Below are 135,636 nucleotides of genomic sequence, written 5' to 3' on the forward strand. Positions count from 1 at the left end.
GAGCAGCCAAGGGCCCATCTAGTCCAGCTTCCTGTACCTCACAGGGGCCCCGCAGATGCATCAGGGAGCACACAGGACAAGAGGCCCGCATTCTGCTGCCCCTCCCTCGCATCTGGCATTCAGAGAGAGGCTACCTCTAAAACTCGGGCTTGTAACCTGTGATGGGCTTTTCCTCCATCACTCTGTCCAGTCACGTCCAGAGTAGCTGCCTTCACCACATCCTGTGGCAAGAAGTTCCACAGACCTCATTATGCACTGGGTAAAGAAATATTTTCTTTTGTGTGTTCCAAGTCTCCCACCGCCCCATTTCAGTGGCTGTTCCCTGGTTCTGGCGTGTTCAAGAGGGAAAACCTTCCCTCTGTCCGTCCCCTGCACGACTTCCTAAGCCTCCGTTCCGTCCCCGCCTTCTTCCCAGAGCAAAGAGCCCCACGCTGAAGCGTTTGCGCTTCCACCAGAAGGCAGCACAAGCCTGGCCCCGGCCCCCTGCAGAGGGGCTCAGCCAGCACTGGCAGGAAGACCACCGACCACACCCTCAGAGCCTGGGCCGGCCCAGGGGCAGGCAGAGCCGCGTGCGGGCACCTGGGGAGAGGCGCGCGTCCCAGCCAGAGAAGCGGCAGGCGCCGTCCGGGGCCCTCGCAGGGAAGGGGGCCCCAGCCGTGCGCCGGGTCCGGAGGGGCCAGGGGGCTTCCTGCACGGCCCCGGCCCGGCAGGGGGGAGGGGAGGGGAGGGGCACCGCCGCTCCGTCCCTGCAGCTCCGGCGGCGCTCGCGCCTCTTCCGCCAGGGCCCGAGGGCACGGCCAGCACCCCGCGCCGCCTGCACGGGCCGCGGAGACAGCCCCGCCCGACAGAACAAAGGCGGCGGGCAGCGAGCGCGGCGCTTCCGAGGGCAGGGCAGGCGCGCCGCCGGCAGCGGCTCCCGCACGCCGCTGCAGGGCACGGGGCGGGCCGGGCGGGGCGCGCAGCGCCGCAGAGGCGCGGCCGGGCGGAGCCTTACCGGGGAAGGGGAGCGCGATGCGGGGCGCCGCGGAGCCCAGGAGCGGCGGCGAGAGCAGCAGCAGCAGCAGCAGGAGGACCGGGAGGCGGCGCGCGGGCGGCGGCGTCTGCGGCTTCCCCATCGCCCCGCAGCGCCCGCGGCATCCGCCCTCCCGCTGCCGGCGCGCCGCGAGGCCCCGCCCACCGGCCAGGTGGGGCCGTGACGTCAGCCTCCCGGCGCCCCGGCCCCGCCCGCGCCAGGTGAGCCGCCGCCCAGCCCTCGGGGCGCCTCCTGCGGAGCGGCGGCGGCCCGCAGCCTCGCGGCGCGTCCACATTCTTGCCCCCCGCGGGCGGGGCGGGGCGGGGCGGGGCCTGGCCCGGCTGCAGGTGCCTCCCTCCCTCCCTCCCGCATTGGCCCGCGACGACGGGGCAGACCCGCAGGCGAGGTCGGGCTGTGAGCACGGAGGTGGGCTGGCGGGGCGGGGGAAGACCCGGCCAAGAGGCGACCCTGGCGAGCAGGACTCCCTCCGTCGACCTCCGTCACCCCTTGAGAAGGTGTCAGCGATGGCGCAGGCCTGGCCGGTCCCGAGCCTGCCCGGCACGAGGTGCAACCCCGCGGGCAGCCCTCCCAGCAAAGCCGCCAGAGGCCGGGGAGCCCCCTCTCGTCCCGCGGGTGCCAGCCCCATGTCGCTGCCCCAGCGCCGGTGGCCAGAGGCGTCTGGCGGGGAAGCGAGCAGGCTGGGGCAGGCACCGGGCCAGTAAGGGGACCAGCTGGGACGCTAAGGAACGAAGGAGCCCCCAGCGCCAGTCGCCGCCAGCACACACACCTAAGAACAGCCCCAGGGTCAGGCCACAGGCCCGTTTGGTCCAGCATCCTGCATCTCACAGCCACCCACCAGATGCTCAAGAGACCTGCATCCTGGTGCCCTCCCTTGCATTGGCACTCTGACATAGCCCATTTCTAAAATCAGGAGGTTGCACATACACATCATGGCTTGTAAGCCGTAATGGATTTTTCCTCCAGACACTTGTCCAATCCCCTTTTAAAGGCATCCAGGCCAGATGCCGTCACCACATCCCGTGGCAAGGAGTTCCACAGACCAACCACATGTTGAGTAAAAAAATATTTTCCTTTTTCTGTCCTAAGTCTCCCAACACTCAATTTCAGTGGCTGTCCCCTGGTTCTGGTGTCATGTGAGAGAGTAAAGAGCATCTCTCTATCCACTCTATCCTTCCCGTGCATGATTTTGTATGTTTCAATCATGTGCCCCCTCAGGCGTCTCCTTTCTAGATTGAAGAGGCCCAAACGTGAGGGCCAAACCAGAACTGGACGCAATACTCCAGGTGTGGCCTTACCATCGATTTGTACAACGGCATTATAATATTAGGCATTTTGTTCTCAATACCTTTCCTAATGATCCCAGGCATAGAATTGGCCTTCTTCACTGCTGCCACATACTGGGTCGACACTTTCATTGAGCTGACCACCTCCACCCCAAGATCTCTCTCCTGCTCTGTCACAGACAGCTCAGAACCCATCAGCCTATATGTGAAGTTTTGATTTTTTGCCCCAATGTGCATGCCTTTGCACTTGCTGACATTGAAATGCATCTGCCACTTTGCTGCCTATTCTGCCAGTCTGGAGAGATCCTTCTGAAGCTCTTCACCATCACTTCTGGTCTTCACCACTCGGAAAGGTTTGGTGTCGTCTGCAAACTTAGCCACCTCACTGCTCAACCCTGTCTCCAGGTCATTTATGATGAGGTTGAAAAGCACCAGTCCGAGGACAAATCCTTGGGGCACACCGCTTTTCATCTCTCCCCATTGTGAAAATTGCCCACTGACACCCACTTTCTGCTTCCTGGCCTCCAACCAGTTCTCAATCCACGAGAGGACCTGTCCTCTAATTCCCTGACTGGAGTTTTTTCAGTAGCCTTTGGTGAGGGACCGTGTTGAACGCCTTCTGAAAGTCCAGTTATATAATGTCCACAGATTCTCCTGCATCCACAAGCCTGCTGACCTTTTCAAAGAATTCTAAAAGGTTTGTGAGGCAAGACTTACCCTTGCAGCAGCCAGGCTGATTCTCCCTCAGCAAGGCTTGTTTGTCTATGTGTTTTGAAATTCTATTTTTGATGAGGCATTCCACCATCTTACCTGGAACAGACGCTAGGCTGACCGGCCTATAGTTTCCCAGGCCCCCCCTCCTTCCTTTTCTAAGTTTGGTGTGACATTTGCTATCCTCCAATCATCTGACACTGTGGTCGTTTTGAGGGACCAGTTGCATATTTTAGTCAAGAGATCAGCAACTTCATTCTTTGGTTCCTTAATAACTCTTGGGTGGCTGCCATCAGGCCTGGTGACTTATCGATCTTTAATTTGTCAATGAGGTCTGAAACTTGGGACCATCTCCAAGCCGGTGGCACTGCCTTGTGTGAGAGAGGTCAACCTCTTCCAGGGCCACTGCTTTTCCAGCCTTGCCACTAGAGGCACTGCTGCCAGAGATGGAGCCTGGGGGAGGTTCTCCTGCAGCCACTGAGCTGCATGAGGTGTGGACTGTGGCAGGCCTGTGAAGGAACCTCCCACTCCAACCCTGTGCTTCCATTGTGGATGCGTCTGGCATCCTCAGCCGCAGAGATTGGAAGGAGTGAGGAGAAGTCACTCCAGCCAGGTCTGCAGGCACCTTGAGAACCATCCAGGGGCTGCTGGTGCTTTGCCCTGACCCCACGCAGAAGGGGGGCCGAGGAAGGAATCTTTCCCCCATTTTATGCACTTTGTGTTGCTTCAGCCTGCCTACCCCACCCACCCGGAGGACCCCTCCTGGAGCTGCATCTGTTCCTGGCGTGTCCTGCCCTGGCCTCCAGACCCAACTCTGCTTCTCCCTTCACAGGCAGCCCCCGGAGGCCCCTGTCCCATCCTGCGCACCATGAGCTCTGGGAAACGGCGCAGGGAAGCTGCTGGCAAGGCTCGCCCCTCTGCTCCCTCCTCACAGCCCCCGCGGATCCTGGTGGTTGACATCCATACCCCGTCCTGGGCCCACACCTGCGCCCAGCTCTGTGAAGCCCTAGAGAACGTCTTCTCCCTGGTCTGCAGCCTAGCGGGCCCACCCCGCATCCCTCTCCTCAGCCTCTACGCGACCTGCAACCGGCAGGAGTGCCTGCTGCCTTTCACAGTGAGTCCTGGGTCAGCATTTGGGAAGGTTGGGGCGGGGCTGCATACCTGCCTGGCACTCGATACAAGGTACTGGGGCCTCAGCACACCTGCACTGCCAGGCTGAGGAAGAGAGCAAAGCGCCCCTCCCTCCACACACATACTAAGCTCCTTGTTAGGGGGCTCCTCCTGGGGCTGGCATGGAGGGGGGCTTTCCCACAGCACGCAGCAGAGTGTTTGGTTCACCAGCCAGTGTGCCCAGGGCAGGGGGCTGAGCTGAAGCGGGAGGGCCCATCATGCCCCTGCTAGTGCCCGGTCGACTGTTGGCCCTGCTTGCTGCCCTGGTGACAGAAGCCCTTGGCCTGCCTAGTCAGATGTCTTCTCTCCAGAGGTGTGAAGGGATGTCCACTGGGGACTCAGTGGCCCTTGGGGGCTGCCTCTTACTCTGCCCACCCGCCATTTTCGAGGCTCTCTTGGGACAGCTGCCTCTAGGCCTCCCTCTCCAAGCAGGACCTCTCCCACTGCAGAGGCCTCTCTGTCCCCATGGAGATGGAGCCCCCTCTCCTTGCCCTGCTGCACCAAGAGTACAGAGCTCTGCAGTGCTGTGTGTGCAGTGCAAGCCTCTCCACAGTCCCCTGCCTTCGGACCCCCCCCCCAATTTCCAGGAGTCCAGCCAGCTTCAGGAGGACTGGTCTCTCTTCAGCTCCGCATTCTAGGGATTCTCATCTACACCTAGATGTCAGGCCGTTGTCTGTGTGGATGAGGATTTACCAGCTGATAATTGTTGTAGTTTTTGTGTGTACATATACAATCATTATCAGCTGTGTTGTCATTTCAATGTGAATAAAATAATAATAAAAAATACAGGCTACCTGCAGCCAGAAACTGGTGGGACCACAAAATTGAAAAAGTCGTTGAAAATGAAGGTGCCTAATTATTATGTGATTTCCGACTACAGATAGACAACATCTATAGCACAATACACCAGGCATAGCTGTAGTCAGAATCATCGATGTAGCAATCCCAGGGGACAGCAGAGTGGAAGAAAAAGAGCTGGAAAACACAACAAAATATGAGTAGATTTACGAGTGGAAATTGAAAGGCTGTGGCAGAAGAAAACCAAAATGATCCCAGGGGTGATTGGCATCCTCGGTGCTATTCGAAAACACCTAGAAGAGCACCTGAACAGCATCAGGGCCTCAGAAATTACCATCCATCAGCTGCAAGAAGCAGCTTGACTGGGAACAGCTTACATTTTGCGACTGTATTTGCAACATCAAAATAGGATAAAACCAGGCATCACGGGCCCTTGGGAAGTACTCGATGTCTGGACAAAACAAACCAACCAAAATACCTGATTGTGTGAAAATATAATAATAATAGCGCCCAAGGAAGGCACAATTTGGTGAGGTTTGGGGGCTTGTGTCCTTTGAGGACATTGACTGCTATGCAAGATAGGTTCAACCATACTGGTCAGAAGTCATCAGAGAAGGCAAACAAAGAGGGCTTCACCCCAAAAAAATGGTGCACAAAACAAAAAAAGAATCCTGTACCGGATCTGTCATCGACCAGGTCAACAGGCACCATGCTGGGTGTTGGAGTTCCTGGACATCTGTTGACAAGCAACCAGGACATAAGAACATAAGAAGAGCCCCGTTGGATCAGGTCAAAGGCCCATCTAGTCCAGCTTCCTGTATCTCACAGAGGCCCACCAGATGCACACACAACAACAAGAGACCTGCATCCTGGTGCCCTCCCTCACATTGGCATTCTGAAGTATTCTAAAATCAGGAAGCTGCACAAGCCCATCATGGCTTGTAACTCATGATTGACTTTTCCTCTAGAAATCTGTCCAATTCCCTTTGAAAGGCATCTAGGCTGGATGCCATGACCACATCCTATGGCAAGCAGTTTCCCAGACTATTTACATGCTGGGTAAAGAAATATTTTCTTTTGTCTGTCCTTACACTCTACACACTCAGTTTTAGTGGATGTCTCCTCATTCTGATGTTATGTGAGAGGGAAAAGCACATCTATTCACTCTATCCATCTGATCCCCTACATAATTTTGTATATCTCCGTCATGTGCCCCCAGGTGCCTTTTTTCTAGACCGAAGAGCCCCAAACTCTGTAGACTTTCCTTGTCTTGCCCAGTAATCATTCTGGTCACTCCCTTCTGCACCTTTCTAGTCCCACTATATCCTTTTTGAGATGTGGCAACCAGAACTGGACGCAATACTCCAGGTGTGGTCTTGCCATTGATTTGAACAATGGCATTATAATATTAGCCATTTTATTCTCAATACCTTTTTGTAATGATCCCAAACATGGAATTAGCTTTCTTCACTGCCGCTGCACATTGGGTCAACACTTTCATTGAGCTGTCCAACAGCACCTCATGATCTCTCTCCTGATCTGTCACAGACTGCTCAGAATCCATTAGCCTATATGTGAAGTTTTGGGTTTTACCCCAATGTGTGTTACGTTACACTTACACTGAAACACATCTGCCATTTTGCTGCCCATTCTCCCTGTTTGGAGAGATCCTTCTGGAGCTCTCACAATCTGTTCTGGTATTCAACACTCAGAAAAGCTTAGTGTCTTCCACAAACTTGACCACTTGCTGGTTAACCCTGTTTCCATGTCATTTATGAACAGGTTGAAAAGCACCGGTCCCTTGAGGCACACTGCTTTTCACCTTTCTCTATTGTGAAAATTGCCCATTGACACCCACTCTCTGCTTCCTGGACCCCAACCAGTTCCCAGTCCATGAGAGGACCTGCCCTCTGACTGTGAGGTTTCTGCAGCAGCCTTTGGTGAGGGACTGTGTCGAATGCCTTCTGAAAGTCCAGATATATAATATCCACGGGTTCTCCCCCATCCACATGCCTGTTGACCTTTTCAAAGAATTCTAAAAGGTTCATGAGGCAAGACTTGCCCTGCAGCAGCTAGGCTGATTCTCCCCCAGCAAGGCTTGTTCGTCTATGCGTTTTACGATTTTATCTTTGATGAGGCATTCCACCATCTTACCTGGAAAAGGCTGAGTGGCCTATAGTTTCCCGGGTTCCCTCTCCTTCCCTTTTTAAAGATTGTTGTGACATTTGCTGTCATTCAATCCTCTGGCACCATGGCTGTTCTAAGGGACAAGTTGCGTATTTTAGTCAAGAGATCAACAACTTCATTCTTCAGTTCCTTAGGCTGCAATCCTAACCCCTTATGTCAGTACTTTCCAGCACTGGCATAGTGGTACCGATGGGATGTGTGCTGCATCCTGCAGTTGGTGTCACTCACAGAGTCCTCCTCAAAGTAAGGGAATATTTGTTCCCTTACCTCAGAGCTGCATTGCCCTTAGGTCAGTGCTGGAAAGCTAGAAAGCACTGACATAAGGGGTTAGGATTGCTCCCCTAATAACTCTTGGTTGGATGCCATCTGGGCCTGGTGACTTATTGATCTTCAATTTGTCAGTTAGGTCTGAAACCTCTTTTAACCTCTATCCAACTTAATTCCTTAGTCAGGAGGGCCGTTCGGGCAGCGGTATCTGCCTGAGGTCTTCTGCCATGAAGACTGATGCAAAGAACTCATTTAATTTCTCTGCCATCTCTGAGTCTTCTTTTATCTCCCCCTTCCCTCCCTCACCATCCAGAGGGCCAACCGGTTCTCTGGTGGGTTTCCTGCTTCTAACAGATTTGAAGAAACTTTTATTATTCCCCTTAATGTTGCTGGCCATGCGTTCCTCATAGTCGCTCTTGGCCTTCCGTATCACCTTCTTACTTTTCTTTTGTCACAGTTATGTTCCTTTTTATTCTCCTCATTAGGGCCAGACTTCCATTTATGGAAGGAAGCTTCCTTGCCCTTTACGGCCTCTCTAACTTGGCTGGTTAGCCATGCGGGCACCCTCCTGGACTTAGTTGAGCCCTTCTGCCTTTCTGGTAGGCTGCTGCCGCTTTGCAAGTGGGGGCCCAGTGACAGGCCCGCTCTTCCCAGGGCTTCTGACAGCTTGGTCAGAGAAAGCAGGGTGAAGAGTGTCCAGCAACAGGGAGACACAGGCAGTGCCCCCCCACACACACACACTGCTTGCTTGCTCACCTGTGGGTGAAGGGATTTGGAGGGGCGTGGGGGGTCCTCTGACTCACTCTGTCCAGTCTACTTTGATCCTCTTCCCACATGGAGTGGACTGGCTGGCTGGGGTGGAAAGAATTTTGTGCAGTAGGCCCAAACACCAGTGTGGCCTCCAGGGCCGGGCAGAAGCAGATTTCAGCTCTTCGTGCACGTATCTTCTGCTGGCCACCATCGACTCCATCCCTGCTGTGTGCACCTGGTGTCTGCAGCACTGCGTGGCTGCCCACCCACAGAAGTGTGGCCTCTGAGAAGCTGCTGCTTTGCGCCGCCCCTGCTGCTGCTGCTGGTCTCAGCAACTAACAGGGGATAAGGGGCCAAGAGTCAGGGCAGGAGGATAGCTGGGGACCTGCTGGGCCTGCACTCTGGGCGACTCCCATGCCTTGCTGTCATCGCCCCCCCCCCCGCCATGGCTGTTCTGGGGTGTCCTCTGGGGAGCATAATGTGGTTCCTTTTCCTGTCTGTTGCAGCCAGTGAGAGGGAACTTTCCCCGTCTCCAGGGGTGCCTTGCGGAACTCCGGGCCCTGCCAGTTGAAGGGACGTTTCGGCCCAAGGAGCGCCTGGTAGCCCGGGCGGTGCAGGACGGCCTCCAGCAGTTCAAGCAGTACACGAGGCAGGGCATGGCGGGTGCCACCCTAAGCAGCTCTTCTGTGGAGGTAAAGAGGGGATCCAGGAGGGTCATCCTGGAGCAGCGGCAACCCCATCTGCTTTGTGGGCAGCAGCAGGAAATGGGAGGAGTGGCAAAAGTGTTCCCCGTTCTGGTCACTGTTCTGGTCACCCATCCCCCCCTCCAGCCTGCAGGCTGCGCCCAACAAAGCAGCCAGGCCTCCTTGGCTCATGTTCTGCATCTCACTCCCTTGCAGTCATCCCTGCTGTGCAAACCTGCACCTTTTAGACCTGAGAGAATGCCCCCAGTTCCTAGAAACATTGGTTTGTGTGAAAGAGGCAGGGGAGTGTGTGCCACGGGAAGGGAAGAGGTCTGCACGATGATTCTGGCACCAAAACAGGGCAGGCTTCTGAAGCCAGCCACCGGAAAGAGGAGGCTTTGGGGGCAGGATTGCTTTCAACAGAGGCTGCCCCAGCTAAAGCCTGCGCTTGGCAAGCTGAGGCTCACAAGGAGACATCGGCCCTGCTGGATCAGGCCCAGGGCCCAATTAGTCCAGCTTCTCTTATCTCACAGGGGCCCACCAGATGCCGTTGGGGGCACATCTGGCATTCAGAGAGAGGCCACCTCTAAAAGCCAGAGGCTGTAAACTGCGATGAACAGTTCCTCCAGAAGTCCCTCTGACCTCCTTTTAAAGGCATCTGGGCCAGACGCCATCAACGCATCCTGTGGCAAAGAGTTCCACAGATTAATTGCACACATTCATTACAAAGAAGGGGAAAGAAATGTCTTCTTTTGTCTGTCCTAACTCTCCCAGTGCTCAATTTTACTGGATGTCCCCTGGATCTGGTGCTGCATGAGAGGGAAAGGACATCTCTTTCCACTCTGTCCATCCCCTGCATGATTTTGTATGTCTCAATCCTCAGGTGCTTTTTTCTAGACTAAAGAGCTCCAAACACTGCAGCCTTTCCTCGTAAGGGAGGCGCCCCAGCCCAGCCATCATTTTGGTCTCTCTCTTCTGCACCTTCCACTATATCCTTTTTGAGATGTGATGACCAGAACAGGGTGCAGTACTTCAGATGTGGTCTTACTTACTAATGCCATAATGAATGGCATTATAATATTGGCTGTTTTATTCTCAATCCCCTTTTTAATGATCCCAAACATGGAATTGACCTTCATCATCATCGCCATGTACTGGGTCGAACTGCACACCAAGTCAAGCACACTTTCATTGAGCTGTCCACCAGCACCCCAAGATCTCTCTCCTGATTTGTTACAGGCAGCTTAGAACCCATTAGCCTGGTGGTTCCCAAACTTGTTAGCACTGGGACCCACTTTTTTAAACGGCACTCTATTGGGACTCATCTAGGTTTACCAGACTTTAAAAAAAGATCTAGAAAGAAATAATATTTTATTTGTTTGTTTGTTTGTTTAAAGTAACAATAACCAGAAAAAGTCCCTCAAACATTTATCTCCCTATATTTACACTTGCTTGCAAACTGCAGGAGCTGATCTCTTTGCAGGGTAATTAGCAGCTACAGTATCTGATTTTTGAATAGCCTCATGGCTTGAGGCAATTAGTTATCTAATCTTTCCGTCACCCTTTGGTGACCCACCAAAAATCAGGTCACGACCCACAGTTCGGAAACCACATACTTAACCTATATGTGAAGTTTTGATTTGCACTTACTTACATTGAAACACGTCTGCCATTTGACTGCCCAGAAGAGTTTAGCAAGATCCGTAAATGTGGCCACCTTTGCGAGGTAAAAGAAGGAAAGGTGGAGGGGGGAGAAGCCAGCTGATGGGAAAAGGGTCAGAGGCCAGATGAAGGTAGAGATTGGGGAAGGACAAGGGAAAGCGGGGAGCAAAGGCAGGAGATTGGCAAGGAGGGGCATGAGGAAGAGGGACCACAGGGCATTTGGAGCACAGGGCTTGGGCGGGTGGCTTAGACAAGGGAGGGCATCCATTGGAGATGCTGAGGAGGGAGAGATTCTGAGCCTTCCTCACTTCTCCCTCACTTGTGGAACCCCCAGAATGGAAGGACTCCTTGAGGAGGCCCAAGTATCCAGAGTGTGCCCTTGAGTCACCGCACTGTCCTTCCTGAGTCCCTTGAAGAGGGTTCAACCCCCTTGGCAGGAGGCGGGTGGAGCCAAGAGGCAACACGCTTTCCCATCTGCAGGAAAGAGGTCTTGGGGTTGTGGTGGATTTAGGCTCAGTGGAAGTGGGGCCCCTTCCATGCCTGGGTCACTGGGAAAGAGGTGGTGGCTACGAACCTTCCACCACTCTCATGCAAACCTCTGCTGAGGCCAAATGTCACTGGGACCCCACGTCCAGTTCTGGTGACCACACTTCGAGGAGAAGCTTGCAGGGCTGGAAGAGGTGCCAAGGAAGGCCACTGGAAGGATCAAAGGGCTGCAGCACCTTCCTGAGGAGGTGAGGCTTCTCTTGTCTGGAACAGGTGCTTGGTGGGGGGATTTGATGGAGACCCCTGCAGTGCTGCATGGTGTAGAACAGGAACTGTTCTCCCTCTTGCAACAGCACAACCGGCTGGGGTCATCCAGTGAAACGGATGGGTGAGAACTGAGGGTGGACACTCGGAGAGGCATCAGCACCCTGCACAGTACTGGTGGCCCCAAGGCACGGTGAGGGCGGCTAGCTGGGGTGGTTCTCACAGGAGCTGTCACATTCCCTGCCACCGTGCCACCCAGGAGGGAACCTCTAGGGATATCGCACCCCCTCAATCTAGGGGTGCCCCCCGCGCTCGCTGCCTCCCGCCCAGGCGGCAGATGCCTAGGGACAGTATTTGCTAACCCCTTCCCGCACCCGCTGCCTCCTCCCCAAAGGTGTTCTTGGGGCCAGGAAAGCTGCGCATGATCTCCCCAGCCCTCAGAAGGCCTTGTAAGGCCTTCTGGAGGCTGAAAATCACCACTTCCAGTTTTTGGCCTCCAGAAGGCCTTCTGAGGGCTGGGGAGGTTGCATGCGGCTTCCATGGCCCTCAGAACACCTCCAGGGGGGAGGCAGCAGGTGTGGGGGGGTAGCGAATAGTGCCCATCTGCCGACCTGGACCATATGACCTTCAGGATCCCCCTATGGTAGGCTCCTGGAGGAGTCAGGGCACTGGATAGGTGGGCTTACAGGGCCAGGCCTGGCAGAGCTCATCTTCTGTTCCTATGCCTGGGACCCTGGGGGGGGGGGCGTGGCTGGTTCTCCAGCTCAGCCTTGGCCATCTGGATTCTCTTCCAGATCACTGTCCTGACTGGCCAGCTTGGCACAGAGCTGGTCAAGCAGTTGGAGACCGAGCTGCAGGGGACTGACCTGGTTAACCTCAGGCAGTTGCAAGTGATTGAGATCTCCAGGGGTGGATTCCAGGGCCCATTGGATGCCGAGTCCACCAGTCACATCGAGGAAGGAGCTGGCCGTGGCACTGGAGGTGAGTGCAGCAATCAGGCGGCTGCTGTTCTGCCCTGATGGTTGCTGTCCCAGGCTGCAGTGAGTGAAAGGAAAGTGGGCAGCACAGCGCAATGCAGAGGCCTCTGTTGGCCCAGTAAGTTGACGGCAGGGCATGTCATAGGGTATAGAGGGAGTTTTGGGGCAGGGCAGAGTGTGGGATCTGGGCAGTGCCAGGCATGTGCCGGGTCTCATCCTCTTTGAAACCTCCCTACCCCTTTACTCTCTGCAGATGTAATATGCCAGCAACATGGCTGGCCTGTGTCCAAGGGGACCCACTTGCACTTGCCTCCTGCAGGCTGTCCTGTTGCCCCCATCACATGCAGCACATCCCCCATTGGCATGACCTGTGTTGTGACTTGGCAGGGAGAAGACTGGGAAGTTGGCCTTTCATGAGCTCCGCTGCCCTTGGAACTGCTTCAGTCTCTCCTCTGCCTTCCTTGGTGGCTGGTGCCAGAAGGCCACTGAGGGGGAGTGGGTTCTATCCATAAGACAGGTTGCCTCTCAGGAAACCTCAGGGGCTTAGGGCAGCCCCTTCCACGCTGCGAGAGTGCTGCTGCACATCTGCCACGTGTGGCCACAAGTGACACACTGCATGGATACTAGCTGGGGCATCATTCGCCCAGGATGGGTGCAAAGGGTGAGTGCAGTCCCCACAGGTCAGTCGCAGCTGCTGGGCGAAGCAGGGCACCCCGCTTCTCTGTCAGTGCCAGGGGCCTCGCAGGAACCAATGGCCATGGCCGTCCCTTTGCCTGGCCGCGCTCTTGCTGGTGCTTCTCCAGCACTGCAAGTCTATGTGCAAGAGGCTGCCATCGCTTCCACTGCCCAGGCCTGTAAAAGAGCGCACACAGCCATCCTCGCAATGCTGCAGTCCGTTGCGGAGAAGCTCCAGGAGCGGGCCAGCGATGTGCCCCCTCTGTGAAGCTGAGGGCAGTGAACATAAGAACATAGGAAGAGCCCCGCTGGATCAGGCCAAAGGCCCATCTAGTCCAGCTTCCTGTATCTCACAGCGGCCCACCAGATGCCTCAGGGAGGACAAGCGACAACAAGAGACCTGCATCCTGGTGCCCTCCCTTGCATCTGGAATTCTAAGGCAGCCTGCTTCTCAAATCAGGAGGTTGCACATACACATCATGGCTTGTAACCCGTGATGGATCTTTCAGAAATTTGTCCCATTCCCTCTTAAAGGCATCTGGGCCAAATGCCATCCCCACATCCTGTGGCAAGGAGTTCCACAGATTAAAGGGTCAAACCTCCATCTTCCCTCAATCTGTCGTCAGTCTTTGAAGGCATCCAGGCCTTCAGGTGCCATCCCCACATCCTGTGGCAAGGAGTTCCATGGATTCAAGGGTCAAGCAGCCTCCATCAATCTGTCCGGTTCCCTTCCAAGGCATCCAGGCCAGATACCATCACCGCATCCTGTGGCAAGGAGTTCGATAGACTAATTACACAATGGGTACAGAAATATTTTCTATATATATTCCTGAGTCCAGCAAGCAGGGCCTATGAAAGGAATTTTATCAGGGGGTACAAAGTTTATTCTGGGCCCCTTCCCAAAGGAGGAGGGGTGCAATGGGGGCAGCAGAACAGGGGGCAAAATAGGATAGGGGGGTGGTGCTGACAGCCACAATAGTCTTTGAAGCTCAGGTCTACTAGCCTTCTTGATGCAGAGCCCATCAGCAAGTTCAGGTCAGACCCCAGGAACTTTCTGGGCCCCCTCCTTTGGCTTCTGGGCCCCCTTTCTGACCCTGGGCCCGGATACAAATTACCCCCTTTACCCCCCTCTCCTAGGCCCTGCCAGTAAGACAAATGATCCTGTGAAAGTGAAATGAAGCACAGGCAATCTAGCTGAGGCGGGGCCAACTCCAGCCAATGTTCAGAAAAGTCCCATTTGAAATGGGTGGATCTCAGCAGACTTTGGGCACCCAGGCCTCGTCTTCCACTTGTGATCCACTTAGACAAGGCAAAGAACTCCAGGAGTCTTCAGGCCCTGCCACTGGCTGCACACAATTCATTGTGCCCTTTCTGAACTACAAGGCTTAGAGCCCCCGCTCTATGTGGTGATTTTCCTGTTGTAACTCTTGACTTGTAAGACAGCACACCCAAGGACAGATGTAGAAGAAAAAGACCAGCAGAGCCCCGCGGGGTTAGGTCAAAGGAGGCCCACCTAGTCCAGCTTCCTGCATCTCAAGGGCCCCGCCCCCCAGATGCCTCAGGGAGCACACAAGACATCAAGAGCCCTGCATCCTCTCGCCACTCCCTTGAATCTGGTGTTCTGGGGTAGCCTCCTTCGAGAACCAAGAGGTTGCATCTGTCCACCTTTTTTTTTTTTTTTTTTTTTTTTTGAGGAGGAGGCTGGGCTGAACAGCAGCTGTCACTCCAAGCTGTATGAGAGAAGGAAGATCACCTGTTAAGGGTCAGCAGGTCCAGAAATTGGTGAGAGAGGAAAGTACACCACAGGGGTACCCCTCAGATCACAGGGTCCCTGTGGGGTGTGCTCTTCCCCCCCCCAACAGCTCCTGAACAAGCACCTTGTTGAGACTTTCTGCACTGCTGTCTTCCAAGGCTCTTTTCAAGGGGCGGCAGTTTCCAGTCCAGAGAAACCTCTCCCTCTACCCCCAGCCAGCCAGGAGAAAAGTGAACTGATGGCCAGCTCCATGGAGGATCACAATAGCAATTTTTACACTTTGTAAGGCTTGGGGAGCCATGTGGAGGACTCCCCATACACCCCCGGAAGCCAGCACAGTGACTGTGCTGTTTAAACCCCCTTCCATCTCCAGCAGCAGCATGGATCCCAGAGACTGCATTGCTGCCTTCCCCCACAAAGATTTGCGCTGGATCCCAAACTCCTGTGGAACCGCTGGCATAGCCAACTGAAAATCTCCTGTTGGACTCCATGCAAAATGTATCCTTGCATGTAAAGCAAGGAGTCATCACCGTTCTCCCCCCCCCCCCCCGGTCATGGCTTAAGCTTTCCCAACTGTAGTTGGGGTGTGATTCGGAGCACAAGGACAATCCAGTGAGTTTAGCGAGGCAGTTCTGCTGGTGAACACACAGGAGGGCTGTTCTGTGCAGCAGCGGGAGGGGGCTTCCCACAGGGGGCAGAAAAGGGGGCAGAACAGTCCCTGTGGAGTGGCTCTGTTAGGCTTCAGAAGGATGCTCAGCCCAGCAGTCCGCTGATGCCAGCGCCATCTGCTGAGCGCACCAAGTTTCCCAAGGGGTGAAGGAAGCCAGGCATTTTGCTTACTAGGGAGAGGATGGATCACTGTCCCTGTAGAGATATTCAGTTGGCATCCTTCAGTCTCAGAAGACTATGGTATTGCGCTCTGAATGGTGGTTCCAGAACAGTGTCCTCTCCAGTGCGCGAAGCCTGGGTAAGGTAGATATGGAGGACAGACTGTTACCCATGCAGCAAATCCCCCCTCTCCACGTTGCTGAAATGGTCCAATGGAAAGGCAGAAGCCAATACGATTGGTTCCAGCAGCGTCACAGGAGTTGCCAGAACATGACTGTATACAGCCGCGAACTGCCTCGGGGACTCTGGCTCCGGATTTTGCCTCAAGGTTGTCTCCTGAAGCAATTCCCATAACTGGATGTAGCCACAAGGCAGTGGAGGTTTGGGATCAGAGTTTTCCTTCTCTCAGATGAGCTGCCTTCCCAGGCTGACGAGTCCCATCTGCCCGGTGGCTGTTTAGTCGCCTCTTACAACAAGTACAGATGCTGTAGATATGCATCCGGCAGAAATGGAGCAGCTGAATTTGCAGCAAGTCATTGGCAAAGGTGCACCAGTAGAATTCCTGCCCATGTATGTGTCTGGCAGAAATTCATTAGGTGTATGTGTTTGGAACACCTACATATGCCTCGTTTCTGTTTGAACTTGGCCCCTCAGAGACCAGACAGATCCAGATCAAGGAAGAGAGCGGGAGCTTGCAGCCTAATATGTCAGCCAACTCCGTCAGCCAGGTTCTGCGGAGTCTTTGCTGCTTGCAGGGTGCAGAAGTGAAGGCGGGGGCCTCGTTCTCCACGTCCCCTGCATTGGAGCGTGAGTGGCACAGGGCAGGGTCTTGGCTCTCGTCCACAGTGGAAGGGTGTTGCGGCTTTGACCTGTGAACGGCCAGCCTTTGTGAGGCGGGGGATGGTGGGCATAAACACTTTATGCCCATAAACACTTCCAGCGCATGAAGAAGAAGGTGAAAGCTCTCCAAGGAGAGGAATTCAAGGGCTCCAAGAAGGAGTTGAGCATTGGGGGGAGGGGCAGTAGGAAAGACCACATTCTGCGCTGGTCTGATCAGAGCAAAGATTTGATTGATTGACCTGGCCCTCTGCTTTGACATGCTGGCTGCGGTCGGCACTCTGGCGTTCTTTGGATTCACCCGTTCTTGCTATGGCGCCAAGAAGGGAAGGGGTGTCTGCTCCCCCAGCCTGCTTGCATGTGGCAGAGAGTGGCTTGTCGCTTTGTCAGTCTGGTGCCCCCTCCTCACTCAGCAGTCATCCTAGGGGACCACCTGATCACTTGGCTCAGCCTGGGTGAAGCTGCTGTCCTCTGGCCACGATTGGGGCCTCCACCTCCTCTAGGAAGGACCTGCTGCTGATTCCCCAGCCAGGATCTGCTTTCTCAGAGCCCAGGTGAGCTCATCGTTTTGTTTCCGGGAGGCAGAAAACCTGATTTTCACAGATGGACACATTTACCAGGGAGAAGGCCTGGAATCTGCTCTTTTCCCGAGCAGGAGAGTTTGTAGGGAGGCAAGACAGTGACCCCCCCCCCAAGGGAGATGTCCATTGGGCTGCCTCCCTTGACCAACAAGAAGCACTGAGCAGGGTGTTGCATCACAAGCAGGGATCCAGCAGGCACACTCTCAGGCCACGAAATCATTGCCGGAACAAAAGGCTTGACAATAGAACCTTGCCCACAAGGAAGCAGTGGGCCAGATGGGGCAGGAGCGCCCCTCGTACGGGACAGTCTCCTGCTGCAGGGGCTGTGTCTGCAGGAGCAGGGCATTTTCACTTGGGGGGTGCCCCTCCCATTCCTTCTCCTTTTTTGCACACCTTGGCCAGAGAGCACCCAGCGTCTGGGATGAAGGAAGGCACTGGGCTGGAAATGGCCTGGGGGGAGAGTCTACCAGTGCTGTGGGTATGTGTTCTGGGGGTCCCAAAACTTCTTTGGGGTTGCAGGTTAGGCAGCACCAACTGTTGCCTCTCTAAAACGGAGTTACATGAGACGACTGAATGGGAAGCAAAGGTGATGCAGCCCCAAAGGTGACACCTCAGACAAAGCATGGGGCTGCTACTGTGCCCCCCATCACTTCCAGAAGACCAGCCCCAAGGCTCCAGGTGACTCTGGAAGTAAGGGGCTGGGGGTCTTGCACCCCAAAATAAACCTTGGACCATCCCATGTGGTGTATTCCCTCCGGCAGGAGATTGGCCCCAGTAAGAAGCAGGCAGGCGCAGCACTGGAACACAGAAAGAGCCCCCCCCAGTGTACCATAGTACAGGCAGCGGCAGTGGCCCCCAGGCAGTGTTGGCACTGTCCCTGGTCACACCACCCTCACAGCGATTCTCAGAATGCAGGTGCAAGGGAGGGCACCTGGATGCAGGTCTACTGTTGTTTGTGTACCCCTGAGGTCTAGATGGGCCTTTGGCCTAATAAGAAGAGTACGGCTCTTGCGTTCTTATGATCCAAGCATCAGGCAGGGTCAGGAGGTGGGCTCTGGATTGCTGTGCTCCCTCACCTTGCCCAGTTGGCTGTGGGGAGGCAGGGAGTGTGGGCTTTTATGTCCTTCGTCCAGTGGTGCCTCTTGCCCATTCCCCCCCGCCATAGAGCACTCCATGGTCCTGGGCACAGAGGTGGACCTACAGGTAGTGGAGAATGACGTCGTGGCCTTGGAGATGTTCTTCAAATGCTGGTTCCATGACCACAGTGCAGACCAAGAGCACCTTCATCTTCTCCTGCCCAGTGGAGCTGCAGCACCCAGAGCCAGCCTGGGTAAGAGGACCCTCCGTTGGCCACCATTCCCGCAAAGTGAGACTGGGAGGGCTGGGCAGGCTGGAGTTTGTGGCACTGCCCCGATAGCAGTGATCTGGCACGAACCCCAGCACAGTATGCGGGTGCCCCAGGCCGCCGCACCTGCTCCACAGGCTCCCTGCTCAAGCTTGCCTGGGCCTGCGTTTGTGGCATGTGGCCCCTGTGCAGGGTCTGGGCAACAGGTGGGTGGTGGGAAAGGCACTCCAGGCATGGCAGGGGGTCTCCCTCCTTGAGAACGTGGCAGCCCTTTGCCGGTGCTGGCCAAGGCGGCTTTCCACATGGCACCCTCTGGACCCGACAAGGTTGCCAGCTGCCCACCTGTGGGCCTTGTCTTCCCCTCCCATCTTTGGCTGCCCCAGCACCCTGGCGAGGGAAGCCCAGGGCACAAAGAGCCCTCCACTCCCCCCCCCCTTTACTCCTGCAGTGTGTCTGAAGTGTGACATCCAGGAGAGGCTCCTCAACCCCACTCTGCTGCCTGCAGCCTATGGTGAGGACACCAGAGGACCCTTCTGGATGGGGGCTGGTGGCGGCCCAGCTACACCCCAGCTCAGAGTCATCAGGTCAGTGACTGGAAAGGGGTGGATGGGAGCAGGTGTGGCACTGTGGGGGGCCAGGAGGCCATCCATCCGGGCCAGGCTTGCCCCATGCTACACAGCCTGGGGCAAGGCACGTCCTGCCTGGAAGCCCACCGTCCCCGCCCCCCTGGACCTGAGGCCAAGCTGTGCAGCAGTTGTGGTCACAAACTGGCACCCTGATTGTGCAGCTCTGAGTGACTCCCGTGTTCCTTGAGGGCTCAGAGGTGGGAGGGCTGGGCAGGCCTGGTGTGTCTCCGCTGAGCTCCCAGCGTGTCTCCGGTCTTCACGTGCCAAGGCTGCCGCTGAGCTGCAGTGATGGTCCTTTGGTGCACGGAGCCCAAGGGGCAGCCTCCTAGGCACGCTGTCCTTTCAGGCTTGGAGAAGCACCACCTCTGCCCCACTCAGCACCCTGTTTGCCAGTCCCCTGGGGGCAGGCTCTGATGCATGGGGCTCCTTCTTCAGTGGCTCTGCTCAGCCCCAGCCAGCCTTGTACCTTCGGGTGAGAACCGTCCTCCACGGAGGGAGGTCAGAGAGGGATCCCAGTCTTCTGTCGAATCCCCACTAAAAGTTGCCTCGCACCTGAGAACCCCGGGAAGCAGGGAGAAGCCGGGGCAGAGTGGAAGGCGCTGGGGGCTGCCCTGCACACTCCTGCTCCCTGCACCCAGGTGACTCTGCTTGCTTTGCCTGTGCACCTGGTGCTCTGGCCCCGCCCCACTTGCCTGCGTAAGGACTGATGAGGTCTTCCGTTGCAGGGCACTGAAGGCTGGGGGCTTGTGCCAGTCTGTGCTCTTTGGGCTCCCACTGATCATCAGGCCCACAAACTGCTGGCAGCTGAGCTGGGAGGAACTGGAAGCCAACCAGCACCGCTTCCAGGCGCTCTGCCACTGCCTGGGGGTAAGTCAGGGTGGGGGGGAGGAGCTGCGCCCGTGGATGCTCAGCCCCAAGCTCCACTGCAGGGGCTTTGGGGGCAGGCTGAGGGTAGTCACATGCCCAGCCCCCTTGTGCAGGAAGTCACTGCACAGCACATGCAGGCCGGCCTCACAGGCAGCCGACTTCTGTCCTGAAGACGTCATGCCCAGCCCTCAGCCAGGCCCCGTTCTCACTCTGTGCCCTCCCCCCCAGGGCAGCAGCAGTAGAAAATGCTGCCCCTTTGCTTGGAGTGTGGCGACTGTCCTGCCCACCTCCACCCTGCCAGGACTTCACCAGGCTGTGGCTGCCTAAAGAGCCAGCCTAGCTGGGGTGCTCCTCTGAAAGCCTTTGAAACCCCAGTCCCGAGCAGCAGCGTCTGCCCAGAAGAGGGTCGCTCAGTCCTGTCTGGGCTGCCCCAGAGACCAGAGTTCCCAGCCAAGCCTTCTGCTGACACTGCCCTATGCCACTGTTCATGCGCCCGAGTCCCCCCATCTAGGATCTGGGTGGGGCCAAGCCCCCACCCACCTGCCAGGGCTCAGGGCAGTGTGGTAGACCCTGGAAGCTGACCTTGGTGCAAGCCCCAGGCAGGGAGAAGTGGAGTTGAGGGGCACCAGAGGTGCTGTTTGCCTGCCAGCTCCTGCTGGGTCACACAGCTTGCCCAACCCTTCCGAGCAGTTAAGACTGTTCTCACCCCACCCCCACACGTTTACTTCCCCTTTCTTTTAGGTTTTAGCAAACTGGTGTATTTTGACTCCTGACTTACTTAGTTTTACTGCTATGGGGTTAAACAGAACTGCCAGTTTTGTGGTCTTTCTCAGACAGCCCACCCACCCCCCATTCCAGCCTGCTTTCCCAGTCTGAGAATGTGGCAATATATTTCAAGTGCCCCCCCCCCATCAGTAAATGAGTGCAGATACTCTGAGCACTAACAACTAGACTCCCCTTCCCTTGATCTGCTTCAGGCTTCTCTTGCAGGCAGATAGGAAGGACCCCATCCCATTTGGGGGGAGATGAAGGACCTCTAACTTCCCTCCCCACATTCACAGGATTTTGGCTTCCTTTTGCAGAGACGCGAGTGGCTGCTTCTGGCCAAATTCGAGCCCCTGGGAGCATGGACCAGTGGGGGCCTCTCAGCCAGCCCCTTCCAAGTCCTCGTCCCCTCCGACTCCTCCACACTGCTTCTGCACTCCGTGGCAGTCCGGGAGCTCCTCCTCCCCTGCAACCTCCCTCCCCTCCCCGCCGAACCCCCCAAAGTGGCAGTAAGCAGCATGGAGGCAAGTGGGGGCAGCTCGCGACCTGGTGAGGCTGGAAGGGCGGAACTGGACTGGCTTCTGCTGGGGCAGACACACAAGTCCCTCTCAGGGCTGGGGCACTCCTTTCCTTTGCTGCAGGCCCAGGTCCCCGTCCCCCCGTCCCCCGGAATGCAGCCGACCCTGCTACCTTTGTCTCTCAGGCGGCAGGAGAAAGGTGGCCAAGAGAGGAAACTACTCATCTCTCCCCCCTCCCCCACAGGAGCTCCTGGGCAGCCTGGAGGTGGAGTCTGCCTACAACCCCCTCAACGTGACCTCACACCTGTACAGAACCCTGAGGAGCAGCCTGGGCCGGGCCCCAAATGTCAGGCCACCACAGCCACCCTGTCAGGTGAGGCGGACCAGAATTGCCTGCCCAAGACCACTGGCGCAGCTGGCAGCTGCCAAGGCAGGTCCATCAGCTGGGGAGGGGGACGCGTCTCTGAAGCCAGCCTTCAGGGGCAACTGCTGGGGTACTCGGGGGATACTAGCCAGTCCAGAGAGGAGGGGGCAGAGCTCCTTGTGTGCCGCCTGCCAACAGGTGGAGGGAAGCACTGGTGGGCCCCACCCTTTCCACCCCAAGAGTGACAGCCATTCCTGCCTCCTCCTGTCTGCAGCAGTCCAGCCGGCAGCCCTCCAGCAAGGCCAGGGCCACTGTGGCACCTCTGCAGCTGGTTCCCCCTGCTGTCCCCCCACTTTTCTCCAGTGAGGAAGACGAGTTTCCAGACCCCGAGTAGACCCAGCTGTGACCACCACCCCACAGCCTGCTCCCAGCCCATGCAGGGCACTGCAGCTGCTGAAGGGAGCTTCAGCAGCACTTCTCCCCACTTAGTGGTGATGGCGACTGGAAGCAAGAACCACAGAGCTGGAGAGATGCCTCCTGCCCCTTCTATGAGGACTACTGGAAAAAGAGGGGTGTTTTGCTGCAACAGCCTCCCTTCCGCTTCCTGCCTGCTTCTTCCAGCCTTGCATCCATCACGATCCCCCTTCTCCAATAAATATTTGCAGCACTCAGGACAAGGGTTCTCTTAAGTTCTGCTCCTCCTCCTCTACTTCCCCCCCCCACACACACACACACAGAACTAGGAACCAGCTCTGAGCACAGCCAGCCTCACCGCACCAGCCCACACAGGAAGCCGCAATTGTCAGGCCCTGGCTGCCGCTGGCCCCCAGCTGCTCTAGCAGCCCCAGCATTAGACAGGGCTGCTTCCTCTCCCTCCTGCCATTTTCACATCAGTTTCCAGAACATTCAGAGGATGATGAGGCTCTGGAGAGGGTTCGGGCGTCTCCCAGTACAGGTCTGCTGGGCAGCCAGCGGTGTTCAGCAGCAGAAATAGCTCCAGGTCATGAAGGGAGACCTGGCTGCCTGCCTAAGTTCTGACCCTGAAAGGAGAGAGACCCACCCACCTGCAGCAGGGCCTACGCTCAGGTCTCAGCTGCGCCTGGGGGGGCAGGGAGGGAGTGCTGCCCGTGGCACCACTGCCAGCTTGTGCTGACAGCATCAATACACTGCAACCAGCTCCCATTGGGGAGCTGGACCTGTACTCTTGTGTGGCTGAAGAGGGGCCTTCTTCCACTCCCCCCTGCTCTGGCCACTAAGAGTGCAGCGAAGGGGTCCCAACGCAGTTTGCAATTCCCTGGAGTTGAGGGCGGCTTTCCACAGAATTCAGTATGCGTGGGGTAGGACTGCCATTCCTTGGTCCCTTTTAGTTCCTTAGCAAACGCCTGCCCATGTCTCTGATGTGAAAGGGGGGAAACCTTTGCCTGCTGTCAATCACACAGTTCCTCTCCAAACAGCTGCCCAAAGAGTGCTGCTGTCAGCAAAGAAACCCACCCAGCCTCGCCTCAGGCCTTCCTCGGCTCCCACTACACCTCTGCCGAGGACTCTCACCAACTCCCCTCAGGCAAGGCTCCTCCCTCTCGGCCTCAGTCTTCTCCTCCTGCAAAATGGGGACAATGATTTGTATTCAGCTGGACAGCCTTGGTGAGGAGGCTATGTGCCTCCTCAGGAGGAAAGATGATGTCTGTGTGAAGCAGCAGAAGGAGCACAAAGAGCTTCTTGAACAGGGCTTCTAACTAAAAGGGTGTGGTTTGGCCTGCGGCCATGGCGCCCCCCCCCCCCCCACAGGCTCAAGACCATCCAGCCTCACAAATGCAGCAGCCTTTAATACAAAAAGGGCATTTTTCAAAAAGGGTTTCTACAGCACCAGAGGGAGGCACATCTGGCAGGTCTCACCTGGTAGGGCAGGTGGCGGATCGGAAGGTCAGATCTCCCCCAGGTCCTCGTACACAGAGGTTGGGCGACTCTCGTCCACAGACTCCTCTTGCCCTGCAGAGCCAGGGCCGGCTGGGGTGTTGGAGAGCTTCAGTACCCGGCTGTAGAGGGGCTCTGCCCCAGCAGGGTGATGGGGGGTTGTAGAGGGGCTAGAGCTGCTCTGATGAAGCCCGGCCTGGCCACGGCCGTGAGGTGGAGAGGCCTTCTTGTGTGTCCTGGGTGGCTTTGGAACAGGGCAAGGCTTGGGGAGCTTCTGGCCCCGCTTCTGGGGGGTGGTGGCGACAGCACAGTCACCATCACTGGGCAGGCCCTTAGTCCGCCAAGCCTCACATGGGAGACACGCCTCGTCATAGATGGCCACAGGGAGAGGGGCTGGCTGTGGGGCCCGGCCCTCCGGCTCATCATAGATATGCATCCCACCGCTACCGCCTGGGAGCTCCTGGCAGGCGCCTGCCCCTGACGGCCCCACTTGCTCATACACCAGGCTGGCACTCTTATGCCAGCCCTTCTCTTTGTCCACAGCTGCACACAGTCGACTGTCCACAGGGTCCGCGTAGAGGGGATCTAGCCTTGCCCGGGAGCCCTTGACAGCATCCAGGGGCTCAGAATAGACGCTGCCCATGACCTCAGAGGGCACCTCAGGGAGCGGGCAGTGCAGTGGGGTGCTGGGCCAGCGGGCCAGCGGATCGCGCAGCTTCTGCTGCTGCCCCTTCAGTGGGGAGACCACGACCTCTTTCTCTTCTGCCGCAAGGCTGAGTTGGGCTGGTGGTGCAACCCTGGGGCCCTGCCTCTCTGGAGCAGGGCCCTCACTCTCCAGGCTGAGGATGCTGGCAATGGTGCTCTGGATCTGTGCCAGGCCAGCAGCCTCCGAATCCAAGGAGCTGCTGCTCTGCCGGTTCTCTTCTGCCTGGGCCTTCTGGGTCCGGATCGCTACCTCCACAACCTGGAAGATCTCATTCCCCTGCCTGGTCTCAAAGGTGAAGTTGCCAGGGCCAGACTCGCAGCGCCGGCCAGCCTCGAAGGAGAACATCACCTATGGGGATGAGCACAGCAGGAAACGCCCTCAGGTGCAGCCAGAGCAATGGGCCCAACTCCTCGCAAACGGGGGGGGGGGTCCAGCTGTGGGCAAGGGGGTGACTGTCCAGGCAGCTGCTTAGCTCCCCCCAATGACTTCTGACTGCATTGCTCACAATGTCTTGAGTACCTGACAAGCCCCGTGAGAGGGTCAGGAGGGTCCCCCCGTGCCTCAAAGGCCACCTGGGGAACAGCACCAGAGCCCAGGGTTCTTCTGGAACCACTCCCAGCCCCTAAAAGGATCTTCCAGGATGGTGGCTCTGCTCTGGTGGGCAGAAGATGACCCCGCCTGTGGGCTGGTCCCACCCCACCCCTGTCTGCAGCACACCCAGCCTGCCCTGCTCTTCACCTCGTCCCCCTCTACACCCACCTTGTCCCGGCCATATCTGCGGAGCAGCCGGTAGGGCCAGGTGTACAGCGGCTGCTTTGAGTGGGGGTCTTCGAGGACCAGACTGTTGCAGGAGGCCTTCAGCACATACGTCCCCTGCAGGTGGCAGCGCTCAGCAGCCTCTGTCTTCTGCACTGTCACCCAGAACGTGCTCACTGTGGCAAGGCGGGAGGAGAGCAGACGTCACTTGTGCGCTGTGGCTGCGTTCCTGGTGCAGAGGGGTGGGGAATGCACAGGGCAGGCTGTACCTGCACACCTCAGAAGCTAACCCTAGAGCCTACCCACCTTCCCGGCTAGGGCTGCCCCAGTTGCAGCTGCCCTTCTGCAGCTGACCCCGTTTCCTTCCCTACCCCGCCTTCACACGGCTCTTCTTGGCTGCAATACTTTTTCTGGGACATTCTTCCTCCCCCCCCATCCACCCCAGCCATCGCCCTCCAGACGTTGGGAAACTAATGAGTTGCTGAACACTGCAGAGGAGCAAATGCTGTCCTCATGCTTATCAAAGGACCGTCTGGGAAACTGAAATGGGCAGCCAGATGGCAATGCCCAGGAAGGTCCCGGAACAGATGCCCAAGAGGAGGAGGAACACCCATGAGTGCTTGGAAAACAATCACAGAGCAGCTTCCGGTGTGTCCAGAACAAGTCGTGCCAGATGCCTCTCATCTCCCCTTCCGACGGGGCGACTAGTCCAAGAGGACACAGATGTGCTGTGCCTAGATGTCAGAAACACATGTCCGGATAAGGTGGCAAAATGGGAACCGGAGAGCACCACTGGAAGGTGGTTCACAGCTGGCCGAACAGCCGTTCCCAGTGACTGCATCTCAAGGGCACCTGAAGAGAGGCGTCTGGAGAGGAGCGTCACAGAGCTCTGCCTTGAGCACTCTGCAGCTCTGCATGGGGGAGAGGTGCCTGTCATACTGGTGGGGAATGGGATTGATTGCTCCCTGGAAAACCAAGGCAGCCTTGACAGGCTCCCCTGATGGGTCCCTACCAACACTGAACTCTAGTGCAGAAGCTCCTGTGCAGGAACAAAGAGGCTGAGGAGCAAGTAAGGGGCAGGATGGCGGAGGTCTGGCTCCCACACTCTGGTCTGGTCTCCCGCACTCTGCACAGCCCCATGCTGGAGCACTGCAGCACCTCTGGGGCACCACGTTTTAAGGAGAAGCCCTGTCCACTGGAGCAGGTGCAGAAGGGGCTGCTGAGCTGGGGTAGGGTCTGGAACCCAAGTCTGGGGAGTGGCTCGAAGAGCTTGGTGCGCTTTGTCTGGAGAAGACTCGGGAGCACAGCAGCTGCCTCCAAGGGTCTGCAGGGCTGTCACTCAGCAGAAAGGGCCATACTTTCTGTGGCTCCTGAGGGCTGGATTGGGGCCAATGAAACTACCAGGAAAGGTAGAATCTCCTCACTGCAAGAGCTGCCAAGCTGTGGAACAGCCTGCCTTGTGCACTAGGGGGCTTTCTCCCTCTGGAGAATTCTGAGCCAAGGATAGCTGGCTACTTGCCAGAGATGCCCCTGTGCTGAGCAAGGGGTTGGACTGGAGGACCTTCAAGAACCCTCCTGGTTCTCACAGTCCACAGTTCTACAAGGAGAGCATTACTGGGGAGGGGGGGGAACTGGCCAGAATGAGAAGGCGGAAGATGCTGTGACGGTTCTGCCACCGAAGCCTTACCTTCCTCTCGTGAGTAGTAGATGGCGTTGGTGGCCATTTCCAGGGCCTGCTCTTGCTCCCCACACTGTGTGTCAGGTTGTGCCCCTTGACCGGGGCTGTTCTGCTGCAGGAGAACAAAGGGTGTGTGCGCCCATAGCCTTTGTCCCGCACTAGGAAGCACCACGCTCCTCACTCCAGGCTCTCCAACCCTGGCTACAACCTCCCCCACCCACCCAGTGAGAGGAGTGCAAGTGGCAGCCATGGGGAGCACTGGACCCAGGCAGCAGCACAGGCCGGGATCGCTGCCTGCCCCGCCCCACCCCTCTTCCTTAGAGCCTCACCAGAAAGGCCGCCTTGCAGAGCTGGGCCACCCACTCGGCTGTCTCGTGGGGCTCGGCGGCAAAGAGATAGGCGCGTTCGCTGGTCTCCAGGCGAAAGGCTGCGAGGCCATCCTTGGGGCCACAGTCCGGGGCCGGAGCCACACTCACGCAGTCGGCCAGCCGCAGGATCTTCTTGTCCTGGCGCTTGGTGGTCAGGCGGTCGGCGGTGGCTGTCCCCTCCTTGCAGTCGAAGAACTCCAGGCGGGCCACGCCGTGCGGGCTGGCCGGGTACAGCACAAACCAGCTCTTCTTCCATCGCTGTGAACACACAGGAGCAGGTCCCTCAGCCCTTCCTCCTCTCAAGGAGGCCACCCGCCCTCCACTTCCGGAGTCAGGAGAAGCCACGCAGCAGGCAGCGCGCTCCAGGCCCGAAAGGGCCTTTGCTCCCCCAGTTGCTGCCGCTCCGAGGCGGCCCTCCACGCGCTCCGCAGAGCTGCCGCCACCAGCACAGGCGCGGCGCTCTGCGGAGGGCGGTCCTGGGCCAGCCCCCCGCGACCCCTCCGTTCCCGGCACTGCCTCGGCCGGCCTTCTGGCGGGGACCCCTCCGGAGCCCCGAGGCGCGCGCCGGCGAAGGCGCAGCTCCGTCTGTCTGGGCACTCGCTGCGGGGCGTCCTCTGGCCTCCGCCTCAGCAGCGCGCAGTCGGGAGGGTCGACTGCCCGGCCAGGCGGCCGGCCGAGGCGCTCCCGGGTCGCTCCCTCCAGCAGACCGGGGCGGGCGGGAAGCTGCCCCGGGCGCCCGAAGCGCCGCCGCGGGGTGGAGCCGGCCAGGCCGCGGGAGCTGCCAGCGAAGAGGCGCCGGCCCGAAGCCGCCGGAAGCGGAGGCTCCCTGCGCCCTCCCCAAGGGACCGGCGGGAGCCCTACCTTCGCCCCGAGGCGCAGCCCCGGCGGCTGCTGCAGGAGGAGCGGCCCCGCCTTGACCGGGGGGTCCATGAGGAAGGGCGAGGCGGCCGGCTGCCGCTCCAGCCCCAGCCCCAGGCGCGCCTTCGGAAAGGGGCGAGGCCTCCCCCGGGCGCGTCACCGCCCCGCCCCGCCCCGCCCGGCAAAGGCGAGCTGCGCCGCCAAGCTCCGCTCCCTCCTCCGGGCAAGTGCAAAGCGCGAGCCCGGGTCTCGCCCCCGTCCGCCTCTCGGCTGCAGTCCTGCACGCGCCCTACTCCACGCGCTCTCCCTCCGTCGCCCGCAGGCCCCTCGGAGCCGCCTCGCCCTCGTTGCTCAGCCACGCTGGCGTCCCCGCCTGCGGTACCTCCTGACGGCCCGCTGCCCTCCGAGCCTCGGTCTGTGCTGCTTCAAACGGCCATTCCCGAAGAAGCGTCCCGTGGGAGCTCCTGGCGCTGCAGGCAGGCCGGTCCTCTGCCGGAAGCTCTGCGGAACTCTGGGAAGAGGCGCCCAGCCGTCGGCGCACGCGGACGGAGACCTGCGGAACCGGGCACGGCCCCGAAGCGCGCCCGGCCCCTCGGGGCGGCAGCAAGACTCCCTGCGGGGGCACTGTCGCAGCTGCGCTGGTCGCCGGCGAGGGGGGGCTGGCTGTGGCAGGCAGGGCGACCCCCGCCCGGCTTGCCGCCGGCGCGTCTCTTCCGGAGCAGAGCTGCAGCCGCGGAGGGCCCGCCCACCGCCACAGCCGCCCTCGGAGGGAGCCAGCGAAGGCGCTGCCGTTTCCCGCGCTCTCCCTGACGCTGAGCGCCGCCTCCGCCCACTCGCTCGTTCCTCCGGCGCCGCCTGCTGCTCGCCCCGGGTCCTGCCGGCTGCTGGCCCGCGAGCCTCGCTCCGCCACAGTCCTTGGCGCCCTGCAGGCCTCCTGCTTCGCTCCAGCGGCCTCCTCGTCCCCCGCAGGCTCCACGGTGGAAGGGAGCCCTTTCGGGCAGCGAGGAGCAGCGGGGACAGTCCCGCGCACCCAGCCGGACCCACGCAGGCTTCGCGCAGCCCAGCCGATCCGTTCCGCAGGGTCAGGGTGGCTGGAGAGGGCGTTTGTCCACAGGCCCGCTGCGCCCCATTCTCGGGGTCCCACCCTGCCCTGCCGAGACTCGTGGAGCAGAGGACAAGGCAGCGGCCCTGTGGGTAACCATGGTGGGGTTGCCCTTGAACCCACAAGGGCCACATGAGGTTTGGGATGTAGGAGCGCTACATCCCAATTTAACACTCTGAGGGAAGGTCTAGCAGAAAACAGCTTGTTTATTGCTGGTGCCCAAGCAAGGCAGCAAGGAGGCCGTAGCCTCAGATCATGCGCAAGCGTAGCTAGACGCAGCCAGCTTTTTATCCTCATGTTCATAGGCATGGCTCATAGGCGTGGCTTGCAAAACTAAGGGGACAAGGGTCCAGTAACTCCACTTTCAGTGCCCAGTCCCCCACCCACTGGCCTACCCCTCCACCCTTGACCATAGTGTGCTGGACCATTCTGGAGAGATAAGAGACCACAGGCACTTTGACGTAGGTTGCCCTTGCCCTGAGGCGCTGTTGTTGCAGACTGGGTCCCTTTGGGGAGAAGGGCGGGATAGAAATAAAGTTTTATTATTATTTATTATTATTAATCTTACGGGGAACAAAAGGAGCATGCAGTGAAACCCGTACATTGGATTTTAGGAAGGCTGCTTTTAACAAGCTCAGAGAGTCGACAGGTGGAATCTCAGGGGTTGATGAACTAATGGGAAAGGAGGCTCAAGATGGGTGGGAGCTCTTTAAGAAGCAGCTTCTACAGGCTTGGTCAGAAACAGTACCTTTGAAAAAGAAAAGACACCTCAAAAAACCAGGATGGCTCAAGCAACTCAGCGGTGAGTTGAAGATTAAAAAAGACACGCATAGGAAATGGAAGATGGGACTGAGCACCAGGGAGGTGTACAGTCAAACAGCCCAGTCTTGCAGGACAAGGGTCAGGAATGCTAACGCTCAGTACAAGCTAAGGCTGGCCAGGAACATTGAGAATAACAAGAAGGGTTTTTTTAGATATGCCCAAAGAAAGAGGAAGAAAAATGAGGGGGTGGGATTGCTCCTGGACAAGGATGGTCAATTAGTGTCTGGAAACCAAAAGAAGGAGGAGCTGCTCAGCTCCTACTTTGCGTCCATCTTCTCAGGATTGTGCAAACGTGGGTGCTGGGTCCTTGGCTGATGGGGAAATACGCTTCCATTTCTGAGGAGGTAATGAAAACCTAGCCGGCACAGGACTGTAGTTTAGGATTGACAGGGAACCAGATAAAAACCACTTACTTGGCCTAAATGTATTCAAGTCATTTGGACCAGATGAATTCCATCCTAGAGTACTAAAGGAACTTGTGGAGGTACTTGCAGAGCCTCTGTCAATTATCTTGGAAAAATCCTGGAGGACAGGGGAGGTGCCACTAGACTGGAAGCTGGCTAATGTGGTCCCAATCTTTAAAAAGGGGAAAAAAGAAGACCCGGGAAATTACAGACCTGTCAGTCTGACTTCAATACCAGGGAAGATATTAGAACAGATCATAAAATACGCAGTTTGCACCCATCTAGGCAACAACTCTGATCAATAGAACCCAACATGGATTTGTAAATATAAATCTTGCTAGACAAATCTCATCTTTTTCGATTGGGTTACTAGCTTACTGGACTCGAATGAAGTAGATGTACTCGTAATATACCTTGACTTCAGTAAAGCATTTGACAGGGTCCCATATGACATCCTAATCAGCAAGTTGGTGAAATAAGGGTTCAATGATACAATTGTTAGATGGATTCGCAACTGGTTGGACGGCTGTACACAGAGGGTATTTGTCAATGGCTCCATGTCAACCTGGAGGGTGGTTTCGAGTGGGGTACCCCAGGGCTCTGTCTTGGGCCTAGTTCTCTTTAATATCTTCATCAAAGACTTGGATAAGGGGATACAAGGGAGCCTCATCAAATTTACAGATGACACCAAACTGGGAGGAGTAGCAAACAATAGAAGACAGTAGAAGCCTTCAGGAAGACCTGAATAGAAATAGAACACCGGGCTGAAAGGAATAAGATGAAATTCAACAGGGATAAATACAAAGTTCTGCACTTGGGCAAAAACAACCAAAGATGCAGATATAAAATGGGAGATACATGGTTTGGCAGCACTACACGTGAGCAGAATCTTGGAGTTATGGTGGATCACAGGATGAACATGAGTCAGCAGTGTGATGCAGCTGCAAAGAAGGCGAATGCAATTTTAGCCTGCATGAACAGAACCATAGCTTCCAAGTCATGAGAAGTTGTGGTTCCGCTTTATTCTGCACTGGTTAGACCTCACCTGGAGTATTGTGTCCAGTTCTGGGTACCCCACTTTAAGATGCAGCCAAACTGAAGGAGGTTCAGAGGAGAGTGACAAGGATGATCAGGGGCTGGAAGACAAGCCCTACGAGGAAAGGTTGAGGGAACTTGGCATGTTCAGCCTGGAGAAGAGAAGGCTCAGAGGGGATATGATAGCTCTCTTGAAATACCTAAAGGTCTGTCATATGGAAGAAGGGAGTAATTTATTCTCAACTGTCTCCGAAAGTAGAACTAGAACCAAAGGGTGCAAACTGCAAGAGAGAAAATTTCAATTAGACATCAGGAAAAAATTTCTGACGGGCGGTTCTGTCAGGGTGGTTCGGCAGTGAAACAGATTGCCGAGAGGTGGTGGCCTCTCCCTCACTGGAGATATTCAAGCAGAGGCTCAACAAGCACCTGTTGGAGATGCTGTAAAAGAATTTCCTGCCTAAGCAGGGAGTTTTGACTAGATGACCTATTAGGCCCCTTCCTTCCAACTCTATGATTCTATTATTCTCTATTACTCAATCCTTACTGGTCTGGGATGGTTCCTTTATGGGGGGCTTCCTGTGACGAATGGGGGTCTTCCAGGATATGGCCTCTTTGTAGCCGCATGAGCTGGTAAACAACTTAAACACCCTTCTTTTCCCGTGAGCGGCCCCTGCAGGCGGCGCAGAGCATTCATGTAATTGTTGCAAGAAATCATGCAATGCACCGTGCATACTCGCCTATAGGTCGAAAAATTTATGCCTGAAAATGGAGCCTGAGATCTTGGGTCGACTTATACCCGGGCCGATGCTGTGGGTGGGGCTGAGTCCTCTGAGAGCTTCTGGGAAGCTTATGGAGGCTCAGCAGCTGTTTGGTGAAGTTGGGGGGGGGGTGGAAATAGGCTGAGAAGCAGGAAGCAGGTGGAGAAAAAGGAGAATTTTCACCAGTAATTACAGTATTCAGAGGCAGCCATTTTAGCCTCTTTTCCAGACAGGAAGAGAAGTGAAAGCGCTTCTGGGAACTGTAGTCTGTATGGGCTGCTGCTATGGAATTCAGCACATACTTCCACAACATCTCCCCTCAGTTCCCAGAAGCCCCTTTGTCTCCCAGTTTGGAGAAGAAGGGAAACGACTCCTTTTGCTGCTGCCTCTGAACATTCCTGGCAAGTCATTTGCAAAGAATTTCACACACACACCCCAAGGTTAGGGGTCCAAGTTTAGGGGTCTGGTTTTTAAAACCCCAGGATGAGATTTCCCTCTGAAACAAGGTCCCAGGCTGCAATGCACCAGTACTTAAGAGTAACACCCATGGAAAGCAGTGGGTCTGCTTCTGAGTAAAGAGGGTTGCAACTGTGCACAGCTCAGTCCTTGTTGGTTGTCTCCTGCTGTGAACTGAACTGCACACTCCCAATTGCATGTTTTATGTTGCATGTTACATGTAGAACCTCTGGCTTAACACACCAGGCACCTTAAAGAAGGATTTGACTGATGTTTCTACTGGTATGTTGCTTACAGGCACAACACTTAACTCTGACAGTGTTTACACAAATGTTACGAAGACCAGAATTTTAAAAGTTAATGAACAAAAATGCATCTTAAGATCTTTTATTGTTTTTTTTAATAAATTAGAAACTGTACAGTTTTTAGGTAACAATTACTGGAAGGTTATTTTTCAGGATCTGGCCTCAGGTAAAATCAGACAAAATTATAGTCAGACTCCTATAAGTTTAACCCCAGACTTATCTGAGGGTCATAGAAAATTCCATGATTTGGGGCCCAAAACCTGCCCTCGACTTATCTGTGAGATCGACTTGTGGGCGAGTGCCGGCGGTAGTTTGAAATTTGATAATAATAGTGTTTCAGTTCACCACATGAAATCAATGCATGAGTGTGTTTAGCTTTTCTTTTGCCGTGTTCTACATTTTTCTTCGATGTCCTGCATTTTGGGGGTCCTGGTCCTCTTTTGCAGTTATGACATCTGGGAGGCACCTGATTCAAAGCCACTGCCTGGCCAGTCTTTGGCCAGAGTATCTCCCCCCCCACCCCACAGCAGAACTCATGGCCAGGCGAGTTGGTGCCCAGGGACAGGGCAGGCTCCATGCAGGGGAGGAACAGTTAGAGGCCCGTGCCAGCCCAGGACAGCGGATGGGGATTAAGTGCAGTGCATGCCTTGGCTCTCCTGCGGGGCAAGAGGCAGGCCAGGTGGGGTTCTACTGCCATCCTCTGGCACACCTGCCAGGGTTGGGGCGGAGCCAAAGGCGGGGAGGGGAGCCTTGGGGAAGGCTTTGGAGGGTGAGACACAACTGGCACACCTGCCTGGCTCACTGGGAGTTCGCAGCACCTGGACCGGTTGGCGGGTGAAGGAGGGATCCTGTCTGAGCTGCCAAAGGCACCGAATCCAGCAAACGCCCATTAAGAAAAGGCTCCCCCGTGACCCCGGCACGGCCTCCGAGGAAACCCCAGCTGAGCCCCCAGAGGGCCCCGGCCGCCAGAGGCCCGCTGAAACCGCCTGGCGGAGGACTGAGCCGCGAAGCGGCGTCCGGGTCTCTGCCCGCCCAGGGGTGGCGCCAGAGCCCGGCAGGAGTGGGCAAGGCCCCCATGGGGGTCACGGCAGCAGGCAAGGCGCCGCTAGGTGCCTGGGGGTGGAGGTTCCCACGGCAGGACAGGAGTCGAGCGAGCGGGAGGGCTCCGGCCGCCCCTTTCCAGCGGCGGCTTGTCGGCAGGGGCCCGGCGGTCCAAACCTTGACGCACGCGCTGGCTCGGCTGCTGGCTGACCGGCCCTCGGGGCCCCTCCGTGGGACGCCCGGGCCAAGCCCAGCCAGCCGGGGGCGGGGTGAAGAGGAGGCCGTCCGGGGGCGGCCTCTTAGTCGGCTGGCCGGGAGCAGCGGCGGAGTGGCTGGGACCGGGCAGCGGTTCCGCAGAGGTCAGTCGAGAGCTTGGGGGGCTCGCGACCTCCAGCCCGGGGCGGACGCAGCAGCAGAGCTCCCCCCGGGCCGGGGTTCCTGTGCTGGAGCCTCGGGGCAGCAGCGTCTCACTGGGAAGCGGGGTGGTCCCCACGTCGGGAGGCGGCCTTTCCGCTGGACCGCCCGCCCCCCCATCCTTCCTGCCCCGCCGGGCCCTCCAGGCACGCAGCTGGGCTGCCGCGGAGGGAGGAGGCTCGCTCGGGTGACCTCCGCGGCGGCAGGTCCGTCTAGGCGACCTCGGCCAGGGCACCCGCGCGCCTTCCCGCGGCCAGGCCGTTGCCGCGAGCGCCGGACCCCGCGCCCTCCCCTCCGACAGGCAGTGCGGGGGAGGCGCCGCCGCCTGCCCAGAGCAGCCTCCCTCGGACCGCCTTCCTCCGTCCCTCGTCTCCCCGCTCCTGCTCCCCGGGCGGGTGCTGGAAGGCCTCGGGGCCGGCGCCTGCCTGCCTCGATCCGACCACCGGCCCCCCCCCCCCGCATCCTCTCGGACCTGCCGCCCCTTTGGACGTCTGCGGGCTTGGAAGAGGAAGCCCGGAGGGCGGCCGGGCCGCGAGAGCTTCTTGGGACACGGAGCGTCCGGGCCGCTTTCTCCTCGCCCCCTCCCAGAAGCCGGCAGGGCAGGCCCCCCGCCACGTCCGCAAGGGCAGCACCCCGCCTGCTGGCTGCCCGGCCGCGGCTCCCTCCGAGACCTCCAGCCAGGCGGGAGAGGCGCCGCCTTCCCAGGCAGACAGTCCTGGCGCGGGAAGTCCTTCCTGCGAGGGCTGAAGCGAGGGGGTGTGCCCGGCGCAGCGCTGCCAAGGGTCCGGGACTCTCCCGGGGCCTGGCACTTTCCACCCCCGCCTGGCCTGCCGCTGGTGTGGGATGCTGCGTGCGACGAGGCCAGGCGGCCACAGCCGCCGGTGGGCCTGTGGAGACCCAGAGGTGGGGCTGCGGCTGCGGCTGTGGCCGCCACAGAAGTCGCTCTGGGCCACCCTCGCCACTCTCCTGCGCGCCGAAATACAGCGGTGCCGGTTTTCTGCCCTGATTTTCTCTGTGAAGAGATTTCAGACCCCCTGGAGCATGTCTGGTTTTCTCCAGCTGTTTTCTCCGGAAGCCCAGCGGCCCCGGGCTCCAAAGATTTTCCACCTGGCACCACCACCCCCTCCCCACCCCCGTTCTGCACCCTCCCCTCCCCCTTTGGGAAGGACCCCAAAAGATACTTCACACCCCCTGTTGAAATTCCTCTCGGAGGCCCTGTCAGGTCCACCTCCCGCCTGAGGGTCCCTCAGCTCCCTGGAGGCTGCTGTCCCATCACCTCTTGCCTGGCTCTCTCCAAACACACCACACGCAGCTTCTGTGACGGAAGGGCCTCCTGCGTCCTCACCATCCTTGCCACCCACTCCCGGACCGCTCCAGACCGTGGCGCCCAGAACAGGGCACAGCAGGGGCAGAGCACAGTGGACAGGACCGTGACGCGGGGCTCTGTGTCACAGCCCAGACTCGTGCCTGCATGCGCCACCCACCCCAGGGGCGCCAGGGATGCGGAGGAGCGTGTGGGGCACTGCCTGCTGTGCGGGAAGAGTGGCGTGCCTGGGGCCAGTCCCGCAGCAGCCCTGCTTCCCACTGCTTGTCCCAGTGTTCTTCCCTCCCTCTTCCGAAGCAGCAGCGCAACTGGCTGTGCTGTGAGCAGGACCAGCAGCTGCTGTCCTGGCACAATGTGGAGTGTTTTCGGCCAAAAAATGGAAGTGGTGATTTTCATCCTCCAGGCCTTACGAGGTCGCACGCAGCTTCCCCGGCCCTCAGAATGCCTCTGGGGGGAGACAGCAGGTGCAGGGGTGGCGAGTGCTGCCCCAAGGCATCTGCTGCCTGGGGGGAGGCAGCAGGCGTGGTGGGGGTGGCACCCCTAGGTGGGCGGCAGCACTCCTGCAGCTGTGTCCCTGGGCAGCTCAGTAGCAAGGAACACCACCGTGGCTCCCTCTGCCTGTTTGCTGCCAGTCCAGGGGAGGACTGGGCAGGCAGCCCTGAGCAAAAAAGCTGCAACTTCTTCACGAGGTGTAATGGGTGGGGGAGAAGAATCCTGTGCTCTGCTGAGACCTTGCTTAAGAAAACTCCTGTGAAGGAGAGAGACCCTGGATAGCTGGTCCCAAGGCTGGCACCCCCACAAAAGCCCCCTCTCTACCCAGGTCACCAGGACCTTGCTGCCTGTGGGTGGGCCAATGGTCTGATGTAGGCTGGTGCAGTCCCTGCCTGAGGAGGAGTGTCCTCAGAGCCGCTTCTGGACTCTGGAGTGTCCCTGGCGTGGCTGCTGGGATCCCACTCTTGGGTGACCACCAGGCCCAGGCTCAGTGGGGAGGAAGCTTTTTCCTCTGTAGCGGGTAGGATTTAGCCTGTGTGAGTGAGAGAGGACCAGGGAACCACAAAGAGGGCCTCCTGCCCCCAGCCAGGCTCTCCCGAAGGTCAGACTGGACGCGCCAGGAGTCTCCAGCACTGGGCTCCCTGCTCAGCTCCAGGCCCAGAGGCTGCCACTCTGGCAGGGAAACCTTGGGTGTGTGTCCCCGCCCATCCACACACAAGATCTTGTGAGGGCTTTCAGCTGTGGATCCTGGCAAGGAGTCTCACCTGCAGCAGGGGGAGGTGGGGGCGGGGGGGCAGCAGCAGCACTGGCCCATCCATGATACGGTTGCCTCAGGTAGCAGACTGGCAGGGAGCACCTGCTTTTGCCCACCTGGGTTGGGAATGTGGTGGAAGAGGGGAGGCTAGAGAGCTGTAGGAGCCAAGGGGGGTGTACGGCCAGGCAAAGAGCGTAGTGTTCAGCAAGCAGCCCTGGCCAGGCAGTCCTTGCCCCCACTTCTTCCTCCAACCCCACCTGCCCCAGATTCTGCCTGCCTTCCTGGTCAGCACTGGCAGGCTGCAGGTGTGCTGGCTGAGCAGAAAGATGCCAGGAGGGGGCTGCAGGGGGAGGCGGTTCCAGGCCGGGGGGGGGGGCCTTTGGGGCAAAGGTATCCAGGGCCTGGGCAAGAGCTCCCTCCCTCCCTCACTCCCTGCAGCACTGGTGCTCTCTTTGTGCCTCTTGAACCGCAGAGGTGATCGCCTCTGGTGACACCACTGAAGAGAGGAGCAGCCGTGGCCTGACCATGACAAATGCCCCCACAACTCCAAAGAGAAAACCAGGAAGGCCCTGATCCAGATCACATCCATGGTTCAGGATGGGCTTGGGGGTGGAGGACCCTAGACGGAAGAGAGCAAGAGTCCATGCCACTTGGGGCTGCCTGTGTCCAGGTGTCTCCCGTGTCCTCAGAAGCTGGGACTTCTTGAGAAATGTGGAGTTCCTTTCATTCCCCTCCCCCAGCTCAGATTCTTGCTTGAAATGTGTTCTGTGGGCCTGGTAGTGATGCTGGGTTGGAATACAACCTTTGCAGAGGTGAGACTTTGGCCCAGGGTTGACATTTTGCATTACAAAAAAATTGGGGTTCCCAAATAAATGGATCAAATCTTGGTTATGCAGCAAACCGTTGCTTGGCCAGGGAAACAAAACTGGCCTCATCGAGCTCTAGGGCACCCCATGGGCTGGGTAGCAGCGGTTAGGACAGCTGCTCCAGGGACACAGTGGAACAGGGCTCTGGTTGTCCCTGGTTGATCCTTGAGAAAGGGTGGGCAGGCGGAAGAGGCCAGGGAAGGAAGGAGGCTGAAGGGGGGACACAATAGATGCCGGGGGCTCTGGAAAGGAAGAGGAAGGAGCCACTCTGGGAGGGCAAACCACAGGCCAAAATGGAACGAAGCCCCCCCCCCGGGTGCTGGGCAAGGCTATGGCCAGTGGGCCCCCTTGGAAGGCCGGTGGGCAAAGGGAGGGGAGTCGGGCTGGATGGGCGCAGCTGCTCACCTGCTAACTGGATCCTGTGCTGACGATGTGCCTCTTCTCCCCCAGGTCCCAGAAGATGAGCACTGCGGCTGGGGGGCGGTGGGGGCTGCTCTGCCTGCTGTGCGTCACCTGGTTGTGGGTGAGTGCCGCCCAGCGGAGTACCCCAGCACCCACAGGGCTAAGCCCAGGAAGCCCCAGGCTGCAGTTCCGGCTGGCTGGCTATCCCCGCAAGCACAACGAGGGGCGTGTGGAGGTCTCCTACAACCAGGAGTGGGGCACCATCTGTGATGACGACTTCACCCTGGCCAATGCCCACGTCCTCTGCCGCCACCTGGGCTTTGTGGCTGCCACAGGCTGGACTCACAGTGCCAAGTACGGCAAAGGCACTGGTAAGCACGGCAGAGTCAGGAAGGTGCCGGTTGCTGAGGGAGGGCAGTTGCTGTTGGTTTGCCTTGTGTGAGGGACCCTCCAGCAGCTCAGGCAACGTGATCCGAGCCTTGCTGGTCCAGCCCAGGTGCAGGAAGCCTTGGGGGTGTCCCCCCACCCATCCACACACCAGATCTTGTGAGGGTTTCCAGCTGTGGGTCCTGGCCAGAGTGCATTTCCCCTCCCCACTGAAGCCTCCAAATGTAAGCCCCTGTACCGTTCTGGCCAGGAGTGAGCCCCCAAGGTGCTTCTGCCTCCTGCTGGCATCTGCGGCCCTGTGGAAGCAGGCCCAGACCCCCGCTCTGGCTGTGCCTTGGCAGGGCCCATTTGGCTGGACAACCTGAGCTGCACGGGCAGTGAGAAGAGCATCGTGGAGTGCCAGTCCCGAGGCTGGGGCAACAGCGACTGCTCCCACGAGGAGGATGCTGGGGTGGTCTGCAAGGATGAGCGCGTGGCTGGCTTCGTGGACTCCAACGTGATCGAGGTGGGTCTGGTCCAGGAGGGGCAGCCCCACCCCTTTCCCTGCTGCCAGGGCTGGGCTGCCTCCTGGTTCCAGAGGCATGGAGACCCCTTCAGGCCCCCAGGCCAGCAGCTGCTCAGTTCCCTCTTCTCTGCCCTGCCACCAGGAGCCAGTCAACCAGCCTCCCGAGTGCAGCTCCTCAGTGTCTGGGGCAGGTGGGGGTGCCTGCCTTGGGGTGCTCTGGTTGTCACCTCAGGGTGCAGATCACTGCAGAAAGGGTGGGGCCAAAACCAGCAGAGAGGGGGACAGGTGATGCTCTGGGGAATGGCCTTTGATTTGCACAGGCAGGGCTGGCCCTGGGTGCTGTGGGGCTCAACTGGAAACAGGTTTTGCAGGGCCCCAGGCTCACAGCCAAGGTCTGCTGAGGCCTCAGAGATATCAAAAAGCTTTGTTATATCTTTAGGGTAGGACGGAAAGCCATTAAAATGCCCCTCACTTAAAAGTGAAGGCGAGTTCGTAGACCGACTGGATCTTAGCACAATTAATATAAAATTGCAGTACAGTACGTTGCCCTCGTGTGGGGCCGCCTTAGGCACAGGGCCCCATTGAGAGCAGTGGGGACAAATGACGTTATCTGCCGACGCCCTGTCCAGCTAGCTCCCTGGAGTTCCCCGGAGCCCACCTCGCCTGGCCCTCGCCCCGGACGGGGCCCTGGCGCTGGGTATGGCTCCCCATCAGGCCTCAGGGAACCTCGGCTCCGGGCACTCTTCCTGCCCGAGGGCTTCACCTTCCCCTTCTCAAAGCATGTACATGGCACAGGCTCCCCGTCTTTGGGGAGAGGCGGGCAGCAGGCCGCCTGGCACCCATTTCCCATGCTCTGCCGTGGACCTGGTCCTCCCCACCACCAAGTCTCCCCTCACTGGGGTTCGGCCTCTTCCTGCTGAGAACCTCACCCTACTGCTTATATCCCATGCCTGCACCACGCTCAGTGCTCCAGGCTCCGAAACCCTTTGGAAACCCTTTACCTTTGCCCTCACCTGAACTCTTAAGCACCCCCCTCCCTAGCCAGGCTGTTCTAAGGCCAGTTGCAGGTAGCTGTGTTGGACCGCCAGTAACATCTGGGCAAGCCCCAGTCTGGGGATGCTTTGACCATGAGAATCTGTGAAGAGCTACCCACAAACCCAGCTGCCTCCCAACTGATCCGCACTTCCAGGTCATGGATGAACAAGCTGAACAGCTCCCATCCCCAGCCTGATCTATGGGGTGCATGGCTCTCCATGGTGAAAATTGCCCACGAACCTACTGGCGGTTCTGGATGCCCCACCGCCCTGGGGTTGTGGAATAAAATGCTGCTCCCCCCTCCTGGAAGTAATTGCGTTGATGTCACCACCGTTTTGGTATCATCTCACCACTCAGAACCCACCCAGAACCATCAGTTCAGGCAAGATGCTGCTCGGTGGGGGGTCTGGACCTGGAGCTCCTGCCTGGGCTGACCCTCTTTCACTCTTCCCAGACAGAGCAGAACCAGGTGGAGGAGCTGCGGCTCCGCCCTGTGGTATCCCCTGCCAGGCGGCCCCTCCCCATTATGGAGGGCATTGTGGAGGTCCGTCGCAGGAGCGGCTGGGCCCAGATCTGTGACCACAACTGGGACAGTCGGAACAGCCGCGTTGTCTGTGGCATGTTGGGCTTCCCCGCCGAGAGGAAGGTCAACCGCAACTTCTACAAGTGAGTGCAGGACTGGGGTGGGGGAGGGAGGCCTAGACTGGCTCCATTGGTGCTGCCTGGCCACTGCCCCCCCAGTCAGGTGGGAAAACGGGTGGTAGGTACGGGGTCCTTCTGAAAGAGATGTGCAGGCTGTTACGGGGGGGGGGGCCTACAGTGCCCTTTCTGGTGGGCACACCGGTCGTGAGGCCTGCACTCAGCCAGAGCAGACACTGGACCGAAATATCTTCCTGGAATGAAAATGCCATTTTGGTCCCTTCGGGGAGAAAAGCAGGATAAAAATACTGCAACTAGATAAGCGAGTGCCAGGGAAGGCTTCCTCTTGGGCCTGACTGCAACGACAGCCGTGTTGGCAGCAGCAGCCCAGCCGCTCAGAGCTGCATCACGGCCGAGTTTGTCCTTCTTCGGAATGTGTCCTTCTTCCGAGCTGGTCCGGAGCGGCTCTTCACTCAGATGGGGTCAAGTAGGGAACATCGGTGGCAGCGACATCCTGGAGCCCAAATTGGGGGCCTCACAGTCTGAATGGGAGCGAGGCGGACCTGCCCGAGCACTGGGTGTCTCCCCTCCACCGTTGGGTGGAGCACTGCAAAGGAACGGCCCGGGAGGGGGCTGACCAGGGGGGCTATGTGGACACTTGTTGGGTGCCTGCAGCTCACCCCGCTGCCCCCCACACACCCCAGTCACCACCTGGCTTCCACCCCTCCCCCCTTCCTTCCCTGAAGGAGTGTCAACTTTCATTCTCCAGGCAGTTCAAGAGAGTAGCCAGGCCAGCACGGGGCAGGAGGAGGAGGCCAGGCCCCCGTAAGAGGTAACGGGGCCAGGAGAACCCTGCTCCATGCAGCTGGTTGCCCCTGGCCGCCCCAGAGCCCCCCAGGCCTCCTGGATGGGGCTGAGCTACCCCCGCTCAGCAGGTTCATCCAGGCTGGATGCAGCCGCTGCAGATCCAGCCACACAAAGGCCATGAACCTCACCCCCCCCCCCCGCACAGCAAGGGCCTCTTGCTCCGCAGCCTGAAGGGCACTGTGAGGTTCATCCTGGGACTTGGGGGGCTCCGCTAACCTGCTTGGAACTGGGAGGGGGAGTTCTGCTTGCACCTTTTGTCCCTCGCTGGACCTCTCCCCTCCGCGCTCCCCGGGCCTGGTGCTGTTGAGGAGGCCTGGGAGATAGCAGGGCGGGGGCTACTCCCTGGAGCCAGCGCCAGTGCATCCCGCTGACGAGAGGGCAGGGTCTGCCTCCTCTCCCGTCAGCCATGCCAAGCCACCCTGGATCACAGGGCCGACCCACACAAGGGAGGTGCACTTGGGGTCCTGGGCAGGCAGTCCCTGAGACCTCCTGGGTAGGGAAGCTGGGCAGAAGGTGCCCATCCAAGGTGGAGCTGCTCCGACTGAGTTGCGCCTGCCTAGAGGCCTGTCCAGATGGCAGTGGCGGCAGCAGCAGGGGGAGGGGTTCGCCCACCCCAGATTGGCGAGGGAGGGAAAGTAAATTCAGTAGGTTTCATGCATTAAAAATTGCTCGCTGCATTTAATAAAGTGGCACAGGTTGGACCCAGCTGCAGTCTGGTGTCTTCTCTGGGGGATATGAGTGTCAACAGAATACAGGGAGGTGGCGCAGAATGCAGGTCTCCTGGTCTTGTGTGTGCTCCCGGAGGCATCTGGTGGGCCGCTGGGAGATACAGGAAGCTGGACGAGATGGGCCCAGGGCCTGGTTCATTCTTATGTTCTTAGGGGGCCTTCTGGTCTTCCTGGGAGAAGTAGCAGTGCTGAGCAGCACAGTTGGGGGGGTAGCTGAGCAGCAGCCGGAGGGGGGGGAGCCAGACGGGCAGGTTGGACGTGGCCTCCAGACAAAGGCTGCAGTGTCTCTGCGGCCATCTGAGCAATGACTCACAGGTGGTAAGGCAGGCTGAGCCAAGGGAGGATGCAGAGGGAGGGCTCTGCCCCAGGCGCTGCGTGGCCCCCAGACTGGCTGCAGGAGGCCTCCTGAGGCCAAGGGGCACTTAAAAGGAAGGGGGCACAGGGGATGCAGCCCTGTGTGGAGAAAGCCCTTCCGTTTCTGTCGGGCTCCATCTTGGGGCATGCGCTGGCAGTAGATCTGTCCCTCAGTGCTGCCTGAGTGGGGGTGGGAAGGGCCCCGGGGGAGGGCTTGGAGAGTGGAGGAGACAAGGAGGGCACCCCCTCCAGAACCAGCCTCAGAGGGCCCCCCCCAGCTCTGCACTGCCTCCACTGGCAGGCAGAAGCTCCCTCCAGCTGTGATCCTTCCATTGCAGCAGCCTACAAACATGCTGCGGAGACCAAGGACCCAATCCTATCCCATTTTCCAGTTCCAGGGCAGCTGTGCCAATGGGGCATGTGCTGCTTTCTGTGGTGGGGAGGCAGTCGCAGAGGCCTCCTCAAGTTAGGGGAACAAATGTTCCCTTACCTCGGGGCTGCATTGTGGCTGCATCGGAGCTGGAAAGTTGAATAGGACTGGGCCCCAAGACCCAGGCAGAGGCTGCCAGGCAGAAGCGGCTCCATTACTGAGTGGGGGGAGAGAATGGTCTATCAGCTTAGTAAAATGAGACTGCACAGTGGCAGGGCACCTGCAGCACCAGGCCCTGGTGAGTGGAAATGGTGCTGGGGGAGGGAGACTCACTGGCCATTTCAGGACAGTTCAGGTGTTCTTTGTTGCCCCAGCACAGAGATGAGCTTCCTGCAGTGACAGGTTGGGAGCCGGCAGGCCAGGAGTAGGAGAGGTCTGGCGCCAAGGAGAGGCTGCCTGCAAGCCTCCCTCAGCCTAGCCTTCTGTTTCCCTGCCTAGGGTCCAGGCCTCGCCCCAAGCCTAGGCACAGGGAGGCCAATGGCTTGGCTGCCCCAAGGTGGGTGCTGGCAGCGCAGTGCCCATGTCTGAGCCAGGAAGATGCCATTGGCTCACCCGCCACTGAGCCCAGAGGGCCCAGCAGTGACATCAGACTGCATGCCCCAGTCCCCCCCCCACCGCCCACAGTGATGCCGCCCTTTCCGTCCCTGCAGGCTGTACTCGGAGCGCCAGGAGCTCAACTACTGGCTGCGCTCGGTGGTTTGCACAGGGAGCGAGGCCCACCTTTCGATGTGCACCTTGGAGTTCTACAAGAGCAATACCACTGGAGCCTGCCAGGGCGGGATGCCAGCCGTGGTCAGCTGTGTGCCCGGGCCCCTCTTTGCCCCAGCCAGTGCCCAGAAGAAGAAGCGGCAGCAGCGGCAGGGGCAGCAGGTGAGCCAGCAGACAGTAGGCAGTGCAGCGGGGAGAGCAGCGGAGGAGGCTGCAGCTGCTCCTTGGGCTGACCGGTCCTTCCTCCCCACCCCAGCAGCGCCTCCGGCTGAGAGGTGGAGCGAGACCTGGCGAGGGGCGCATCGAGGTCCTGAAAAACAACGAATGGGGCACTGTTTGTGACGACCGCTGGGACCTGGTGGCGGCGAGTGTGGCTTGCCGTGAGCTGGGCTTTGGCAGCGCCAAGGAGGCCCTGGCGGGGGCACGCATGGGCCAGGGTGAGTGGTGGCCGCAGTGATGAAAAGCCGTCCTGACTGCCCACAGCCAGCTCAGAAAGCAGCTGGCTCCAGGCCACAAACGGCCCCCCAAGATGGTCACTGGCCACTCCCCTACTGCCTGGCCCCCCAGTCAGGCACCTGCCATGGTCTGGGGGACATGGGAGTCCACAGGCAGGCAGGTGAGAGGGGTCCTGGCAGCGCCATGCTGCAGAGCCTTTAAGGAGAGGCTCACACAGGTGCCTGGTGCTCCTCTCCCCGGCAGCGATGGGCCAGATCCACTTGACGGAGGTGCGCTGCTCAGGATCCGAGAAGTCCCTGTGGAACTGCCGGTACAAGAACATCACCCAGGAGGACTGCAAGCACTCCGAAGACGCTGGAGTTCGCTGCAACATCCCCTACATGGGCTACGAGACCACGGTGAGCTGAGTAGGCAGGAACCCTGGCAGGGGGCAGTCCGCTGCTCTCCCCCTCCCTCTGGGAAAACAGCGCTCCACTTTCCAAAAGGGAGATAGCCCTGGCTCAGGTATGATCATTGGCTGCCCTAGTGTGGACAACCTGCTCCCCTCCACTCCAAAGTGGTGCTCTAACCATGTCTGCCCCCCCCCCACATCAGTGAGGCCTGGAAGGGCAGCATCTCCAGGGTGGAAGAGCCAGGAGACGCATTTTGTCTCTGATCTCCCTGATGATGGAAGCGCCCAGAGCCTCTGCCTCCTGTCCAGGGCCCCAGAACAGGCCAGAGGAGCTCGTGCGCAGCTGGGCCGCGAGAGCTGCAGGCTGCTGCTTCCAGGCCAGGTTCCTTCTGAGCCTCTGACAGTCTGCCTGAGAGGCCCAAGCAAGGGGGGCGGAGCAGGAGCTGTGGTGGGGGCAGCTGCGCGCCCTGCTAGCCACACGTCAGCTGCATGGCCGTCAGAGAGAGCTGCTACTGCTGGGCACTGGTGCAAGTCGCCAAGCGGTGCTGCCCTCCCACAGCTTCCAGGGAACAGGAAACTCCACACCGGTCTGTGAACCAGCCCACTGGCCACAGCAGGAAGGCTCCGTCCAGGGAGCTCTGCCCACTTCCTAAGAGGCACAGAGTGCCGTCTCAGGCAGGCACACGTGTCACAGAAACCGGCTGTGGGGCAGGAGGGAGTGCTGAGCAGCCCATAGGCCTGGTGCTGCCACCACTGCCCCAGTTGTGCACATGCAACCACGATGCGCAGCAGCAGTGCGGGCCTGTTGCCCTTCCCAGCAACGGAAGATTCTGGCCCACTTGCTCTGGCACTGGGCTGGCGTTTCCAACCTGAAGCCATTTGCCAGGGAGCAAGAGAGGAAAGCCCAGCCCAGGAGGGCCACTTCTCGGTGTTTCCCCTGAGCGTCCAGAGGAGGCTCCCTTACTGTACAGAACAGTCGCTCCCAGGTCAGCAGCAGGCCATCCTGGGATGTCTGCTGACAGGCTTGTGCCCCTTGAGCTCTGGGTGGGCAGGGTATGCCTCCTGCACCTCCCTCGGCAGCAGAGGTCTCCTGCACCAGGTGCAAGGAAGTGGCAACAGGATACAGGTCTCTTGGTGCCCTGTGTGCTCCCCGAGGCATCTGCTGGGTCGCTGTGAGATACAGGAAGCTGGGCCTCTGGCCTGATCCAGCAGGGCTCTTCTTATGAGCTCAGCACCATGTGGATGGGGGCCCAGAGGTGGCCCTCCAAAGCCCTCCGGGGGCATTTGGGGCAGCAGGAGTGGGCTGAGGGGAGGAGGCTGCTGGCAGCACGGGCGAAGATGTGGAGAGAGCAGTGGCATGTTGGTGGGAAGGACTCCCCCTTCTGCATTCTGTCCTGGGGGCGGCTGGTTGACAGCCCTACTCCCCCCTGCTCTGGGGAAGAGGAGCCCCCAGCACCACACAGGAAGGCAGGCATCTCTCCCACCCTACCCCTTTCTCTCCAGACCTGGCTAACTGGGAGCCACAGCAGGGCCAGGTAGTATACCTCCCCCTAGCCCACGGGGTCTGGCCTGCAGTGACAGCTGGGGCAGTCTGGCCTTGGCTGGACCTTGACTTTTCTAGCCATGGCTTTCAGGCCATAAGAACATAAGCACAGCCCCACTGGATCAGGCCATAGGCCCACAGCTTTTGGCTGTTCACTGCTTGCCAGAAGGCACTCCCTTCTCTGTTGGGGGGGGGGCTCATGGTGAAGCAGGCACTTGTGCAGCTTGGGGGGGGGGTGACTACTGCCACGGCAGGGCCTTGTGGGCAGCGAAGTGCACTGCCCAGGCTGATTCCTGGCAGGGCTTCTCCACAGATACGCATTGTTGGAGGCCGAACTCCCTTTGAGGGGCGTCTGGAAGTGAAGCGTGCCGGGAGGTGGGGCACCATCTGCAGCACGAGCTGGGGCACCTCGGAGGCCATGGTGGCCTGCCGGCAGCTGGGCCTTGGCTACGCCATGCATGCTGTGACGGTAGGTGGCATTGGTGGGAAGGGGAGGGCAGGACAGGGCAGGAAGCAGCAGGCGCATAATGCGGGGTAGAGGGGACGCTGTGCCGTTCGCCCACCCCCTCATTCCCCTGCACTCTGTCTCCAAGGAAACGTGGTACTGGGATGCCGGCAACGTGACCGAGATGGTGCTCAGTGGCGTGAAGTGCACCGGCCAGGAGATGGCGCTGAGCCACTGCCAGCAGCACAGCAGCCCCAGCTGCGGGAAGACAGGCCCTCGCTTTGCTGCCGGCGTCATCTGCTCCGAGAGTGAGGGCTGGGCTGGGCGAGAGGGTCCCCCTGGGGGGAGGGCAGCAGCTGGGCACAGCTCAGCCGGGCCGCCAGCTTGGGGCACTCTCTGGATTGCGTCGTGCCCTGTTTGTGGCCCGCCTCTGTGGGCTGAGTGATGGCCACAGCCTCAAGTCACCCTGGGGGAGGAGCCAGCAGTCGAAAGAAGTGTGATCCTTCTTTGAGGGCCTAGTGAGGACTGTTGCAGGACTGTGGATATCCTCCAACCTCTGTGGGTCCCCTGCCTGCCATCTGTCTTCCTAGGGGCCCAACTCTGACCCTCCCACTTTGGCAGAGCACCCCACGGTTGTACCACAGAGGCCTTCACTGCAATCTGATGCTCATCTCCCTTTGCAGCCGCCTCGGACCTGCTGCTCCACGCCCTGCTAGTCCAAGAGACAGCGTACATTGAGGACCGCCCTCTGCACATGCTCTATTGTGCAGCAGAAGAGAACTGCTTGTCCAGTAGTGCCCGCAATGCCAACTGGCCCTATGGGCACCGGCGCCTCCTGCGCTTCTCCTCCCAGATCCACAACCACGGACGGGCAGACTTCCGCCCCAAAGCAGGGCGCCACTCCTGGGTCTGGCACGAGTGCCATGGGTAAGGGGCCAGCTGGCCAGGGGACAGTGGCTGAGCTGGACGCAGGGGCAGGGCCTGGGGTGGGTCGTCTCTCCCCCCCATTAGTGCTTCTGTATGTGAGCCTTTGAACATGACACTCCCCCCCCACGGCAGTCCTCACTTTAAAGACCCCCTGAACAGAGGGGGCTTTCTCTTGCCCTTTCCCCCCAAAGCAAGTCCTGTGCCCCCCCCCAGGCACTACCACAGCATGGATGTCTTCACCCACTATGATCTCCTGACACCCAATGGAACCAAAGTGGCCGAGGGGCACAAGGCCAGTTTCTGCCTGGAGGACACAGAGTGTGATGAAGGTGAGTTTTGCCTCCAAGCCCTTGGTGGGGGAAGCCCTTGGCAGTGCGATTGTTTCAGGAGAGCCTCTCTTGCCCTGAGACTTGGAAGCTCGGGGGGGGGGGGTGACCACAGGTTTGTGATTGCTTGGGGGGAGGTTAAAGGCCAAAAGAGTGAAGCACCTGGTGGATGAGCTTCTCTTGCTGTGAGTGGGAAGGGGCCCTAGGCACCCACCCCACCCTCTCTCTCCTCGGGCAGCTGTGGGCAAACGCTACGAGTGTGCCAACTTTGGGGAGCAGGGCATCACCGTGGGCTGCTGGGACCTCTACCGGCATGACATCGACTGCCAGTGGATAGACATCACTGACGTCAAGGCAGGGAACTACATCCTGCAGGTAAGCCGCTCTCCCCCCCCCCCAACCCCACAACACGCACCAGACTGGGTGAAATGAGACCCGAGAGTCCAGGAGCCAGAACGGATCAGCACAGCTGCTGCAGTCATGCCCCTTGTGCTGCTGTGCTCAGCGGCCGACGATCATGGCTCTCTCGACAGGTCAGGCTTGGTTCGGACAGGGCCAGCCCAACAGGGTCGCTGCCCAACACCAGCACTGGCCAGAAGAAAAGTACCTCACTCTGTCTGTACTCCATCCTCATTCAGGAAACAGCCTTTTACGCCCAGCATCTGGTGCTTCAGGGGGTGTGCTTGCAGACTCAAAACCCCACAGCAGAGCAGTTTGAGGGAGCAGGGGCAGAGCTCTGCAGCTCATGGCCAGGGCCAGCCGTCTCGGGGCAGAGAGCACCCAACTCTCCCACCCCTTGGGCTGCTTCCCAGGTGGAGTTCCTGGGCAGAAGCAGAGTTGAGGTGCTACGAGGAACCGATTCTGGAAGTCCCAGCTGGCAGGCCTTGAGGCACTACTGCTTTTTAAACTGCGATCCAGTTTGCTGGACCCGCTGTGTGACCTCACCGCTCCTGTGGCCTCTGTAGCTGGGCTGGCCCAGCCTAGTCATGGGGGGGACACGGCAGCTGGGCCTAGTCCCGCTCAGCAGGACCTCTCACCCCCCCAGGTGGTGATTAACCCCAGGCAGGAGGTGGCGGAGAGCGACTTCACCAACAACGCCATGAAGTGCAACTGCAAGTACGACGGGCACCGTGTCTGGGTCCACAACTGCCACATAGGTAGCAGAGCATGGCTGGAGGAAATGGGGCAGCAGAGGCTGGGGGCGGGGTGAGGCAGAGGTGCCAGCAGGCTGCCAGGGTTGTGGGAAGATTCACAGCAACCTTCTGTTCCCCTTTTGCAGGCGACGCTCTCAGCGAGGAGGCCAGCCGGCGCTTTGAACAGTACCCTGGACAGCTCAACAACCAGATTGTGTAGCTGGCCAGCTGACCACCCCACCCTTAGGCTCCAGCCACACTGCCCGTCAGGCTGGGGAGGGGAGCAACGGAAACCATCTTTCCAAGAAAGCACAAGGCAGAATGCAGCTGGTCTGGCCCAGCTCAACCCTGGGGAGATCTGGCACAGAGAAACCCCTTGGCCGGCAGGCAGTGGTGGAGGGCCAGTGTGGGACGGTCACGCAAGAGAAACCTCCCCCCCCCCCCAAAGACAATGCAGGAAAACCAGGCCTGGAGTGGTGAGATGTGACTGAAAGGCCCCTCTCCTCTGCTTTCTAGACACGGCCCCCCCCAGCTCATTGGGAAGCCAGCAAGCATCCCGGCCTGCTCCAGAGGGCAAGCTGGAAGCTCCCGCTACCTGAGCCCCTACTCACCCTTGCTCACCAGTCAGCCCTTCAGCCGGTGACTGTCTGGGTCACTGCTGAGGGAGGGTCCAGCTCTGCTCTCCGTGCGTGTGTATATACATAAAGTATTTTTTGTTAGCCCCACCTTGGCTCCTACTTGACTAGAGGGAGGAGTAAGAGAACAGGGTGGAGCTGCAGGGTGGCCTCTCCCCAGAGCTAGGCTGAGGGGGGCAGGCATGGCTGGAACCTTTTGCGTGTGTCAGCAGCATCAGAATCCTGGCCAGCAGCCCAGCGGTCTCCTCTCAGACCCCCACCCCCCAGCATGGGATCAGGAAGTGGAGAGGAAGACGCTCCACTGCAGATGAAAGGGGAGCCTGTATGGGGACAGGAAATGGAGGCAAGCCCTTGGCTGCAGCCAGGCCCCTCCAATCAACACTCAGCAAGGCCCTGGTCGGCCCAGGCATTGGGAACACCTCCCCCCAGGCAGCAGGAGCCAGGTTCTAAGGAACAAGCTGTACAGGCTAACCTGTGCACAGCCCTTGTGGCGCTGGAGGGCCACAGCCACACGGGAGGAACTTGTGGCCTCCACAGCCACAGCGAGCTCCCAAGAAACAGGGTCCCATCCTAGCACCTTCCACACGTTACCCTCTAGGAGCCAAGAGCACGCCTACTTCCATTGGAAGGGCCAATATAAGGCAGCAGCGGGGCAGGCCTCAGCCACAGCAGAACCGCTTGAGGTTGCTAACTTCCAAGGGCCTGCAGGGTGCCCCCTCAGAGCCTGTCCCAGCACCGGGCACCACTGGCAGCCCACTTGAAACTCCCACTTGAAGGGCCAGGCGCCTCTGCTGATGCACTCCAGCACTCTTCCTAGTGGAGGCACAGCTGCTAAGTAACACCCCCCATACGACCCTGAACTAGACAAACAAATGAGTAACCCAGCACTGGTCTGGCAGACGTCAGGGATTTATTTTGATAACAGTGGGAAGAAGCAAGACCCACGTCACCAGGCAGTCCTGGAAAGTGCAGAGAACGCGTCATTTAAGTCCAAGTTCCTAACCCTCAAGCCTACAAAGGTGTTTTGAAGCAACGCAAACTGAGCGTGCACGTCTGCAAAGGGTCCAGTGAGCAGCCCTCCAATGGCCACTGGCCCATCCCTTTTCCTGCACGCATAAAAGAGGATGCCCCACCACTGCTTCTGCGCAGCTGGGAAGAGAACCACCTGAAATCTCCCACCACCAGGCATGCAAGCATGGAGGCTGACCCTGGCTTTAGCCTTGGAGTGCTGCTGCAGCACTAGTCCTTTGTTTCTCCGCTGCCGCAAGGCCTTCTAAGAGGCACGCCGGGCCCTCCTGCTCCCCACAAGCAAAGGACCACCTGTTCCTTGAGTGCTAGAAGACCTAGTACCTGCAACGGCAGCAATAGGCACCATTAATCAGCTGTGCAAACTGGGAGAGGAGACCTCTCAGAGTGGATTGACCGGCTTGCATGTGAGAAGGCAGATGAGTACGCTGCAAAGGGCTGGTGGGTGCACCTTGCAGATTTGGGGGCGGGACAGTGTCTGTCTCTGTTGCAATCCATGCTCTTCACAACCTCTTTGAGCAGCTGAACCGCCTGTGAACATGGGCCCATTTCCACACAGCAGAGCATCCACCACTGCCCTGCCCTAGATCCCAGAGCCTTGCTTGGTACCTATGAGCCCTTGACAAGTGGGAGGGCTAGATATTTGCTGTCTGCAGAATACCCAGGCCAGAAATGATCCCATGTCAGAGGGCAGCCCCAAAGACCAGTGGCACGTCTCTCCCACCCTAGCACCCAGGCATACTGCAGCGTCTGCACAGAGAGGGAGGAACAGCAAGCAACTGAGGACTTGGGCTTTCCCCACAGGCTGCCCCAAAGCAGTCCCCTCTCCCAAGGCTTAGCTCCAGGCAGAGGCTGCGCCCACTTCACCCCTATTCGGCGGCCTCTGGAGTGATAGTCAGCAGCAAGGCCTCATGGCCACGATGCACCAGCAGGACCAGGTGGGGCTGTGTTCGCACCGCTTCATAGATGTCCTCTGCCCGCTGGCATGGCTGGCCGTTGATCTCCACCACCACGTCACCAGCCTTTAACCCTGCACTGCAGAGAGAAGCCATTGGGGAAGCATGGAGGAACCCCCCCCTTCACAAGCAGGCACACACGCACTGTACCACTCATGCAACCCCCCCCCCCAAGACAACAGAGAACCCAGAGCTTACTGATGTGCGGGTGAGCCGATGATCACCTTGTGGATGAGGACCCCATGGGCCACATCTGGGAAGCTTGCATCCCTTATTTTCAGCTCTCCAAGGATGCTAGGGCAGGGAGGAACACCAGATCAGCACTTAGCGGGGGCTGCACCCTGGTGGACAAAACCTTGACTAGCAGACTAGCGGAGAATGAGACGTGCAGAGGGAGGCCCTGGGGTCCTAGAGCCACTGCACAACTAGCAGCTGGTCTTAAACCCCCTCCCCTCCCTTGGCTCTTCCTTGCAACAGTTTAGCACCAGCTGTGTCTGGCAAGGAAACGGGAAGCGAGCTGGGTCTCCTCTCCTCCTGTGACCATTGCCCTTTTCAAACAACCCACCAACCCTGGGAAGCTACTTGCTACTGTTGCCATTTCACAAGACTCAGGCAGCAGGAACCAGTAGCTCCTGTGACCAGGAGGCCTGCTGGAACCCAGAGCCAGCCCTCTGGCTCCTGGACCTTCGTGGGCATGAGCATCCCCTAGGCCTGTCTGCAAGGCACACTGCCGAAAGGGGAGGGAACGTTACGAGAGCAGCTCTAGGCTGGCAGAGAGGGCTGGACTCTGCCAATGGGGGCCAAGCAGAGGTCCCCGAGGGGCAGGTCTGGTCTCCACCTTCGCAAACCTGCCAGTGATCAACACCGTGTGTCAGTGGGGCCACCCGCCTCCTCCTTGCAACTCCTCTCTACCTGGGCGTCAGCGTCAGCATCATCACGCCAATGTAGCGCCGCTTCCCCTCTGAACCGCCGAGCCAGGAGCCTGTTGGGGGGGAGGGACAGAGGTCACAATAGAGAACGCCCCTTTGCTCCCACACATGGTTCCCTCTGCCACAAGGAAAGGGACAGGCTGTAGCCAAAGAAATGCCCTTGCCCCACCCCTATGGACAGCCAGGCTCACCCTTGTGCTTCTCCCCCTCCTCCAGAAAGGCCCGCAGCCGGTCGGAGGGAATGGCGAAGGAGATTCCGGGGGTTACTTTCATGGTGTTCACGCCAATCACCTCACCGTCCTAGGAGGCAGAGGCAAGAGTGGCCGAAGAAGAAAGTCCTGCGGGCATTCCAGCAAGGCGGGGAGCAGCTAGCGAGGTCTGCAAGGTCCAGGCAGGGCCCTTGGCTGGGCTCCCCTTCCTGGACTGCACCAGCACTCCTCCCTGGCAGCTCACACGGCCTTCCCTCCCGCGTACTCACCAGGTTGACCAGGGGGCCGCCGGAGTTCCCAAACTGCAGAGAAGGAAAGAGGCGTCGGGCAGGGCAGGGCAGGGCAGGGCAGGGCAGGGCAGGGGCCCCCCGCGCACCCGCCCCCTCCTTACGTCGATGGCCGCGTCGGTCTGGATGTACTCCATGTCGGAGGCGGCCAGGCCCAGCTCCCGGCCCCCGCGCTGGGCGGAGCTGACGATGCCCGAGGTGATGGTGTTCTGCAGGGCGAAGGGGCTGCCCATGGCCACCACGAACTCGCCCTGCCGCACCTCCGAGGAGCGGCCCAGCGGCAGCGTGGGCAGGGGGTGCTGCGGAGAAGGAGCAGAGCGAGAGGGTTGGCGGCCCGTAGGCTCGGGCGGTGCCGGGGAGCCCGCCGGGTCGAGAAGGGCCGCCCTGGGAGCAGCGGGGCCAGGCACCTTGGGCGCGATCCTGATTGTGGCGATGTCGGCCGCCGGGTCCACCTGCTGCACGACCGCGTCGTAGCGCTCCCCGCTGGCCAGCCGCACCCGCACGCGCCGCCGGTTCGCCACCACGTGGGCGTTGGTCACGATCAGGCCGTCTGCGGACACCACGAAGCCGGAGCCGTTGGAGACGGGCAGCTCCCGGCCGGAGAGCGGGTGCCTGCGGGGAAGGGAGGGGAGAAGAGCGTCGCGTTGCTGGCGGGGCGCGGAGCCCGGCTGCGCAGGCGAGCCGTCCGGAGGCCGCCCCCCCCCCCGCGGGCGCCTTACCTGCCCAGGATCTCAACGTAGACGAGCGCCGGCGCCGTCCGCTCCACCACGTCGGCTATGAAGTTGAAAGTGGCGCGCGGGGAGCCCGGCCGGGCGGCGGGGGGCGGGGCGGGACCGGCGGCCAGCAGGGGGCGGGGCCGGAGCGAGGGGGCGGGGCCCTGGACAGCGTCTGCCTCCGCCCGCCTGCTCCGGCGCCAGGACAGCAGGAGCAGCAGCCCCGCCCCCGCCGCCGGCCACGCCCACCGGCGCGAGGGTGGAGGAGTCTGCCCCTGGGCACCGCCGTCCCCCGCTCCGCCGCCTCCGCTCAGGCCGCGCGTCAGCCCCGCCCGGACCCAGCCGCCTCCGCTCCGCAGCAGCGCCGCACGCGCGGCCAGGCGACCCGCCGCCATCGTCCCGCGCGGCCAGGCCACTCCGCGCCCTCAAGGCTCGCCGGGAAGGCCCTCCTGCGCGAGGCGTGCCGGGAAGCGTAGTCCCGAGGCCGAAGCTCCGTCCTTCCGGAAGTCGGCCAGGAAGGGGAGGAGCCGGCGGGGCTTCCGCCGCCGCGCGCTGACGTGTTTCCTCCCCTCTCCAAGATGGCGGCTCCCGAAGCCTGGGCCGGGCCCGGCCGCTGAGTGGGCCGCATGGAGCCCTCCCCCGCTGCGGGCTCCGCGCCCCCGCCCGCCGCGCCCGCCCTCGTCGGGCCGGACCGGCTCTTCGACGCGCACCGGTGAGGCTCCGGGGCGGCGGCGGCGCCCTTACCGGGCGGGCCTCGACGCCGCGCTGAGCGTCTCCTGCGGGCCTCGCAGCCGCCCGCGCTCCCCTCACGAGCCTCTCCCCGCAGGCTGCCCAGCGACGGGCTGCTGCTCCTGTCGCTGCTGCTCTACACGCCGGTTGGGCTGTGCCTGTTGCTGCTGCGCCTCTTCGTCGGCCTGCACGTGTTCCTGGTCAGCTGCGCGCTCCCCGACAGCGCCCCCCGCAGGTCAGAGGGGAGGCGGTGCCCCCGCGGCCGGGCAGGAGGCCGCTCCCCGCCCTGACGCTCTGCCTCCGCAGGTTCGTGGTGCGGGCGATGTGCTCGTTGCTGGGCCTCTTCGTGCGGCAGGCCAACCCCCGGCAGCGCAGCCCCCGGGCCCGCCTGTACGTCGCCAACCACGTGACGCCCTTCGACCACAACGTCCTCGGCCTGCTGGCCTCCTGCAGCGCGGTGAGTGCGCGGGCAGTCCGCGCCCTGACGGGAGGGTCTCTGCAGGCCCCCCCCCACTCCGGGTCTGCCAGGGAAGCTCCTCTTTGGGGGAGGAGGAGGCGGGTATGAGCTTCCCTTCCCAAACAGGGCTGGAGCTGGGAGGCGACTGGCCATGCTGGGTTGCGAGGGCTGGAGCCCCTGGGACGCAGAGGGGAGTCCCCGCTCTCCTTCTCTCCCGCAGCCTGTGCTGAACGGCACTTCCGGCTTCCTCTGCTGGTCCCGGGGCTTCTTGGAGGTGGGGGGTGCGGGGAGCCGGGCCGAGCTGCTGGAGTTCCTGAAGGCCTACTCGTCCCAGGGGGGGAGCCCGCCCCTGCTGCTTTTTCCCGAGGAGACAACCACCAACGGCCGGGCCGGCCTTCTGCGCTTCAGGTGGGCCGGGCCGGTGGGCGGAGGGCCTGTGTGGTCTGCTGTGGGGAGGGGGTGGCCTGGCTTTGGCTGACAAGGCACTCTCTTTCTCAGTTCCTGGCCGTTCTCCATCCTGGACACCGTCCAGCCGGTGGCTCTTCAGGTGCAGCGGCCTTTTGTCACTGTGGTGAGTGGTCTGCTCTGGGGTCTTGTGTGGCAGTGGCACAAGGGGGAGGTGTCATCTGTGCTAGCTGGCCTTGCCCTTCACCACTCCCGGTTTTCTCTTTCCTGCTCCCTGACTAAAGTGTGTGGCTGATGCTTCCTGGATCGTGGAGCTACTATGGGCCTTCTTCGTTCCCTTCACTGTTTATCAAGTAAGGTACTAAGAGTCTTTTGCTTTTTTCTTGGCAGGGGGAGGCAAGGTGAATGAAAGATAACCTGGCTCTGCCTTGATAGTGGGTTTTGGTTCTAGGCTGGGAGAGACTGGGGGTGCCAACTTGATGCTCTGGTGCCCATGTTTCATCTCAGATTTCCTTCCCAGGTGGCTCCCATCTGTCTGTAGAACACCTGAGGAGACCCGGGAAGATTTTGCACGGAAGGTTCAGGAGGTGAGGATGGTAGCTGGGCTGAGGGCTTCATTCTTCTCAGGCTTACTAGGGGAAACATGAAGTAGTAGCAGGACTCTTGAATAAAGAGTCTGGTGGAGCAGGGTCGGTGCCTTTACCAGCCCTGGTGCTGGAGGTGCTCCTCCCAGTGTCCTGGTTAACATCTACCCTCCCTTACAGCGCTTGGCCTCAGAGCTGGGAGTGGTGTCCACTCAGCTAACGGCTGCTGACAAGGCAGAGTACTTGAAGCGGCTGCGCCACAGCCCCCCAGCTCCCCACACCTCAGGTGAGCAGACTCAACATTTTGTTGCATTGAGTGTAACTACTGGGTCTTTGCATGCTGAGGAAGTGACTGTCTCCTGCACTGCCTTCCTGTTTATAATGGAGCCTGCTGGTGCTCCAGTGCTCCAGATGGGGAGCTGGGGCAGGACCGAAGCAGCAGTCTGCAGTACTGGTGGGGAGTGGTGCTGACCAAGGATGGCTCTGGGAGGTGAAAGCCCAGATAGAAGCCTGTCCTTTCTCTGCCCCCTGAAGCCTTGCTCTTCTCTCAGCCCCCAGCCAGCCCTCGGTGTCTCGGCCTCCTCAAGCATCCCCCAGTATGGCTCCCCCCACAGAGGATGCACGCCTGATGGGCCTGGCCCAACACGTCAAGGAGGTCCTGCCCCATGTGCCCTTAGCAGTCATCCTCAAGGATTTGGGTAAGTGGCGCGGAGCGGAGCGTCTGGGGTGTGGAAGAGAAATTGCCAGCCTCTGGGTCTCTGAGCTGCGTGGAGCTCAGTTCTGAGCTAAGCAACTAAAGCACGACTCAAGGGGCACTGGCCCAGAACATCTCGCCATCTTGGTTGCCTATCTCTAAGCTGGATCTGACCTACCAAAGCCTACCTAAATTGTAGTGCCCAAAATCATGGTATTCCCAGTGAAGCCCGGTTGGCGCAGCGCAGAGCAGGACTTCCTGCAATCTGGGTTCAGTGCCCCGGCAATTATGCGTTCACTCGTTTGGCAAGAGCATCACGCTGTTGGTTCGCATTTCTCTTATTCTCTGCTGAAGTTCCTGTTGTATGCAGTTGTATGCGTGGGAGAAATAAGCCTCATTGGATACAAGACAGCAAAATACGCGTAGGATTGTGCTATAAAACGCTTCAATTTTTTTAATGCGTGCCTTTACCAAGGTCCTGCAACATGTATCTCTGCCTCTTTGTTCCTGCATAGGAGCCTCTGCACTGGTCTTCACTGCAGTTTACAGCGTGTGCAAGGACCTACTGGGGAGCCTATCGAGGCTGCTCTTGTTTTCCAGGGTGCAATCAATCTCATCATCATTCAGTTTGAGCAGGCCCCCCCAGGTCACTCGTGTAATTGCTGATCCCTGTGGCCCTCCTCTCCACCAGACGCCTCCCTCCATGAGCCCTTGAGACGCATTCACTGGGACTGGCTGTTCGGCCAGCTGTGAACCCACTCTCCAGTGGTGCTGGCCAGCCCGTTTCCATAGCTTATCCGGTAGCATGCCTGATATTCAGGCACAGCACGTCTGTGGCCTCTTGGACTAATCACCTTGTCAGAGAGGGAGGCAAGTGACTTTTGGCATGACTTGCTCTTGACACATCAAAAGCTGCCCCACTGTTTCCCAAGTGCTCGGGGGCATTCTGCTTGGGTGTCTGTTCTGGGACTTTCTCAGGTGTTGCCATCCAGTTTTTTTGTCTGTAGTTTCTCAGATTGTTTTTCAAACCAGAGACAGCATTTATTTATTTTCAGCTTTTCTGATCAGAGCAGGTGGGGTGGAGCTGCAGGTCAGTGAGAGAGCTGAATCTGTGTTTCAGGTAGAAGCTCTAGCTGTGCTCGGATAGGTGCCCTGGAGAGCTTGGATTGTGCTAGGTTTGACTGAGTCTGAGGTTGCTGCTGTGATCCAGAGGGTGCTTGCATGTGGGTCTGGGTGACCGCTTCCTCTGCTAAATCTGGAGGCCCTCTATCTCTTTCAGCCCAGACGAGCTGTGTGGATACCACAATTGCCAATCTGCTGGAGGGGCGGGTTCCCTTCATCCCCTGTGAGGCCGAGGCTTCTCTGCCAGCACCATCAGACTCCAGTGCCCAACATCCTACGACTTCATCCCCAGTCAGGGTATTTACAGTGTTGCAGTGAGGTGGGAAGAGCAGTGATGGGTTTGACCAATGCTGGGTATCTCTGGAAGCCTTCTGGGGACCAGAGTTGTGGGAGGAGTGTGGAGCAGGGGTCCCAGAGTTGTCACCATTCTGCTGTGTGCAGGCACCAGTGAAGGTCTTTGCCCGATCACCAGAAGCCAGACACCTCTCTCTCCAGGAGCGGAAGCGGGCGCTCTATGACCAGGCCAGGAGGTGAGGCCATGACCCCATCCTGCTGCAGCTGACCCCTGGAGACTGGAAGTGCTCCCCTGCTGGGGCAGGCAATGTGGAGTATCAGCTGAGAATTGTCTTGCCTTCACAGGAGGTATGCAGAGAAGTATGGAATGCCAGCTCGTGAGGGGAGCCGCTGAACAGCTCATGTTGCTTCCTGGACTTGTGGGGTCAGTCGTGGTGTGCATCGTGGGGCCAGAGTGGCCGGGGTGGCACTGACTGTGGATGCCTTGAAGCAGTGCATGTCAACTCCATGTGCCCGTTCTGTAGGCAAGACAGCTATGGCTGGATCTAGAGCCAGGGTCCCTAACTGGCTGCCTGCGCTTTCTGTCATTGGGCCTGGACACACGACACTGACAGGGCCAGGAGCTGATGTGGCAGGGCAGGGGGGGGGGTTTCGCAATTAAATAAACGTTCCTCTAATTCTCACTCACTTGGAGGCTTTTTGTTTTTCTCCCAAAGAGCCCCAGGTAGGTCCTGAGCACAGGGTGGTCCCCTGGAAATATCACCATTTCTTGCCTTGCAGAGCAGTGAAGCTGTCATGAATCCTGGGCGGCAGAGCACTAGAGCACAGCCTGTTGAGTTCTTGGCACTTTGTCCTGTGGTGTACTGTCACCTGCTCTTCCTGTTCTGGGTCACAGTGGACAGTCCAGCCCAAGGCAGGGGAGTCTCTTGTCTTTGGTGGAGCTGTGCAGCAGCAGACATTGGGCTCGGTTTCTGCCCTGTGTAAGCTGTGCAGCCAGATCCTGGTTTCTTCCCCTGGACAGAGCTTTGCAGCACTGTTGTGTTTGTGCTGGAAAGCTGTTGTGTTTGTCCCCTGGAAAGCTTAGCTCCTCCCCATGCGGCATGTGAAGTGCCTCTTCTGGATGCCCTACAGCTCAGGCAGGCCAGAGCATGGACCTTGCCACAGGGTGACCCCTTGAGAGCTTTAGAGCAACCAGTACAGCACCCATGTCCGCCCTGCTGGCAAGAGGGAGGTGGTGGAAATAGGGGCTTGGCATGGGAAGTGCTAAAGCAGTACGATTGCACCCTTGACCTTAGAAGGGTTGAGTTTTGAGCACAGGTGGGGCCAGCCTTAGAGGCCACTGGGAAGGTTTGTGCAGAACAGACCTGCCTGCCAGGCAGTGAACATCATTTCCTGGAAGCCACACAGCTCCCTAGCTGCACCAGAAGTCCTGCACTGCTGCAGCTGAAAGAAGTGGCTGCACCTCATCTCTTTCCTTTGTTCTCTCCTACCCTGGGAACATGTGGTGATGTGTTCCATCTACCCGCTCCCCTGTCTCCAAAAGGACGCAGTGGGGAAACAGGAAGAACCCTGTGGCTTGTGCAAAGAAGGGCAACCAAAGTAATCAGGGTCTGCTTAATTGGGGGGCAGTAAGGAAGGTGGGGTGGGGAAGCAGAAAGTGTTCAGAGCAGGAAGCAGAAAGCAAGCACATCAAATAATGCAATGCATTAAAACCTTCATTGTGCTGCTTAGAGAGACACCACAGCTTAAGGAAGGCTGCTGAGGATAAACCGGTCCCTCTCCCGGCTTCACTGCCTTGCAGGCCCAGGCTGGGCTGTAATTTCTGGTAATTTAGAATCTAAGGCTGTGATCTGAACATATCACAGGGGGCTAGAAGTTGCATAGAGTCAACATGTGTAGATTTTGCTGTAAACAGTGGCAGACCCACTGAACTTTACATCAGGGGGGACCAATTTCTAACCCCCTTCCCTCATGCCCCAGTTTGTCTTCTTCCCTGCCTCTCTCCATGTCTATTCTTGGCTTGAATAGCAGCTCTGAGAGATATTTAGTGTGTTTGTTTCCAGGCTGTTGGATGCAACTAAGAGGCAGATCATTGGCAGCCGCAGAGGTGAGGCACCTTCACCCTCTTTGTTGGTAAAGGCAGAGGCCTTGTTTTCCGCGTGCCCGTTCATTATGCGTGTCCTGGCAGGAGAACAAGGAAGATGGATTAGCCGAGCACAAGGACCCCAGCCACACCACCAGGTGCAGCTGCACCGCCAGCCCCAGAGGCTGCAGGGACAGGCCGGCTCTGGGGCAAGGAGTCGCCAGCCGGCCAGTGAGCGTGGTCCCTGTGGCGTGCCTGCCACTGGGCAGATCTGAAAGGCGGCAGGACCGCTGGGCTCGAGGGAGGGCAAGGGAGCTTCTGTCCCTGGAGAATCTGCGGGAGCGGAGGCTGCAAAGGCGGCACTGGCGTCGGCAGGGCAGCTGGAGCAGCTCTGGGAAGCTGCTGCGCTTGAAACCTGCTGGCCTTCTGGAGTGCTATGCTCGCCCGCGGCCTCCCGCAGCCCCTGCCCGTCCGACAAGGCTTTGGCCGCGCGACTGAAGCCAACGGCTGCGGGGGCCACGCACAGCCTCACCGGCCCCCCTGCACGTCCCTGCACTCCTGGGGGGGCGAGGCGTCCCAGGCCCCTCGGCTCAGTGCAGGCAGAAACACCTGAAACCGGAAGTGCGGACACGCCAGTGCGTCGGACAGGCTTTGCGCAGGCTCCTGTTGGGGGGCAGCGTCGAGGCGGTGACGCGGCGCGCACGCCCCACTCGGTGGGCGTTTCTGGGGGGCGCAGTCCTGTTCCTGATTGGCGGGACCGGCCGTCACTCGACTGCAGGAGCGGGAAGCCCTCCTCCCGCGGGCGGGGCTGAGCCGAGACAGGGGCCGGCCCCGCCCACGGCCAGGTGCGGGGCGCGTCGCGGAAGCGGGCGGTGAGGCCGCAAGCGCCCCTGGCCCCTGTCGCAGGGCTGCGCTCGGCCAGGCGCCACGGTGAGGCCTCGGTGCCATGGAGGCGGGCGCAGCCTGCCCGGAGCGCGGCCTGGAGCCGAACCCCTTCGACGGGCTGCCCTTCTCGTCCCGCTACCACCGCCTGCTGGGCCGGCGCCGCCGCCTCCCGGTCTGGGCCGCCCGCGCGCGCTTCCTGGAGCTGCTGCGGGCCGGCGCGGGCCTCGTCCTCGTCTCCGGGCCGCCCGGCGCCGGCAAGAGCACCCAGGTGAGCGCGGGGCAGAGCCCGCAGGCCGCGCTCGCTCCTGGAGGCTGCTTCTGCGGCGGCCTCTGGCTGCCTCCCCTCCCCTCCGCGCTGCGCTTCCCGGACCCAAACCTGCGTGGCCGGGCTCGGGCGCTGCGCGTGCAACGCCGGCGGAGCGGCCTCCAGGGCGAGGCGGACTTCGGCCTGGGTGGGGTCCTGGGCCCTCAGCAGAGCTGCGGCCGGCTCCGCTCGCAGGCCCGGCCCGGCCCGGCCCGGCCCGACGCCCGCCCTTGTCACGAGCTGGGTGGTCCCTCGGTCGCTGCGGGCTGCTCCGCAGGATGGGGGAGGAGGTGGCCGCCCGGGGAAGGGAGCTTCGTGGGTAGCACCCCTTTCACTGCCCCAGCAGCCTGTCCTGCTGGAGCCCTGGGCAGTCCTCCCAGGAGCCGGACCGCAGAGGATGTCTGAAGCCTTGGCTTGGGCGCGTTGCGCCGGAATCCAGCTGGCTTATTTGGCGTCCAAGAGAGGACGGCAGACCGGAGGAGAAGTGCAGCAGGGTGGCTGGAATGGTCTGAGCTCAGCGAGTCTGGCTCCATCTCGGACGCCTACACCTGTTCTGCAAGCAGGCTGCTCTGGAGGGAGAGCTGCTGGTGGGAAGAGGCGGAGCTGGGAGCCAACCTGCTGCTGGTTCTTGCCACAGGCCTGTCCTCCGAGCTGTGCTTAGAACTGCGGAGGGGCTGCCAGGTCAGGCGTCTTGAGAGGGGCTGGCTGCTCCAGTTTTCCAGCCGCCAAATCAGTGGAGGTGCCCAGGAGACAACTTCCCTGCTGGCTGCCAGTGGACAGCACTTTCCTGCACCTATCACAGGGGTCCCATCCTCTAATGGGGAGTGCTCCTGGCTTAGGGTGTGCCTTGGACCAGCTTCAGCTCTGCATTAGCTGCGCCTCACTCAGTCTCGGACAGACCACACCATGGGCACTTCTTGTTTGTAAGACTGCCATTTGTTGTGTGGGGGGCTGGCACCCTACCTTCATAGGAGCCTTCCCACCTCTTTACCCAACCAAGGGCCTTAGGGTACCTGCCTGCCTTAAGGCACTCACTTGGTCTGTTTTTCTATGTAGTGGGTAAAGGGTCAGTGCTGGGCACTGTTTGTCCTGCTTGCCTGAATTGCAGAGACCAGCATGGCTGTTGAGGTTGGACTGCCCAAGGTCCACACCTGCCGTATGGCAAGTTCCTGATGATTCATCTCAGCAGATGTGAGGAGCACCTTCTAGATAGAGGCAAAATGTTAGCAATGAGCCGCTATGGAAAGGGTGACAGATGGACACTTTTGGTGTCAGGATCCAAGCAGAATCCTTTTGGATCAGGCCAAGAGCACACCTAGCAGGGTCCCTCCCACCAGATGCCCCTGGGAGCACCCAAAACCACAAGATACCAGTACTCTATTGCCACTCTCTTGCAGTGGGCATTTGGAAATAGGCTAACTCTATAACCAGGAGGGCTTGGAAATGGGCTTTTCCGCCATCTGTCAGTCCAACCTCCTCTTTATGGCATCCAGTCAAGGTGCCTCTGGAGCTCTTTGGTGGCTGTCTTTGGGGAAAAAACCTTTTGTCATCTTGGTGTCAGAGACCAAGTGGACAGTGTTGCATAGCCCAGTCCTGAATGTTGGGGAGGGGACTGGGGCAGAAGGAGAGCCAAGCTTTATGTTGCCTCTAGAGAAGGGGGCAAACTCTGCCCTTCCTTGCCTACCTGGTCCATCTTTCCTCCTTTTCCCAGGTGCCTCAGTGGTGCGCAGAGCATGCCCTCTCACAGCAGTTTGCCCACGGCCAGGTGGTCTGCACTCAGCCTCACAGCCTGGCTGCACTGAGCCTGGCACTGCGGGTGGCTGATGAAATGGACCTCAATGTGGGCCACGAGGTTGGCTACTGCATCCCCCATGAGGACTGCTGTACTTCTGAGACTTTGCTCAGGTAAGGTGGCACCAGACTGAGTGGCTGTGAAGGAGCCTTAGGGCACAATCCTAAGCAGGTCTACTCAGAAGTAAGTCCTTTTGCGTTCAGTGGAACGTACTCTAAGGAAAGTGAGGTTAGGATTGCAGCCTTAGTGTGTGTTTGTGTGTGTGTATGAGTGGCGGTGCTTTCTAGCCTCTTGTGGCTGGTGCAAAGGGTGGGGGGGTGGATGGAGGAGACTGGCTTGCAGTGTCCCAGTGGTGTCCTGGAGCCAGCCTGATGAGGACTTCCCTTTGGCTGAACTTGGATTCAAAACTTGGATAAATGACCCCACAGGTCAGTACTTCGTCATTCCAGCGATCAAGTAATGCATACAGGGTTCCCAGAAAGTGGAAAGCGACTGTGATTTAGTCTGCATGCTGTGAGAGAGAAATTCTGCTAAGAGTAGTCATGAGACATATGGTCTCTGCCGTGGAGATGCTTGGCAAGTGCATACCTGCACGTGTCAGGGACACATCTATCCATAATCACCACCACAGCCTGATGGATCTCTGTGGAAGAATGTGTGTATGTTGTCTGGCTCAAGCATAAACATGTGTGGATTCAATAACTCGTCATGCAGCTAGCCATGAGAATTGCTCTTGGAGGACATTCTGGTCGCCTCAAGCCTCTTCCGTGTGTATCTTTCCCAACCTCAAGTTTTAAGCACTTTTCCTGCCAAGATGTTGCTTTATGTAGAACAATTGCTGTCAGGACAGTTTATTACCGACACAGAGAAACTGCTGAACGGTGCAGAGTGTTGACCCTCATACAGGGGTTAGGGTTAGCCTAACCCTAACCCAAGCAGATGGCCTGCAGGCCAGATACATCCCACAGAAGCTATTTACCAAGCCCTGATAAATAGTAATTGGGCTGTCCCAGCATGGTGATCAGGCCACTGGCGTACCTGGGGGGGGCAAGCGGGACAAATGCCCCGGGCGCCGACGCTCCAGGGGGGCCTTGTAGCCTCAACCTGCTCCTGCCAGGAGGAACACCCAGGAGTGCTGTGGAGAGGCAGCTTGCTGCCTCTCCGTCAGCGCCTGGGTGCCGACTGAGCGCTCCCTTTCTCCTTTAAAAGAGGATAGGAGACAGGTGCTCTAGAGAGGCACTTACGCTCTAGGGCACCCATCTCGTCTTCTCATATAAAGGAGGAGGGGAGAGGGGGGCAGTCCAGTCGGCGCCAAGACGCAGCCTAGGAGGCAGCGTCCAGCTGCCTCCCAGGAGCGCTCCTGGGCGCCCCTGCTCCACCTCTGAGGGCATTCCTCAGGGGCGGAGCGGAAGCGGTGCATGCCCCCTCCGACTTTGGAGGGTACGCGCGCCGCTTCCTATCTGGGTTGCCCTGCTCCGCCGCTGAGGGCGTCCCTCAGAGGCGAAGCTGAAGCGGCGCGCGCCCCCTCTGACTTCGGAGGGGATGCGTGCTGCTTCCTGGCCTGGTCACCCTGCTCTGCCCCTGAGGGCATTCCCTCAGGGGCAGAGCAGAAGCAGTGTGTGCCCCCTCCGACCTCGGAGGGGGCGCGCGCCACTTCCCGGCCCCCACGGAGCCTGCCGTGCAGCTTACAAGCTGCGCGGGGGTCTCTATGGCAACAGCCCCAGACCGCTGCAGTGGAGACCTCCACTGCCTTCTCCGTTCCCCCTTGTTTTCAAAGGGGGAACAGAGGAGGCAGCTGCACAGAAGTAATTGCTGTGACGATGACGTCACCGCAGTTACTTCCGGGTCAAGTGTGTGGGGTGGCAGAGAAGGGGGAAAAACGGGTTGTGGGGGGCGGAATTCTGGGGGTTGCCCTGGGCGCGGGTACCCCCAGGAACGCCACTGGATCGAGCTCTGCACTAGCAGGGTGGAGTGTTGGACTTTTCGGGATACCTTGTTCCATGCGCCCAACAGGATTGGTTTGTGGGTTGCAGGTTTTGCTCGGATGAGGTCCTGCTGCGGGAGATGATGTCCGACCCACTGCTGCGGCAATGTGGAACTGTGCTGCTGGATGAGGCCCAGGAGCGCACAGTGCCCACAGACCTCCTCCTGGGACTGCTGAAGGATGCCCAGCGCCAGCGCCCGGAGCTGTGCCTGGTGGTGGTGACAGAGCCCTTGCTGGAGGAGCCACTGCGCCGCTTCTGCCAAGATGCCCCTGTCGTGCGGGTCCCAGGGCTGGACCCACCCCCATGCTTGACCTACAGGGCGCCCTCACCAGGGGAACACGTTTCTGCAGCCTGTCGGGCTGTGCTCGAGCTCCACTCACAGAAGGAGGCTGGGGATGTGATGATCTTTCTGGCTAGCAAGCAGGTGCGGGTTCTGTGCGTGTGGGATAGGAGGGTCTTCCTTGGGTAGGTAGATGGGGATTGCAGGGCTTGGGCAAGTGTTCTCTGGAGCAGGTGGGGGTTCCTGGATCAGCCTTTGAGGGGAGAGTGACCCAGGCACATGTGACACAAAAGCTCTTTTCTCCCCGTCCCAGGAAATCACTGAATGTTGTGAGACAGTCCGTAATGAGGTCCAGGCCTTGGATCCCAGCCTGGGCCCCTTGCTGGTGCTGCCCCTTCACCCAGATGTGGGGAGAGATGTCCAGAAAGTATACGAGGATGTAGAGCTGGCAGGCGGCAGCGGGACCCGCAAAGTCATCGTCACCCACTGGCTGGCAGATGCAGCCTTCTCCGTGGGGAGCGTCAGGCACATTATTGATGCTGGACTGGAGCTACGCAGTGTAAGTGGCAGTCACGGTGGAGGGGGGCGGGTTGCTTGCACATGCAGGGGTTCCTGTTCTCCTCCAGCACCACTAAGCAAGTAGTGCATTGCCGAATTTGGTGAGTTCCTCCTGCGGAACAGACCATCTGTGGGGGGATTTGTCTCCAGTCACGGGCTGAGTGCCTACGCAAAGAGAGAGCCTGCTCCCTTTCTCTTGGCTGCTGGGATTCCAGGAACTCTGGAGTGGATTGGGCAGAAGGTGGCACTCCCTGAGAACGGAGGCTGATGTAAAACTGGTCGCACAGTCAGGCAGCACCCTGGTCTTCCTCAGCATACAGCTCAGGAAAGCCCCCTTTCCAAGTCTGGGGACCCTTGGCCAGGGGCACTTTGCTTTCACCTTGACCCCGCCCCAGCCAGGTGACGACTGTGGGTCCCCAGCCCCTGATGTGCTTCCTGTACCAGGAGCTCCATGATGACTGGCCATGAAAATCAATCTCCAGGGAAACACCCCCCCCCCCAAAAACCTTCTCAGAAGGACTAGGAAAGTCTTGCAGCAGTGAATGTCGGGCAGCGTGGGAGGGAGCTGATCTTTGTTGTGTATCCTTGATCTGTCGCATACTCTCCTTGGCAGGTTTACAATGCTCGAATTCGGGCCGAGTCGCAGGTGCTGCGTCCCATAAGTCAGAAGCAGGCGGAAGCTCGGCGGCTGAGAGCAGCGGGAAGTCCTCCAGGTGAGCCCCCTGTGGGGTCTAGCTGCAGCTGCCTCGGCTACAAGCCTATCGGGGTCCCCTCCTGTTTCTGCGCCTTGGGAGCTGGAATCAGAGAGTCCTGGCCTCACTTTGTCTTCCATGGCACTCTCATTGGCTCTGTTGGCAGGGACATGCCTTCGCCTCTACACAGAGGCCTTCTACGAGCAGAGTCTCCCTGCCATCCCTCCAGCCCCAGTCACAGAGGCCAACCTCAGCTGCCTGGTCCTGCTGCTGAAGAGGCTGGACATCGCAGACATGGGGCAGTGTGACTTCCTGAACCGGCCAGGTGTGGTGCTGTGGGGGGTGGGTGAGTGGGGGGTCAGCCTGGGCAGCAGTGTCTCTACGTCTCGCTTTAGTGCCTCTCTCACTTCCGCTCAGCCCCTGAGTCACTGATGCAGGCGCTGGAGGACTTGGACTACCTGGCCGCCCTGGATGATGATGGGAACCTCTCCGAGGTGGGCATCATCATGTCGGAGCTGCCGCTCGACCCACAGCTAGCCAAGGCCCTCCTGGCCTCCTGTGAGTTTGACTGTGTCCACGAGATGCTCACGCTGGCCGCCATGCTGACTGGTAAGTCCTCCCCCGGTTCTGCTGTGGACAGGCGAGCCCTTCCTTTCCCCTGGAGGGGGCCTGCCACTTGGGGAGGGGTGGGTTTCCTTCTCTCATCTCCAAACTCAGCTTTTGGGGATAGCTCTCCTTGGGGTGGATCCTGGTCAACCCTGGGGTGATGTCAGAGCTGCTATCCAGGGTCATCTCCTGGGTCAGGGGGTGTTCATGACAGTCAAGCATGCATTGCTTTGTCACAGCCGTATGTGGTGCCCCCGCCCCTGGCCTCTCCTTTTTGTTGCCATGTGGGCCCCCAAGCAAGAAGGGTGCCCCCAAGATGTTGATGCTAGCTTATCAAAATGCCATCTCAGAATGGCAGATGTGTTTCAGTGTAAGTAAGTGTAAAGTCATGCACATTGGGACAAAATATCAAAACTTCACATATAGGCTGATGGGTTCTGAGCTGTCTGTGACAGATCAGGAGAGAGATCTTGGGGTGGTGGTGGACAGGTCGATGAAAGTGTCGACCCAATGTGCGGCGGCAGTGAAGAAGGCCAATTCTATGCTTGGGATCATTAGGAAAGGTATTGAGAACAAAACGGCTAATATTATAATGCTGTTGTACAAATTGATGATAAGGCCACACCTGGAGTATTGTGTCCAGTTCTGGTCGCCGCATCTCAAAAAAGACATAGTGGAAATGGAAAAGGTGCAAAAGAGAGCGACTAAGATGATGACGGGGCTGGGGCACCTTTCTTATGAGGAAAGGCTACGGCGTTTGGGCCCCTTCAGCCTAGAAAAGAGGTGCCTGAGGGGGGACATGATTGAGACATACAAAATTATGTACGGGAAGGATAAAGTGGATAGAAAGATGCTCATTACACTCTCACATAACACCAGAACCAGGGGACATCCACTAAAATTGAGTATTGGGAAGGTTAGGACAGACAAAAGAAAATATTTCTTTACTCAGCATGTAGTTGGCCTGCGGTACTCCTTGCTACAGGATGAGGTGACGGCATCTGGCCTGGATGCCTTTAAAAGGGGATTGGACAAGTTTCTGGAGGAAAAATCCATTACGGGTTACAAGCCATGATGTGTATGCGCAACCTCCTGATTTTAGAAATGGGTTATGTCAGAATGCCAGATGCAAGGGAGGGCACCAGGATGAGGTCTCTTGTTATCTGGTGTGCTCCCTGGGGCATTTGGTGGGCCGCTGTGAGATACAGGAAGCTGGACTAGATGGGCCTATGGCCTGATCCAGTGGGCTGTTCTTATGTTCTTAGATGTCTTAAAAAGGGGATTGGACAAATTTCTGGAGGCAAAACCCATTACGGGTTACAAGCCATGATGTGTATGCGCAACCTCCTGATTTTAGAAATGGGTTATGTCGGAATGCCAGATGCAAGGGAGGGCACCAGGATGAGGTCTCTTGTTATTTGGTGTGCTCCCTGGGGCATTTGGTGGGCCGCTGTGAGATACAGGAAGCTGGACTAGATGGGGCTATGGCCTGTTCTTATCTTCCCCCCCCCCCCCCACACAGCCTGGCCCTGCTTCGTGCCTCCAGCAGCCCGCTGGGAGGAGGCAGTGGTTGCCCGCCAGCGCAGCCTGCTGCATCCAGCTGGGGACCACTTCACCCTCATCAACGTCTTCAACGCCTTCCACCAGCGTGAGTACTTGCCTGGGGCTGAGAGGGATACCAGGGCTCCTGGCTGGGGCCGCAAGTCCTTGCATGCCTTCCTTCCTCCCCCAGAGAGCCACCCAGACAGCTGGTGTCGGAAGCACGCGGTGAGCGAGGCTGCCCTGCGCCTGGCCGGGGTTGTGCGGGCCGAGCTCCTGGAGGTCATGCAGCGCATTGAGCTGCCCGTCTCCCCTCCAGCCTTTGGCACAGAGAGCAACATTGTCCGCCTCAAACAAGCCCTTCTCTCAGGCTTCTTCCTCAAGGTAGGGCGTCTGCGGGGTGGGCCAAGCTGGAAGGGGGCACCCTGCTAGTCCTGGGTGGTGAATGGCAGTCAGACCTGGAAATGGAGGTGGGGGAGAGGTGGGGAGAAGCGTCAGACCTCCTGCTGGTGAGCCTGGGAGAGTGGCCAGGCAGCCTGTTGATCTGCGCAGAACCCCAGAGTGCTCAGCTGCTGCTGGGACCCAAGAGGGGAGGGAAGGCTGTTCGTCTGCACAGTTGCTCTCATGTAGTGGGATTCACCAGCAGCAAACGTGGCTGCCACGTCCTGCTCTTGGGCAGGAGCCAGGCAGCCCGTCTTGCCTGTTCTTGAGCCTGAGCCTGAGCCCTCGCAGTCCTTCTCCCTTGACAAAAGGTCTGTGGTTTGTAAAGGTCTCGGGAGTCCAGCGGGAAGGGGGTGTCCTGAGCTCAGTCTGAACGTTGTTTCTCAAGCTGGAAGGTATGCATACAGCACCTTCAAGGGGGCCAGATTTGCCCAGTGACACTTGGCCGCTGCCCAGGCGCTGTGCATGTCCTTTTTCGCCAGTGTAGGCTAGGCAGGGAAGTGGGAGGCCCTACAGCTGTCTAGTAGGAGCTGCTGCGCTTCAGCTCAGGCCTCTGGCTGGTCCGACCCGGTCCAGTGGCCTCTGCCTGCCTGTAGCTCGCCAGGACATGGGTCTCTTCATCCCCCCCCCCATGGACCTTGGGCGGGAGCCGGGTGGGGTGCTTGGGGGTTGGAGGGGAGCCACTCCTGACAGGTGAATTCTGCACTTCCCCTGTGCAGGTGGCCCGGGACGTGGACGGCTCTGGCAACTACCTGCTCTTGACACACAAGCAAGTGGCCCAGTTGCCACCCAGTTCCTGCTACCGGCTACGACGCCCGCCCCCACGCCCACCCCCCTGGGTGCTGTACCACGAGTTCACCATCTCACAGGACAATTGCCTGAGCGTCGTCTCTGAGATCCAGCCAGAGATGTGAGCTGGGGTGGGGTGAGGGTTGTGATCTTTGCGCTGCCTTTGCCCTTAACAAGGGCAAGAGTCTGAGTCTGGCTTCTCAGGGTGCACACCGCGGGAGACGCCAGGCCGCACCTCCCAGGGCGAAGGCTTGTCTGCCAGGCAACCCCAGGTGTGGACTGCGAGAGGGGTTCTCTTATCAGTTTCTCCCCCTCTGACACACTAAGCGTTTGTTTCCTGCAGGCTGGCGGAGCTGGCCCCCCAGTACTTCCTGAGCAACCTGCCTGCCAGTGAGAGCCGGGACCTCTTGATGGCACTACGGGAGAAGATCACTGGTGCGGCTGACTTACCACTGGGGCGGCAAGGCGAGGAGTCAGCAGCCCCCCAAGTGGCTGAAGAAGGGGGGGAGGAGGCTTGTGTACTGCAGTGAGCCGGGGGCAGCCCTGTCTCCACTGGGAATGAAAAGGCAGACCCAGGCCTACACAGGTGCTTGCACCTCTGAGCAGGGGTGGTGCCACGCCTCTCTGGAGGGAGGAGGGGAGGGCATGGGGCGGAGGTGGTACAGAAGCAGGTGTGGCTGCAGCCTGCCATTCTGCTGTGACTGGAACTCGTCCCGGGCTGTGCCCACCTCTGGTTAGCTCAGTGGGGGGAAGAGGGAGTGGAACCGGCCCAGGAATGGAGGAACGTGCTGGCCACTGGCATTTTTGTGGCCTTGGCCCTTGCCTCCTGCCTGTGGGATAGGTGCAGGGCACTGGTGCACCTCAACACCTGCTGCTTTGGAGATTGGGGGTGGCCATAACTCCCTGTCTTCTGGGGGGGGAAGGGGGATTTGCACGTTTCCACTTTTTATGTGATAAAAAGTTTTCTGTAACTGTCATTCTTTGTGGGCATCTTGTCAACAAGCCGTAGGAGTGGGTTACACAGCACTGGGGCCCACAAGGCCAGCCCCCTGCCCGTTGCGTATGGAATGGGGCCCTCTAAGCTGGAGGCTGGTGGCCAGCATTGAGTCCCAGGTTCTGAGGAGCTGCTGTGCATGCATTCCTGTCCCCTGCTTCCAGGGGACCCAGCTGTGGTGGCTCAGGGCAGGGCAAGGGTTACACACCTCTAAGGAAAGCTGCCCGGCCCTGTTTTGGGGGGGCTATGTGCTGCAGTCCCTTCCTGCTTCCAGCTGTGCCTTCGCGCTTGCCTTATGCAGCCCCGGAGGAGGCAGGAGGTAGGGTGGGGCCTCTCCCCCCACCCCATAGCTAGCAGTAATCTCAGCGGGCCTGCTTTGTGTCTGTGGGGCCAGCTAGTCTCTGCCTGCCTGCTCACCCTTTCTCATGTGCTTGGCTTAGCAAAAAAAATTAATCTTAAGGATGGAGGTCAGAGTCTGGGGAGTGGGGCTGCCTGACTCTGCAAGTTGCTCGAGGGAGGAGTCTGGCCCAGGAAGTGAAGAAGGGGACTTCTCTCCCCACCCTGTTAGTGGAAGAACAAGCTGGGCCAGGCAGGGAAGAGAAAGGGGGCTGGCCACTCTGCATTGCCAGGAAGGCCCCTCCCAGGTGGGTTGCTGCTGGAGAGCTCAGCAGGGAGCCTTGGGCTGTAGGTTCCCTTTCCTGGGAGTAGGCCCCATTGAGCACCATGGGCCTTTCTTTGGAGTAGACAGCTGAAGAACAGGTAGTAGCCATTGCCTGCTGATATCCTTTCAGGGAGTCTCCCTGGAGCAGGCAGGGGTGGTGATGCAAACTGGACAGAGGAGGGGGCAGTGCCTGACCCGTGCAGGCAGTCGGAAGGGGGAGGCAGCTGGGGAAAGGTGCCACAGATGGGGCTCTGGCCTTTATCCAATGGGCCAGGGCTCTGTGCCCTCAGGCATCAGCCGGCCGCATCCCAGCTGGAGCGCCAAAAAGCAGCAGGGGCCTGCCCTGGGACCCAGGAGGGCTGTTGGAGGTTTGGTTCTACAGGAGGCTGGAAAGAGCCCTCCCTTGCAGGGACATCTCTGTTGTGCCAGCTCAGCAACCAGAGATGCGAGAGAGGGCCAAGCCTTGGGAGCTCAGATGGCAGTGTGGCTGGCACTCTACTGTTGCTGCCTCCCCCTTGCAGAAGCTCGTGCTCTTGACCCCCCAGGAGAGTGAGGGCTGCAGAGCAGGGATTCCCACCATCCTTGCTCAGCTCAGACAGGTGTGCCAGGCCACCTCGGGGGGGGGGGCATTCTGAGGGTGGGGCAGAGCCCTCAGTCTGTAGCAGCTTGTTTACACACAAACCAGGCAACCAACCCCCCAGTGTCTATACTGGTGTGAAAAATTAAAGGATATGTATGGAGAAACATCAAAGACCCATAAACCCCCCCCCATTTCATGAAGAGAAAACATTTGGGGGAGGGGTTTTGAAAGGCACATTCATTATCTGTAAAGCAACGTAACAATAATTTGCATGCAATAAATAGTGTTCCCGAATGGGTGCAGTATACAATGGATCTCGAAGAGGCAAACAGGATAATTCAAAGGGCTTCAGAAAAGCTTTTTACTACTTTTGCAAACGGGCTCACTCCTCTAGGCAAGTGAGTAACTGACCAGAATTGGCTGAATCTTTATAGCATAGTTTCCACAGGGGAGGGGAGAGGGGAACTTAGTAAATTATCTGTTGGAACTTGCATCATGCTTACGTAATGAACTTGGTGTTTTCTAAAGTACATTCTATGGTCAAAATGTTTCAATTCTTGATGTGCAAGGTTAGAGCAACTTGTTCTATAGGGGCGGTTAGGCAAAGCTTGTTCTGCAAGCTCTGTACATAGTGGTATTTTGTTCATTCCTTGGGGTCAGTATTGCTTATCTTTGTATAACAAATATGCTGTCCTAAGCTGATGGTCAGAGGCCCCTTTTCAGGTTTGAGTCACAGGGCCTGCCTCCAGCTTTGGACTAATGTACTGTGGTTATCTGTCTACATAGAAATAGCGTACAACTTATCCTTTCATTTTGTGTACCTGTGTAATCCCCAGGCTTGCATCTCTGCAAAGTAACGCACATCAGTGGGAGGCAGGCACTACAGGTATCAACTAATTATCCATGGATTTTTGACCTGCGGTTTTATCTCCACTCAGTGAGAAGGACCTTTTAAATTAAAGGTAGTTTAAGAATATCCTCGTTAATGCGAGAGGGCAGCCAGCAGATTGTCAGGGGAGGATAGCCCTTGCTTTCCGGATAGCAGAGTGGCACCGGAGCATCCCAAACAGCCAAGAAGCAGACGCAGTTGTTCGCTGCAGAAGCCTGTGTTGGTAAAAGGAGCAGGTAGAAGAGTAGTTGGAGTAGTATGGTCCGGAAGTCAAGGATACAGAGAAGCACCGTCATGATAAGCAGTCCAAGTCACAGAACAAACCAGCAGCACAACACGCAGAAACTCCACCACAACGTCCCAGGTTTGGTGTCTGTTCTTGCCCCCATGTGTACTGGGGCCAGCCAATCAGAATGGGGTGACCTCATCGTCACAAGACTGTCTTGTGACCCTGATTGGCTATCCAGTCATGCATTGCACCATTCCTCCATAGCTTACATGATTCCGCACACATCTCCTGAAGTCACATGGCTCCCACCTAACACAGGTGCATCTGATTGCTAATCATATACATATGCAGTGCTGCTGTTCTTTTGTTTACGTTTCACACCAGGGCTGGACATCAAGGTCCCTCCTGCCACATCTTGGCTTACGACCATTCAGGGCCTGGGATGCCAAAGGCCTGACAGAAAACCCATCAATTCTCTACAGGCACTTAGAGCAGTAAGATACTCACTTTGCATTGGTGAAGGGAGGGGTCGCTGCTGGAGTGAAGCCTTTCTAAGCACCTGGAGAGAGACAGATTGCCTCTGTGCATTACAAAAGGTCAGCAAGGCTGTTTTTAATTTGCTGAGCAAATGGACATTTTAAATGGATTTGCTTTAGTGCAGTTTTTGCGATCCATGTGAGTTGAGACTCAACCTGTATTTCCTTCTCTTGAAAGACTTTCCTTGGCCAATGCCCCAGCCCCCAGAAAGCCTTTTCCCCAATGGTTTTTTCCAAGAATTGGAGGATGGGCAATCCCCCCCCCCCACTGGAGCCAGGTGCAGCTGACCTGCTGGAAGCAGAAGTTTCTGCATGCAGACTCGGCCCAGGAGCGAGGGCAGTGCAGGAACCGGGCTCGCTCCTCTTCATTTTGGCAGCTTTGGGGGGAGGGAAGCAGTGCTGAGGAGCGATCTGGGGAGGTGAGCACACCATCTCCTAACCTTTCTCTGACTCGGAGCACAGGGTGGTGCATCACAGGGTGGGGGCAGCACTGAGTGCTCTGGCTGGCCCACCCTTGGGAACCCCTGCAGAGAGGCTGCAGCTGAAGTTAGGGTTGATGGACTGAGCTCTTTGGAGCAGTAGTGTAGCTAAGGGGGTGCAGGGGGTAGCAGTCACTCTGGTCGCCAAGCTTGGGGGGGGACAAGCTGAGCTTAATGGCCAAAATTGTGAAAATCTTGGTATGTATGAATAATACCATTATATATCATTGGAAAGGCAATTTGATGCAGAATACAGTGAAACAGACCACATTAGAATATCTATTACATCAAACGTTATGGCCAATTAACCAGAAAATGAAAACACAACTGCCTTAAGGAACAAAAAGTGGATTTCTTAACTCAGAACGGACCTGACTGTTATGAGAGCCAGTGAGCTGTTATGATACAGTGTGGGACCAGTAATGGTTCTCAAACTCGCATGGAAAGTTTGCACCGCTGAAAGTTCTGGCGGGGGGAGGCAGCAATGCGGTCCCCAAGATTGCCTTGCTCAAGGGCTGCAGGGAGGATGCGCTCACCAGTCCCTGCAGCAGCGTCCTGGAGTGTGGGGAGCCTTGTGCAGCGCCTGCAGAAAGTGAAAGTGGAGTGATGGATGCCTCCGCCTCCCCAAGCCCCAAGTGGAGCCTGAGCGCTCCACTTTCACTTCTTCAAGCGGCGCTCCGGGGAGAACAGCCTCCCTCGCACGGGGTCTCCGAGCGCTGCGGGACGCGCTTCTCTACTGTCGCGGGCGCTCCAGAAGCCTCTCCCACCGCGGGGCGCAGGCGGGTGCCTCGGCTGCGCCCCGAGCTGGGGGCTCTTCCCCAGTTGGCCCTTTCAAAAAGCCCGGGCGCGGCGCCGCTTCGGGGGCGAATTCCCTTCTGCGCTCCGCAAGTTCCCTGGCTGCGCCACCCTCGGCCAGCCGCCTCCTCCCTCCCGCCGCGCCCCGGGCGTGCGCCCGCACTGCCCCCATCTCCGCTCGGCTTCCGACGCGGCCCCCTCCTCCCCGCTGCTTCTGCCTCCCTCCGCCGCGAAGACGCCCCGCTCCTCCGCTCGCGGTCCCAAAGGGCTGTCGCGCCGCGTGCTCGGCAGCCCTCGCACCGGCTGAGCGCCCCGGGAGGGGCATCGAGGACGGTCCTGCCCGCATTTGCCGGGGCGGCGGCGGCGCGGAAGGCCTTGGGCGCGTCCTTGGGGGAAGGTGCCGGCCGAGTCTCTGCTGCTGCGAGTGCCCCGGACCTGGCGCTGCCCGGGCGGCGACCTCTGTGCGTCCTCCGGGCCCTCTGCGCGCGGGACGTGGTTTGGGGACCGCGCCGGCTCCCCCGCCGCCTCCGGCGAAGCGCCCCCGGCTTCTGCGGAAGCTCCCGCCCGGGGTGGCCGTGCTGTGGGGCCTCCCCGGCCGCCCCCTCCACGCCTCCCCTCCAGCTGCTGCCTGGAGCAGCAGGAGTGCCGCCGCCCGCGCCTGACTCACGACGGCCGCCGGACGGAGCCCGCAGCCGCGCCTCGGAGGCGTCGGGCAGGAAGCGGCGCTGGAAATTCTCCTGGCGTCAGCTGCAAGCCCGGCCTCGCCTGCCCGCACTCACGCAACGCAACACTCCCCTAAGAGGAACTGACTTCTGAGCAGAGATGCATCGGATGGCGTTCTCAGGCCAGGCCACGCGCAGGCTTTGGCGCAAGGGGCTTGCGTTGCCCCCGCTCTTGGGCTGCTCTGGCCAGGGAGCGCCCGAAGTGCCGGGCGGCAGGAGAGCCGCTGGTCCTGCAGCACTGCGGGTCCCTTCGGCAGCCAGCGGCTGCGCCTGGGCTTCTTTTCCAGGCCTGAGCCCTTCGGAGGCAGGCGGCTGCCGTGTGGGGGGGCCTTTGCTGGAAAACGGAGCGCGCGCACAGACACGTGTCCTGCTTCGCCCAACTGGGCAGGCGCCCCTGGAAAATGGGCTGCTGGTGCCCGGGGCCAGAAGACTTTGGAGCCCCAGCCTGAGGAATGGGGCGTGGCCCCAGGTTGGCCTGCTCCAGCGGCAAGCAGGGTTCTTCTGGTGCTTGGCGTTCAGTGGCACGCCTGCTGCGGAACGCGTCCCCACGTGTGTGCAGCACCAAGAAGGGCCCCAACGTTCTCTTGCTGAAGCAGTGCTCTGGATGGCGCACTCTCCTGCAGCATGCTGGCTGAGGCACACCTGCTGCCTGAGCCCAGAGGCCCTTTTGTCAGGGGCATCAACTTGCATCTTGCGGGTAGGGTCACGTGCGTTTCTCTGTAAACTGCTCTGAACTCTCTTGTGGAAAAGCGGTGTGTGGCTATTCTTAATGCGAGTGTCACTGTCATGGGGGGGGGGAGAATCTCATGTTCAACAGGCTCAGTCCAGCCAGCAACATCTGCTTGTCAAAATGAATAAACGAACGGATGGCGGATAAAGAGCACCCAGCCATCAGGATTGGCCAGCTTTGGGACAAACCAGAACAACAATTAAATGGATACTGGGGTGGGGTGGGGTATCTGGTACCGTGATGAAGAGGCAGTTGCAAACTTTAGCTGGGAGGTTCATGGCAAAAGACCCAGGGGAGGCAGTCACAAGAGCAGGAGTGAGCCCTGCTGGATGAGAGGCAGCCTGGTCTCTGCAAGGCCAGTCCAGCCGCATTGACCTAGATTTCTCTGAGAGGGTCAACAGGCAGGTGAACAAGACAGAGCCGGGGCAGTGGACAGTGCGCACTGGGCTTTCAACAGATTCTGGCAAAGTCCCTCTCCGAAGGGGCTCTTGAGAAAAGCAGCATTGCAGAGTAAGAGGACAGGTCCTTCCGACAGATCAGCAATGGTGGGGAAACAGTTAGCGGAGGGCAGGGAGAAGCAGGCAATTCTCGCAGTGGAAGGGAGGGAGGGAGGGAACAGTGGTGTCTCCAAAGGATCTGTGCCGGCTGCTTTTTCATTTGTTCACAAATACTCTGGAGTTGAGGAAACGCAGGAAGTTGGCCACATTTGCCAGTGATCTCCTTTATTCAGGGAGATAAAAACAGTGCCACAAGGATCTCTTCCAGGTGGGGAAATGGCCAGCCACATGGCAAAAGCGATTCAGTATCTGCGAGTGTACAGTGAGAATGCCCTGGGTATGTGCATCCCCTTCATCCTGTGTGTGGACGGGGTCTGAACTGGCAGTGAGAACCCAGGCCATATTTTATCAACTTGCTGATTAAGATGTCGTGGGGAACCTTGTCTAATGCTTTACTGAAGTTAAGGAGAGCCTCTCTGGACCACACCAAAGACCCATCTAGTTCAGCTTCTTGTATCTCACAGTGGTTCACCAGATGCCTCAGAACTTTATCCAGCCCCCTTTTAAAGGCATCTAGGTCAGATGCCATCACCACATCATGTGGCAAGAAGTTCCACAGACTAGACATGCAGTAAAGAAATACTGTACTGTGTCTTTTTTTATCCTAACTCTCCCAACACTCAATTTTAGTGGATGTTCCCTGGTTCTAGTGTTGTGTGAGAGGGAAAAGAGCATCCCACTATCCATCCGCTGCATGATTTTGTATGCCTCAGACACCTTTTTCTAGACTGAAGAGTCCCAAACGCTGCAGCCTTTCCTCATAAGGGAGGTACCACAGCCCAGTCATCATTCTGGTCCCTTTCTTCTGCACCTTGTCCATTTCCTCTATATCCTTTTTGAAATGTGGTGACCAGAACTGGATGCAATATTCCAGCTGTGGCCTTACCATCCATTTGTACAATGGCATTATAATATTGACTGTTTTATTCTCAATACCTTTTTATAATGATCCTAAACATGGAATTAGCCTTCTTCACCACTGCCGCACATTGAGTCAGCACTTTCATCAAGCTATCCATCAGCACCCCAAGATCCCTCTCCTGTCAGACAGCTCAGAACCCAGCCGATATGTGAAGTTTTGATTTTTTGCCGCAATGTACATGACTTTACACTGAGCACTTTACTAGAATACTCTACATTTTACATTAAGTTGAGATAAATTACATCATCATCAACCCCACCATCAAGTAAGCTAGTAACTCAATCAAAAAAGGAGATGAGATTTGTCTGGCAAGATTTATTTTTGAGAAACCCATGTTGGCTTCTATTAATCACTGAGTTTTTATCCATAGACACGCTGTATGTTTTATCATTTGTTCTAATATCCTCCCTGGTACTGAAGTCAGACTTGTGGGCCTGTAATTTCCTGGGTCTTCCCTTTGTAAAGATTGGATGGCCTCCAAAGAGACTTGATCAAGTCATGGAGGACCTGTTTATCAGCAGCTGCACACTCTGGCAACCAGGGCCTGATCCCAGGTCCAGCACAGCCTGCCTCAGATTGCTGGTTTCAGGGGAACCAAGGTGGAAGTGGGGGTGGCCTTCCTCTCCTGCTGCTTGGGGGCTTCCCAAAGGCAGCAGGTGGGCCACAGAGGGAAACAGGATGGTGTTTCCCTCCAAGGGGCTGCCTTGGGCCTGATCCAGTCCCCAGGCTCTTCTTCCTGCAGTGGCTGAACAGTTCTCTTTGACTTGAGATAGCCCCGTGGTGGTGAGACCTGGGCTACTTGGGAAGGGTGGAGCTGCCTGGCTCTGTGGTCTGCTCCTCCTTACTTGGACACCTGTGGGGGTGGGGTGACTCACTGCAACTTCCTCCTCCTCTTCCTCCTCCTCCACAGATCTGTAATCTCAGGGAATTTTCCTTGGCCCCCACCTGCCCACCCACTTCCCAGTAGGGAAAGGGTATATCATTCCCTCCCTCGCCCAAGTGTCCCAGACCCAGAGCAAGTCCTGAAGGTAAGATGATGGATCTTCGTGTCTGGGCTTGTGGTTTGGTGGCTTTTAGGCTACTAGTGAGAAAGGACCTGCTTCAAGGCTTTGGGGATATTGGGGGGGGGGAGAGGAGAGAACTAGGTAAGAGGAGCTCACAAACCCCATGGCAGTGGAACAGGAATCCTCCCCTTGCTGGGCTTATGGTGTGGGGGTCACAGTCTTTGAGCTCTAATGAGACTGGCATCTGCCCATTGGCCAATTTCACCCAGTTTTCTTTCTAAGCTTCCCATATAGTTTTGAAAGGACCTTGAAATATATGAAATAACTGGCACTTATTGTGGGGAAAGTCACTGCAGCTGCAATCCTATATACAAGAACCTGGCAGTGTCCCACTGAAATCAATGGGTTTTGCTTCTGAGTAGACAAGCATAGGAGTGCGCCATCAGAGCACCGGGAAGTATCAGGACATTTTCCCCTGCTCTTCCATTGGATGGAAGGTTGGCCATTTGCTGGGGGGGGGGGGTACTTGCTGAAGAGATTTTCCTGTTGGTCACCAGGGTGCCAGGCACTGCTCACTGGAAACTGTGGCTGGTGCCTTCCTGGGTGCAGTCAACATGGCTGGGCTGCTGGCCAGAGTCCTCTGATGGCCAGAGGTGATTTCCACCAGGGTCCAAGCGCCTGGGGCAACCCCCCATTTTCTGCCCCCCCACACCTCCCTTCCCCCAACCCGGAGGTAATTGTGGTGACATCAACATCACCGCAGTTACTTCCACCTACCTCTTCCATTCCCCCTTTTTTTCAAAGGGGGAACGGAGGAGGCAGCCGAGGCCCCACCTTCTGCACCACTTGTAAGTGGCATGGAGGTCTCCACTGGAGCGGTTTGGGGTCACCAGAAGCAGCCCCAGACCGCTGCAATGGAGACCTCTGCACCGCTTACAAGCGGCATGGAAGTCTCCATTGGGACCTTGGAAACGGCACGCGTCTCCTCCAAAATCGGAGGGGGCACGCACCACTTCCCCTCTGCCTCTGAGAGAGGCCCTCAGAGGTGGAGGAGGGGTGCCCAGAAACACTGTGGAGCAGCAGCTTCACTCTGGCAGCACCTCAGCGCTGGACTGGGCTGCCCCCTCTCCTCCTCCTTTATAGAAGGAGAGGAGACAGGCGCCCTAGAGTGTCAGCATGACGGGAATTGCGACTCCCGTCATGCTAAGACTGGTGCCCTAGAGCGTCAGTGTGACAGGAGGCATGACTCCTGTTGCGCTGCCTCTCTAGGGCGCCCTTTCCTCCCCAGTCCAGCGCTAAGGCGCTGGAGAGACAGCACTCCTGGGCACTCCTCCTATGGTGGGGGGGTGAGGTGAGGAGGTGCCATTTTGCCCCATTTGCTGTCCCCCAGGTACACCAGTGATTTCCGCCTCCAGCCCGACTCTCCTCCAGTGGGAGAACCTCAAGAGCTGCTCTTTTAATTCCTCTGTCAGAAAGGTACCATATTTTTTGCTCCATAAGACGCACTTTTTCCCCAAAAAAAGTGGGGGGGGGAAGTGTGTGCATCTTATGGAGCGAATACTGGGGGCAAGGTCCGCACCGGGGGCAAGGTCCTCATTTGCGCAGGCGCCACAGGGGGAGGGCAGGCTTACTTTAAAAGTAAGTTTTCCTCCTCTAAAAACTAGGTGCGTCTTATGGAGCGAAAAATACGGGAGTTCCAAAATATCTGTTGTACTGAAATATTTTGTGAGTCACCTTGAGGCCCCTAAGTGGGGTGGAAAGGAGGGATGTGAATTCCTTAAATAAATAAAAATGTTCCGCAAAAGAGAAAGGGCCAGATGCAGCAGGAGCACAAAGTTTTGGCCGTGACACTTCCTGTGCCCAGCACGAGGATTGTCTTTGAAAAGCCACGTGTCTGCTCGAGCCCAGCGATGGCACGCAGGGCCAGCAACCCTTCCCAGCCTTGGTTGGGGTCCCAGGAACTGGGCCGCACTGCACCTCCTTGTCTCTGTCTGGCCAGCAGGCTGGGAGGGAGACACGACTGCAGTTCCCTCTTCCTTCCCCTGGAAAGGTATCCACAGCAACACCTGTGTGTGGTCTAGAAGTGTTTTGGAAAGCCAGCTGGGCTGGCGGGTGCCTGGGGACGGGGGCTGCCCTTCAGTTGCCACGCAGCATGTCTCCTTCTCCTCCCTCGATGTGCTTTATCTGTTGTTATCCAGGCCAAATCATCGGCCAGAGCCTGCGACGGGGATTGTCCGTGCTCCTGACTCGCCTCAGCTATGAGATGTGGTGGAGGAGCACAGCCTGGGCCTGGTTTCCTTTTGGAGGGGAGGCGGCAGGAGATTTCTCACTCTTTTGTCATTTGGGCTTCCATCGTGGAGGCAGGCAGCAGGTCTTCTGCCCCAGAGAGACCCTCCCCCCCATGTTTCCAGCCCTCCGAGGGAGCATCTCCCTCCCTCTCCCAAACTATAAGCAGCTGCTTCTTCACCCACAAAGAGCACGCCTGGGCCCCTTCCCTCCAGCTTTCAGGAGAGATCTCCAAACAGCCAGGAATGGCTCTCTCCCCACAGGCTCCACTGCCATCTGCTGACTGGACAGCCACCTTCCTGACTGAGAAGCACCAGCTTCTGGGAGACAAAGAAAGACCTGCTGCCCTCTTAGCCAAGAGCCTTGGCCTTGCCTCCCCAGCCCCTTGGGTCCTGCCCTCCAGAGGCGGCTGCACCAAGAAGGCAAGAGAGGCTTGCCTTCCTTTAGCCAGTGGGTTTGGGTGCATCAAGTGTGGCTGCGCCAGCAAAGGCGAGAACGGACCCGCAGAGCCCATCAGCAAGGCTCATGTCCCTGTGTGTGTGTGGGGGGGGGGGGGGCATTTGTGTTCTCCATCCCAGGGACCCAAACACCTAGAGCTGGATCTGTTGCCTTCTCTCCTGGCTGGTGCCCTCCTGGCTAGTCCCTCTTCTGGGCCTGGCCTGCTCCTGCCTCCGGAGCCACCACTTCCTTCCCTCCCCCTTTGTGCAGGTGTTGAGAATGCTGGTGGGCGTGACCCTCCTCCTCCTCCTCCTCGCTGAGGCCTCTGCCCCTTTCCCTACCAGACGTAAGTGGCTTGCAAGCCCGCTCTGTGGCTGCTTCTCCAGTGGGCGAGGGAGGGGGCTCTGGGCAAAGATGCTGGGGAGCGTTGCTCTCTTGGGAGTGTGCCTGCAGGGAGCAGGCAAATTCTGCCCCCCCCCCCGTGGGAAAAGAGGGTGGTATCCTGTGGTGCTGGCATCTCTGCCCTCCCACAGATCTTTGGGGGTAGCCTGTGCTTGGTCACCCACTGGGATGTGGGGGTCCCTCTGCCTCCACTCAGGGCCGCAGTGTGCCCGGGCCTGCCTTTATCCCAGGCTTGCCCCCTCCCCCCTCCAGCTGATTCTCTGGGTTCTGAACACACAGTGCAGGTTGGTGATGCCCAGGAGACTGTGGAGCTGGCATGCAGCGCCTTGCCCGGGCAACTGGTGAGCTGGAAGGTGGACAAGCCAGGGGTGGAGGCGACCCCACTGGGGCCCGGGAACCAGCTCCTCCGCGTTGCGAACCTGGATGTCTTCTCCGCTGGGAACTACACCTGCTGGGCCGGGCCCTCCTTGCTGAGCAGCACCCTCCTGGTTGTGCGGGACCCTGCCCTCCCACTCTTCGGTCGTAAAGGTGAGTGGGGGAGGGCCAGTAATGGTGTCACTCCCCCCCATGCGTGTCACCCAGTGCAGCCCACATCCCCACACTCCCCTAGCGACACCACTGCCTGGCATTGCTTTTGAGAGCAGAGAGCCCCACCAGTGGCCATGGGGGAGACACCCAGGCCTGGTCTCTGGGGCACAAGCCCTGCTCAGCTGGGTCCCTCCAAACAGGGCCTAAGGTGGGCTGGCCTGGTCAGGGGAGGCCAGGGGCTCTCCGGCCGGCCGCCTGGTCATGCATCCTTCCCTGCAGTTGGACAGGCAGCAGCGGAGGTGAGCTGCGAGGCGGAATCCTACAACGGAACCTTCAGCTGCTCTTGGGAGGCCCTGCACCCAGCCACCTTCCGGGTCCACGTGCACCACCAGTGAGTCCAACATTTCCCTTTCCAGCACCGGCTGGACTCAGGTGCCCAGAAGTGGGGGCTCAGTTTAAAAGCTAAGGAAGAGTCCGTTGGGCCAGGCCCACGGGGCCCATCTAGGCCACCATCCTCTTTTGCACAGCCCCTCCCCCGCCACCTCTGGGAAGCTCACCAGCAGGCTAGAAAAGGAAGCAGCCTTGTCCAGCGTGGCTCCCTTGCAGTGGGCATTCAGAGGCACACTGCTGCTGGCCCTGGAGGCGCGGCAGAGCAGCAGGACAAGTAGCCAGCGACAGACCTGCCCTCCTCCAACCCCCCTCCAAAGCCACCCAGGCCAGTGACTGACCATCTCTTGGGGCAAGGATTAACTCTCCTGCCAGGCAGTCCTGACCCGAGCACTGCAAAAGAGGGAGAAGTGCTTGTCTCTCTCCAGCCCAGGCCCCTTTGGGTACTCAGTCCCCAGGGACGCACAGGCTGCAGCTTCCAGGGCTCTGCACCTCCACTGAAACACGCATAGGCCGAAGTGCCCGTTCTTGCTGGCCCAGCACTGTCACAGCCCGGGGCAAACCGCACTGTGCGAAGGCGCTGCCCGTGACCCCGCAACTCAGGGAGCTGCTGCGGGAGGCTCCCTCACCCCCTCCCTGCGGCCCTTCCCCAGCGGCAAGGGCCAGTCAGGAAGACCGACTCCAGCCCTGAGCCTCGTTTCAGCAGCAGGGCCTGGAAAGAGTGCCACTGAGCACGTGCAGAGCGCGAAGGCCTGCCCGGCCGCCCTCCACCCGGTGCCCTCTTCCCTCCGCAGAGGGCAGGCGCCCGGGGCCTGCCCCGCCAGAGAAGTGGCTGCCCCCGCGGGCCCGGTGCGGCTGCCCCTGCAGGACTGCTCCTTCTGTCCGTTCGCCGAGCCCCGGAGCGCGCCGCTGCAGGTGACGCTGGAGGGCGTCGGGGAGGACGGCAACTACGAGCGGCTGACCACGGAGGTCTTCCTGCGCGACATCGGTACGGAGGGAGCCGGGTCGGTTCTCGCGGCCCCCTCTGGCCTGGCGCGCGGAACCGCCGCTGGTGGGAGGCGGGCGGGGTCGCGGGCCCGCTCCCGGCCTCGGCGTGACGTCCCGCCTTCTGTCCGCAGTGCGGCCGGCCTCCCCGGAGCAGCTGGCGGCGCGCAGGAGCGACGGCCGCCTGAGCCTGAGCTGGACGCCGCCCGCCTCCTGGCCGCGGCCCTCCGCCTACTTCTCGCTGCGCTACCAGCTGCGCCTGCAGCCCTTCGGCGGGCGGGCGGCCTCGCACCTCTGCAGCGTAGGTACCCCCCTCCCAGAGCGGGCCGGGCGGCCAGTGGCTGCGAGCCCGGCCCTCCTCGCCTCACCGGCGGCCCGTCTGCCTTGCAGGAGCAGCTGCAGGCGACCAGGGAGGAGGCGGAGCTCATCCGGCGCGTGCAGATCCGCTGCCGGGACGCCTTCCTGCGGGGCTCGCCATGGAGCGCCTGGTCCGCCTGGGCGCCCGTGCGCTGAGCCCAGCCGAGCCTCCCCCGCCACGGCTGGCTGGACCCTTCGCAGAGCCGCCGCCCCACGGAGGCGCCCGGGCCGCGCTTCCGCCCACACCGAAGGGAAGCAGAGCTGTGTTCAGAATAAAGGCCCCCGCCCTTGGCAAGCACGAGTCCTTTCTCCTCCTTTCAACTGGGCAGAGCCCAGCTGGCTGGCAGAGGGCTGTGGCACCTGGCCCCAAAGGCAGGCTCTGGACCTGCCCCAGTCGGGGGGGGGGGCTTGGGGCTGTGGGGAGTCCCAGGAGCACGCCTGAGTCCGCCCAGAAGAGCTGCACCCTGCCAGTGAGCACAGCCGGCCGGCTGTATGTGGCCTGCCTGGGGGGCAGAAGGCCGCTTTCAGCATGAGCTGTGCCCTGACTCCCAGGCAGACCAGGGTTCCCAAATGTTTGGGCACCAGGACCCGCTTTTTAGAACAACGCTCTGTCCAGAGCCACCCTAGAAAAACCCCCATAATTTAGCAAGAAAGCATCTTTGTATGTACAAAAAAAACTGAGTCTGTTTCTCAGCACTAGGCCTGTGTGAGGGTGCCCTTGTTCCTGGCTGCTACGGAGAATGGCATGGAAACATCCATGGGGAGGGACTGTGAACCCACCACAGGAGCCCCTAGGAGAAAAGCCCAGTGCCAAGCTGCTCCACCAAGCGAGCACCCGGGGAACAGGAGACCAGGGCTGGGGATGTTTGAGGCTGCCTGGCAAGAGCAGGCCCCCCCTCCCAGCTGGGGAGCCCTAAAGGCAGCAGCAAGGCTGCTCTTGGGCCCCTGGGGCAGAAGCATTGGCTGCTCCCCTCACGCTTGTCAGCACCCACTCCCGAGACCCACCCCCTCTGTGTGCCCAGCTCGGCCAGGCAACTGGAGCACCACTGGGCCTTCCTCCTCACTCCATGGGTCTTGAACTCCAGCAGCGCCCCATCCTGAGCCCCAGGAATAGGGAATTTGGCCACAGCAGGGAAGCTGCCTTCTGACCCAAGTCCACCCTGCGGCACCTCCAGCCCTGTGAGGCCCCCTGTGCCAGGTGGGACCTCTGCAAGGGCCTGAGCAGAGAGGGGGCCCTTCCCAGCTCTGCCAGGACACTCCTACTGGTCAAGGATGACCTGGGGGCCCCCAAAGGCCAAGCAGGGGCTCCCCGACCGGCCCACAGCCCCCTCCCCACCCACGTCACAAACACAGGGCCACGTCCACAGTTCTTTATTGATCAGATTCTGTCACAGTCACAAAATGGGGGAAGCTGGTGCTAGGCGTAGCTGGCATGGTGCAGCCTGTGGCAGGCAGAAGTGGGTGAGGGCTCCAAGCCTGGCCCTTCTCAGCCCCGCCCAGCCACAGCCAGCACCACAGGTCAGGTCTCCCCCTGCCAAGCCCCTTCCGGCCCACTTGATTAAGCTCACAAGCCCAGCATGAACCGTGTGGGACTCCATCCCCTCCCCACAAGACCTCAGGGCTGATGAGGTCATCCTATCGCACCAGAGGAAAAAGCATTGGGGGAGAGCCTGGGCAGAGACCTACCTCCAGTGGGAGAAAAGGGTTCCCTGGGAGGCAGCAAGTCTTGCACTGCCCATGGCCAGACGCAACAAGGGGAGGCAGCCTGTTGGGCCCAGGAATATGGCTTTGCAGCAAGAGCAGGTGCTGCTGGGCGGGGGGGGGGCAGGGGGTCAGCCCAGTGCAAATCTACTCCCCCCAACTTCACATAGCAGGGAGTTGAGAATTGTGTCACACCCAGGCATGTGGCCTGTGCTGCTTGCCCAGTGACTTGCAGTCTAGGGGGGCAGGCAGGGGGGAAAGGGGGCCTTGAGTGACCCTCCCAGGCCCGCCCCCCCCCACATCCTGTTGATCCAGGGTCGGGAGTGTATCACTTGGGTCGCTTGCTCTGCTTAAAATTTTCTAACCCATGTGGTGGGTGGGAGTCCCCAGGGCAGTTCTCTCCCCCAAGCTGAGCAGCTTCCCAATGGCCCCAGAACCTCTCTCGGCCAGGGAATGCAGCCTTCCCAGCAGACTCCTGATCCTGGGAAGCTCCTGAGGACCCGGTGGCCCCCACAGGTGCTCCGGACCAGGAACTGCGCCTCTCCCTCAGCCCCAGTGGCATTCCCCAAAGGGGGGCTAAGGGGGTACATCACATGTAGTTTCACCCCCCAGGATCTGGAGGGGGTAAATACTCGTGTGCGGTTGTAGCTCTGGTTCCCCAGGCTTGATGCTTAAATCATGGAGGAGGGATGCATGGGAGTGTGAGTGTGAGTGTGTGTGTGTGTGTGCAGAAGCCCCTCCCACCAGCTGGGGAGGACAAAATCTGTTCCCACTGCATCACTTCCCCGCTTCGCATTCTGTGCAGCCACTTCTCTCCAAAGGGGAGAAGGGTGCAAAGGAAGACGGGCAGAGCAGGCACTGCCACCAAGGCCTGCCCTGCCCTCCAGCGGGCTGAAGGCAGAAGCAAGGCCCAGCAGGCCCAGAGCAGAGGGACAGCTGGGGCAGCTCTGTCCGGTGCCCAAAAGAAAGTGGCTGGTGTGAGGGGGACTCTGAAGAGGGTGAGGGTTCTTTAGGGCAGGGGAGGTGCCTCTGCTCTTGCAGCACAAACCTGGGCATGACTACTCAAAAGTAATTCCCATTCTGTGCAATGGGGCTTACTCCCAGGAAAATGTGGGTAGAATTGCAACATTGGGGGCTGGGCTTGTATGGCCCCAGTGGGGTGCCTAAGTGGGGAAGCAGCATGAGGGAAGGGAGGGGGAGGTGCAGGTGAGGGCAAAGACAAAGGAGGGCACAGGCAGGCAGGCAGGCAGGAGAGGGTCCAGGCACACCCAGCAGGATCACTTCATCAAGGGTTGCAAGGAAGAGCTCCACCACATCTCCTCCCCCTCCAGCAGTTTCCTAGAAAAGACAATCAGGGAGGGAGGGAGGGAGGGAGCTTACCACAGCTCAGTCTCACCCCATTCCCCCAAGGCAGCAGGCCAGCAGTCACCCTCATTGGATCCCTCTTTGCTCTGCACATAAAACCCAAGGAAGACCCTCTTACAGCCCAGTGAACAGGCATGCAAGAAGTGGGGACAGACAGGCAACTTTCACAGTGAAGACATGCCCCCCCCCATCAGGCATTCCATGAGGGGATCTCTGCACAGCTGCGACTCAAAAGCAGTCCCCTCCAGTTCCTCCAGAGCTGCTACCGGCCACTCAGGCAAGGGCAAGCCTGCTGCTGCTGCAGGCAAACCAGTCCCTTGGGTGGGCCAAAGCCAGCCCCCAGCATGGATCCCTGCGCAGTGGCTGCCAGTAGCTTGGCTTGCCTGAGACTTCTCCCCAGCAGCTCTGACCAGCAGCCATGAATCCCCCCAGGCCATGAGGCCTCCCACAGCCCTGCCCAGGCAGCAGCTCCAGGATGCCCCCTCCAGAGTCCAGCACCTGCACAGCCAACAGAGATGGACCTGCTTGTGAACTGCAAGCAAAGTGTTTTTCATTGAAGTCTTTTTGCTGCCTCTGCTCCTGTTTAATTCTCAGAAGCAGAGTAGTGGGGGCTTGCTTGTGGAAAACGGGTCTCCTGCTTTATAACTCTGCTTCATAGAGACACCTGGACCCCCTTCTCCTTTCCCACTGGTTCAGCCTCATCCCCCTCTCCTTCCAGAACCTTTCCTCCATACAAGCCTTTCTTAGTCAACTCTAGCCTCACCTTGTGGGTCGTCATCCCCAGCCCATGAGAAGGGGATACAGGGGATAATTTGCACTCAGGCCCGGGGCCCATGAGCCAAAGGAGAGGGCCCAGAATTTTCCTAGGAAAACTTCCCAGGGTCTTACATTTTCCAGTCTCACCCAGACTTGCTGCCTGTGCAGGATGCTGGGGGCACTACCACAGGTACGCAGCAGCTGTTGCCACAAGCCATACGCGCTGGGCTGCGGAATGCATACACCACACCCCTGAACTCTCTCAAGCTATCCACACCCCATGCGGTGCAGACCACACATATCGATGCATCCCAGACCCAGGTGGGGATGCAGGGGTCTCGGGGCCTGCGCCAGGCTGTGCAAGGGGCACCTGCTCTCACCTGTAGGCTGCTATCTCGATGTCCAGCGCCATCTTGACATTCAGCAGCTCCTGGTACTCGTGCAGGTACCGGGCCATTTCCTCCTTGGCCTCGGAGATCTCTTGCTCCAGTTCTGCCACTCTTTCCTGGGGGGGAGGGAAAGGGAAGAAAAATTAGGACAGTCAGCACCGGACCAGAGTCTCAGCTGCTCCTCCAGCCACACCAGGCATCGGCCATTGGAGCCAAAGGTGGAGGCTCTGCACAAAGCGGCACAGGACCTCCTGGAACAAAGTACCAAAGGTAAGACAGCATGAGAAGCATCTGTGCGGTTCAGCAGCAGGGCGAGGAAGCCAGGGACCCGGGCACTGCCCTTCACGTCCCTTGAGAAGAGGGGCAGCAAACCAGCACAAGCTTTCTGAAGAACCCCTAAATGAAAACACAGAACTATGCAGTCAGGCAGCCAGCCAGCAGCAGGGTGGGGGCTATCCAGTGTTTTGCATCGGGTGTCACATGCATGACTGTATGCCTTTGGGGCATAAGTCATGGGTATGTCCTTGGTGCAAGGAGCTCCAGGGACTCGGGAAACAGGTCTACTCCCTTAAAGCCTTGGTTGCCAAGCTGGAGAAGCAGAGGTAAGCAGAGAGCGACCACCGTGTGACTTCCGGGGAGGTGCAGGCTTTGCCCCACTCTCAGATGGGCAGCTGCCGGGGTAGGAAGTCTCAGGACTGGAGGACATCATTCTGGAGAGGAGGGGACGATCCCCCAGGGGGACCCCTTCTTCAGGGAATGGGTCCATATCCAGTCGCACCAAGGATACTCCTCACTGGGAGGGGGAGGGGGCTTCTTGTAGTGGGTGATTCGATTGTCAGGAACATGGGGGGGTTGTGATGGATGTGATGCCAGGAGCCAGGAGCTCTCACTAAACTAACCAAAGTAACACCATTTTAACATCAGTTCTGACTTGGGTCCTAAATTTATTGTTAGCAAGAAACTGTGAGCCACCCCTGACCCAGTGCCTGGCTCTCTGGTACCCGAGTCCTTGAACACCAGACAGAGCTGGTCTGCGTTATCTTGCCAAAGCAACAACTAATGGGAGGGTAAAGGGGGTGTCTGAGTGTGGCAGGGATGGGATTTTACAAGACCCTTTGTCTATGCTTGTCTATGTTTGAAATGAGTGTAAAAAGCTGGCTGCGTCTAGCTACACTTGCGCATGATCTGAGGCAATGGCCTCCTTGCTGCCTTGCTTTGGTACCAGCAATAAGCAAGCTGTTTTCTGCTAGACCTTCCCTCAGAGAGTTAAGCTGGGACGTAGCACTCCAGGTAATGAACCTCACATTGCCTTTGTGGGTTCAAGGGCAACAGATGTGAGAACCACATGGTGACTTGCCTGCCTGGTGTGAAGGTTGTGGCCATGATGTCTTGTCTAGACAGGCTGGTAGAGAGTGCTGGGGAGGAGGTAGCTGTGGGGAAATGCAGCTGGGAGTTGTGGAGGTCAAATGTAGGCTGCTAGGTAGGAAGCTTAAAGCCAGGACCCCAAAGGTAGTCCTTCTCAGGTAGTCCTGTTCCACACACAGGGCCAGCTAGGCAGGTGACGCTCAGGCGTCTCAATGTGTGGATGAGACGGTGGTGTTGGGAGGAGGGGTTTAGATTTGTTAGGCACTGGGGAGCATTTTGGGACAAGCAGGGCCTGTACAAAAGGGATGGGCGTCGCTTGAACCAGAATGGAACCGGTCTGCTGGTGCATAACATTAGAAAGGTGACAGAACAGCTTTTAAACTGACCCTTGAGGGGAAGTCAACAGGAGTCAAGGGCATCTGGTTTGGGACTCCTCAGCCCTATGGGACAAGGATAGGGAGGTTAGAGGACAACAAGGGAGTGACAGAGTAGGAATAGCATTGGGATTGGAAGCATGATGGGATGTGATAGACTGTTTGGCACAATGAGAGGCTGCAGGATTGAAGGAGGTAATAAGCAGCCCATCCTGAGGGTTTCCGTGTACAAATGCTTTTATGCAAATGCCCAAAGTGTCCAAGAGAAGATGAGAGAACTGGAAGGTAGGTCCTCTCATGGATTGGGAACTGGTTGAGGACCAGGAAACAGAGTGGGTGTCAATGGGCAATGTTCACAATGGAGAGAAGTGAAGAGCGGTGTGCCCCAAGGAACTGTCCTGGGACTGGTGCTCTTCAACCTCTTCATAAATGACCTGGAGGTGGGGATGAGCAGCGAGGTGACCAAGTTTATAGATGACACTACACTTTTCCCCTTATAAAGGGCCCCTTTAGAACATATGCAACGGGCCCCGCACTAGCTTAATCCAATGCTGCCCAAACCAGGAGACATCCACTCAAACTGTGTGTCGGAAGCGCTAGCTCAAAGGAAATATTCCTCTCCACTGCATGAAATCAGCAGCCCAAGCCTAAACTGCACTGGCACAGCAGGGCCACATGGCCTCGACTGCATCCAGTGCAGCTCAGGAGGCAGTCTCCTTGGGGTATATCTCCCCTTACCCTGAGTAAAGCCCCAGCTAGCACTACAGGGCTTCATGGATCTGCACTAGTTCTGCAGCTGGTGCAAATCTGGGAAGTCCGGAATAATGGCAGGAGGGAGGATAAGAGGCCTTCACCCACCCAGGCCTGTTCCGCCCTCCCCCACCCAGAGATACTGCCGGCCCACCACCCTTCCCACTTCCCTGGGCTCCTTGGCACAACCTTACCCATGCTGTCCTGCTGAACACTGGGATTCAGAGTTGGTGGGGCAGTGCAGGCTGCTCCACCAGCGCTGCTTACTCCTGAGGGCTGAAGAGCCCCAAACACGGTAGCCTTTCCCTATACAGGAGGTGTCCCAGCCCAGTAACCATTTTCATCCCTCTCTTTGCACCTTTTCCATTTCCACTATGTCCTTTTTGAGATGTGGCGACCAGAACTGGATGCAATACTCCAGGTGTGGCCTTACCATCCATTTGTACAATGGCACGATAATATTAGCCATTTTATTTTGAATCCCTTTTCTAATGATCCGAAGCATGGAACTGGCCTTCTTCACCGCTGCTGCAGGTGGGGTTGACACTCTCATTGAGCTGTCCAGCATCTCCCCAAGATCTCTTTCCTGATCTATCACAGGCAGCTCAGAAGTCATTTTGTGAAGTTTTGATTTTTTGCTCCAATGCACATTACTTTAAACTTACTGACCTTGAACCACATCTGCCATTTTGCTGCGCATTCTCCCAGTTTGGAGAGATCCTTCTGAACTCCATCACCTGGAAAGGTTTAGTGTCATCTGCAATCATGACCACCTTGTTGCTTATCCCTACCTCTAGGTCACTTATGCACAAGTTGAAAAGCACCAGTCCCTGGACAGATCCTTGTGGCATTCCGCTTCTGATCACTCTCCATTGTGAAAATTGCCCAGTTCTGTTTTCTGGTCTTCAGCCAGTTCCTAATCCATAAAAGGACCTGCCCTCTTATTCTCTGACTGTGGAATTTTCTCAGCAGTCTTTGGTCAGGGACCATCTCTGCCTTGTGTCTCCCTGCCCCCAACACTGACCCTTCAGTTCTGGCAAATGTGTCTCTGATATCCATAGTGTTGCCTGAGCATCCCATTCTTTTGTAAAAGCTAACAGTAGTGAGTGTCTGCTCTCTCCCTTGGGGAACACCAGGTACTCCAACCATTGTCCCTGCTGGCCAAACTCATCTGCAACCCATTTACTTCCCAGGACTGCAGGCTTGCCACATGGGGCAGAACAGCCTTTCCTCCCAGAGTTCCACTGCAGCCCCAGTGAGGGAGAGAAAGGTAACCCTGTGTCACAAATTTGAACAATTTCTTGTTTATCAGAATATTTTGGAGTTTATTAATTTTGGTGCAAGGATTTCAAAATGCTCACTATTTTTGGCATTGCATCAATAGTTTAGCCACGATTTATGCTATGCAGCTGTATGCTGTGTCATGTATTATAATGTGTTAGGCAATAGGATAGATAAACACAAAATATGTTAAGATAACTTTAGAAGTTTTGAGGATACCAAGAAATGAAGCTTTCCGTTGCAACCGATGCCTCTGAATTGTACAAGCAAAATTAATCATTCAGCGCAAACCATCTTTGTGTTACGCAGTACAGCAGAAGGCTCTGAGCCCCTGCTGTGCTCCCACTCTCAAGAGGGCACCGCTGCCTGCCCACTCAGGGTGCCTCGCTCACCCCCACCAGCCTCGAATGGGCACCCCAACCCACTGTGGGCACTGTGTCTGGCTGAGGCTGCTGTCTTGGTCTTGCCACAAGGCTGGTGTTTCTCTCTGTCCTCCATTGCCCAGCTGTGAGGCCACCTGCAGCATTCGCCTGGAGAGGGGTGGTGAACAGACAAGCTCCCGGCCTGTCTGTCTGTCTGTCTGTCTGTCTGTCTGTCTCCCACCCACCACTCTGCCAGGTGCTCTGTTCCTGGGAGCAGGTTGGAGAGAAGCACAGCAATGGCAGCAGAGGGAGGACTCCAGCACAGCGGGAGGAAGCAGTGCAGGGCGGCTGCCATGGCTCAGATCACTTCTCCCCTGCCTGGGGGGATTAGTTGGTGAAAGGCCATTTGGAGCCTGTCCACCTCTCCCCTCTGCCTCTGTTGGACAGCTGCCTACAGGTAGGGGTGGCATGTGCCTCTGCACCACCTGACCCTGCTACCCCCTGCCAGCTCAGCTTTCAGACCTGCATGCCTGCACACACCCCTGCTATGGAAGGTTGGTGAGCAAACAGGCAGGTGTGCTTTCAGACTCACCCCCATCCCTTTCCTTACAAAGACTACCTGCCTGGCCCCTGCCCGCCCTGCCCTGCCCCTCTTCTATCAGTCATGAGCACAAGCCACAGGTGTGGGGTGCAGCCTTCACACGGCTAGTCATGCGGACCACAAGGGAGGCCCAGACCAGGCCTGGCAGCAGTGACTAGTGTGAGGTCAGCTGTTCCTCTGTGGGGCTGCTGACCTACTCATTCCAGTCAGGCCCCTGTGGCGTTGCAGATCCCATGGCAGACAGTGAACCAACTGGTGCAACCTCACTGACATCTGTTGCATAACCTGCAAAGGTACAACAGTCCTGCTGGTAGGAGACAGTGGGCAGCCCCACTTGTGTGCTTCTCTTTCAAATGCTGCTCCATCTTTGGACACTGTGCAATGAAAACTTTGGGCTGCTCACACTTGCTGTGGCCTTGTTGGCCGATAGGAATCCCATCTTCCCCTCACCTTAGTAGAGGGAGAGGAAGGGTGATGCCTTGAGCCAAGAGCTCTCACTAAACTCTGGCCAAGTAATGCCATTTTAACATCAGTTCTGACTCTGGCATTAAAGATGCTTGTTAGCAAGAAACTGCAAGCCACCCCTCACTGAGAGATAGCTGGGCCTCAAGTCTGCAGCTCCTCAGAGCAAGGGCAACCTATGTCAAAGTGCCTGTGGTCTCTTATCTCTCCAGAATGGTCCAGCTCACTATGGTCAAGGGTGGAGGGGTAGGCCAGTGGGTAGGGGACTGGGCACTGAAAGTGGAGAGTTACTGGACCCTTGTCCCCTTAGTTTTGCTATCCACGCCTATGAGTTAAACTGAGGATAAAAAGCTGGCTGCGTCTAGCTACACTTGCGCATGATCTGAAGCTATGGCCTCCTTGCTGCCTTGCTTTGGCACCAGCAATAAACAAGCTGTTTTCTGCTAGACCTTCCCTCAGAGTGTTAGATTGGGATGTAGCACTCCAGGTAATGAACCTCACACTGCCTTTGTGGATTCAAGGGCAACATAATGACAGCTCTGACAAGGCTACCGTGTAGCAGCAGCCAGCAATCCTGCGTGCAGCATGGAGGGGGGTTGGCTAAATGGGGGGCTGCTGCAATAGGGGTCTGGTGTCACATGAAAACCCAGTGACTGGCTCATGCAGTGCGCCTTTCGTTATAGCAGGGCTTCCGGAGTCCAGCCCGCAGACCAGAACTGGTGCCCTGTCTAATCACCCCCGTGAGCAGTGCTTACCATTCCGCTGCAGCACTGCATCTTATTGCACTCCTTTGCTGTACAAGGACACTCCAGGCAGTCACATCTACCAGGACATCCTCCTGTACAACCTGTTGGGACACTAGGCAATAGCCTGCTGCTTGCAACTTGCAGTGCAGCTATTTTAAAAATGGTGTTCCCTTATTTAAATCAATTGTAAGGAGGTTGCCATGTTGTTACCATATGCTACCAGATGCCACTGTGTTCCTGCATTCATTTTGATAGAAAATAGATGGATGTGAGATAAGCATGGTGGTGGCCATCTTTCCTATGTCCGAGCTCACTAAATGACTAGCTGCTAGAAGCAAAAAAAAGAATGCACCCCTAGCCTAGTCTGCTAAAACCTAAAAAAACAAAACAAAACAAAACAAAACTCTTTAGAGCTTCAAACTCAAGAAGCTACAATGCAACCATGTTCTTGGTTACCAAGAATGCAATCCCCAGGCTTTACCTCTCTCTCTCTCTCTCTCTCTCACCTCGAAGAGGCGACATGTAGCCAGGCAGACTACCTGCAGATTCACCTCCATCCTCTCTACCAAAGATGTATTTCCCTTCCATAAAGTTGTCATTGACTTACAAACACAAGCCTCATGAAGAACGTGATAATTCTTTTCTTTCCTAGTGTGTGTATGTCTCACCAAGTGTCTTTTTAGCCATTCCCCACTTGAGGACTTTGTGCTGTCTCTTAAGTTCTCTTAATACACTTCAAAAAAATCTTTCTGAGTTTTGTGTGACTATCTGATGGACAGAGCCATTGCCTGTCCAGTGGCATAGCTAGGTCATTTGACACCTGGGGCCCATATATTTTTTACACCACCCATATGATAAAATTGATTGATTGATTGATTGATTGATTGATTGATTGATTCATTCATTCATTCATTCATTCATTTTGGACACAATCCTAAACAACTCTCCTGCACCGGCATAGCTGTGCCAGTAGGGCATGTGCTGCATCCTGCAGTTGAGGGCAGTCACAGAGGCCTCCTCAAGATCTGGCAATGTTTGTTCCCTTAACTCAAAGTTGCATTACCCTTCTGTTGGTGCTGGAAAGTGGGTTAGGATTGCGCCCTTAATTAATTAATATTTTTCACATTTTTAAACCATTTTTCCTCTAAGGAGCTGAGGGTGGTGTGCATGGTTCCTCCCCTTCTTTCATCCTCACAACAACCCTGTGAGGTAGGTGAGGCTGAGAGATTGTAGTTGAATAATGAAATGAATAATAATAATGACCAGAAAATAAATGCAGTGAATACTTCCCTACCAGCAATGGATGATTGTCAGTGCCCTCCTCTGCTATTGCTCCCCTGCACATGGTTCTCAGTGACATGCTGCCCCTGCATTTGGAGGTTCAATGTAGCCATCATGGTTAATAACTACTGATATAGTCCACCATGAATGTTTAGAATCCACTTTAAAAGTCATCTAAGCCAGTGACCAACAACACCCAACCTTCCCACCAGTGGCATCACTAGAATTGGTGTCACCAACTCCAGGTGTCACCCCCATCAACTTTATTTGTTTATTTTACTATAGAACAGTCCAGGTCACCCAAACAATCAGTAACCAACAAAGTGGCCAATTTGATGGCTGACTCATAGTAACATCTTATTGGTTCCCTGCTGCGTCATAAGAACATTCACTCTCATTTATCAGTTTTGAGTTAAGGAGATCCACTTTGTTACATATGTCAGTTGTGTTTTCTTTTTCTGGTTATTTGGCTATAACTTTTGAGAGAACACAGGTATTTCAATGTGGTTTCTTTCATTACATTCTGCATTAAATTACACATCAAATAATATGTAACATGATGTTATTATTCCTAAAAATCATGATTTCCACAACTTTGATCACAAGTAGTGTCACTTCCCCCCAAGGGTATCATCTTACTAACACGTTATAGGTTCAGTGCTGTCTCATAACACCAGTCTCTTGGTCTGTTTTGAGATAAAGAAATCTACTTTTTGTTACATAGGAGAGTTGCATTTTGGTTTTCTGTTTTTTTGGCCATAACTTTTGATAAAACTGAGATATTTCATTGCATTCTGCTGTAAATTACATATCAAATGGTATATAACATGATGGTATTATTCCTAACAACCATGATTTTTGCAATTTTGGTCACTAGTGGTGTCACCACCATCCCCCCAAAGGATGGTGCCCAGGGTAGCCCAGCCCCCACCCCCTGCTAGCTCCACTACTGCACCTGCCCCAAGTCTTGTAGCCTGCCCAGGGTTACCAGCAGAGGGGTTAGAGGGGAAGGGGCCACACTGGAGTCCCCCAGCCCTAAGAAATGCTGAGAAACTAAACTCTGGCCAAAGTAACACCATTTTAACATCTGGTCCTGTTAGGACCAAGTTCTGACTCTGGTCCTAAAATGCTTTTTAGCAAGAAACTGTGAGCCACCTCTGACCCAGTGCCTGGCTCGCTAGTGCCCTAGTCCATGAACACCAGACAGAGCTGGTCTGCGTTATCTTGCCAAAGCAACAACTATTAGGAGGGGTAAAGGGGGTATTTGAGTGTGGCAGGGATGGAATTTTACAGGACAATGAGATTTAAAATGAGATCGGACAATTGCAGGTTGCAAGCCATGGTGCCTCATTCTCCACTTGGGTTCCATTCTGGAACCCCTAGTGGGTTAAAAAAAAAGTGAATACCAAATCAGTAGAAAAATACCTTTAAAGACCCGCTTCCAGGTTGCTTGCTTCCCTGTTGTTGCCCCAGAATGCATTGGTATAGACGCTATACTGCATTCAGCCACTAGATGGGGTGAATAATGGAATCTAATGGAATGAAATTAAAATTTAACAGCCTGAAGGTAGGAAATTAGATTTTGGAATTTTTTTTTCCTTGTTACAAGGCATTTAAAGGTGAACCTCAGTATCAGTGGTGAGTCGAATCAGTAGATACAGAGGTCCCACCAGTATGTGCAACCTTAGAGCTAACCCATCTCTGAATGCCAAGCGCAACAGGATACAAGCCTTGTGTGGTCACACTTGTTCCCTGAGGCATCTGGTGGGCTGCTGTGAGATGCAGGAGGCTGGACTAGATGGGCCCCCTTTGGCCTGGCCCAGCAGGGCTCTTCTGGTGTTCTTACCCAGCCAAAGGTTTAGCCTAAGAAATATTGGACCTGCCTGACTTCCAAGAGAGGTGTGGAAAGCTTCTAAAGCCATTTCCCTGCCAGAGGTCCTGAAAGGTCACGAGAAGAATCTTTTCTGAAGAGGGCCCTTGTCCGGGTCTAACTGCTTTGTCACTCCAGAGGGGTCCCAATCAATCCAGGCCCGTGTTCGGCGGTGCTGGGAAGAGGCCTCTGGTAGCGGCCAGGTGCCAGCCGCCCTCTCCACTGACAAGGAGGAGGTGGGCAGGCAGCTGCCTCTCATCCACTGCCTCCTCATCCGATCCGGACGCAGCGCGGAGACGTGGATCAGCACCCGGGGGGAGCTTCTGACGCGGGAAGCGGCCAGCAGCACTGCAGGGCCGCGGGTCGGGACTGGAGGCGCCTGCGGTTCTTCCACGGGGCGCAGCAGCTCACCGACAGATCCAGGGGCACGGGGGCACTACTGGTCCTTCCAGCAGGACCACAGTTAGCCCCCCTCCCCCCCCCCCCCACTTTGGCTAGCATGGCTGAAGGAGGCGCCTGGAAGGGGTTGCGGAGGGCCTGGGAAAGGCCCGGAGCGCCCGTGTCCAGCCCCGCCTGCAGGGCGACCGCGCTGCTCTCCCGCACCGAGTCCCTTCGGAGGAGCGCCCGAAGCCCAGCAAGGGCAGGAGGGGCCACTCGCACGTTACCTGGCAGCGAGTCACCTCGGCGCTCTGCCGTCCCTCGAGGCTCTCCAGCTGCCTGTGCAGCGCGTCGATGGAGCCGCGCAGGGCCTCGACCTCCGCCGAGCGAGACTGCAGCAGGCGCCGATACTCGACGGTCTCCTGGCGGATGCTGCGCACGGCCTCGTGGTTGCGGCTGGCCAGCTCCGCCACCGAGGCGAACTTGGAGCGGTACCACTCTTCCGCCGCCTGCATGTTCTTGGCCGCCAGGCGCTCATACTGGGCGCGGATGTCCCGCATCGCCGCCGCCAGGTCGGGCTTGGCCGTCCCCGCCGCTGGGCCGCCCTCAGCCAAGGCCTCCCTGGTGGCTGCGGCCAACTCGGCCTGCGCCACCAGCTCGGCGCGCTCCTCCGCCAGGAGCCTCTGCAGGAAGGAGAGCTCCGCGCGCAGAGAGCCGGCCGCCCCGTCGGCGTCGCAAGTGGCCAGCGCGGCCCGGGCCGCCTCCCGGCGGAGCTGGCGCAGCGTGTCCTCCGCCTCGCGGCGCCGGCGCTCCTCCTGACCAAAGCGCTCGCGCAGCTGACCGCAGGCCTGGCGCAGGCGGTCGCGCTCCGCCTCCAGGCGCGCCTTCTCGCCGCTCTCGGTCTCCAGCAGGGCCCGCAGGCCGCGCACTTGCTGCCTGCAGAGCTGGGGCACGCGGGCCGCGGCTCGTTGCTGCCGCCGCAGCCCCTCCAGCTCCAGCAGCAGCGCCCGGTGACGGCGCTCCAGGTCGCGCACCCGCTCCACGTAGCTGGCGAAGCGGTCGTTGAGCAGGCCCAGCTGCTCCTTCTCGTGGGCGCGCAGGCCCAGCAGCTCGGCGTGGAGGCTGCTCACCTGCGCCAGGTCCAGGCGCACCAGAGAGTCGGCCGCCGGGCCCGGCGCGGCGAAGAGACGGCCCGAGCGCCGCAGCCCGGTGGGCGCCGGCAGGGGGGCGTCGACGCGGGACCAGCGCGCCCCGCCGCGCTGCTGCTCCCGTGGTGTGCGCCAGTCGAGTGCCTCGGAGTCCATCCTGACGCCGGCAGGGAAGCTGCAGCTGCAGCTCCCGCGCGGCGGCGCCGGTTCCCGCGTGCCCGTCCCCCCCGCAGCCCGGCCCAACCCGCCACTGCGCTAGCTGCGAACTGCGGCAGAGCGCACCGCCTTATATGCGGACAGCCGCGCCGAGCCAGCCAATCAGAGCGCGCTGCAGGGAAATACGCTTTGCGGGGGCAGGCAGGACGCCCCCCCCCCCACTCGGGCCTCGAGACATCCAGGAGCCAAAGGCTGCGAGTGACGCGGTTCCCTCCGCATCCGAGAGAATCCGCCGGCGGGCGGGGACGCTCTCCGTTCTCTCCCAGCTTAGGTATGGGGCGCAAACGGCGCTGCCTCCCTGCGCACCCTGCAGGAGAACCCAGGTGCACTCGGCGCCGCACTCCAGGAGACTCTGCAAAGAGCGGGGCGGGGCGGGGGGCTCGGAGGTAGCCTCGCCTGGCAGCCGCTAGGTGTCGCTGTTCACCTGCCGGAGATGCGCCTTTGTATCGGCTGCGCTCGGTCACCCTCGCTCCGCCCCCGCGCGTCCCCCTCCCCTCCCCTCGAATGAAGAGCCAGTCGGGGAAACAGGCGGAGGCCGACAGTCAGGTCAGGAGGGCTTTAAGATCGCACAGCTGAAAAGAGACCCCTCGGGCGCCTGGGGAGTAGGCGGCCCTGCAGTCTCTCCAGGCCTCGGCGCCCCAGAAACAGAGTTGTAGGGCAACCCCCCTCCCTTAGGCGGGAGTAGTTTCTGGGCTCAGAACTTTCCAAGAGACGCAGCGGCCGGCCCATGACAGGGAAGGACGTATGTGGCCTCCCTGCCCGCTGAAGGGGCTGAATTGATTGGGGGAGGGCCGCTGCCACGGCCACTGCCGACACCACGGCTCTGCTTCCCTGCCCAGGCGGGTCTGATTGCGCTCAAGCGCGCAGCTCGAAAAGGCCGCGGCGAGGCGTCTGATGTGACCAGGAATAAGCCCTCCCCCCCCCCGCTTGCACCGCCTCTTTGGAGCAGGTCTGGGCCATTGGGAACTCCCAGCCTCCAGGGAACGGGGCGAAGATCTTCCTGACCTTGGGAGAGATTGAGGTGGGGGCTTCGCCTGCTTCTTCGTCTCTGAGGCCTGAACCCCTCAGTGGGGAAGGGGGCGGCGCGGGAGAGGAAGGTTTCAGCAGCGAGTCTTGGGTGTCTCCAGGACCCTGGACAGCTCCAGCAGGAGGCTCCAGTGACGAAAGGCAGCCGCGGCCCCCGCCCCCCCCCCACGTGTCCCCTGAAAGACCGGCAGTAGCCCCGCCCCAGTCCGCAGCCCGTCGCTTCTTCCTTCAGCTTGGGGCCGATTCAGAGAGGGGGCGTTGTGTCCCGTAGTGCCTTTGCGCAGGGAGTGGGGCCAGTCTGCAGACTAGTCACTGGTCTGGGGCAGCTGGGCGTCTGCGGGCGGGGGGAGGAGGGGCTGCTGCTGCTAGTCCACGCGCCTCGCAGCACCTCGCACCGGAGAGGCTCCTGCTCGCCCAGCCTTCGGAGGCCTCCGCTCTGGCCCGGGCAGGGCGCTCACACGCGGGCCGCTGCCCCCGAGACAGAGGCGATCTTGGGGTCCTCGGCCCAAGGCTGCAGGTTCTGCAAGGCGAAGAGCGACGCGTTGTGCAGGCAGAGCGGGTCCTGCTGCAGCGGCTGGGCCAGGCTCTTCTGGAAGGCCTCTTGCTGGAGGTGCAGCACCAGCCGGTTGGCCCGCTGGCGCTCTGCCTCGCGCTCCTCTGCCGTCTGCCGCCTGGGGAAGAGACACAGAGCGCAAAGGCCCATGAGCAGTATCTAGCTAGGAAGAAACTCCCCCGACAGTCAGTGGGGTTTACTCCCAGTGAAGCGCGGCTGGGTAATTGCAGCCAGAGGGAGAGCCGCGCTGGCAGAAGGAAGCCCGGTGCACTCGGAGCAGCTGACTGGCTTAACCCGGGCCTCTAAAGGAAGGAGGGAATGCCTCCGGCCGCGTGCAGAGTGCATTTCCCAGTCGCCACTGGCCGCCTGGCGACCAGGCAACCCAAACACACCCGAGTTCCGAGGCTCCAGCCGCCTCCCTTCTTGCCCAAGGGCAAGGCAAGGGGCGTCCATTGGGGAGGGGTTAGGCGCTCCTGGGTTCCAGCCTGGTGACAGGCAAGATGGAGCAGCAGAGTGGAGCTGCCCTCACGTGAAGGGCGGGCCGGCAGTCCCAAGACCGTCAGCTTCTCCTAAAGTTGGGACCCTCGCCGCTTCCCCCCCCCGGCTCGCCCCCCCTCACCCTTGGCGCTGCGATCCTGACCCCACTCTTTGGAACCTCTCTCAAGCGGGGCGGCACCAGCGCTCTGACCGCCCTCCAGCTCTGCCCAAGCGAGGGCCTCGCTTCGCCTCAGGCCGGAGCTACAAGGGCAGGTCTGGAAGCCTGGAATGGGCCTCCGCTGGGGCGGCCTCTGCTGGCCGTGGGCCCTCCCGGTCCTCTCCCGCAGCTCCTCCCGGAGCTACCTCCACTTGGTGCGGCGGTTCTGGAACCAGGTCTTGACTTGAGCGTCCGTCATCCGGAGGGCTTTGGCCAGGGCGGCTCGCTCGGCGGAGGCCAAGTACTTCTGCCGGTGGAACCGCCTTTCCAGCTCGCAGATCTGCGCCCGCGAGAAGGAGGTGCGCGGCTTCTTGCGCTTGGGCGGCGTGCGGTTCTGGTAGGGATGGCCAATCCGACGGGCCACGGAGAAGGGCGGCAGCGCAGCTGTGGAGGAAAGAGCGCACAGCGGTGGCGGAGGGCGGAGGTCGTCCCTGCCCCTTCCGTGAACGAGGAAGAGCCTTCCTGGCTCAGGCACGAGCGGCCCATCTCGTCCAGCGTCCTTTGTCTCGCAGCGGCCCGACAGCTGCCTCGGAGCTCAGAGACGACGGCACCCGCTCCCCCCACACCCGCATTCCGAGACCGGCTACCCTAAAACCCAGAGGCTGCAGACAGTCGTATGACTTGTGCCCTGCGATGGGCTCCGACCCCCTTTCGCAGGCGGTCATTCAGTGCTGAGGGCGCTGAACGCCCTGGCAGGCGGGAGAAACCCGAGCCCACACGTGGCTGCTAAACGCATTGTGGTCTGAGCGGGGTCTTGGAGAGGGGGCTGAGAAATTCCTTTTCCTCGCTCCACTATGGAGGCCTCGTTCCTCCCCCCCACGAAGACCGGGATGGGGTGGCTGCAGCTTCCCCCTGACCTCATGGTCGCGCAGGGCCTGTGCCAGGTTCTCAAACTTTTGGTTGCAGGAGCCCTTGACGCTCCTGAAGGGGGTCACGAGGTCAGGGCCTATGAGAGGAATTTTATCAGGGGGTACAAAGTTTCTTCTGGACCCTTCCCAAAGGGGGAGGGGGCAATGGGAGCAGGCAGATGGGGGGCAAAATAGGGGAGGGGGATGGTGCTGACAGCCACAATAGTTTTGGAGCTCAGGTCTACTAGCTTCTTGATGCAGAGCCCAGGTCTACCCAACCCTGCAGCATTGGCAGCTAGATAAAGTAATATTGAAAACCAAACACACTCCTAAGTCTCTCTAAAATCTTTGAAATAGAGAAAATCCATTGCAGAAAAACAGCATCATAGTATTTAGGTTCACACCAGAATGGACCAAAATGAACTTCTGCAGCAGCTGTAGCCCCACAGCTGGGTCCCTGAGCTTCTATACACTCCTTCCTTGGGGTAGTTATGGGATCCACAAGCCAAAGAGCTACTCTGGCAGGCCAGTTTCCTCTCAGATTTGACACTGTGTTAGGGAGGGTCATGGATGCTTTCCCGGGCCTGGTGTGCAGGTAGCGAGTTCAGGTGAGATAGGAAAATGTCAGATCCCAGGAACATTCTGGTCCCCTCTTTTGGCTCCTGGGCCCCCTTTCTGACCCTGGGCCCAGGTACAAATTACCCCCTTTACCCCCCTCTCCCAGGCCCTGCACGGGGAGCCCTGCCAGCACATGCCTGGAACCTTGGAGTGCAGTGCCTGTGCGCAGTGGGGCAGCTCCGAGCCAGCGCGGAAAACGCCCTGGGGGTCGGCAGCAGCGCTCTCCCTCCGTGAGCCCAGGTCATAAGAACATAAGAACAGCCCCACTGGATCAGGCCATAGGCCCATCTAGTCCAACTTCCTGTATCTCACAGCGGCCCACCAAACGCCCCAGGGAGCACACCAGATAACAAGAGACCTGCAAGGCTTCCTGGGAATTGTAGTTAAGAACATAAGAACAGCCCCACTGGATCAGGCCAAAGGCCCATCTAGTCCAGCTTCCTGTATCTCACAGCGGCCCACCCAATGCCCCAGGGAGCACACCAGATAACAAGAGACCTGCAAGGCCTCCTGGGAATTGTAGTTAAGAACATAAGAACGGCCCCACTGGATCAGGCCATAGGCCCATCTAGTCCAGCTTCCTGTATCTCACAGCGGCCCACCAAATGCCCCAGGGAGCACACCAGATAACAAGAGACCTCATCCTGGTGCCCTCCCTTGCATCTGACATAGCCCATTTCTGAATCAGGAGGTTGCGCATACACATCATGGCTTGTACCCCATAATGGATTTTTCCTCCAGAAACTTGTCCAATCCCCTTTTAAAGGCATCCAGGCCAGATGCCATCACTACATCCTGTGGCAAGGAGTTCCACAGGCTGACCACACACTGAGTAAAGAAATATTTTCTCTTGTCTGTTCTAACTCTCCCAACACTCAATTTTAGTGGATGTCCCCTGGTTCTGGTGTCATGTGAGAGTGTAAAGAGCATCTCTCTATCCACTCTGTCCATCCCCTGCATAATTTTGTATGTCTCAATCATGTCCCCCCTCAGGCGTCTCTTTTCTAGGCTGAAGAGGCCCAAACGCTGTAGCCTTTCCTCATAAGGAAGGTGCCCCAGCCCCGTCATCATCTTAGTCGCTCTCTTTTGCACCTTTTCCATTTCCACTATGTCTTTTTTGAGATGCGGCGACCAGAACTGGACACAGTACTCCAGGTGTGGCCTTACCGTAGATTTGTACAACGGCATTATAATACTAGCCGTTTTGTTCTCAATACCCTTCCTAATGATCCCAAGCATAGAATTGGCCTTCTTCACTGCTGCCGCACACTGGGTCGACACTTTCATCGACCTGTCCACCACCACCCCAAGATCTCTCTCCTGCTCAGTCACAGGCAGCTCAGAACCCAGGTCGGTTCCGAGGCAGTCCGCACCCTCCCCGCTCCCCGGAGGAAGTGCTCCCTTGGTCAAGGGCAGAAGGCAGGGAGGACGGCTTCCTCTCTTGCGCCCCATCCTCGGTCTCGACGGCCTGCAGGAAGCGCTCCGTGACGCACGTCCAGGCTCTGCCCAGTCCCAACAGCACCCCGCCCCCACCCGCGGCCTTTCATCACAAAAGGAGGGTGTGTGGAGCCGTCGGTAGTAGGAAAGCCTTCCCCACTTTGCCTCCGGCTCAGTCCCGGCAGAGTCGCCAGGCAGCGAGGCTGGCTGGGCGCACGGTTCTCCCAGGAGCCTCAAAATGCCCCGCGACGTTGACGGAGAAAAGGCCGCGACAGAGCCGCGGTCAGCGGCAAAGTTGCTGGATGTTGTTGCAAATCATCTTCGCGGGAGGGGGAGGAGAGGGCTCGGTGCAGCGGGAGAAGCAGGGGCTGCTGGGAGCACAGAGAGAGGCTCTCGGAGGCTCTTTCCACCCACGGCTGGCCCTGACATCGGGCTTTCTGGACGCTCTGCCCGACTGATTTGGGGGGGGGGGGTCTCGAGGTCTCACTGGCTTTCCACAACCACCCCCAAAGGGCTTGAGCAATCTGAGGACGCCCCGATGACCCACCATGCTCTGCTCTGAGCTGAGCTGAGAGCTGAGTTCAGGTCCAACGGAGCTGGGGGGGGGGGGTGAACACACGGGAGCTCCCCGGGTACCCTTCTCCTGGGGAGGCATCTAAGCCCAAGGCCCACTGGTGGAGAAGGGTCCGCGGCCTGCCAGCAGCTCTTGGCTCCACCTCGCAGAGGTCCCGGTCTTCCTGAGGAAGAGGGGTGGCGGCGGCAGCAGGGACGGAACGGAGACTGGCGCCGCATGCGAGGACCCGTGGCGGGAAGGGGGCGGCCCGAGTCAGTGCTCACCTGCGATTCGGTCCTTAGCCAGCCGCCTACTGCTCTCCATCCAAGGGAAGGTGACGCCGGCTCCCCCGGGCTGAGGATGGACGGACGCGGAGGGAACGGGCCTGTGGGCGGGCACTCTGATCACTCCGCCGCCGCCCGCGGGGGCCCCCGGAGGGAGGCCGTAGGTGCTCAGAGAGCAGGCTGGGTTATAATCCGCCCCGTAGCCGCTGCTGCAAAGCGCCAGGTCCGGCTCTCCTCGCGCCCTGCCCCGCTGCTGCTGCTGCTGCGGACAGCCCAGGATCTGGTCGATACCGAAGCGGGTGGGCTCGTGGGGAGGCTGCGCCTGGACGGCCCCCGCCCGCTCCAGCCCTGCCAGCTCCATCCTACCCCACGCCCGCTGGTCTCAGCAGCCCCGCCACCGCTGCATGCCAGCGCCCCGCTCCGCTCCTTGGAGGCTCTGCCCGGGACCGCCTTCCCTTCCCTGCCCCACGGGACTGCGCTCCCCAGCCGGCCCTCCGAAACTCACTGCGGGGTCGCATTGCCCCGAGCCGGCCCCATGAGGCGCAGAGGGGCAGTCGGAACGCCCAGGGGACAGGAGCAAAGGCTGGCGCGCTCTCTCGTGGGGACGGGCGCTTCGCGACTGGACATCCCCGCACGGCAAACGGGCCGTGACAGCGAGCCTTTTCTCCCCGTCTCCATCTCCGCCTGCCAAAAACGCAGGCTGCAACCTTCTGATTGGCGGCCTCCGAATGTGATTGACAGACCATCATCGAAAGTGGGCGGGGCGGGTATGATCTCAGGAGGAAACCGCCCTTCTGGAGGCTCCAGGACTGAAGGGCAGGGAGTGAATTTTTGCATAGGAGGGGGCTTCCCCGCGACTCCTGCAAACTGGCGCTTGCTGGTTCCTAGACCCGGAGACGCGCCCCCCCCCGACCCCTTCCCCCTTTCCATCCGTGCAGGGAAGGCGAGAGCTTCAAACGCGAGGCGGAGGAGAGGAGTTCGCCGGAGCGGGTGGCAGTTCGCTCAGCCGCGCGGGGTCTCCCGGGTTCTGCAGCGGCCCGTGCCCGACCCGGAGCGCCTGCCCGTTAATTCTGGCCAGGCAGCTTCCCGCTCCCCAGTGCCGAGGAGCCGGGCTAGTTCCTCCACTCCCGCGCAGGAGAGTTCAGGATCTGGCGCTCACAGGCGTCTCCACGGAAGTGCTCGTGCACTGCCGGGAGCGAAAAGGCGACCCTGCGTTCCGAGAGCGTTCGAAGAACCTTCGACTGCGGCCACTAAACCGACCCAGGGAGAGCCCCACGAAGTGCTGACTGGCTGGTCCGCTGGCAACCGAGAGGCCTACTTCCGCGTAAGCACACCTGCCGGCCGAAAGCCCAGCAGAACAGAGGAGGACAGGACCAGGCGAGAGACGGAGGCGCTGCGCTGCTATTCTTGCCGCCCTCCCTGGGAATTTAAACCCCGTGCTGCCCTCAGAGGAACCCCAAAGCTCCAGAGGAGGAAGGGAAGACTCTTGGCCCGCCCTCCGTGTGGAGCCACTGCGCCCTTGGGGGGACTGAGCCGCCTGTCGGCTTCGGACGCGCCCTTCTGAGGAGCGACGGGTTTTTTTTAGGCTTCCAGCAGAAGCAGCCACCTCCCCCTTCTAAAATCAGCGAGCGATGCTGGGGAAGGGCCGCGGTCGGGTTCAAAACGTGGCCAGAGCCAGCCGCGAAAACCGCCCTCGCAGCCGCCGCCGCCCCCCCCCCACTTAGCAGGACAACAAAGGCCTCTCTGCCAGCAGCACGACCCGCGCAGGTCTGATTACTGGCCAGGAGCATCGAGAAGGAAGGGCGCTCCCCAGGTGCAGAACAGCCACTCCCCGGCTGAGGACGGGGGAGAAAGACGAGCTGGGCAGGCAGCGCCTTAGGGTTGAACCTGCTGGGCTGACGTCGGTTCGGGCCTCTTCAGCTCCTTCATCCTCGCAGGCCAAAGACCCGCACGGCCGGGCAGGCCACAGGAAGCATTTTCCCTCGTGGCTTCTCACGCCCTCCTTCCCAGTGCCAAAATCCTGTTCAAGGAGAAAAGCTGGTGCCTGCGGAGCCTGGAGGCTTTGAGAGAGGCGACGCGGGACTCGAGTCCTTCTCCACCTCCGTCTGGCAGGGCTGGCCGCGAACTTCGATGCTGTCCTGTAATATAAGCAGTCCCGTTTGTAGGAATTGATGTCACGCGAAAACCGGGACCTCCGTGTGTGGCGCGGTGCGGTGCGGTGAGGGCGCGGACGAGCGCGCAGAGTGTTCAGTCCGCTGATTCGGTGCGTCTTTCTGAACTTTCCCAAAGTGTCCTTATTTGTGCACGAAGGAAGAAGCCTTGAATCTAGGCCGAGTCGCGGCCCCACGGGGGGGGGGTGAAAAAGAGGGCCCCGCTACCCCCCCCCCCCGTAACAAAATCAAAGATAAATTTAAGAGATGCGGAGAAGCCGGGACTCCGGAGGAGACTTGGCCTCCCAGCTTCTGAAGGGGGTGGGATGGGGGCGGGATCTCTCCGAAGCCTCCGCTCACCATCATTCAAGCCCACCCGCAATCCCCGCGGAAGGCAAAGAGGACCTCCCAGGACCCCAGCGGGGAGGAACGCGCCAGAGCGCGGCGACCCCCATTCTCTCCGTCCTGGTTGAAGAAAGGGGAGAGAGAAACCCCGAAGTGCTCAGGCTGCGGATTTTGCAGGCAGGTGTGACTCCAGGGCACTCTCGCGGAAGGTTGTCCCGCAGGGGGGAGCGGACTTCTAAGCCAGGGAAGAGTCTCTCTCACCCGCCTCCCCGGGCTCTCCCTTCCCCAGAGGACCACAGCTCAGAGCCTTCCTATTGCCTCCGCCTCCGATGCCAACGAGGCCTTGAATCGGGGCCAGCGGAAAGGCCTCCCAGACTCCAGCGCCAGAGCAGCGACCACGCTGGGCCTCCGTGCCGCGGGAGCTAGTGCGGGGGGGGGCCTGCATTGGGGCCAGAAGCCTGGACACAGAGAATCCGAGTGGGGTGGGACTGCGGGCTCCGGAACAGGAGTCGGCACCTGCGGAAGACCTTCTGGACACACCGGAAGGCGCGCGATGGGAAAGCTGCACCGCTGGGGGAGCCGGGGGAGAGGGGTTCCTGACAAGGCTGGCTTCGCTGCGCAAGAGCTGGGACTTCTCCTCAGACCCGCCTCGCTCCTCGTCCACCCTGGGGGCTCGCCTGCTCAGGGAATGCTGGGAAAGGACTCCTTCCTCTCGCAGGTCCACTGACGGCTACAGGTGGATTCTTGGGTAGTGACGTTTCAGAGGTGGAGAGGCCACAGATGTTCTCTCTTGGTTTAGGACTTTTAAGGGCCCAGGAATCAAAAAGGGGTTAGTTTTTGAAAGCTCAGGCTCTGCATCTTTGAGGCCTGCCAGGGAATCTGCTGGTGCTTCCAACGACGGGTTACTTGGTCGTCTGGGGCTCAGCACCTACATTAGCACATGAGTTCTGCGGGATCAGGCCGAAGGACCACTCAATCCAGATTCCTGTGGCATGCAGTGGCCCACCAGATACATCAGGGGGCACCCAGGAAAAACAAAATCCCTGACTCCAGTGTCCCCTCCCTGGAGTCTGGCAGTCAGACCCAATGCCTGCTTTCTTGGATGAGCTTTCCTCCGCCTGCCAGAGGTGAGGTGAGGGGCTGGGCGGGGAGGAGCTATGGTTTGAGAGGGGCTAATGATGCAGCCAAGATGGAGAGTGCTTGTCCGGGTGCTTCTTCCCAGTGTCACTACCAGTATTCTCTGTGACATCACCAGAGGTCCTGGGCATGCCTCTGGGACTTCTTAAAACTGCTCTTTCAGAGCCCTAAGGGCCCAATGCTAGCCAATTTTTCAGTGCTGGCCAATGAGGCTTGTAATGCATCCAGCGGTGGGAAGGCAGTCACAGAGGCCTCATCACGGTATGCGAACATTTGTTTCCTTAACCCGGGGCTGCATTGTAGCTGGAAAGTTGGATAGGATTGGGCCCTTAAGCTCTTACAAACGTCCTGCTTTTTACGCACCAGTTCTTCAAAGAGCCTCACAGCAACAATGAACGCAAAACACAAGAGCCACAACATTGGAAAACAAATGTCCGTTCCGGGCACCACCCTTTAGGAAAGATGCAGCCAGACTGGAGAGGGTTCCGAGGAGGATCAGAGCACTGGAGGACAAGCCCTGTGAGGAAACTGGGTGTGTTTCACCTGGAGAAGAGAAGGCTGCGAGGGGATATGAGAGAGCTCTTCAATCTGTCACGTGCAAGAAGGGACACTTTGTTATTACTAGGAATGCATCCTCAAATGTTTCCTGGGTTCTGTTATCTATTTATCACATCTCTGAGTGAAAGAGGAGTACTATTTTATTTTTATTTTGAGATATTTATATAAATAGATATATATATATAGTACTGAATGTGGGAGGGATTTAAATGTGTTGAATAACCGTTGTATAAATGTTTTTATGTTCGTGTCTTGGAGTGCATTGAAATTTTGTTGTACTTTGTACAATGACAATAAAGTATTTATCTTATCTTATTTTTTCCCATCTGCCTCTGAAAGTAGAACGAGATCCAGCTGGTACAAACTGCAAGAGAAGAGATTCCCACTGGACCTGACGGTGACGGCGGTTGCAGTGGGAGGCGGTGACTGTCCCTCGCTGGAGATCTTTAAGCAGAGGCTCTGCAGTCTGCTGGAGATGCTGCAGGAGGACTTCCTGTTACGGGTACAGGGCTGTGTTGGGTGACCTGGTGGGTCCCTTCCAGTCCAGGATTCCATGTGATTCTGTGAAATATGAAAGGGAAGATCAGCTGAGACAGGAGGTCTCACGTGGGGAGGCAGCACAGGGGCTTAGTTCCGAGGCGGCGGCGGCGGCAGCCCGAATGTCAGAGCTGAAGGCCCCGGCGGCCTTTTCAAACGGCCAAGGAGCGGCTCTGGAGTTTCCCCCAGCAGGCCCCGCATGAACTGGGCAAGGGGCAAGCGGAAAGCCCCAGGCAGCCTGGCACCACCCAGCCACTGTGCAGCGCGGAGACAGGCAGTTCCACCATCTCCCTTCCCCAGATATCTCCTGGCAGACGAAGACTCCTTCAGGTCCCCACTGGCAGAGGAGAATCAGTCCAGGCGGCCAAGCGGTGGAAGCTCCTGGTTGCGCCATTCGCCTGGGAGCCCAGGTCCCGCGATACCCAGCCGGCCTTCTCTCCGGGCGGCTGGCGTCTGATCCGCAGCACTCCCTCCGCCCTCCCGCCGCCGAGGAGCTGCCTCCCAGCCGGGCCTCCCTTCCCGGCTTCGGCTGGAGCAGAAGGATATCGCCGGACAGCTGGCGCGCAGCGCGGGGAACTTCGCACTGGCGGAGAACCAGGCAGACCCGCGGAGACCCTGCCGCGCCGCTGCGCTGCCTCCGTGCACCGCCAGCCCAGGCCAGGCCAGGCTCGGGGAAGGCTCCTCTGGCCACTGACGCTGCCATGAGCAGCTCGTTCGCGCCTCGTAGGCGCCCACTCTGGATCTCCGAGGGGAGGGCGTCGAAACGCGGCTCACGCTGGGGGCGTCAGGCGGGCATTTCCAGGCACGTCTGCAGCCGCGTTCGCATGATCAGCTGCTGCTTCGGAGGCCTCCCGCCCGCCCGCCTCCGAATATTCCTCGGACAGTGTGGAACGCGGCATCCGGAGCCTTGCGGCGATCAGTCCGGTCGCTGCCTGAACTGAGCGTGTCGGGCGAAGCCTCCCTTGCGAGGGCGGGAAAAGGGCGACGGGGCGGAGGCGCCGCTGGTGCTGCCTCGTCCCACACCTCCGAGCAGCGCCGTCCACACGCCACGAAGGCGCACGGCAAGGGCGGAAGAGTCGGTAGAGCAATGGGCGAGGGCCTGGCGGCGCCTCCCCAGGCAGCCCCGCGGCCTGGCTCCAAGCACGGTCCTAGACGGGTCTTCTCAGAAGTCAGGCGGCTGAGTTCAGGGGGGTTGCCGGAAGCCAGCTTCTCGCCTGGTGCCGATGCCACCGACGTCGGGCGGGCCTTTCCCTCTCCCCGCAGAGACTCGAAGCCTGTGGTGCAGCCCGGTCCCAGGGCGGGCCTCCCGCTCCGCGGCTCATCCCGCGGCGTCCGGTGGGGCCGACCTCCTCCCGAGGGCCGTCCTGCTGTTTCCTGGGAGAGGAGGTGCCCTCGCCCGGCCCCTCCCGAGCACTCTGGCGGCCTAAGCGCTGAGGGCGGAGGTGGGAGTCTCGGGGGAGCTGAGGCGCGCTGCCGGAGGGACAGGCCATTCTGTGCCGATGGGCCGTTCTCTGCAGCGGCGCAGGGCCCACCGCGGGGGGCGGGTCAGAAGGGCGAGCCGGGAAACTCCTAGGAGCTCTGCTTGTGTTGTGTGAAGACCAGTATGCCCAGCTGCCGGAAGCCCGCATAGCTGGCTGGCTGGCTGGCTGGATTTGTTTATTGGGGAAGTCCTTCTGCTTCTGCTGCGCCAGGCCTTCAAGGGGCCTTCAAGAGTCTTCAAGGGGAATCTTCTTTCCAGTGTCCGTTCTGCGAGAGGAACTCCCTGTCGCTCCCTCCCCTGCGGAGAGGTCCTGGAGCTTCCCCAGACACCTGCCACTCAAGGCCAGTGGCTTCTCCAGTCTTCACCATTCTTGCCAGGCCTCCTCACTCCTGCTGAGTGCCCAAGCCAGTGAAGGGCAAGCGGTGGCGATGACCTCGGCGGAGGCGCGCGAGGGAGGTAGGAGGGCGCCAGAACTGCCCCGTCCTCAGAACAGCCCTGCAAGGAGATCCCCCTTGCAGTTGAGGCTCGCCTGAGGCCGAGGCCCACCCACTGGGTTTGTGGCAAAAGCCACAGGGGAGCCGACACGATCCTGAGCCGCAGCTTCCCCTCCGAGCGGTCCCCCCTTCACCCGCAGTCAGTAACCGCGAGCACAGCCCGGCCGTCAGTCCGTCCATCTCTCCTCGCCCCGCAAGGAAACGGGGCGCCGGTGGACCTCCTGCTGGGCAAGCGAGGGAAGCACCTTCAGTCCCGCCTCCGGGACCACCGTGCTGGCGGGGCACAGGCGCTCACTCTCCACAACTCCACAGTCTCCACAACTTGGACCCACTCCTTGGAGCAGGGCTCACTCAGCCCACCCCAGGGAAGAGCGCCCAGGACTGAACGCAGCCCAGACCAGTTCGAGTGGTTCAGTTCAGTTCAGTTCCAGTGGTGTAGCTAATGGTCGTGTAGCCCAGTGCCAAGCTCTAAATAATGACCCGGAAATGATGTCACAACCGGAAGTGATGTCATACCCGGGCTTTTTTAAAAAGTGAAAATGGGGGGTAGGGAACCCACCTCCTCCCCCCCACTGCTCGCCACCCACTTGGTCTGCTATCTCCCCCCAGTCAGTGGCACAGTTAAGGCATCTATCTGCTACCTGGGGTCAAAGAAGATTTTGTAGCCCCCACCATGACAAAATCAAATTTAATTAAGTAAATAAATAAACTTGTGCCCCTTATTGGTTAGAGAGACGGTGCTGGGGTGAAGAGGGACAGGTTATCCTTCCCCTGCTAAATATAAGAGGAGCACCACTTGAAAGTGTCTCTTAACCCAGTTAGCAGGGGTGACATGGAAACAAGAGCAGAGGTTATTGGTTCCATGCTGTATCATAACATAATAATAATAATAACTAATAATAATAACTCAGTATTTATATACTTCCTTTCTGGTATCTCATTTGCTCTCAGAACAATCAATCCCATAGGTCAGTTTTGAGTTAAAGAAATCCACTTTTTGTTCCACAAGGGAGTTGTGTTCTCATTTTCTGGTTAATTGGTCCTAACTTGATGGTATTGTTGGAGGAATCTCTTAAACCAGATTTCCTCCGTTAGGGGGGGAGCAGAGTCGCTTCAGCAGCAGAACCCCCCTTTGCTGGGAATCAACCCCAGGGAGCCTCCCACACCCGGCTGACTGCTAGTCAAGAAAAACACAAACAACATTGGCTGGTTGAAGTTGCAAGAACAGATTCATTTACTCACGATTCAATGGTAGTACGGTTACAGCATCTGATTTAGGAATCAGAGGTACTCTGACGTAAAGATAACAAGGCCCTATAGCTGCCTCGTCCTGCATGCCATGTGGTCAAGATGGCGGCGCCAGCAGATCCCTGCTGCATGCCATCTTGTCTCCTCAGTTGTGGTGAGGAAGAGGTAAGAGAGAGAGAGGAGGGCGTGCTCAGGAGTTATATAGGGTCTGGATCACGCCCCTCCCACATAGGTCATCCAAGGTGGACAGGTAAACTGCAAAGGACACTGGGCTATGGCTTAACCCTTTTTAGGACAGTCTCCTTCTACCCCTTGAGAGCATACGGAGTTGCACCAATTCCAACAGGTATGTCTCATGGGATGTGACTGCATTTGGGGAGATGTTACAGATCTGTACAGGCTACTCTGTGCATGCTTTTAACAATGATAGTAAATGGGACTTACTCTTTGGTAAATGTGGGTAAGATGGCAGCCTAGGATGATTAAAAATTTTCCTGTTTGATATCACTTCTCTTCATGACATCACTTCTAGTGGGTCCTGACAAATTCTCATTCTAAAAAGTGGGTCCAGGTGCTAAAAGTTTGAGAACCACTGATATATACCATGATGGTATTATGTATACATACCAAGGTTTTCACAATTTTGCACAGTGCAGTTGCTACCCCCTGCACCCCATGGCTACGCCACTGCATCGGTCTTGCAGTTTTGGATTTTTAAAATATCTGTTGGGCCTCCTGGTGAATTCCATGTGCAAACCCAGTAATGGGATGTGAGAAGTTCCAGCACCCAAGGGCGCAGCCAACATTCCTTCCCTCAGTGGCATCGAGGGGACATGGTGACACCAGGAGGTTCTGGACTGAGGCAGGTTGGTCCTCCTTGTTGGAGGAAATTAAAAATAGTTTCCTCTGTGGGGGGGAAGCAAAGTAGCTTAAGCAGCAGACCCCCCTTTGGGTATCACTCCAGGGAACCTCCCTTACCCGGCTGATTGCTATTCAATAAAAAAAAAGACGAAGAGGCAATGGCTTGTTAAAGTTGCAAAAAAGAAGTTATTTACTTCCATTGAGTGTATATTTACAGCGTCTGATTAGGATCAGAGGTTCAGCTATTACTTAGAGATAGCAAGGCCCTGGAGCTGCCTCGCCCTGCATGCCTTGTGCTCAAGATGGCCTGGGCGTCAGAGCCCTGGTGTGCATCTTAACAAGTTGGTGGTCAGAGGACAAGAGGAAGTGCTCAGAGGAGAAGGGAAAGATAAAGGTTAGGGCCACACCCACAAGGATCACAGAGAGAATAGGTGGAAAGGTCAGATTCACTGCGCCATACCTTGACCCTTCTGGGCAGCATCCTGCCCCCTCTGGACAGCAGACAAAGTTGCACCAATTCCAACACCCCTTCTCAACTCCGGATGCAAGAGTCTAGCTAGCAGATTCATACTTTCTCACAGATTCTGGAATTTATCTCTTGCTAGTGGCTTAGTCAGGATGTCTGCTATCATTTCTTGGGTTGGACAGTAGTCCATCCTGACAAGTCCTTTCTTGATCATGTCACGCACAAAGTGATTTCTGATATCTATGTGCTTTGTGCGTGCATTTTGGCTTTCTGATTGTGCCAATCTGATACAACTCTAGTTGTCTTCAAACACTTGGATTGGTTTTTGTTCATCTATGCCCAAATCACTTCACAACTGACAAAGCCACATTACTTCTCTGCATATTTCTGATACAGATATGTAGTCGGCCTCTGTGGAAGAAAGAGCAACAGAGGTTTATTTCCTGCTTGCCCAGCTTATTGCTCCACCCCCATACAGAGCCACATGTCCACTGGTTGACTTTCATTCAGCTCTGTTTTCTCCCCAGTCTGAGTCAGTGTAGACTACTAATTTAGGCTTTTCACTGTCTGGCAACTTCAGTTTGAAGTCTTGGGTGCCTTTCAGGTATCTTGCAACCCTTTTAACTTCAAGCCAGTCTCATTTTGTGGGAGAATTAGTTTGTTCTCCTGGGATGAACGTCTGGGTTCTGCTGGAACATGGTCTGCTGTTGTGGCAATTTCTGGCTCCAATGATTCCTCTTCCCCATCAGTCTCCCCTTCTGCTGCTGCACTGGTCTCAGACTCTGGCGATGAGGGTCCTGGTATGCTGTTATGGTAAACTGGCACATACATGAGTTCCCCATCTGTCTGTGATAGACCATCAATGAACTTTTTACCCTTGTCAACTCTCTCATTCTCAGCAAAATATAGATCATGCCTAGTGGTCACCTTTCCAGTGTGCATGTCCATAACTTTGTAACCTTTTTCGCCTGGAACATATCCTATGAAGAGACCTTCTTCAGCTCTGAGGTCTAGCTTGGACATTTTCTCCTTTGGAACATAAGCATAGACTTTGCAGCCAAACACACGAAGATGCTTCATGTCTGGTGCTCTGCCATGCCACAGCTCAAAAGGGGTTTTGCTGTCTAAAACACCCTTAGTGGGTAGTCTGCTTTGCAAATAGTTGGCTGTGACTATTGCGTCACTCCAAAAATTTATGGGTAGCTCTGCATCAGTTAGCATACATCTAGCCATTTCCAAGAGGCTTCTGTTTTTGCGTTCTGCAATGGCATTTTGTTGTGGAGTGTATGGGACAGTCAATTTATGTTTGATTCCTTGGCTTTCTAAAAGTGACTTTGTGTGCTGTGAGGTGTACTCACCACCATTGTCCATCTGTAATGTGCCAGGATTCCTTCCAAATCTGTTCTTCACCATAGCTAGGTATTTTCTGAGCATCTCAGGAACTTCACTCTTAAGAACATAAGAACATAAGAACAGCCCCACTGGATCAGGCCATAGGCCCATCTAGTCCAGCTTCCTGTATCTCACAGTGGCCCACCAAATGCCCCAGGGAGCACACCAGATAACAAGAGACCTCATCCTGGTGCCCTCCCTTGCATCTGGCATTCTGACATAACCCATTTCTAAAATCAGGAGGTTGCGCATACACATCATGGCTTGTACCCCGTAATGGATTTTTCCTCCAGAAACCTGTCCAATCCCCTTTTAAAGGCATCTAGGGTAGACGCCAGCACCACATCCTGTGGCAAGGGGTTCCACAGACCGACCACATGCTGAATAAAGAAATATTTTCTTTTGTCTGTCCTAACCCGCCCAACACTCAATTTGAGTGGATGTCCCCTGGTTCTGGTATTATGTGAGAGTGTAAAGAGCATCTCCCTATCCACTCTGTCCATCCCCTGCATCATTTTGTATGTCTCAATCATGTCCCCCCTCAGGCGTCTCTTTTCTAGGCTGAAGAGGCCCAAACGCTGTAGCCTTTCCTCATAAGGAAGGTGCCCCAGCCCCGTAATCATCTTAGTCGCTCTCTTTTGCACCTTTTCCATTTCCACTATGTCTTTTTTGAGATGCGGCGACCAGAACTGGACACAATACTCCAGGTGTGGCCTTACCATCGATTTGTACATCAATACCCTTCCTAATGATCCCAAGCATAGAATTGGCCTTCTTCACTGCCGCCGCACATTGGGTCGACACTTTCATCGACCTGTCCACAACCACTCCAAGATCTCTCTCCTGCTCAGTCACAGGCAGCTCAGAACCCATCAACCTATATCTAAAGTTTTGATTTTTTGCCCCAATGTGCATGACTTTACACTTACTGACATTGAAGCGCGTCTGCCATTTTGCTGCCCATTCTGCCAGTCTGGAGAGATCCTTCTGGAGCTCCTCACAATCACTTCTGGTCTTCACCACTCGGAAAAGTTTGGTGTCGTCTGCAAACTTAGCCACTTCACTGCTGAACCCTGTCTCCAGGTCATTTATGAAGAGGTTGAAAAGCTTTTCACCTCTCTCCATTGTGAAAATTGCCCATTGACACCCACTCTCTGCTTCCTGGCCTCCAACCTGGCCTCCAACTCTTCTCTCTTAGTAGATAAAGCACTGTATATCTCGAAAAATCATCCACAAATGTTAGCACATATCTATAGTTCCCTAGTGAGGGACTAGGCATTGGACCAATTAATTACTGTATACAATTTCCAAGACTTCAGTGCTGCACTGTTCAGTCCTCTTTGGAAAGGATGGACTGAGTGCCTTGGCTTTGATGCAGCATACACACCTGTCTGGATGGTTTTCACAGTGTTTTACCTTTATTCCCTTTGCAAGGTCCTTGTTTTGCAAGTCTAGGACGGTGGTTGTGTCCCTGTGTCCCAGTCTGCAGTGCCACAAGTTCAGACAATCATTGGTACAAGTTTGTTTGGCATACATCAGCTGTTCTTCTTCCTGGTGCAAATCTAGAAAATAAACTCCATCTTGCTCAAAGCTTTGAGCCATTAAAGAAGCATCACTGTTTCTTGTTATGGTACAGCTGTCCTGCATGAAGTTAACTGTATATCCACATTTGGTTACTGTTGATACACTAAGCATGTTGCAGCTTATATTGGGAGAATATATAACTTCATGTGCTGTGACTTCATTTATCAGATAATTTGCCAAACAATTCAGCTTTACTTTTACTTTTCCATGAATTTCAGTTTTCTTTCCATCAGCTATGGTAATCTGACCTCCTATGCTAGTGTCCAATTCTTGGAAAAACTCTGGCCTGAACATGTGTGGGAGGAGCACCCTGAATCAACAATCCATGCTTGTTTCTCTTAATTTTCGCTCCTTCCTACATCAACCATGTTTCTGTCTTTGGTTTTAGCTGTTGTGAGTGGGTTAAATCTGTAGTGGGTTTGTCAACCCCCCTCTTCTGATTCTCTCTCTGACTCTTTCCTCTGCCTTGGGCTGAGCCTAGGTGCTCCTTTACACCTGGCTGTTATTCAAATAGCGAGTTAAATGATCTTGTTTACCACACTGGTAGCATTTCAGGGGTTCTTTGTTTACCTTACTCTCTGCCCTGTAATTTGATCCACTCTCAGCAAGGTCTCCTTGCCCATAGAGTGTGCATTCTGTCCTCAGCTCTGCTAATATGTCTTTATACACCTTTTTCTCTCTTCCACTTATCAATGACTTAAAACTCCCAAAAACTGATTCGCTGAGGCATCCAACAAAATATGCCACACATTGATCCTCTGAAAGAACCATGCCAGTGAGTGCAAGATCATGGAAAAGCTGGATCATCTTGCTACAGTACTTATCACAGTCCTCTTTCCTTTCCAATCTGAGGCAACACAAATCATTAATCAAACTGAACTGGTCTTTCATTCCTGTTTTTGAATAGGTTTCAGTTAGCATTGGAATCATTTCTTTTGCTATATTAGCCTCTCGAAGGTAAGGCAACTGAAGCTCAGTTAGTGATCTGAGACTGAGGCACTTAGCCTTCCCATCTGCCCAACCCCATTTTTCAATTGCAGCCTCTTCATTAGTTAGGCACTCTTTGTTTAGCACAGGCAAGGCTCCATACATTTGTATTTCTGCCTTTATTCTACAATACCAGTTGTGGAAAGTTTTGGGGTTCAGCCTGACCCTTGGTTGTATGGCTAAGACTTCCACATCTGATCCTTCTGCCATCTTTTACTGGCAGTGGTGATACCACTGTGGTGCCAGTAGCCAGTGGTGATACCCAAAGGGGGGTCCACTTAAGCTACTCTGCTTCCCCCCAAAGAGGAAACTATTTTTAATTTCCTCCAACACCTCCCTCCAAGCAGACAAATGTGTTGAGCCCTATGGAAAGCAAAAGTAAGCCACACAGTTGCGTTTATTAGCGAGTAAGCAAATGTGCCCTGGCTCCTGGCACAGAGGAATGCAAGGCAAGCTGCATGTTCCGCATCTGATGAAAGTGGAGCTCAACAAATGCAGCCCTGCCCCAAGAATAAACCAGAGGCTTGAGCTGGTAAGGCGGGCACTGGGGAGGGCTGAAAATCCCAGATTTTTGCAGGGGCGGTGTTATTGCAGGCAGGCTACAGAGAAAATTCATTTGGTGAAACAAAGCTCACTTCCCCTGATTTATCTGTTTTTCTTTAATTTAATTATTTATAACTATTTTATTTTGCTGGATGATGTCACTTCTAGCCATTACAACACTTCCGGTGGGTCCTGGAGAGATTGTCATTCTAAAAAGTGGGTCCCAGTGTTAAAAGTTTGAGAACCACTGCCTTAACTCAAAACAGGCCAATGAGACATCCTGGTGGGGGGGGGGGGTGACACCCTAGTGACCAAAATTCTGGAAATTGTGGCTTTTAGGAATAATACCATCATGTTATATACCTTTTGATGCAGAATTTCATCCATTGCTTGTGGGGAAATATTCACTGCATTTATTTTTCTGGCCATTATTATTATTCAATCCTTGTCATGACTACTGTCTCACCTACCTCACAGGGTTGTTGTGAGAACAAAATAAGAGGAGGAACCATGCACACCACCCTGAGCTGCTTAGAGGAAGCATGGTATAAAAAGTGAATTGATTAATCAATATAATTAATAATTAATTAATTAAGTCAAAAGACCTGGCTGGACCTCTGGCATCCAGCATTGCCTCTCGAGGCCAGGCCAGTGGGCTCCACGCTCCCGCTCGGAAGGCGACTTCCTTCCTCTGGTTAGCCAAGGAAGGTGCCTGGATGGAGGCGGTGGCAGCAGCCCTCGCTCTCCCCCGCCAAGGCCTCCGCAGTCGCCCTCCCGCATAATCTCATTGCCCAGCCGCCTCCCTCCCTGGCAGGGCGAGCGCGGGACAGGGCGCCCCCCCTCTGCTGGGTTAATTCGGGGCTAATTGGATTGCAGCGGCCACAGATTGCATTAGGGCGGCCTGGGCCGGGTCCTTGCGCTCCCCGAGGAGCGGCTGGCGCCTCCTGCCTCAATCAGACACTTCGTAACCGCATGAAGCGCTTCTCAGGCCCCTTCCCACCCCGCCCACGCGCAACCGGTGCCCCTTTTCCTGCAGCAGAGCAAGAGCTCAGTGCCAGTGGCGAGGCCTCCCGACCAGGTCCCACCGCTTCCCCTCCTGGCAGTGCCAGCCTCCCCTTTCAATTACTCACAAGAAAGCCACTCAGACGAAAGCCCCAGCAGCCCCTCCCGTGAGCCTCTTCCCGCCGCACGACCTGAAAGGGGGAACTCCCGTAGGGGGACGCGAGAAGGGGGAGGCGAGGAAGGCAGGTGCCTCCCCCCGCCGGGGGGAGCGTCTCGATTGCCGTCCAAACAGCTCCACGGCCTCCCGAGGCTTTCAGGGGCCTGCAGTCGGGCCGTCCGCCCTGCAGTCCGCGACCCCTGCGTCCCTGGCAGGGCCGGCGTGGGCCAGATCCGGTGCCGGCTTTTGTTTTGGACCCCGCGGCAGCAAACGCTTCCATCCCCACGTGGAGAAGGGAGCGCGGCCCCTTCCCAGCCGCCCCCCGCCCCACCCCAGCGCGGGGCGCATCGAATCCCCGGGCTTCAGGGGCGAAACGGGAGGGAATCCCCAGGACCGATCTGATTCCCGCCCGCCAGGACGCCCCTCCGGAAGCTCGGGAGGGCAGCTCCCGGTTCCGCACCCCTCGTATTCACCTGAGTTTCCCGGTACGCAGCAAGGCCTGGACGGTGACGTGTCTGCTGCGGATCGGGCTCTCCAGGCCTGGAAAAGCCTGGCCGGGCCGGGAGACTTCGTTTCCGTCTGGGGATCTGGGGAGGGAGGCGCGGTGGCTCAGTGATATTTTGGTACCGAAGGCCCCCCCCCCGGAACAAGAGTAGCCCTGCCGACACACCCCTGCATTTTAGCTCGGCTTCGGTTGGGCGGGGCGGCAGTCACAGATCTTGGTCCTTGGCGGCCACCCTCGACCTTGGCCCGCAGGGAGAGTTCGTGGCAAACACAGAGAGAGAGAGAGAGAGAGAGAGAGAGAGAGAGAGAGAGCTGGTCCCCCCGGCACCCCTCCCCCTCTTAGGACAGTTGGCCCCTGCTGGCTAAGTCTGCGGGTGGCACCAAACCGTTCCGTCTGCATGGGTGATGAAACAGACTGTGAGGGACTCGGTGCCCAGGAATCCAACTCCTGGTGCTGCCTCTGGATCCCTCGGTGGCGGGAAGTGGGCTTTTCTTCCCAGGTGTAGCATCCTGCCATGCTTTCTCCTGCGGTCTGCTCGGATCTTGGCCAGCGCCTCTTGTCCTCCAGTTCCCTGGGCACAGGGCGAGGCCTGCCCTCTCATGACTCCAAACTTGTCCGGCAAAGGGGCCAAGAGGAACGAGGAGGAGGCAGGTGTGCTGTGACGCTTTCTCCCCAAACCTAGACATGAGTGAGGGGCTTGGCCAGGTTGGGAGGAGGGTCTCCCACCTGCCCGACTTGGAACCATGCAGAGCCGTGTGCAGGTCAGTCTGAGCAGGGGATTTTCATCGGGGTCCACAAGGGGATCCCTCGCAACGCAAGGAGAGCCAGAGCCATCTGGTGGGAGGGGGTTCAGAGCAGCCCCGCCCCGCACTGTCAGATGAAGGGAGTGGCTGTTGGGCAGCTTGTCTGCCCTGAGGCTATGGCCTTTATTAGCACAGGCTGGTGCAAAGCAGCCGCTGTCTGTCTGTCGGGTGGGGTGGGGTGGGGGTGGAGACGGATTCTGGAATAGACTAAGCCAGTGGTTCTCAAACGCCTTAGCCCTGGGACCCACTTTTTAAAATAACACTCTGTTAATGCCAATAAAGGTTTATGGATGGAAATAACACTCTGTCAGGATTCACCTAGCTTTGTTGTTGTTCATTCGTTAAGTCGTGTCTGACTCTTTGGGGACCCCACAGACCACACCATACCAGGCCCCCGTTCATCACCTCCGTGGCACTGTCTAACCATCTCATCTGTTGGAGTTGGTAGAACTCCGTCTGCTTCCACAGGTGGCAGGATACTGTCCATTGAAAGGGTTAAGCCATAGCCCATTGACCCTACCTGTCCCCTTTGGATGAAACTATGTGGGGGCGTGGCCCCAGACCCTATTTAACCTTCCCTTCGCTCAAAGCATGCCCCCTTGCTCTCTTCCTCATGACCACTGAGCAGACAAGATGGCATGCAGCAGGGCTCTGCTGGCGCTGCCATCTTGACCACATGGCACATGCAGGACAAGGCAGCTTCAGGGCCTTGTTATCTTTTAAGTTAGTGTACCTCTGATCTCAGTCAGCTGCTGTAACCTTACTTCCAATGAATTGTGAGTAAATGAATCTCCTTTGCAACTTCAACCAGTCAATGTTGTTTGTCTTTCTTGATTAGCAGTCAGCCGGGTGTGGGATGCTCCCTGGGTTGATTCCCAGCAAGAAGGGGGGTCTGCTGCTGAAGATACTCTGCTTCCCCCCTAAAGGAGGAAACTAGTTTTAAGAGATTCCTCCAATATCATCCTCTGCCCCCCCCCTTCTCCTTATGCCTTCAATTTTTTTCAGGGCCTTTTCTAAAGAGTTCTCCCTTCTCATGAGATGACCAAAGTATATTTCACCTTCAGCATTTGACCTTCCAATGAACAGTTGGGGTTGATTTCCTGTAGTCCAGGATTGACTGATCTGATCTTCTTGCAGTCCAGGGGACTCTCAAAAGTCTTCTCCAACACCACAATTCAAAAGCATCTATTATTTGGTGCTCAGCCCTCCTTATGGTCCAGCTCTCACAGCCATACATTACAACTGGGAAAACCAGAGCTTTGACTATTCCTTTGTCGACAAGGTGGTGTCTTGGCTTTTCATTAAGTTGTCTAACCGTTAAAGTGGTATCATCTGCATATCTGAGGTTATTGATATTTCTCCCAGCTATCCTAATTTACACTTGTGATTCATCCAGCAAGGCCTTTGGCATGATGTACTCTGCACACAGGTTAAATAAGCAGGGTGACAGTATACATCCTTGTAGTACTCCTTTCCCAATTTTTAACCAATCAGTTATTCCATATCCGGTTCACTGGTTGCTTCTTGACCCACTTACAGATTTCTCACATAGCTTTAGGAGTCTTTTAAGAAGTGATCTAGAAAGAAATAGCATTTTATTTATTTGAAAACAAAACAAAAAAACCTTAATCCATTTCTCGTAATGAGGCAGCCCAGGAACAACCTCAAGGCCTAAGCAGCATATTATTAATTATTATTAACAGTATTTATATACCACTTTACAACAGAAAGTTCACAAAGCGGCTTACAGAGAAAATCAAACAAACAACTAATGGCTCCCTGTCCCAAAAGGGCTCACAATCTAAAAGGATGCAAAAGAACACCAGCAAACAGCCACTAGAAAAGACAGTGCTGGGGGTGAGGATGGCCAGTTACTCTCCCCCCCCCCTAAATAAAAGAAGAACAGCCACTTAGAAAGAGCCTCTTACCCAGTCAGCAGGGGTCAGTTCTGTGGCCCAGCCTACACCTGCCCCCACTACCTGGGAAAAACAGGCTTGAGAAAATAACACACCAGTAAAAGATGCTCAAATATTTATTATTGCTGTGTTTACAGAAGGTTGCAAACTGCAGGAGCCCAGCTGTTTGTAGGGTAATTAGCATCTATCTAATTTTTGAACAGCCTCAGGGCTTGAGGGCCCAATCCTATCCAATTTTCCAGTGTGGATGCAGCCTAGGGGAAGCAAACAAATGTTCCCTTACATTGAGGAGGCCTCCATGACTATTCCCCCACACCAGGATGCAGTGCAGGCCCCATTGGCACAGCTACCTTAGTGCTAGAAATGTGGATAGGATAAGGCCCTGATGCAATTAGTTATCTGATCTTTCTATCACCTGTGTTTTCATTGGAGGTTCAGCAGGACCCACCAGAAATCAGGCCATGACTCACCCAGTGGGTCCAAGTTTGAGAAACTAAGCTACTGTGTGTGTAGGTGCTGCACTGCCTGAAAGATGGCAGGTTCACTGTACAGAGAGAAATGGGTGTTGACTACAGGGTTGGTGCTGTGGGAGCACTGGAGGGTCAGTCCTGTTGGAGTTGGTGAAACTCTGCCTGCTGTCCAGAGGGGGCAGGATACTGTCCAGAAGGGGTCAAACTACTGCCCAGTGACCCTGACTTTTCCACCTGTTCTCTCTGTGATCCTTGTGGGGTGTGGCCCTAACCCTTTATCCTTCCCTTCTCCTCTGAGTACACCCCCCTTGTCCTCTGATCACCAACCTGTTAAGATGTGCACACCAGGGCTCTGATGCCCATGCCATCTTGAGCACAAGGCATGCAGGGCGAGGCAGCTCCAGTGCCTTGCTATCTCTAAGTGTTAGCTGAACCTCTGATCCTAATCAGATGCTGTAAATATACATTGAATGGAACAGTGAGTAAACAACTTCTTTTTGCAACTTTAACAAGCCAGTGCCTCTTTCTCTTTTTATTGATTAGCAGTCAGCCAGGTGAGGGAGGTTCCCTGGGGTGATACCCAAAGGGTCTACTGCTTACTCTACTCTGCTTCCCCCCCATCATCAGAGGAAACTATTTTAATTTCCTCCAATAAGTTCACCTGTGCTGCGTGCCAGAGTAGGCATTCAGGGCTTCATCTGATGTGAGTTTTACCACAGCTTCAGCAAGGTAACCCATTGTGGCCCTAAGACACCTGGAGCAATAATAAGGTTAGTGATAAGGTTAATAAGGCTGGCTAATAAGGCTGCAATAATTAGGTTAATAAGGCTGCAGAGTCTGGGCTATAAAAGTTTTTCAGGATGAGTGCTGTGGTCTATACAAAAACTAAGTACTAAAGACTAAAAACTGAGCTTAAAAACTCCAAAAACTAAAACTGGCTAAAAACTAAAACCACACTCAAAGCTAAAAACTAAGGATTGAAATTGAAAACTAAAAACTCAAGTAAAGGCTAAAAATTAAAAAGACTAGAAATAAGAACTGAAAAAAAGCTAAGAACTAAAACCAGCAACTAGAAGACTGAAGACTAAAACTTGAAACCTGTCATTTCATCCACAACTTTGGTGGACTTCCTCAAAGACTGCAGCAACTTCCTCAGGACCTAAAACCCAGGACTTACCTATTTTTATATAGGAATAAAATCTGATTGCCCTCTGAGTTAGGAATATGATAGTTAGCTGTTGGCTCCAGCTGGTTCCTTGCTCTCTGAGAAGTGTTTTGCAGGAGTTGCAGCCCTCCACTCCCCCCCATGAACTGCTTCATCTCTCAGTCAGGAACCCAGGAGTTCCAGCAGTGGCAGGCACCTTCTGTGCTGGGAATGCTGGGAGGGGGGAGATGTTGAGATAGTTCAGCTCCTGCAGGGTGGTAGAGAGGACTCAGACCAGGCCAGACTGCAGATCCAGCCAGCATGTCTTTGCTAGTGAGGCTCCTTCCCAGGATGACTGAATGTTCTCTTTTTCCAGGACATGTCCTCCTTTTCAGCCTTTTCTCCTGGTAAAGAACTTAAATGTCCTCTTTTTTTCCTTTGAGTAGGGTCCCTGCGAGCAGTGCAGAGTCTTCTTGGAATTAATAAATTATATGTAATAAATTATATTAATATAGTTCTAAACGTAATATTAAGTAATACAGTGTTTAAATTAACCACATGAAATCCATATACAAGTGTTTTTTAGCTTTTATATTGTCATATCCTACATTTTTCCTGGATGTCCTGCATTTTGGGGTGCCTTAGGGCCCAATCCTATTCAACTTTCCAGCACCAGTGCAGCCACAATGCAGCCCCGAGGTAAGAGAACAAATGTTCCCATACCTCAAGGAGGCCTCTGTGACTGCCTCCACACTGCAGGATGCAGCGCATGTCCCATTGGCATGGCTGCACCGGCACTGGGAAATTGGATAGGATTGGGCCCTTATTCTCTTTTGTGGTTATGACATCTGGTCACCCTGCCCCTTTCCGCCTCCCCAAATCCCCCACAGAGCTTGAAGAGCACAATCCTGAGCCAAATCATGGAAGAAATGCTGTATTGGTCTATATTTAGCAGAAAAAAGAACAAGCTGCTGCAGCAGCCCACCAATTTGCTGCCCCACTGTGGAAGTTCACTAGGCAACTGTGGTAAAAGGGTCCAGAGGCAGCAAGGAACAGGGGAAAATCACCTTTGTAAAGATTTGTGATATGGCCATGTCTGGAATTCCTGCCTGCGGTCAGACACTGACGGCCTAATCCTATCCAATTTTCCAGTGTCCCTGCAATTGTGGCCATGGGAACAATTCCCTTATCTTGGGGTTACATTGTGGCTGCACTGGTGCTGGAAAACTGGATAGGATTGGGCCCTGACAGCCCAATCATATCCACAATTTCCTGGGAGTAAGCCCCATTGACACTAATGGGACTTTGTTAAGTGAAAATCCCCTTTTTCCTTTTAAGTTGTGATTTTTATATATGGTTATGTTTCAAAAACATCATGCAGGCCACATCTCCCCCAGCACATGTTTCCAAAGGCCCTGGTCAAGCCACAAGCACATGAATTACACAACCCCCATTTCCTTGCAGCTCAATTGTATTCCTTGCATTGTATTGTTTTAAGAGCTATATGCAAAAGTGTCTCCTGATCCATTCACCATGTATGCAAAACAAGTCAGCATGCACCTCCATTGTTCTATTGTTGTAGCTTTATCACTCTTAAGCACCATACTCCAACAGCCAGCTACCCCCTCTCCCAGAAAACCAGCCTTTGCTGATAGCTGATTTCTGGACCCTTCCACTGTTTTACATACTCCACATGTCCCACTGTGTAGTGAGCATGCGCATCCAGGAGGCCACATCCGGGTCATTTCAGGTCAGCAAAAACCCTTAAAAGAGAGAGGCTGCCATGTGTGCTCTCTCTTCTCTGGCTGTCCAAGGCACAGGTCCTCCATAGGACTCTTCCCCCCTCCTATCCATCTGCTCCCCAGGACAGGTAACTGTATCATCTGGATAAAGTCTGGAATCTTTTCCCTTCTCTCCCCCCCCTTTTTTTCTCCCATTCTCTTCCCATCTTAGTTAGCAACTGGGTTATGCAGACCAGGGACCCCTAAAATCCTTCCCTACAACCTATCCTTTTCTGATTCCTTCTCGGATGCACCAAATACATGGCACATGCAACCACCATAAAGCTAGGTACACAGGATCCAAGTACTAGGAACCAAGAAACATATACTTACCATTTTCCATGTGCATTATGTTTACCTGTGTGTTTTTTGTAATAAAAATATAATTGTTGATTGAAAGTTATCTTTTTCCCAGTCTCCTCTTTAAGCTACAAGGGATTATCTCTGCATGACGCTGTCTTGTTATCTAGCCTGCGATCCTGAGGTTTCCAAAAGGGTAATATAATAATTCCCCTTAAAACATAACAGCCCTTTTTGGTTACAAATTACTTCTGAGTAGACATGCATAGGATTGAGCTGTTAGTCAGGTTTTGTTGGAGGAATCTTAAAAGTGGTTTCCTCTTTGGGGGGGAGCAGAGTAGCTTCAGCAGCAGACCCCCCCCCCTTGCTGGGTAGCAACCCAGGGAAGCTCCCACACCTGGCTGACTGCTAATCAAGGAAGACAAACGACAATGGCTGGTTGAAGTTGCAAAAGAGAGTCATTTACTCACAGTTCCATAGAAGCATGTTTGCAGCATCTGATTATGATCAGAGGTTCACTAAACTTGAGACAGCAAGGCCCTAAAGCTGCCTCGCCCTGTGTGTGCCATGTGGTCGAGATGGCTGCACCAGCAGCGCCCTGCTGGGTGCGACCTTGTCAGGTCAGTGCACAGAGCAGAAGGGAAGGTTATAGGGTCTGGGCCACACCCCCCACATAGGTCACCAAAAGGGGACAGGTAAAGAGTCAGGTCAGTGGGCCATGGCTTAACCCTTTCAGGACAGTATCCTGCCACCTCTGGACAGCAGACAGAGTTGCTCCAAACTCCAACAGGTTTTGCTTGAGGTGTCTCACCCTTGAAGGTACATCCATCCACCAGGAGCAGGGCCTTCTTCATGGCCTAAACTCTGTGTAATGCCCTCCCCATGGAGGTTCAGTTGGCCCCTATCCTGAACTCCTGGAGATCTGATGTAAAGCCTTGGGGTTTGAGAGGGGTGAGGTCTGCTATGGTGGTGCAGAGAATTAGTTTGGACTTTCAGTTATGGCTGTTGATTTTCTTAAGAACATAAGAACAGCCCCACTGGATCAGGCCATAGGCCCATCTAGTCCAGCTTCCTGTATCTCATAGTGGCCCACCAAATGCCTCAGGAAGCGCACCAGATAACAAGAGACCTGCATCCTGGTGCCCTCCCTTGCATCTGGCACTCTAACATAAAATGTGTTCTTATTTTCTTATGAGATACTGACCAGAGAGTTCTCCAGGCATGCACCAATGCTCAGCTCCACCCCCCCCAAAAGACTCTATTTAAGAGTGTAAAGGGCTCCAGAAAACCACTGGGAAAGAGACCCTGAAAGGGTATTAGACACACCTGTGGGAGAGGAGGGGCCACCAGTCATAGTCACAGGAGTTATCAGGGATACTGCCCCTCCAAATACCAGTGGGGGGGGACAAGGAGGGAGGCCTGGGACCTCTTGGACATCCCAAGAACAGCTGGGCAGCCACTGGAGGAGATGCCTTCCTCAACTAGTCCAGGAGCCAAACCCTGGGCAGGAGGTCTGGTCTAGAGGGTAGAGCCTCCGTCTGCCTGAAGATAACATCCGAAGGTCGCCTGTTTGAGGCCACCGGCACCGTGCGACCTTGAAGCAGCTGACAAGCTGAGCCGAGTTATTCCGTGGGAGGATGGAGGCCAGAATGTGAAACCAGATCAGAAAGAAACATCTGAACATTGTGGTTCTTGAAAGATATAACCTTCTTTCAATTCTAAAAATCCCTACAGGGATTTAAATACCCTGCCTATGTAAACCGCCTTGAATGTGTTGGCATCCTTCAGTTTTGGAAGACTATGGTGTCACGCTCTGAATGGTGGCTCTGGAACAGAGTGTCCTCTCCAGTGCGCGAAGCCTGGGTAAAGTAGATATGGAGAATAGGCTGTTACCCATGCAGCAAATCCCCCCTCTCCACGTCGCTGGAATGGTCCAATGGAAAGGCAGAGGCCAATACGGTTGGGTCCAGCGGCGTCGCAGGAGTTGCCAGAACGTGACTGTGTTCAGCCATGAACTGCCTCAGGGACTCCGGCTCCGGATTTTGCCTCAAGGTTGACTCCTGAAGCCTTTTCCGTAACTGGATGTAGCCACAAGGCAGTGGAGGTTTGGGATCAGAGTTTTCCTTCTCTCAGATGAGCTGCCTTCCCAGGTTGACGAGTCCCATCTACCCGGTGGCTGTTTAGTCACCTCTTACAACAAGTACAGCCAAACTGAGGGCCTATTCTTATCCCCAGCCCCCAGGGGTTATTCAAGGGGTTATTAACCGCCTTGAATAAAGTCCCCAGGGGTTATTAACCGCCTTGAATAAAGTACCCAGGGGTTATTAACCGCCTTGAATAAAGTCTTGAATAAAGACCAAGAAAGGCGGTATATAAATACCTGTTGTTGTTGTTGTTGTTGTTGTTGTTGTTATTCTCTGTGCTCTTGTTTCACCCAGCTGTGAAGTGCACTGGCCAGGTGGCAGTGAGTGTCTGATGACAGGGTGAGTGGAAGAATAGGAGTGCTTTTCTTATAGTGGAAGTGACCCATGACCCCGATTCAGACACAGAAGGGAAGTTAATGTGTTATTACCTCTAACACATGAAAATGAGAGCTGACTGAGACTAACACCTTATGGATTCCCTGTTGTCTCATAATAACACCTCATTGCCTCTCAGAACAATCAGTCTCATTGGTCAGTTTTGAGTTAAGCAAATTCACTTTTTTTTGTTTTCCTTTTGTGGTTAATTGGTAATAGCCCTTGATAGACTACAGATAATGCAACACAGTTTGTTTCATTACATTCCTCATGAAATTACCTATTGAATGATATATTACATGGTGGGATTATTCGTAAGTTCAAATTTTTGAAAGGATTTCCAAAATTTTGGGCACCTGTTGTGTCTCACACACACCCCTAGGGTGTCCCTGGATGCAGTCCACACACCACTAGTGACACCACTGTTTAAAGATACTAACTGGCAGGTTGAACTGGACTTGGAGACAGATGGGAAGTCACCACAACTCCTGCTGCAGGACAGATTTGTGTTCTGGCTGCCCTTTGAAGTGCAGCAGCTGTTTTGCTCAGGGAAGGGGGGCTGGAAGGGGGGTTACTTTGCACACAGACACAGGGGTGCAGGCAAAGTAGGTGTTGGTCATTGGATCATGCCCTGCTCCACCTAGTGCCCATGTAGTGCCTTGCAACCAGCACCCATTCCATAAGGATCTTGCCCCCCCCCCGGCCCTGTGCTGCATCTGCCCACTTGGAGACAGAGAGCTAACTGGTGCTGAGCACAAGAGGGGGTCCAGGAAGGACTTCATTGAAAGTGGATTTGGCTCAGATATATTGCTCTGGTATATTTGTGGTATGGCGAAGTCATCTCTGTGCTGCTGATCACGCAGTTCCCCAGTTTTTTCCATCTGACTGGGGTGGGGGTTGGGGGGAATTTTGATCGCCTAGCCTCTCAGGCAGAGGTGTCACTAGAGTTTACATCACCCAGTGTGAGAGCTCATTGCATCACCCCCGTGATTAACCTCCTCCTATATCAGACCATACAGAATAAATTACAATATCAGATGCACAGCCAAAAAGGCAGTGGCATCACGAGGGCTTGTGTCCCCCTCATTAACTTGATTTGTTTATTTAAATCTAGAACAGTCCAGGTCACCCAACAGATCAGTAGCTAACAAAAAGCCAGGGGCCAACATGCTGACACACACCACTGGATAAGAATTCTAGTATTAGCTCTGATGCGTGGAAATGAGAACTGACAGAATAACAACTGATTGGTTTCTGCAGTGTCATAGTAACACCTCATTGGCTCTTGGAACAATCTCATTGGTCAGTTCTGAGTTAAGCAAATCCACCTTTTGGTACATAAGGCAGTTGTGTTTTCTTTTTCTGGTATTAGACATAACATTTGATGGAATATAGATACTTCAGCAAAGTTTATTTCATTACATTCTTCATTAAATGTACCTTTCCAATAATATATACCATATATCATATAATTTGGTATTCTGTATATATTATATACATAATTATATATAATATATACAGAATACATACATACACATTATAATGTATATAAACAATATACATATATATAAATAATATACATTATAATATAATAATTATATATACCTAATTTAGCATGTTGGTTGTATTCATAAATGCACATTGTCCAGAAGATTTCCAAAATTTTGGCCTTAAGTGGTGTCACCCCCCAAGAGTGTCACCCAGTGTGGTCTGCACCCTCCACACCTTCCTAGTGATGCCACTGCCTACAGGCTCTGTAAACCCCCCCCCCAGCCCACAATTGTCAGTAGACGATTGGTGTAGTGTTGGTGTTGGGTTCCTGGGGCCTCTGAGACAGAGCCACACAGCTGCTTCCTCTGATGGGGACGTGCCACCAGCTGCTTCCTCTGATGGGACGTGCCACCAGCTGCTTCCTCTGATGGGGCCCTATTTTATCCTCCCAAGAACCCAGTCCAGTAGGAAAGGCTGAGAGGGAGTGACTGGCTCAAGTCAAATCAAAGACAGAGTCCTTGGACCTCATCCAGCCTGTGAACTGTGGTGCCAAACTGGGCACAATCCTCACCCCTTCTGTCAGTGCTTTCCAGCACTGGCATAGCGGTGCCAATGGGACGTGTGCTGCATCCTGCAGTTGGGTGTCACTCACGGAGGCCTCCTCAGAGGAAGGGAATGTTGTTCCCTTTCCTCAGAGCTGCACTGCCCTTATGTCAGTGCTGGAAAGCACTGACAGAAGGGGTTAGGATTGTGCCCACTGACTCTCTAGTGTGCTGCTTCTGGCTGACTGAGACAGTCTTCTTCAGACTGCAAGGCCAGGCACAGACAAGAGAGGGGGTAGCAGCAGAGGGAGGGAGGGAGGGGAACACTGTGGCAGTGGTCTCAAGCAGCAGCAGCAGCAGGAGCATCCAGAGTAAGAAAGACTCTGGGTGAAGAGCCCCATGCTGGGGACGCAAAGGCTGCACCTGGAGAGATGCCTGAAATGCCAAGCCCAGTCTGTGAACAGGAGGCATTTTGCCAACACAGAGGAAGGAGAAACAAGGCACCCATGACCCCAAGCAGACTCCCAGGGGGGAAATCAGGCCATGGGATATGATTAAGGATAGGAAGGTACAAGATCTCTATTCTTAATAGTGAAATTAAGAAGTGGGGGGGGGGAAGCTGCCCTTTCTCCACCTCTCTTCCCTTGTCTGCAGACTGGGAGCAAGACCCACCCACCTGACCAGCAGAGGTGTTTGGAAATGTGCTATTTATTTTACTCAGAAGTAAGCCAACTGTGTTCAACAAGACAGAGGCTATTGCCCTCTCTTACTCACCAGAAACAAACACCTCGACTGTTAGGTCTTGGGAAGGGCAGTTGCAATCAGGACTGAAAATCACATTGCAAACTGTTCTGTCAATAAATTAAAACTCTAACCGCTGCCAGATTGACACCAATTAACTTAATGAGTTCCCTGCCTAGTTTACTGCCTTCCTCCCCCAGCATCACTCCATTCTTTCCACCTGCATAGCCTGGAGGCTGGTGATGGGCACAACCAGCTGCATGAAGTTGAGCTCCCCCCTTATGACCCACGGATCCTCCCCACTGTGTGGAGCTTCCATCTGCAGCTGTTTAATGAATTTCTCAGGGACAGTCACAGACAAGAGACTGATAGCAGATCACGTGGACTGGCCCATTAAGGGGGGGACGACTACAGTATTATTGCTTGTCAGGCAGGTGGGGGTTGCCCAAAGGAGATGCTGTGTATGTGGGCTACAGTGAGAGCTGAAGGGGGGCAACCCAGGGCTGAGGCCTCCACTCTGGGCCCAAGTCCAGCACATCCTCTTCCAGAGACAGAGACAGGAGTGAGCTCTGGAAGACACTGCCATCTGCAGGCAGCCTGTTCTCAGCCCTCAGGCTACACTGACACTCCTTGTCTGAAGCACTGCACATGTGCAAACAGGTGGATCTCTCCATCTTCAGGTCTGGGCCAGCCATGTAGCTAAAGGGGGAGAGGCAGGCACATTGTCCTGGGTACCACACCTTGAGGGGGTGCCAACCCACACCCTAATGGTGGGTTCCAAGGCATCCAGGGGGAGTTCTAAGGTGACGTGCAGCCTCTCCATGCCTCAGGCTACCTCTGGGACTGCCCCAGGGGGTGTTCAGGGCATCTGGGCGCTGGGGGGTGTTCAGATCCTGCAGCTACGCCACTGGATTTCCTCACTGGTGATGCACCCCCTGCTGGAAACTCTCTTGGGTGCAGTTGGTCCCCAGTTTCTGCAGCGTCATTTGGACACAGAAGTCTTCTTTGCCCTCACCTCCCCAGACACGACTTCCCCGATGGCAGAGCAGGGGTGTGAGAAACGGGTGTGAGAGAAGCCTTGTCCAGGAGGACGCACCCGGAGCAGGGCGCAGCTGCGGAGAGGCAGATGGCTCCCTGGCTCTGCCAGCCCTGCTGCCTGCCTGGAGCCACCTTAATAGCACTGATTTGATCAGGCCTGGCTAATGCAAAGCAGAGCTCGCCTGGCCAGTACAGCTGTTGGCGGGCAGAGGACTAACTGCAGCAATCCCAGCCCAAGTGCCGCCTGGGGAGGCCCTGAGCTTGCTGGGTGGCAGCGGTCGGGGGCAGGGGCAGGGCTGGAGAGGGAGGGGCAGGTCCGCTGTGCCTGGACCTTGGAGTCGCGGCTCTGCCTAACAATTCCTTCTGCAGAAGCCACGATGGCCATTGCTGGGGGGATCTGTCAGGCCCACATGCGCTGTAAGGGCGTTTCCCCCTCCCCCCAGGGGCGTATAACACGTCCGGAGTGCAGAAGGGTCCCAGAGGAGGACAGGCGGAAGGTGGGAGGGCGGCGAGGAAGCCAGGAGCCGGGCGGGCAGCACAGACGGCGGCACCTTCCTCCCCTCGGATTCCGAGTCTCATCAGAGCCAGCCAGCCAGCCAGCCAGCCAGCCCGGCCCGCAGCGTGGGACCGCGACCCTGTGCAGGGAAATCGGAGCCAGGAGGGGCCTTTGCCCTCGGTGCACCCGGCGGGCCTGGCCGGGCGAGCGCAGAAGGAGAGCCCTGGAGCGCGCAACTTAATAGGTCGGTGGTCGGAGGACAGAAAGGGGGCGGGCTCAGAGGAGAATAAAGGGCTAGGGCAGGGGTCGGCAACCTGCGGCTCTAGAGCCGCATGTGGCTCTTTCAGCTGTCTGCTTTGGCTCCTCCCGTGAAAGTGGGAGTGGGGTTAAGAGTAGCAAAGGGGGAGTGGGGTGGGGAGTGGGGAGTGGGGTGAAAGTGGCAAAGGAGTTAACAGGAGGCACCTGTGTTGGGAGGGCAGGCTGCTTCCCTCCGCCCCCTGAGCTCACTGCCCTCCTCTCCCTTCACCCCCACCTGCCCCGCATTGGTTTCCCTTTTCAACTTTGCCTGCTCTGCTGGCTTAAGCTCCCTGTTTTTCCGTTCCCCAACTCTCCAGCAGGCCCAGCCAATCAGCATCCAGCAGGCTCCTGGCTTTTTCAGTTGGAATGGCTCAGGGCCCTTCACTGGCTGACCACCAGCCAATCCTGAGCTGCCCTCCTCCTCAGCTATTGCAAGCCCTTGCAGCCCGCCTTTCCTTGAGCAGGTACCCACTCAGTGCAAGGAAAGACTTTTCCTCCACAGCAGAGGAGACATCCTGTGTGTCTACTCAGTAGTAAGCCCCATTACAGCAGATGAAGCTTACTCCCAGGAAAGGGTGCCTGGGATGGCAGCCTTGGAGCCTGCTCAAGGCCAAGCGCAAGGACGGGTGAGTGGGAGCCCTCGCAGGTCTGTTCAAGAGTAAGCCCTGATGTAGTCCCTGGGCTACTCCCAGGAAGGTGTGGAGGGCTGTAGCCTCAGCCTCCTCCTGTGCAGGTCTACTCACAAGTAAGCCAGTGAGGCTTCCTCCCAGGAAGGTGTGGAGGGCTGCAGCCTCAGCCTCCTCCTATGCAGGTCTACTCACAAGTAGTCAGTGAGGCTTCCTCCCAGGAAAGTGTGGAGAGGACTGCAACCTGAGAGCTCCAACCAACTTGTCTGCTCAGAAGTCCCATTGTAGTCAATGGGGCTTACTCCCAGGATAGTGTGGAGAAGGTTGCAGCCTGAGTGAGGAAGGACAGGCAGGCAGGCAGTTAGGGCAGAAGCTGGCCTGTGGCTGCCCCCCCCTTCTTCTCTTCCCCACCTCTGGAGTCTGTGTCCTTTCTTCCTTCCAGCAGGGTGCCTTTGGAAGATGGGGGGAGTTCTTTAGTATCCATGTAAGATAAGCAGATGTCATAACCACCATATGTATTGGAATCCTGGAAGATCTGGTGAGGAGGTAGATGTGGTGTCAGCAGTGGCCCCTTTAAGGGTAAGGCCTGGGTATCCAGCAGAGTGTGCTGCACAGCTGCAGCCACTTGAAGGCAATAGGGCCCTCAGGGATATAAGGGGCACCTGAGGAAGGGGGTGTGGGTTGTAGAAGGAGTGCAGGTTGGAGGCTGGCTGGGCTTATTGACTTTGACTTGGGTAC

General features: G+C 57.2%; 7 protein-coding genes across 12 annotated transcripts; 3 read left to right on the forward strand and 4 right to left on the reverse strand.

The window, feature by feature from the left end:
• Positions 1 to 23,232: 23,232 nt before the first annotated feature.
• Positions 23,233 to 27,866, reverse strand: DOK1 (docking protein 1). Of its 2 annotated transcripts, none has more exons than XM_066632319.1 (5): positions 27,711 to 27,866; positions 26,811 to 27,107; positions 26,491 to 26,590; positions 24,807 to 24,979; positions 23,233 to 24,395 (listed from the first exon to the last, which is right to left on the reverse strand). In XM_066632319.1, exons 1-5 carry the CDS (start codon positions 27,777 to 27,779, stop codon positions 23,352 to 23,354), a joined length of 1,683 nt encoding a protein of 560 aa, XP_066488416.1. In that variant the 5' UTR covers positions 27,780 to 27,866; the 3' UTR covers positions 23,233 to 23,351. The 2 variants fall into 2 exon arrangements, with proteins under 2 accessions (XP_066488416.1, XP_066488415.1); XM_066632318.1 differs by having other exon boundaries at positions 26,491 to 26,593.
• A 5,804-nt stretch (positions 27,867 to 33,670) lies between these two features.
• Positions 33,671 to 49,481, forward strand: LOXL3 (lysyl oxidase like 3). 2 transcript variants are annotated; one of them, XM_066632288.1, is made up of 14 exons: positions 33,671 to 33,989; positions 37,931 to 38,253; positions 38,611 to 38,774; positions 40,264 to 40,475; positions 43,478 to 43,697; positions 43,795 to 43,972; positions 44,235 to 44,389; positions 46,239 to 46,394; positions 46,519 to 46,678; positions 47,054 to 47,297; positions 47,511 to 47,626; positions 47,862 to 47,998; positions 48,669 to 48,780; positions 48,903 to 49,481. In XM_066632288.1, exons 2-14 carry the CDS (start codon positions 37,941 to 37,943, stop codon positions 48,974 to 48,976), a joined length of 2,241 nt encoding a protein of 746 aa, XP_066488385.1. In that variant the 5' UTR covers positions 33,671 to 33,989; positions 37,931 to 37,940; the 3' UTR covers positions 48,977 to 49,481. The 2 variants fall into 2 exon arrangements, with proteins under 2 accessions (XP_066488385.1, XP_066488384.1); XM_066632287.1 differs by having other exon boundaries at positions 33,672 to 33,989; positions 43,792 to 43,972.
• A 798-nt stretch (positions 49,482 to 50,279) lies between these two features.
• On the reverse strand, positions 50,280 to 54,010 carry HTRA2 (HtrA serine peptidase 2). Of its 2 annotated transcripts, XM_066631929.1 has the most exons (8): positions 53,518 to 54,001; positions 53,206 to 53,410; positions 52,903 to 53,097; positions 52,781 to 52,813; positions 52,494 to 52,602; positions 52,286 to 52,355; positions 51,572 to 51,667; positions 50,280 to 51,452 (listed from the first exon to the last, which is right to left on the reverse strand). In XM_066631929.1, exons 1-8 carry the CDS (start codon positions 53,904 to 53,906, stop codon positions 51,287 to 51,289), a joined length of 1,263 nt encoding a protein of 420 aa, XP_066488026.1. In that variant the 5' UTR covers positions 53,907 to 54,001; the 3' UTR covers positions 50,280 to 51,286. The 2 variants fall into 2 exon arrangements, with proteins under 2 accessions (XP_066488026.1, XP_066488025.1); XM_066631928.1 differs by having other exon boundaries at positions 52,903 to 53,410; positions 53,518 to 54,010.
• Positions 54,011 to 54,076: 66 nt separating this feature from the next.
• On the forward strand, positions 54,077 to 58,483 carry AUP1 (AUP1 lipid droplet regulating VLDL assembly factor). Its single transcript, XM_066631930.1, has 12 exons — positions 54,077 to 54,223; positions 54,338 to 54,475; positions 54,547 to 54,697; positions 54,918 to 55,105; positions 55,196 to 55,268; positions 55,387 to 55,460; positions 55,623 to 55,689; positions 55,867 to 55,972; positions 56,238 to 56,384; positions 57,660 to 57,799; positions 57,944 to 58,032; positions 58,142 to 58,483. Exons 1-12 carry the CDS (start codon positions 54,138 to 54,140, stop codon positions 58,188 to 58,190), a joined length of 1,308 nt encoding a protein of 435 aa, XP_066488027.1. The 5' UTR covers positions 54,077 to 54,137; the 3' UTR covers positions 58,191 to 58,483.
• Positions 58,484 to 60,713: 2,230 nt separating this feature from the next.
• DQX1 (DEAQ-box RNA dependent ATPase 1) lies at positions 60,714 to 72,792 on the forward strand. 3 transcript variants are annotated; one of them, XM_066632714.1, is made up of 11 exons: positions 60,714 to 61,032; positions 62,780 to 62,973; positions 64,894 to 65,269; positions 65,439 to 65,684; positions 66,297 to 66,396; positions 66,542 to 66,700; positions 66,793 to 66,984; positions 68,504 to 68,629; positions 68,714 to 68,904; positions 69,681 to 69,871; positions 70,094 to 72,790. In XM_066632714.1, exons 1-11 carry the CDS (start codon positions 60,826 to 60,828, stop codon positions 70,278 to 70,280), a joined length of 2,169 nt encoding a protein of 722 aa, XP_066488811.1. In that variant the 5' UTR covers positions 60,714 to 60,825; the 3' UTR covers positions 70,281 to 72,790. The 3 variants fall into 3 exon arrangements, with proteins under 3 accessions (XP_066488811.1, XP_066488810.1, XP_066488812.1); XM_066632713.1 differs by having other exon boundaries at positions 68,504 to 68,904; positions 70,094 to 72,792; XM_066632715.1 differs by lacking the exon at positions 69,681 to 69,871 and having other exon boundaries at positions 70,094 to 70,230.
• Positions 72,793 to 87,208: 14,416 nt separating this feature from the next.
• Positions 87,209 to 99,215, reverse strand: LOC136655611 (neurofilament light polypeptide-like). The gene is made up of 3 exons (XM_066632189.1): positions 98,199 to 99,215; positions 88,433 to 88,557; positions 87,209 to 87,269 (listed from the first exon to the last, which is right to left on the reverse strand). Exons 1-3 carry the CDS (start codon positions 99,213 to 99,215, stop codon positions 87,209 to 87,211), a joined length of 1,203 nt encoding a protein of 400 aa, XP_066488286.1.
• Positions 99,216 to 100,755: 1,540 nt separating this feature from the next.
• On the reverse strand, positions 100,756 to 105,649 carry TLX2 (T cell leukemia homeobox 2). Its single transcript, XM_066632192.1, has 3 exons — positions 105,289 to 105,649; positions 101,695 to 101,932; positions 100,756 to 100,972 (listed from the first exon to the last, which is right to left on the reverse strand). The coding sequence occupies exons 1-3, from the start codon at positions 105,647 to 105,649 to the stop codon at positions 100,756 to 100,758; spliced, it is 816 nt and encodes a 271-aa protein (XP_066488289.1).
• Positions 105,650 to 135,636: the final 29,987 nt, after the last annotated feature.

Source organism: Tiliqua scincoides, chromosome 6 (genome assembly GCF_035046505.1).
Source record: "Tiliqua scincoides isolate rTilSci1 chromosome 6, rTilSci1.hap2, whole genome shotgun sequence".
Classification (NCBI taxonomy): domain Eukaryota; kingdom Metazoa; phylum Chordata; class Lepidosauria; order Squamata; family Scincidae; genus Tiliqua; species Tiliqua scincoides.

Bases quoted from the DNA above. Each gene is read 5' to 3' on its own strand.
- DQX1 (XM_066632713.1), top strand. From the start codon at position 60,826: ATGGAGGCGGGCGCAGCCTGCCCGGAGCGCGGCCTGGAGCCGAACCCC. The intron at 61,033-62,779 runs GTGAGCGCGGGG...TCCTTTTCCCAG, and splicing joins GCGCCGGCAAGAGCACCCAG to GTGCCTCAGTGGTGCGCAGA. The intron at 66,985-68,503 runs GTAAGTCCTCCC...CCCCCCACACAG, and splicing joins GCTGGCCGCCATGCTGACTG to CCTGGCCCTGCTTCGTGCCT.
- LOXL3 (XM_066632287.1), top strand. From the start codon at position 37,941: ATGAGCACTGCGGCTGGGGGGCGGTGGGGGCTGCTCTGCCTGCTGTGC. The intron at 46,679-47,053 runs GTGAGGGCTGGG...CTCCCTTTGCAG, and splicing joins CGGCGTCATCTGCTCCGAGA to CCGCCTCGGACCTGCTGCTC. The intron at 47,298-47,510 runs GTAAGGGGCCAG...GCCCCCCCCCAG, and splicing joins GTCTGGCACGAGTGCCATGG to GCACTACCACAGCATGGATG.
- TLX2 (XM_066632192.1), bottom strand. From the start codon at position 105,649: ATGGAGCTGGCAGGGCTGGAGCGGGCGGGGGCCGTCCAGGCGCAGCCT. The intron at 101,933-105,288 runs GTGAGCACTGAC...TTTCCTCCACAG, and splicing joins GGCTAAGGACCGAATCGCAG to CTGCGCTGCCGCCCTTCTCC. The intron at 100,973-101,694 runs GTAGCTCCGGGA...TCTCTTCCCCAG, and splicing joins AACCGCCGCACCAAGTGGAG to GCGGCAGACGGCAGAGGAGC.
- DOK1 (XM_066632318.1), bottom strand. From the start codon at position 27,779: ATGGACCCCCCGGTCAAGGCGGGGCCGCTCCTCCTGCAGCAGCCGCCG. The intron at 26,594-26,810 runs GTGAGGCTCTAA...GTTCTCCTGCAG, and splicing joins TCTGCAAGGCGGCCTTTCTG to CAGAACAGCCCCGGTCAAGG. The intron at 24,396-24,806 runs GTGGGTGTAGAG...TCATCCCCATAG, and splicing joins GCAGATATGGCCGGGACAAG to GTGATGTTCTCCTTCGAGGC.
- AUP1 (XM_066631930.1), top strand. From the start codon at position 54,138: ATGGAGCCCTCCCCCGCTGCGGGCTCCGCGCCCCCGCCCGCCGCGCCC. The intron at 55,690-55,866 runs GTGAGGATGGTA...CCTCCCTTACAG, and splicing joins TTGCACGGAAGGTTCAGGAG to CGCTTGGCCTCAGAGCTGGG. The intron at 57,800-57,943 runs GTATTTACAGTG...TGCTGTGTGCAG, and splicing joins CGACTTCATCCCCAGTCAGG to GCACCAGTGAAGGTCTTTGC.
- LOC136655611 (XM_066632189.1), bottom strand. From the start codon at position 99,215: ATGGACTCCGAGGCACTCGACTGGCGCACACCACGGGAGCAGCAGCGC. The intron at 88,558-98,198 runs GTAACGTGCGAG...CCTCCCCCCCAG, and splicing joins CCGAGGTGACTCGCTGCCAG to GAAAGAGTGGCAGAACTGGA. The intron at 87,270-88,432 runs GTGAGAGCAGGT...TGTCTTTTCTAG, and splicing joins ATCGAGATAGCAGCCTACAG to GAAACTGCTGGAGGGGGAGG.
- HTRA2 (XM_066631928.1), bottom strand. From the start codon at position 53,906: ATGGCGGCGGGTCGCCTGGCCGCGCGTGCGGCGCTGCTGCGGAGCGGA. The intron at 53,411-53,517 runs GTAAGGCGCCCG...CCTTCCCCGCAG, and splicing joins TACGTTGAGATCCTGGGCAG to GCACCCGCTCTCCGGCCGGG. The intron at 52,603-52,780 runs GTGAGTACGCGG...TCTGCCTCCTAG, and splicing joins GCGGCCCCCTGGTCAACCTG to GACGGTGAGGTGATTGGCGT.